Here is a 114,930-nt window from a genome sequence, read left to right as displayed (position 1 = left end):
AGAGCTAACCTCTTCATCCCTACACTATCAGGCTGCATTCTTGAGGCGAGCCCTCAGGAACATTGACAACACACAGGAATGAAATGGGGCAACCATGATGCCAAAAGAGAAAGATTAAATATAAAAGATAGGAATTGGGGCAGGAATTGATGCAGCCAGCCTGGATTTAATGGGCAACCCTAAATGGTTGCTCAAGTGTGCCAGGAATGATATCTGAGCACTGAGGCCCAAAAAGCAAAAACAAAGCAGGAATATATGTACTCGCAGCGTATAAGACGACCCTTCAACTCACGAAAAACTTCCTAAAAATCTTAAAAGTAAGTTACTTCTTAAAAGTAAAAGGGGGGCAGATTACTCATCCCTGAAGCTGGAATAAGTTTCAGCATGCCGTATACCAGCATATAAAACGACTCCCGACTTTAAGGAAGTTTTCATGGGTTGAAGGGTCATCTTATACGCCCGAAAATACGGTATTCAGGGATGGCAAAAGATAGTAATATATAAATGTATAATGTATAAACCTGTTTGTAACAATGGTACTTAAAAAAATTTTTTTTGGGGGGGCACACCCGTGACACTCAGGGGTTACTCCTAACTATGCACTCAGAAATCACTCCTGGATTGGGGGACGACATGGGACTCCAGGGGATCGAGCCATGGTCTCCTAGGTTAGTGCATGCAAGGCAAATGCTCTACCGCTTGTGTCACTGCTCCGGCCCCAATAAATTATTATTTAAAAAATAAAAAATAAATTGTTGCATCTTTTTTTTTGGCTTTTGGGCCACACCTGGCAGTGCTCAGGGGTTACTCCTGGCTGTCTGCTCAGAAATAGCTCCTGGCAGGCACGGGGGGACCATATGGGACACCAGGATTCAAACCAACCACCTTAGGTCCTGGATCGGTTGCTTGCAAGGCAAACGCCGCTGTGCTATCTCTCTGGGCCCAAATTGTTGCATCTTAAGAGTTGTTTTATCTTTTTGTTTTGTGATCTGGGTAAATAGGAAGTCTCTTCTGTATATGTCTTTTATCTTTATGTCTGGGCCATACCTGGCTGTGCTCAGGGGAGCATATATAGTACTAAGGATCAATTGTATATAAAGCAAGTGCCTTAGCCCTGTATTACCTCTCTGGTCCCATCCATGGCTTCTATAAACCTCACTGAACTACTTTGTGGCTGTAAGGAGAAGAGTTGACTAAATATCATTTACACAAAAAGGGAAGTAACTCTCAGACATGCTCAGAACCATGGTCACAAAATGCAAGGCAATTGCCTACCCCTGTATTATCTCTCCAGCCCAGAGATTCTTTTTCTTTTGGTGTTTGGGCCACATTTGGTGGTACTCAGGGCTTACTTCTTGCTCTGTACACCTGGAGGGGCTCAGAGGACCACATGACATGCTGGGAATTGAACTCGAGTTGGACACATGCAAGGCAAGTGTCCTACCCACTGTACCATCTTTCTAGCTGTAGAATTTGAGTTTCTTAAGTATAAATAATTGCTAGTCCCTTTCCATCAAAAAACAAACAAATGGGGCCGGAGAGATAGCATGGAGGTAGGGCATTTTGCCTTGCATGCAGAAGGATGGTGGTTCGAATCCCAGCATCCCATATGGTCCCCTGAGCCTGCTAGGAGCGATTTCTGAGTGTAAGCCAGGAGTAATCCCTGAGTGCTGCAGGGTGTGACCCAAAAAGAAAAACAGAAACAAAAACAAAAATCCAAACAAATCAACAACAGCAACAAAAAAACAAGTAAAGCAAATAAAAACCATTATAGGTTTTTATTATTATAGGCTTTGAATTTTGGGTTTATGAAGCCACGAGTTCACTGCAGCTCTCTTACAAACCACAAAGTCAACAACACTTGTGGTTGTTAATTTTGGAAATTAATTTATCAATTAATTTTGTTCCTCTCCCCCATTTTTTTGTTTTTGTTTTGGGCCGTACTAAGTGTTGATCCCTGTTGACACCCAGAGATCACTCCTGGTGGGCTTGGGGCACCAAATGGAATACAAGGTATGAAACCTGGATCAATAGAATGCAAGTCAAGTAAGTGCCTTACCCACTGTTCTAAGACTCTGGCCCCAAACCTCCACTTTTTAAATTCAAAAGTTCAAATCTGTAGAGAAAGCAAGAGAATAGTACAATAAATAGCTATAGGGTTCGGGGCCGGGAAGGTGGTGCTAGAGGTAAGGTGTCTGCCTTACAAGCGCTAGCGTAGGACGGACCGCGGTTTGATCCCCCGGCGTCCCATATGGTCTCCCCAAGCCAGGGGCGATTTCTGAGCTCATAGCCAGGAGTAACCCCTGAGCGTCAAACGGGTGTGGCCCAAAAAAAAAAAACCAAAAAAGAAAATAGCTATAGGGTTCTCTGTGTTTTGCTAACTACTATCATTTCACTTCCTTTCTTCATGTGCTCCCTCACCACCATCCTTTAACTTCTTTCCCCTGAACCAGCAGATGACACAGTTCACTTTCAATGTCTGCCTCTCCAGTCCTCTGTAGCTACAGTACCATCCTGCACCTAAAAAGTTAATAGCCAGATTAGCTAAGGCAGACCCAAAGTAAGTTCCCTATTTCAGTCTCAAATGAACTTCTGAGCTTGATTTTTTTTTTCTCTTGACCTAGGATCCAGTCAAGGTTCCCAAATCTAAACTGGTTATTCTATTCTGGTTATTTTAATTTATAACAGTCTTCATATCCCAGGTCTTTCTGGCAGGTGCACCACACATAGAAAGTCAGAAGCACCTTTTTGCACCTCAACAAGAGTCCAAATATGGATGGCTGTGAACAAAGCTGTAATGAACATAGGAGTGCAGTTGTCTTTTCTGAATAGAGTCCATTGGGGTAGATGCCAAGAGTGAAATTGCTAGAAGTTTAATTCATAGTTTTTTGAGGAATGTCTATATTGTTTTCGGAACAGATTGGACCAGTTAACATTCTCACCCTTTCCTCCACATCCATTCCAACACTGGCTGCTTTTGTCTTTTATGATGTGTTCCAAGTTCACTGGTGTGAGATGATATCTTACTACTGAAATATAGAAACCACCCAAATGTCAGAAAAGATAACTGCATAAATAAACTCTGGTACACATACTCAAAGGAATCCTACCTAACTATAAGAAAAGATGAAATCGTGCAATTTACTGCTTCATGGATGAATCTGGAAAGTATCCTGTGGAGGAAAGTTAGTTGGAAATGACACAGAATGTTCTCTTATGTGCAGGATATAAAGAAGGGGAATAACAAGTGCTCAAAGGCAACAGAAATTGAGACCTGTTTTTCTATAGGAATCTTACGGGATGGGGTTTGGGGTGAATAGGATGGGGGCACTGGTAAATGGTGGATAGAAGTGAACACTCCAGTGGAGGCTGTGGTGCTGGGATGTGCTATGCAGGAAACCCTACCATTAATAGTACAGTGCCTAAAATTAAAAAAAAAAAAGTGTTGCAAGGGCTGAAGAAATAGTTCATGCTTTGCACACACACACACACACACACACACACACACACACACACACACACACATATGCAAAGTCTCCTATAGGAGACCTACTGGGTTCCACCCTGCACTGCATAGTTCCCTATGCACCCTAGGGAGCAAACCTCCTCCCCTTCCCAGCATTAAGCTGGGAGTAGCCTGGAGCACCACCAGGCATGGCCCACAAGCAAAAAATGCTAACTGAGATACAGACAAGGTAATGGATTCCTCATTATGCCACAGTGAGGATTCACAGGCTTTAATCTCAGATTAGACCAGACAGACAGTGGTAGGCCACTTGCCTTGTAGGTGGTTAACCTGGGTTAGATCTCTGGCATACCATAAGATACCCTGAGCACTGCTGGGTGTGAATCCGCACTAAAAAAAAAAAAAAAATCTCTTATGAGATTCTTTATATAACGTGAAAATCCTGTTATCCAGTGACTTTTACATCCCTGGCAGAGTCTTAGCTGGTATCAGTGAGCTTTGGGTTTGCCTATCCTCATTTCTCCTTCTAGGCAGTTAGTATTCAAAGAGTTCTCCTCCAGAACCCATCCTCTTCCTCCTCTGGTTCCTTCTATACCTCAGGGTGCCTCTTGGCAGTGCTGGGGAACCTTAACATACTGGGAATAGAACCTGCGTCTTTTGCATGGAAAGCAGGAGTAATTGAGCCATTCCATATTCTTCTAGCCATTTGCCCCAGTTGCCTTTTACTTGGGGTGGGGGGGCACATCTGAGATGCTCAAAAGCTACCTATCTGTGTGCTCAGAAATAATTCCTGGGGGGATGAAACTTGGGTCTGTGGCATGTCAGACAAGCACCTTACCTCCTGTATCTCCTCGGAATCCCAAATTACGCCCTACTTTTTGGGTTACAGCCAGCAGTGTTCAGAGCTTACTCCCAGCTGTGCACTTGGGGATCCCCTTTGGTGGGGTTCTGAGGACCAAACCGAGAGGGTGGAATCAAAGCCCAGTTGGTAACATGCGAGACAAGCCCTCTCCCCCCACCCGAAATGACTTGTTCGGTTTCCTTCTTGCTAGTCCTGGGGAGTCAGGATCTTCTCCCTTGACCTGCTCATCCCACCATGTCCCCTTCAGGAAATGAAGCGAAGCAAAAGTGCCATCAGAGGCTGCTATCGATGGTCAGCCATTTGCATTCATAGTGGTTCCAAGGCTAGAGAGTAGAGTGGGGCAATCGGTTCTGCTTTGGCAAGAAAACAGAATGGGAGGCCAAGCCTCGGACAGTCTCTGGGAAGTGAAGCCATAGCCTTGCAGAGGAAGGCTTTTTTGGCATAGACGTTCAAGAAAGCAGCCTGGGCTCTAGAGTCCCCAGGCGGGGGACAATGGGAAGAAGTCAGGGAGTTCCAACACCCCATTTTGCCTGGGAGTGTCGGGCTTAGCCAGGGATGTTCCCTCATTTATTTCCTTCCCAGAGAGGCCCCGAGGTCCAGCTGGTCTTTGTTTGTCTGGGGGCCACACCCTGCGGTGCTCGGGACTGAATTCTGGCTCCGTCCGTCCGCCCGCCTGGCGGTCCAGGGGGTGGGTGGAGAGATAGATAGATAGATTCTGGGGAAGTAGCCCACGCCCTGGCCGCCTCCCTCCATGGGGTTCCTAGGCTCAGCGGCCTCCGGGTCGCGCATCGAGCTCGAGAGCATCGCGACCCACCGGGGGGGACCGGACCTCGCGTCCCGCTCCTCCAGAGGCCGCGGCTTGCTTCTGCCCGGCGCGCTTGTTCGCATGCCCAACCTCCTGCCCGGGCGCGTGCGGACCGGGATGCCAGGCGGGCGCGACTCCCGCCGCTCGGGGCCAGGGTGCGGAGGGAGGCGAGGGGGCGAGCGAGGCCCCGGACCCCAGAGCGGCGGACGGGGCGCGAGGGCGGCTCGGGGACTCCGCCGCAGTGCGCCGCCTCCCGCCCGCCTCCGCTGCCCGCGCGCCCCGCAGCGCGCCCGGCCCCGGCGAGCGCAGCCCCGCGCCCCGAGCATCCCCACCCGGCAGCAGCGGGGCGCTCCCGGCCCCCGCCGTCCGCTCACCGTCCGTGCGCCCGGCCCATCCCGGGCCGCAGAGCGGGCGCGTCCGTCCGTCCCTGCGTCCGTCCTCCGTGGGCGTCGCCGGGCCAGCCGCGGACCGGGCGAGGCGCGAGCGAGCCGCCGGCGAGGGCGAGGGCGAGGGCGAGGGCGAGGGCGAGGGCGAGGCGAGGGCTCCGGCCGGGCGGCGCCGAGCGCGCGGGGGAGGCCGGGAGATGTAGTCCGGGACAGGCGACGCGAGGCCAGGCGAGGCGAGGCGAGGCGACCCGGGAAGCCGCCGCAGCCCGACCCGGCCCCGGCCCCGGCCCCGCAGCGAGCGAGCGAGCGAGCGGCTCGGTGAGTCGCCGCCGGGCGGGGCGGGGCCGGGCCGGGCCGGGCCCCTGCCTCGGGGGAGCAGGCGCGCGGGCCTCCGGCCGTGGCCCCCGAAAGCCCCGGCCCGCCGCGCTTCCCCGAGCCCCGCTCTCCTCCTGGAACACCAGCCGCGCACCTGGGGACGCCCGCGCCCGCCGCTCGCTCTCCGCGGCCGAACGTGCAGCGACGCGCAGGTCGCGTGCCATGGCGTCCCTGCGATGGGACGACGGAGGCGGGTGGACGCCACAGAGAGGTCGCAGCCCGGGAGAGTCCCGGCGGGGGACACGGTGTCCGCAGGGAGGAGGAGGGCGGGCGAGGCGCCTTCGTGACTGCGACAGCGTGACGCCCCCCACGCGATAGAAAAACCGAACCCATAAGGCCAGACTAACGCACGAGAAAGCCCCCAAGCCCAATGGGTACCTTTAGCAGACTTCTCTCGGAAAAGAAAAGCACTTTGCGGGGGGCGACAGACGTAGCGCAGCGAGTATGACTTCGCCTTTCGCACGGCCAGTCCGGGTTCAACGCCCACCTTCCGAATGGTCCCCAGAGCACTGCCAGGAGAAAGCCCGAACACTGCTGGGTGTATGTACCCTCTCTCCCAGAACAAGAACAGCCACAAAAAGAAGAGCGCTTCGCATTTGTCCGAGTATCTTCCTAGCCCCGTTCTCATGGGCATTTGGCAACGCCTGAGGTGCAAACGGAGGCTTTTCTCCACAGTTCGCAGACGCACAAAGAAGTGACATGACTCAGTCGAGGTCATTCATGGGCTATGACTTATTCAAGAGCAGGGGTCCTCAAACTATGGTCAGCAGGCCACATTCGGCCCACAGAGGACATTTACCTGCCCCCCCCCCCCCGGTTTGTGCCTTGTCTGTCCTCTTTAGCAGCTGACTCACCCTGGGGCCTTAGCGTACATGTGTCCCCCAGGTCGACAGCGTGCAAAACAATTGCCTTACCCACTGTGCTATCGTTCCAGCCCATAGTTTTTTTTTTAAGCTGTAGCCTAGCCCTCCAATGGTCTGAATACAGTGAACAGACCCTCTGTTTAAAAAGTTCGAGGACCCCAGTTTAAGATCATCCATTACACGATTATAAAGCCTTTCTTCTTTGCTTGCACCCTAGACTTCTCCAAGAAATGCGTGGACTTTTCTTGGAATCATGTAAAGCAGGATCATCCCTTCCCAAGTAGGAAGGCTGAATCAGAAAGTACTTCTATCCCCAAGGCTCACAGTAGCCCAGGAGCCAGCAGCACACAGTAGCTGTTCAGTAAAACGGCTTAGGGACCCAAGCAATAGCACAACAGGTAGAACACTTGCCTTTCCTGTATGAGACTTGGATTCCATCCCCCATATCCCTTATAGCCCCTTAAGCCAATAGGCCTGAGCACAACTGGGTGTGGCCCCAAACAAGAAACCAGGTTCCTTTCTGTTGTCAACTATGGTTATGAATTGCCCATAGGGGCCTCATCAAGACTGCCATATATGATCTGCAGAGAGATCAATATCATGGAAGTATGACTGATAAATAAAATATTAAATATAAAGTCCTTCATGGTGAGATGGATGGAGGGAAAGCCCTTTCTCTGCCCGCCCTGGCTACACACCTGCAACCCTCTCCAGCCCAGCCGTTGGTCTTAGGGTAGGGGCCAGGAAGTGATCCACAGGCAGTCAGATTTCGGGATACATCAACTTTATTAAGGCCCTACCCACCATGTGTGGCTCCTAAGCTTTTTTTTTTTTTTTTTTTTTTTTTGGTTTTTCGGGCCTCACCCGTTGGATGCTCAGGGGTTACTCCTGGCTAAGCGCTCAGAAATTGCCCCTGGCTTGGGGGGACCATGTGGGACGCCGGGGGATCGAACCAAGGTTCTTCCTTGGCTAGCGCTTGCAAGGCAGACACCTTACCTCTAGCGCCACCTCCCAGGCCCAGCTCCTAAGCTTTTAACCTTTGAAGCCTTCTCCATAAGAAGTCCTTGCATTCAAACTTGTCTCTAACAGCCACCTCTCTTGTTGAATTCTCTCCTTCCTTCCTCTCCCTGAATCTCCCCCAATCTACCCTCCTGGTGAGCAAAACAGGAAGCCAAAGATCCCTCCCGTGTGTGTGGGCAGGTCTGCCTCTACAGGTGAGCAAAACGGGAAGTTGGGGGAGGAGAGTCACAGCTGACCAGTAACATCTGACAGACTAATCTGTGTAACTAACACAGATTTTTTTTTCTTTTGGTTTGGTTTGGTTTTGTGGCCACATCCAGCAGTGCTTAGAGATTACTCCTGCATGGCTTTATATTCAGGGATCACATCTGGAGATGTTCCACCAACCATATTGGATGCCAGGATCAAACCTGGGTCAGCTGTTTGCAAAGCAAATGCCCTACCCACTATGCTATTGCTCCAGGCCAAAGACTCTAAAAAACTGAATTCATTTATTTGAAACCTGAGAAGCAGTGCTCAGAGGGTCCCACTGAGAGAGAGCTATTCACTGCTCTATTTGACCAATTGGGTTGATGGTACTGGGGTACTGGAGATACTGAAATGGGTTCGTGGGTACTTGGATTCTAGTGTGTGCAAACCATGCAGCTACTAGAGCTATCATCCCTGGCGACCATGATAACATGTTTGTTTCTGCTTTCAGCCATACTGGGCAGCTTTGGGGGGACAAGATGCCAGGTATAGAGCCCGCTCAGCTCTCTGGAAAATGCCTTAGCTGCTATACTATGGCTTGAGCCCACAGCTTTTATATCACGTGGTTGTCATATTCTTCGATTAATGAAAGATGCTCACAGATCAAACTAGCATTTTTCCTAGAGAAAACTGGGAATAAAGTTATAATGGGAAACAATAATGGCAATTTCACTCAGATTGGAAGATTAGCCGTGGTTTCTTTTTCTTTTTTCTTTTGTTTATTTCTTTTTTGTTAGCAATGGTTCTCATATTGCAAAACATTTCTATTTGGTGGTAAGTCATCTTCTTTATTTGCTCCGTTTTATTTTGGCTTTGGTTTCCTTATGGATCTCCACAAGAAAAATGTCTAGTGTGGTAAGATACAGCATGATTTGGACTAAAGACTATAAAGGGGCCGGGCGGTGGCGCAAGAGGTAAGGTGCCTGCCTTGCCTGCGCTAGCCTTGGATGGACCGCGGTTCGATCCCCCGGCGTCCCATATGGTCCCCCAAGCCAGGAGCAACTTCTGAGCGCATAGCCAGGAGTAACCCCTGAGCGTCAATGGGTGTGGCCCAAAAACCAAAAAAAAAAAAAAAAAAAAAAAAAACAAGACTATAAAGGGAAGCAGGCATAGAAATGGTTTAAGTTAAAGTCATTGTTGGTAGCTAAAACACAGAGCTATAGAAACTTTGCAATAACCCCTGAGAACAGGTCAAAGCTCTGTGAGATGTTAGCACCTATTTAATGAAAGTGAATTGTGAAATTCCTTCCTTAGCCTCATATGGGCACAATGTGCTCTACCACTAAGGTTCATTCCTGCCCCAAACTCATTTTTGTACCATCAGAGCTATAAATTAGTATTTATGGATGAGTGAGTCAGGCACTTGAACTTTACATTTTATTTTTGTTGTTTAACTGCATTGAGTGGTGTTCAGGGGCTAATTCCAGCTGTGCTCAGGAGAACATGTAGTGCTATTTATTGAGCCATCTCCCCAGTCCTTAACTTTTTTTGTTTTGTTTTGGTTTTGGGCCACACCCAGTGATGCTCAGGGGTTACGCCTGTCTATGTGCTCAGAAATCTCTCCTGGCGTGGGGGACCATATGAGACACCGGGTTGATTGAACCTCGGTCAGCCGTGTCTAAGGCAACTGCTCTGCCACTTCGACACCACTTCAGGCCAATCCTTAAACTTTTAATTAAATTAATTAGTTACTTTTGGTTGTTGGGTCACATTTAGCAGTGATTAGGGTTGTGTCAGGGATCAAGCCTGTGTCTCCTGCTAGCAAAACCTGCTTTGCACTTATTCATCGTATAAAGCTCTTTCTGCAGGCCTAATTTCATCTTGTTTGTTTATTGGGAGTGGGGGATTGGGTCACACCTGCAGTGCTCAGGGTCTACTCCAAACTCTGCTTGGGAACTATATATGGTACCAGAGATCACACTAGTATTGGTAGTGTGCAAGGCAAGTGTATTGACTGTACTGTGTCTCTGGATTAAAATATACTTTTAGTATTACTATGATTTTGGGACCACACCTGGCACTGTTCAGGGCTTACTCTTGGCTTTGCGCTCAGGGATCTTTTTTGGCAGGATTCAGAGAACCATATGGGGTCATGGGGACAGAATCTGGGTCAACTATAAGCAAGACAGGTGCTTTATCTACTGTACTATCCAGCTATCCCTATTTGTAATGTTCAAAATTAATGGAAGGAAATGGTCAGTTCAGTTCTAATTTTTACTTTTTTAGTTTAGTTTTAATTTTATTCGTTTAATTTTAGTTTAAACTAATTTTTCTTCTTCTTCTTCTTTTTTTTTTTTTTTTTTGAGTTTTGGGGCCATATCTGTCAGTGCACTGGGCTTATTTACTTACTCCTGGCTCAAGACCAGTCCTGATGTATCTTGGGGACCTTGTGGATTGCTGGGTATGGTATCTATATCTATCTCATGCAAAAAGCATGCACCTTAATCTGTGTTCTCTCTGGCCTTGTTGATTGCTTTTATATTTTTATGCTGCAAGGATGAAATCACTTAATGCTTATCTTTTATTCTGACTTTTTTTTTTTGGGCCACACCCATTTGATGCTCAGGAGTCACTCCTGGCTAAGCACTCAGAAATTGCCCCTGGCTTGGAGGGACCATATGGGACTCCGGGGGAGTCCTCCGAACTGCCGTCCTTCCTTGGCTAGCGCTTGCAAAGCAGACACCTTACCTCTAGCGCCACCTCGCTGGCCCCTATTCTGACTTACTTTGCTTCACATATCTCCCTCAAGTTTCTTCCATTTTGTTGTGAGTGGCAAAATTTTGTATTAAAAACATGTTTGTGGAGCTGGAGTAATAGCACAGTAATTGGGGCCGGGCGGTGGCGCTGAAGGTAAGGTGCCTGCCTTGCCTGCGCTAGCCTTGGAAGGACCGCGGTTCGATCCCCCGGTGTCCCATATGGTCCCCCAAGCCAGGAGCAACTTCTGAGCACATAGCCAGGAGTAACCCCTGAGCGTTACCGGGTGTGGCCCAAAAACCAAAAAAAAAAAAAAAAGAAAAAAAAAATAGCACAGTAATTAGGGCTATTGCCTTGTATGAGGCTGACCCTGATTTAATCTCTGGCATCCCATATGGTCGCCTGAGCCTGCCAGGTGTTAATTTCTGTCCTCTGTGGGACACTGCATATGGCCTAAACACACTCACTCACACACACACACACACACACAGCAACAACAACAAAAAGTGTTTATTTGATTTTGGGCCATACTTGGCAAGGGGTTACTCCTAGTTCTGCACTCAGGAATCACTCCTGACGGTACTCAAGGAAACATGGGATGCTGGAGTAAAACCCAGGTTGGCCGTGTGCAGTACAAGTGCCTTACCCAATGTGCTCTCTCTCTGGCCCTCAATTTTATTGATTCATTTTTTGTTTCCTCCTGCTTCCCTTTGTTGTTGTTGGGTGACTGGGCTCACTTACGTGCACACATACACACACACTCAGGACTGATGCTGGTGGGGAGCAGGGTTAGTACATCGGGTTGTGATGCTCACACTCATCCTTGGTGATCCCTGAAGGTTGTATTCCTTTGATTGTGATTCTTACACATATGCTTAAGGGGTTCTTTTTTACCCAAAGCACTTGCACAGCTTTATCGTTATGCTTGTTAGGGGTCCTGTCCCTTTTTGTGGTCCTTACACTCAATGGTGGCATGGCTGAAAATGCTGTGGCTCCAGGGATGGCAGATAGCAGAGCTGCCAGAATTGTGTATGGTTTTGAATTCATGAACAAAGGTAGGTGCTCTAAGCCAGCATTTTGCCATCTCAGGATCCTTAGGACAACTGTGGAAACCCCCACCACGAGGACCTTCCAAGTAGGTGAGAGAAGAAAGTTGCATAAATGGGGGCCACAACCTGAGATCAGGCAGATAATGAATAAGCAAAGGAGGTCACAGGAAGAAAACAGTGTTGGAAGTGGGGAGTACAGTCAGAAAATAACTTTGAAAAACACTGTGATACTCTTCTAGGCCCCATATGTGTGCTTTACAGAACCTAAAAGTATGTTGTTTTTCTTTTGGGGCCACACCCAGCAGCACTCAGAGGGTTATTCCTTGTTCTGTGCTCAGATATCACTCTTGGCAGGCTCAGGAAACCATATGGGATACTGGGAACCGAACCCAGGTCTGTCTTGAGTTGGCCGCGTGCGAGGTAAACACGCTACCGCTGTGCTATCACTCTGGCCCAAGTACCTAACAGTATTCTATTGCACAAATATGCCATGGTATATTTATCTTTTTTATTGTCTTTCTCAATCATCTATTGAACACTTAGGTTGTTTCCATCATTTAGCTGTTGTGAATAATGCTATAAAGACCACAGGAGTGTATAGATGAATGAATGAATATTTTCAAATGAATATTTTTTTGAGCTGGAAAGATAGCACAGTGGTAGGGCATTTGCCTTGCAAGCGGCTGACCCAGGATGGACCTGGGTTCAATTCCCACTATCCTATCTGGTCCCCCAGCCTGCCAGGAGTGATTCCTGAGTACAGAGCCAAAAGTAACCCCTGAGCACCACCAGGTGTGGCCCCAAAATCAAAACCAAATGAATATTTTTGGAGTAAAAGTGCAAAAGGACAGCCGAATTATTTTGAATCTATTTTTTTCTAGGGGTGTAGGAGTGTTGCCCTTTCCAAGTCCCTCTCCAGGTACTTCTTAGCCAACTGATCTAGCAGTTCAATGCAAAGGCCTAGATGTGGTGGTCTTGTGCCCTGTGATGCCAAGTTGATAGGGAATTATCCAGGCCACCTGCCGTGTTGCGCCTGTCAATACTCAAAGGGGCCATAAGATCACAGCATCTTAGGAGTCAGCTCTCTAGAAGGTGCCTGAACACTGGTTCTCTCTTTTTCTAGCTTGTTATTTCCAGTTTTTGTTGTTGTTTTGGGCCACACCTAGCGGCGCTCAGGAGTTACTCCTGGCTATCTGCTCAGAAATAGCTCCTGGCAGGCACTGGGGACCATATGGGACGCTGGGATTTGAACCAACCACCAACCACCTTAGGTCCTGGGTCAGCTGCTTGCAAGGCAAACCCGCTGTGCTATCTCTCTGCCCCCCCCCCCTTTTAAGGAATGTTCATGTTGCTTCCAGAAAGTTTCACAGATTTACATTCCCACTAAGGGTTCCCTTTTCTGTGTACCTGTAGCACTGGTTCCTTGTTTTTTGGCAAATGGCCATTCTCACTGGTGGAAGGTGCTGGCTCACTGTCTTTCAATGTGTATTTCCCTAATAGTAAGAGATGAGATGAACATTTTTGTGTATACAATGTACGTCTCTATGTCCATTTTAGAGAAATGATGATTTAGACATTTTAATTATTTTTTGTTACTTTTGGACCATATCTGGCTGTGCTCAGGGCTTAATCCTGGATCTATGCTTAGTAATCACTTCTCATGGGGTTCAGGGGACCATGTGAGTACCAGGGAGGAAACCTGTATGCAAAGCAAGTGCCCTACCCACTGTTGCTCCAGCCCCACTTAGATATTATAAAACCAGGTTGATTTTTTGGTTGCTGAATTTTCTTCTGAGTTCTTTGTATATTTTCCACATTAACTATGGATGCTAGAAAGTGGGAAAAACTTGGAGTGGCACTTAGGATGATGCATGTTTACTGTGGACAGGGCAAGAGGGATTGGGAGTGGCCTCCAAACCCACTCGGGGCCGGAGTGATAGTAAAGTGGGTAAGGCACTGTCCTTGCATGTGGCCAAATTGGGTTTGATCCCCAGCATCCCATATTGACCCCTGAGCCTGCCAGAAATAATTCCTGAGTGTAGAGTTAGAAATAACTCCTGTGGGACCCGGAGAGATAGCACAGTGGCGTTTGCCTTGCAAGCAGCCGATCTAGGACCAAAGGTGGTTGGTTCGAATCCCGGTGTCCCATATGGTCTCCCGTGCCTGCCAGGAGCTATTTCTGAGCAGACAGCCAGGAGTAACTCCTGAGCATAGCCAGGTGTGGCCCAAAAACAAAAAAACAAAAAAACAAAAAAAAAAAAGGAAATAACCCCAAACAAAACAAACCCAGTTCCGGCCTATAAGACCTGAAGATCATCAGCTAAACACCTGGATAGGTTCCTTGCTTTGTGTTCATTGACTGTTGTGACATTTGGCAGTGTTACTTAAACTGCGAATAGCCACCACAGAGAAGGGAATCCAGGCTCCCAACACCAGCATGTAACAATGACAGAGTAAGGAGAATGAGACTGGAGCTGTGATGAGGCGGGAGAGCAGTAAATCAAGCAGGCCCAGGACTGCCCTACTTTTGGCTTTGATATATGAGATCATAAATGTCCTCACTGTTGGGTCCATTTGAGAGAGAGTTTCCTATTACTAGAGACTGAAAGTATCTTAAGCGTTCGAGATGAAACGTAACTGTGCATTCTTTTGTAGGGCTGAAGGATGGACTTCCTAGATCTGATAAAAAACAAGCAGCTCCCCTCACCCAAGAAGGGCCTGTGGCTGATGCAGAAGAGATAGTTGGATCTTATTGTGACTTTTGTCCTCTGCTTTTCGACCTTCTCACATGCTGGCAGTTGGAAAGCATCCCTTCCCCCTCCCTGACAAGTTGAATGCAAACGCCAAGGCTCATAAGCACATGTATTGGGGCCAGAGGGATTGTACAGTAGGTAAGGCACTTGACTCGCATGGAACAGTCTGAGTTTGATAACTCTGGCACCAGATATGGTCCTCTGAGCACCACCAGGAGTGATCCCTGAGCACTAAGCCACAAATAAGGTCTAGGTATTGTTGAGTGTGTTTCACCCTCCCAAAAGCAAAATAAAACACATTTGCCCACTTTATGATTAGAAAACCAGAATTTCTTCCTAGTTTCCCTTCATTTGCTCCTGCACAGAGCAGTTTAACACAGCTACTAAAAGACCTTCAGCTCATTAGATGCTCATCATCATAGAAATAAAGACTTGCACTTTTACTATGTCACTCCAAAAATGACCAGGATAATTACAAAACTGCCTTACAAGGCTAGACAGCAAGGGGTGTGTGTGGGGGGAAGGGAGGATACCCTGAGCCTGTCAGGAGTAATTTCTGAGAGTAGAGCCAGGAGTAACCCCTAAGTGCTGCCAGGTGTGATCCAAAAACAAAGAAACGACAATGAAATACTACCACAATAACATTATTATGTACTACAGATGGAAATGTGGATTTTAAAATCAGCTAGCATTAGGTATAAATCCACACTGACTGTACCCAGGATTCCTTAATCTCTCTAAGCCTCATTTTCCTCATCTCTGAACTTCAGATAATAATAGTTGCCATTGGGCCAGAGCTGTGGAGCAAGAGGTAAGGCATCTGCCTTGCCCGTGATTTCTGAGCGCAGAGCCAGGAGTAACGCCTGAGCACTGCTCAGTGTGACAGACAAATAAAAAACATGGCTGACCCCAGTTGTATCCCTGGCATTCATGTAGTTTCCAAGTACTGCCTGAGTAATAAATACCTAAGTGCAGAGCCAGGACTAATCTCAAAGCATCTTCAGATGTGGTTCTTTTGCTTTAACTGCGCTCCCCCACTATTTGTGGCAAGCTTCCTATCATGGATTGGTCTTCCAGGACCTCATCTCTATTATCTCTGGATATTAATACCATACTATAGATAATTTAAAATTTTAATTGAACAATTGTGGTTTTTTTAGGGTCACATCCAGTGGTGCTCAGGGGTTACTCCTGGCTCTGTGCTCAGAAATAGCTCCTGGCACGCACGGGGAACATATAGGATACCGGCCTTTGAACCACCATTTGTCCTGGATCTGCTGCGTGTAAGGCAAATGCCCTACTGCTGTGTTATCTCTCCGCCGCCAACATTTGAGATTTGAAAAAAACTAGTACAATATTAGTTTGCAACACTGTATGTGCTTAGATTCTTTGTCCATACTTTCCAGGAGTAAGTTGTTATACCATACTCAGCACCAGGGGCTTCTTTCTCTCCACCATATCCTTTCATATCCTCTACTCTCTTCCCTCAAAACCCCCTCCTCTGGTGCCCTCAGTTCTCTAACCCACATCCATGGGTAAGATTTGGTTCCATTGGTCTCTTCCATGTTTCTGTATATCCCATGTTTGTGTGAATTCAAGACTTGACTCTTTCTGACTTACCTTCTTTAGGATAACACGCTCCAGCTTCATCCACATTGTCCTAATGGTAAGATTTCATCATTTCTTGGGGCTGGAGCAATAGCATAGTGGTAGGGCGTTTGCCTTGCATGCAGCTGATCCAGGATGGAACTCGATTTGATCCCCGGCGTCCCACGTGGTTCCCCCAAGCCAGGAGTGATTTCTGAGCACATAGCCAGGAGTAACTCCAGGAGTAACTGAGCATCACCGGGTGTGGCCCAAAACCAAATCAAAACACAAGTTTTCATCATTTCCTAAAACTGAGTAGCATTCCAAAATAGATACTTCGGGTTCATGGCTAGAAAGACTCACTGTTGTTAGGGAACCAGTGTTTCCAAAAGTGATCTGTAGATTCAAGGCAGTCACAGTGAATCCAAGCCTATTATTTTGTAAATATGATCCAACTATTCCAAAGTTTATATGGAGAGGCTAGATGCCTAGAATAGCCAACAACATTGAAAGAACAGTGGATCAGAGATAGAGCACAGGGATTTTTTTCAAATATCTTTATTTAAGCGTCCTGATTACAAACATGATTGTAGTTGTATTTCAGTCATAAAAAACAAAAAAACACCTTTCACCATTGCAACATTCCCATCACCAATGTCCCCAATCTCCCCCCAATACACACACACACATAACCTGTATATGAGACAGGTATTCTACTTCTCTCACTCATTAACATTGTCAACATAATTGTCAGTGTAATTATCTAACTGCACTCACCACTCTTTGTAGTGAGCTTTATATCAGATGCCAGTCCTTCCAACCCTCATTTCTATTGTCTCTGGCCATTATTACAATAAAGTCTTTTATTTTTATTAAAACCCATAGATGAGTGAAATGATTCTGTGTCTGTCTCCCTCCCTCTGACTTATTTCACTTAACATAATAGATTCCATGTATATTCATATATAGGAACATTTCATGACTTCATCTCTCCTGACAGCTGCAGAATATTCCATTGTGTATAAATACAACAGTTTCTTTAGCCATTCATCTGTTGAAGGGCATCTTGGTTGTTTCTAGAGTCTGGTTATTATAAATAGTGCTGCAATGAATATAGGTGTGAGTAAGGGATTTTTGAATGTATTTTTGTGTTCCTAGGGTATACCCCTAGGAGTGTTATAGCTGGATCGTATGGGAGCTCAATGTCCAATTTTTTGAGGAATCTCCATGTTGTCTTCCATAAAGGCTAAATTAGACAACATCCCCACCAGCAGCAAATGAGAGTTCCTTTCTCTCCACATCCCCACCAGCACTGCTTGTTCTTGTTCTTTGTGATGTGTGCCAGTCTCTGTGGTATGAAATGGTACCTCATTATTGTTTTGATTTACATCTCCCTGATGATTAGTGATGGTTTCAGTCATAAAGTCATGTGCCTTTTTGGCCATTTGTATTTCTTCTTTGAGAAAGTGCCCGTTCATTTCTTCTCCTCATTTTTCGATGGGGTCAAATGTTTTTCACTTGTTAAGTTCTGCCAGTATCATGTATATCTTCGATATCAGCCCCTTATCTGATGGGTATTGGGTGAATAGTTTCTCCCATTTTGTGGATGGATTTTGTATCCTAGGCATTTATTTCCTTTGAGGTGCAGAAGCTTCTCAAATTTTTTTTTTTTTTTTTTGGTTTTTGGGCCACACCCGGCGGTGCTCAGGGGTTACTCCTGGCTGTCTGCTCAGAAATAGCTCCTGGCAGGCACGGGGGACCATATGGGACACCGGGATTCAAACCAACCACCTTTGGTCCTGGATCGGCTGCTTGCAAGGCAAACACCGCTGTGCTATCCCCCCCGCCCCCCGAAGCTTCTCAATTTAATGTATTCCCATCAGTTTATCTCTGCTTCCACTTGTTTAGAGAGTGCTGTTTCCTCCTTGAAGATGCCTTTAGTCTCAATGTCCTGGAGTGTTTTACCTAAGTGTTGTTCTCTATACCTTATGGTTTAGAGCACAGGGATTAAGATATGTAAAATCACCCTACATGCCATATCTCCTGCCCCAGGTTAATGAGTCTAAAGCAGACTCACTGCATGAAATAATTTAAACCAGGCTGAGGCTGAAACACAGATATTCTGGCAATCTTCTACCTCATTTCAATAGGTGGAACACTGCCAGAATGCTTGTTTTTATTGAGTGAGTACAGAGACCACCCCCAGACTGAGGGAGTAAGAACAGAGTAAGGACAGGTTTACATGTAAGACCGTTTCTATTTGGGGGTAAAACCAAGTTGTAAACAAATAGATACAAAGGAACCAGGGATTATCTTTGTTTGGGGTTAAACCAAGTGGAAAACAAACAGATACAAAGAAACCAGGGATGATCTTTGTTTTGAGTAAAAGAAGGTTTAACCTAACAAAGGTACTTGTGTTACACATAGCAAGTTATGTCTTGAATCAATCTATACTTGTTTTCAATATGTGGTACAAGGTAGAACTCGGAATCCCCCCTCCCTACCACCTGTGTGGATAAGTAACTGTGCCAACAGTTGTTGACTGTAACTACTGTAAGAAATTAATGTCTCTGCTATGTGTGGATTGTTTGTGGGCTTTCTTGATGGTCCCTTTCTTATAGCCATCTCTTCCCATTTCAGAGCTGCCTTGGTTCTGTTCTCTTGGCTTTACTATATGATTCCATGACTAGGCGAATAAGTCCCTCTTCCTTAAATTTCTTCAAATAAGTTTTGGCCCTTCTTTGCTCTCTTTTCTTCGATATGAATTTCAAAGCCTACCAGTTTTTAAAGAAGTCTTCAAAGATTTCAGTTAGAATTTTGATCAGTCGCCAGCGCGGTGGCGCGAGAGGTAAGGTGTCTGTCTTGCCAGCGCTAGCCTAGGACAGACCTCAGTTCGATCCCATGGCGTCCCATATGGTCCCCCAAGCCAGGAGCGACTTCTGAGCAGAGCCAGGAGTAACCCCTGAGCATTACTGGGTGTGGCCCAAAAACCAAAAAAAAAAAATTTTTTTTTTGATCAGTCAACATGTTAGTTTGGGATGGAAATATTTTTATTGTTGCAGTTTTCATCCTTCAATGTGTTATGCCTCTACTTTTATTTATAATCTTTTATGTCCTTCAATATAATGTTACCATTTCTCCTCTCCTTTTTCCTGTGAGTGGAGATGAGCAGGATTTTACACACTTGTCTGAGGTATTGACCCAAACAGTGCACTCTTAGCTATTTTTCTTGTGCACACACTTGGCTAGTGTGCAAGCTCACATGCTTTTTTTGGTTGTGGTACCAAGGCTTGTCAGCGGCAGTGCTACCATTTGGCACTTGGCACATGAAGGGGCTGGGTATTGAATTCGCAGCCTTATGCTTTCAAATCAGATGCTCTACTCTGGAGTCAAATCCCTGAGCCCCAAATTTTATAGTCATTTCACATAAGACATCTCTCTCTCTCATATATCTGAATATTTTTCTGGTGTCTAGAATGCATTGTGTGTGTTGTGTCTAGATGACAACTGTCTATATTCAGGGCTTATTCCTAGCTCTGCAGTCAGTGACCACTCCTGGTGACCATATGTGACCTGGTACCAGGATTGAACCTCCATTGGTCAAATGCAATGCAAGTGCCTTGCCCATTTTGTCACTTGACCCTGTTTCTTAAATGCACATAGGGAGTGATACCTGGCACATGACAATCACACACACACACACACACACACACACACACACACACACACACACACACACACACACACACACACACACACACACCCTCCACCTGAAAAAATCGGCTAGGAGGTGAAAAGTACAGGTTGGAATGAAGGACAACTTGTTTTTGGTTTGTGGGCCACACCCAGTAGCTAGATGCTCCTGGCTCTATGCTTAGAAATTGCTCTGACAGGCTTGGGGAACCATATAGAATGCTGGGGCTCAGAAATTGCTCCTAGGGGACCATATGGGATGCTGGGGATGGAACCAGTGTCTGTTCCTGGTCGGCAGCATGCAAGGCACTGCTCTGTTATCACTGTGGCCCCCAATGAAAGGCAAATTTAAGTTGCTGCTTGGCAGGGGCTTATAGCTTGTACAGGATTATCTAGGTGTCCAGCACATAAATTTTACTTTTTTTGTTTTGTTTTGGGCCACACCTGTTTGATGCTCCTGGCTAAGCCCTCAGAAATTGCCCCTGGCTTGGGGGGACCGTATGAGACGCTGGGGGATCGAACCGCGGTCCTTCCTTGGCTAGCGCTGGCAAGGCAGACACCTTACCTCTAGTGCCACTTCACCGGTCCCAGATTTTACTTTTCATTTTTATAATTTAACACATAATATGCTGCAATATAGTGTTCATATATTTATTTTGATTTGTGGTTACCACCAGTGTTGACCCGTGTACATACCTGATTTTGTACTAAGGGGATTGTCATTGTCATTTGAACCAGTGCCATGGTCACAGCTTCATGCTAGACAAGCATCTTTTTTTTTTTTTTTTTTTTTTTTTTGGTTTTTGGGCCACACCCGGCGGTGCTCAGGGTGTGTCTACTCAGAAATCGTTCCTGGCAGGCTGGGGGACCATATGGGACACCGGGATTCGAACCAACCACCTTTGGTCCTGGATCGGTGTTTGCCTCCCGAGCACCACTGGGTGTAGCCAAAAACAAACACAACGAAATAAATGAAATGAGAGTACCATTGTGAGTTTTGCTCATGCAGGAAGTCACTGCAGAAGTTTTGAGTGGGATGGCTTTGCAGGGACCACCTGCCTCTCACCCACACTTTGTCCTGTCTTCTGAATTCCTCTGCCTCTGTCCAGCACCACGCACTCCATCTCAAAGCTTCAGCCAATGAACAATCAAGCTTCCCGTCTCCTGACCTAGCCAGTACCTGCTCCTGGAGAGCTGTCCAAAGTACAACAGAGTCCCCCTGCTCTAGATTCTAGGTCCAGCCAGTCTGCCTGAGGGGGTGTCAGGCGTGGATCTTAGGAGGACTTGCTGAGGATTTACACTATCAGCTTATGAGAGGCAGTTGAGGGACTGGAGAGATAGGAGAGCCGGCAGGACTCCTACCTACCTTGTGCATGGCAGACCGGGTTCCATGCTCTGCCAGAAACAATTCCTGCCTGCAGAGCAGGTGATAAGTGATAAGTCCTGAGCCCCCCAAAGCCAATGAATACATAAAAGTGAATGCTGCCGGCAGGATCCAAGTTCTGAGCCAGGAGCATGGACTGGATGGAGCTCGTGAGGAGTTAAGGCCTCACAAGGCCGTCGTTGGCTCGGTTAGGCAGAGGGAGCCGAGTCTGGTCACCACGCAGGCCCGGGCAAGTTGGTCCCCTCCGGGTGTGTGTCGAAAGGACAAGCCCTGTGGGCCACGGAGCGGAGAGGGAGCAGCTGTGCGTTTAAAAACGGCGTCTTGTCTCGCTGTGTTTCTGTGACGTGGCCTCTGAGGTCAGCATCGGGGCCGGCGATTGGGAGGGGAGCAGGCTGGGCCTGCGGGGGCGAGGGCAGCCCGGCCTCGGCCAGCCCCCCGCGGGAGTGGGCTCTCGTTGCCTCTCCCGAGCCCCAGCTGAGGCGGCCCTTTCTTCTCCCGCAGGTGAGGCGACGGGCCTCGGCCATGCCGCCCCGCTGAGCCGGCAGCGAGCGGGAGGCGCCGGGCGCGGACAGAGCGAGCGAGCGAGCGAGCGAGCGAGCGAGGGAGGCGGCGCTGCGCGGGACCCATGGCCGAGGCCGCGGCCGAGGAGGCCGAGCTGTCCCTGCGCCTGGCCCGCACCAAGACGCGCTCGTACGGCAGCACGGCCAGCGTGCGCGCCCCTCTGGCGGCCGGCTGGGCGCAGCGCCGCGTGGAGCACCGGGTCCGCGCCGGCGACACCCTGCAGGGCATCGCGCTCAAGTACGGGGTCTCGGTGAGCGCGGGCGGAGCCTGGGCGGGTGGCCCCGGGGAGCCAGCGTCCAGGGGGTCGGAAGCGCTGGGGCGCCGGCCCTCGCCCTGCCTCGGACACGACGGGCATGGCACCGGGGCCGGGGCCCGGGGAGAGGGACACAGAGTCGGGCTCTCGGGGCACCGCAGAGCGGGGCTTGTTACCCATCTACAAGCCTGTGTCTTGGGGCGAATTGCATGGTCCTCAGACATACTGCATTTGCATCTGTTTTGCTTCTTCCTTGCAAAATAACATCTATGCGGTGTGCATAAGAATTCGTTCCCAAGTTTTGTTTTGACTAGAGTCATTCCCTCCAGTGGTCGGAGGGACAGTGAACTGGCCCCCTGTTGAAAAAGTGGGAGGAGCCCTGTGAGAGCTGACTCCTAAGATGCTGTGATCTTATGGCCCCTTACAGTGGTCCTCAAACGATGGCCCACGGGCCACATGCTGCATTTGCATCTGGTTTGCTTCTTCATTGCAAAATAAGATCTATGCGGTGTGCATAAGAATTCGTTCCTAAGTTTTGTGTTTACTAGAGTCATTCCCTCCAGTGGTTGGAGGGACAGGGAACTGGCCCCCTGTTTAAAAAGTGGGAGGACCCCTGTGAGAGCTGAATCCTAAGATGCTGTTGAAGACCCCTGTGAAAGCTGATCCCTAAGATGCTGTGGTCTTATGGCCCCTTGCAGTGGTCCTCAAACTATGGCCCGCGGGCCACATATTGTATTTGCATCTGTTTTGTTTCTTCATTGCGAAATAAGACATATGCAGTGTGCAGTGTGCAGAAGAATTCGTTCCTAAGTTTTGCTTTTACTACAGTCAGACCCTCCAATGGTCTGAGGGACAGTGAACTGGCCCCTGTTTAAAAAGTTGGAGGACCCCTGATTCACCGGAAGAAACCTATCACTTCGTTAAAATGGCTCATGATTAACTCGGAGCTGGGGGTGCCCCCTTCCTTGCACTGCAGTTCTATACCAGTTTCCATTATTCTTCCCTAAGAACTAGCTGGGTCCTTGTCGCTCGGGCCCTCCATTCCGAGACAGAATCTGTGTGGTGATCAAGTTTGCCTATTCGAGCTGGAATACATGGGTCTGGTCACAGAGCAGCTCTTTCTGGCCTTCAAACATGGAGCTAGCGGTGAGGAGCCTACTGACACCATGGTGCTCTGGGGAGGTTCGTGGACTTCCCAGCGTGCACTGTGTACGACACTTGACACTTGCCTACACTTGACTGCACAGAAAAGCAGCCATGGGAAATCAGTAGTTCTTTCCGCTGAATGTCTGCCTGGGACCAGCTATTAGGTTTGTTGCATTCCATTCTAATATCATTCAGGTTGAGTGTTCCAAGAAGCCTGGGAGATAGTTGTTAGTTGATCTCCTTTTTAACTGAAAGATAAATGCTTATTTATTTAGGCCAACTTGAATGAGCAGTGATAAAACTGCTTTTATCTCTGGACAGAATTTCTGATTTCCATCCTTTTCTCCTCCTCCTCTTCTTCCTCCTCTTTCTCTTCCTCCTCCTTTCTTCCTCTTCCTCTTCCTTCTCTTTCTCCTCCTCTTCCTTCTCTTCTCTTCCTCTTCTTCCTCCTCTTCCTCTTGCTCCTCATCTTCCTCTTCTCTTCCTCCTCCTCCTCCTCCTCCTCCTCCTCTTCATCCTCTGGGCCCTGGGGCCCTGAAATACTTGACTAACCAGTCAGGACCAATGCTCTAACTGGTACTGCTTGAGCCCATATAACTAAGGACCACCAGGGCCACCCTGGCAATGCTTATGGGCCTTCTGGGACACATCTGACAATGCTCAGGGGCCTATAAGCTACCCAGAATCAAACAGGTCCCACAATTCTAATCTCTCTGCTGTCTCCCCAGTTCCAGCCCCACTTTTTGTCTTTATTTTTTCCTCCCCTGTCTTTTTTTTTTTTTTTGCCACACCCAGTAGTGCTCAGGGGGTTACTGCTGATTTCTGCACTTAGGAATTACGGCCTGGTGGTGCTCAGGGCACATAAGGGATGCCGAGGGATCAAAAACTAAGTCATCCACATTCAAGGCAAAACGTCCTACCCACTGTACTAGCACTCTGGCCCAGAGCCCCACTAAATTTTATCTAGATCTAGATTTTTCAAGATCTTAGCATCTTGCTTAAGAGGATTTGTTCTGTCTGTGTCTGTATGCATCATCCCTACCAGACCAAGGACTGACAAGAGAATTCTGGGGATTCACTGCGGTGCTATTTCCCTGCTCCCTACTGTGGTCCGTTGCATCTGCTGCCACTTGGCTTTTCTTAAAGTTGCTAAAGATTACTCTTTCACATCTCCACCTTTGATCAAATGACTTCTAATTCTTGTTTCCACCTCTGTTGATACCATTACTTACAACCTTTTGAGTCATTATTTAATAAAGTGTTAAGTTGGGGGGTTATTACTTTTATGAAAACTTGCTCTTGAAGTCACACTAGTTTAGCTAATTGTCTGTACCACCACTTATTCCCTGGACTTTGCAGTTGTCTGTGAGATTCTGCCCTCCCAGGTCTCACTTGGCTTCCCAGAAGCCCTCATGGCCACACTGGCTCATTGGTGCAAGGTTGCCTACATTTTTTCACACGTGTATGAAAGGACAGTGGGTCCTTCTGTCCCTGTCATACTGTTCCAGTTTTTTTTTAATGTTAATGTTTTGGGTTTGGGGTCATACCCAGTAATGCTCAGGGGTCCCTCCTGGCTCTGTACTTGGGAATTACTCCTGTAATTCTCTGGGGACCATATGGAAGCTTGGGATTGAAACCGAATCAAGCTGCTTGAGAACAAACACCCACCTGCTGTACTATTTCTCTAGCCCCTTTGTTCCCCAAATTTAGTTTTAAAAAAAGTTGCATTGAGATATTAGACTGAAGTATAATGAATTGGAAACTATATGGTCACAAATGGCTGAGGAGTTCTCAGGCGTACACTATTGATAATTATGGATTAGAAAAATTTCTTGTTGTGGAGATTTGCCCTGGTGTTTGGGGTATTTAGAAACATCTTGAACATTTGCCCACTACTAGATGCCAATCACACACCAGGCAGATAATTGCCATGGGGCCACACCCGAAATTGCTCCTGGCTTTGGGGGACCATATGGGATGCCAAGATGATTCAAACTGCAGTCTGTCCTAGGTTAGCACGTGCAGGCAAATGCATACCGCTTGCGCCACTGCTCTGGCCCCATGTAGTGGTTTTCTTTTAAAAGTGACAGGAACTAAATTCAGATCCTCCTACATACGAGGCATGCATTGTAACACTGAGTCATACCACTGTCCCTGGTGGCTAAAATTATTTGGGAATTTCCAGCTGCTTATGTAGAACTAGTGAAAATGATAGTGACAGTTTTGCCCATCAGCAGACACCTGCAGGTAATAATTTGATTTATCATGCAAAAGGAGATGTTTAGATAGAAAAATGTTTTTTTTTTTAGAAGTATAAGTTTAGTGATCACCTTGACAATATTGACAGCCAAGGTTATCTATTGCTTATATTTATGCTGTTTATAAGACATAAAAAGGGAGGAGTATGAAGTAATAGCACAATGGGTAGAGTGTTTGCCTTACATGCAGCCAACCTGGGAACTTACGCAGACCACATCCCATGTGGTTGCTGGAGCCTGTCAGGAGAGATTACTGAGAGTAGAACCAGACTGATTCTGAGCGCCACCATGTATGGCCCAAAAGACCAAAAAAACAAATAAAAGAAGCAGGGAGAGGGGCTGGGAGTCATAGCACACTGGGTAGGGCATTTGCCTTGCACACGGCCAACCTGAGTTTGATCCCTGGCATTCCATATGGTCCCACGAGCCAGCGAAGAGTTGATTTCTGAACACAGAGCCAGGAGTTATCCTGAGACAGATTGAGCAAGGCGGTGGCCCCGAAACCAAAAATAAAATAAATAATAAATGGGCCGTGGAAGCACAAGCGGTATTTGGGCATCTGCCATTGCAACCCCAGCTGACCTAGGACGGACCACCGGTTTTCAATCCCCCAGTTGTCCCCATATGGTGTCTCCCAAGCCAGGCTGCGGTCTTTCTGAGCGCATAGCCAGGAGTAACCCCAGGAAGTCACCGGATGTGGCCCCCACCCCAAAACAAAATAAAAATAAATAAAAAAGAAGCAGGAGATGAGGTTGATGTAGATTTAGATACCAAGGGGGGCCAGAGAGATAGCGTGGAGGTAAGGCGTTTGCCTGCGCATGCAGAAGGATGGTGATTCGAATCCTGGCATCCCAATATGGTCCCCCTGAGCCCTGCCAGGAGTGATTTCTGAGTGCAGAGCCAGGAGTGACCCCTGAGCGCTGCTGGGTGTGACCCAACAACAAAACAAAACAAAAGAAAAATAGATACCAAGGGCAGTGTACTTGCAATTGAAGAATTAGCCTAGGCCAGAGGGTTCCCAAATTTATTAGATCTATGACTCCCTTTCCTTGGGGGGGGTGGGGGAACATACCCAGTGATGCTCAGGGGGATAGACCTAGCTCAGAATTACTCCTGTTGGCTTGGGGGACCATATGTGATGACAGAGATTAAGCCTGGGGTCGCTGCATGCAAATCAAAAGTGCCCCTATCCACTGGACTATTTCTCCAGTCCTTGCTCCCTTTTATTTTGAGGGAGAACTATACTTGTCAGTACTCACAGATGGAAGTGGGGGCTTCTGCTTGCAAAGCCTGTGCTTTATCCAGCCTTAACTACCTTTCCACCATCCATTTCAGAGTCATTCATCGTTCAGTTCACTATAACCGGCAACCGCTGATTTGGGCAGGGGTTGATCTTTTTGTTTGTTTTGGGGCCACACCAGCTCAGAGATTGCATGCTCCTGGGAGGCTTGGGGACCATATGGGATGCCGGGACATGAATCCGGGTCCGTCCTGATTTGGCTATGTACCAGGCAAACGCCCTACAGCTGTGCTATCTCTGGCCTCTGGAGGGGTTAATTTTTATTGTTCCTGGTTTGAAGCCCTATGCTAGCTACTAGGATTTCAAGATAGTGCTTGCTCTCCTCTTCTAACTTATGGTGAGTTCATGAAAGTAGAAAGCACTGGTATAATCATATCTGTAGCTGTTATGACACATATATAGAAAGATAGATGTTATCTGTGCATAACCTCTGAAGCAGAGCATGTGCTGAGCCTTCCATGTTCTATGCCCATCATCTACAGAGGGGCAGCTAGAATGTTAGAAACCATCAGGCCTGGTGTTGATCAGCTACTAAGACTACAACCCACCCTGGGTGGCAGTTGCGTGAAGGGGGTGCTGGCTGCTTGGCTCAAATTGCCAAGGTGAATTCACAGCTCACATGCTTTCTTCAGGAGAAATTTACTGCAGTTTGTTCCTGGGGTGTTGCCACCTCAAGCTCCTCCCAGAAGCTTATGTTGAATTAAAAGGAGAGGGAATTTCCCCCAGAGTTACAGAGGGCTTGAGGATGTGGGTCTGGAAAAGGACAACTGTTTGGACTGAGATGCGGCCTCTATTCTATCTATTCCGGACACTTTCTGGAGCTGTAGTTTTCCCTTTGCAGGCCCTTTCCAGCCTAGGTTCCACATGAGGCCACTGCTCTTAGCCTTTGTGCTTGCTTCTTCTTCACTCGAGTTAGGCCTATGAAGGAAACTGACCTGCACCAGGGCAGCCAATTTGAACTTTCTATTTGAAACACATAAAAACATGCAGCAAATAGTGTAGAAACCAAAACTGGGGAGACTAGGCCCTTGTAATTGCTTCAAAGGGTTTTTTCTCTTGGCCTTCTTTGCCGCTTGCCTGACCTCCCAGCCCTGTCTCACAGGTCACAGCGCCGCTGTGGTTCACATAGCCCGCTGTCTGCACACACTTCTTGTCCATCCTTGTTCTCAGGGTTTTCTTTGCAATGAGCTGCAAGGCCCCAATCCTATTCTTAGTACTTCCTCTCAAAGAGATCCACCTTGCCATGTCAGAGAGAGGAATACAATGGGTAGCATACTTGTCTTGCACGGGACCAACTCTGGTCTGATCCCTGCACCACAATCTGGGCCCCTGAGACCTGCCAGGAGTGATCCCTGAGCACAGAGTCAGGTAGAAGTAAGCCTTGAGTCACCAATAGATATGACCCCCAAGCCAGAAAAAGGGGGGATTTGCCTGGAGCAATAGCTACAGTGGATAGGGTGTTTGGCCTTGCACTCAGCTGACCTGGGTTGGGTCCCTGACATCATCCGAGCCTCCAGCAGTAATTTCTGACCACAGAAGCCAGAGTAATCCCTGAGCTATCTGGGGCTACTCACAACCTTCCATTACCAAGTGAAGAGGATTTCTCTGTCTCCAACTGACCTCAAAAGACTAAGAGATCTTTGAGGCTGTAGTGTTAGCACAGCGGGTAGGCTGGGACCACGGGGTGGCCCAAGAACCAAAAATCGAAAAAAGATGTCACCATGCTAGACTAGCCAAGAAAAGGTAGAAGTATTATTACAATTTTAAAGGTCATAAATGAACCAGAGAAATAGTAACGTGGGTAAGGTACTTGCATTGTGCATAGCTGAAGCAGGTTCAATTCCCAGGCACCATATATAATACAGTTTGGGTACTGTCATTTTCTTTTTTGTTTGTTTGTTTGTTTTCTACCCAGGGAGAGAACCCGGATCAACTGCGTGCAAGGCAAATGTATGCTGTGCTAGTCTCTATGGCCCCTGTCATTTCTTTTTTAACAATAATTTAAGCCAAATAAAAACTGTTTCAAGGTTCTGTTTTAAAAATATTTTTGAGGGGCCAGCGTGATAGCACAGTGGCATTTGCTTTGCATACAGCCGACCTTGGCTGGACCCAGGTTCGATCCCTGGTATCCCATATGGTTCCCTGAGCCTGTCAGGAGCAATTTCCAAGTGCAAAGCCAGGAATAACAGCTGAGTGCTGCCGGGTGTGACCCAAAAACAAACAAAAAAATTTTTTGAAATGCATTAGTCTAATTTTTGGGGGACCACAGCCAGGGGTTGTGTGCTCAGGGTTTACTCTTGGCTCTGTACTCAGAAATTATTTCCTGGCAGTGCTTGAGTGCTTGGGTGGGACCATATATATATGGGATGCCCGAGATCAAACCCAGGTTAGTCTCATGCATGGCCAAAAACATACCCACAGTACTATTGCTCCATCCCCCTTTATCATTTATTTTTATTTATTTATTTATTTTTGGTTTTTGGGTGCACACCCGGCAGCGCTCTGACTGGGTTCCTCCTGGCTCCATGCTCAGAAATCAGCCCCCCAGCAGGCTCAGAGGACCTATATGGGATGCCACATTTGAACCACCGTCCTTCTGCATGAAAGGCAAACGCCCTTACCCCTTCCATGCTATCCTCTCCGGCCCCTCATTTTCGCTTTTTAGGAGTAGTTTAAGTAAAATAAAAAGTTTTAATATTTTTTGTTTATTTTTTTGGCCTACACCCAGTGATTGGCTCAGAGGTTACTCCTGGCTATGCGCTCAGAATTGCTCCTGGCTTGGGAGACCATATGGGATGCTGGGGGGATCGAACCAAGATTTGTCCTAGGCTAGCACTGGCCCCCAAAAGTTTTAATATTAAAAAATATTTTGGAAACACTTTAGTCTGTCTTTTTTTGTTTTTTTGTTTTTTTTTTTTTGGGGGGGGGTGCGCACACCAGTGATACTCAGCGTTGCTGGCTCTGCACTCAGAAATCACACTTGGTGGCTCTAGGGAACCAGATGGGATGCCAGAAATCAAGACCTGGGGTCAGCCACATGCAAGGTAAGCACCCTATCTGCTGTATTTATCTCAGTCCCCCCAAAGGTTTCACATTCTTTATTTGTTTGGTTTTGGTATTTATTGGGCCACCCTCTGCAGTGCTCAGGGGTTATTCTTACTCTGGTAGGCTCCAGGGATCATATGGGATACCTGGGATCGAACCCAGATTGGCTGTGTGCAAGGCAGACACCCTACTCGTTGTGCTCTTGCTCCAGACTAAAAGGTCTCATTCTTTTGAGTCAGATGGAGACAGAGAAATCCTCTTCACTTGGTAATGGAGAGTTGTGAGTACCCCAAGGCAGCATCAGAAGGAGCCCATGGAGTGGAAGGGGGGAGGAAAGTAATTACTCTTACTAGAAAAGATCTGAGGCCCACCTTTAACGTTTGCAATGCAAAAACTCCCATCAGGACTCTGTACCATTCCAGTGTTAGTATAAACCACGTCCATGTTAGTCACCTGACAAGTGAATCTAGGTCTTTTTTTGTTTCGTGTTTGTTTTTTGAAGTGAGGGAGAGTGGAGAAAGGCCTTGGGAAAGTTTTCTTTACAGAGGCAGAGTCCTGATGAGAGTCCTGCCTTTGGGGAGATGTCTTGGCCTTTGCGTGGGGCTGCTGTTGGATGCCCATTTTGGGGGCAAGTTTTTTGGTTCTCTCAGATTGAATTCACAGAGGAGACATTTCACTGTGTAGGGTTTTTTGGGGGGGACTGCTAAGGGAGCATTTGGGGCCACACCTGGAAGTTCTCAATGGTTACTTCTGACTCTGCACTCCAGAGTTACACCCTGGTGGTGCTTGGAGGACCCTCTGGATAACAAATCAAACCCTGAACAGAGCCTCATGCAAAGCAAGCACCCTACCCACTGTACTGTTTCGTCCATCCCCTTCAGTGTGGTTTTGAAGCTGTTGATGACTCTATCTTTTATTCAGTTTTAACCAGTCTCTTAGCTCCTTTGTGGGGTAGGAGGGCTCTGGGGATCAAACCCCAGCCTTCCTTCCTGCAAGGGCCCTACGCTCCACCCATCCTCCTTAGCTCTGGTCCCATTCTGCTAGCCTTCACTGGCTCTGTAACTTGGTTCTCAGTGTGCCTGGGCTAATGTGGCACAGAGCTGACTAAGGAGCTTGCAGAAGTGAAAGCATTTGAGGGTTCACCTCCACCACAAGAACTAGTAGGTGCAGCTGCCTCATTGTTGAAGAGCCCCTTTCTCCTTTCAGCATGAGGTAGGTGAGAACAGAGGGCAGGTGGAACAAAGCTGTGGAATTTCCCAGCTCTTCCTCAGAGTGCATCATGGCTTTTTCTTAGTTTCCTTTGAGGTACGTTTTCCGGAACAGGAGACCTTTTTCAGATATAACATGTAAATCATGCCAGAGTGATAACATAACACCAGGTGGGGCATTTGCCTTGCACGAGGCCCTCCTGGGTCCTGTCCCCAGCATTCTCTGAGCCTATTAGGAGTGATTCTTAGGTTTTGGTTTTGTTTTGGTTTGGTTTTTGGGTCACACCCCGCAGCACTCGGGTTACTCCTGGCTCTATGCTCAGCAGTCGCTCCTGGCAGGCTCAGAGGACCATATGGGATGCCAGGATTCAAACCACTGTCCTTCTGCATGCAAGGCAAATGCCTTACCTCCATGCTATCTCTCCGGCCCCCAGGAGTGATTCTTGAGTGCAGAGCCAGGAGTAACCCCTGAGCATTGCTGGACTTGGCCCAAAAGAAAAAAAAAATGTCCGTAACTATTTTAGCCCAGTAAGACTTCATCTCACTGTTTGGGATTATTTAGTGTCTCTGGTCACTAGATACTGCTGTTTCCTTCACAATTGGTTTTCTTGTTTCCACTAATGGTTTTCCTTGCCAATACTTTGTTTCCCACAAAGCTGCCAGAGTGACTAATCAGAGCTTGCCATTCCCTCCCTCTTTCCCCTTTGGGTTTCTTGTCATATTGAAATAAACCCACAGTCCCTAGGCCTGGAACTTGCTCCTTCCTCCTGTCCTTTAGCCAAAGCCTTTTTCCCTCTTGCTCTGGGGCCATCGTAGCTGCTCCTTCTGGCTACAAAACTACTGAGCACCCCACCGGCACTTAGTTTTGTTCATCTTGATTTCTTTCCTTACCTGTACAATGGTAATAGTTAGAAACTTGTACAACTGTAGTTATTTCTCTAACGGAACTATCGTGACAATGGTAGTGAGTGAGAGAAATAGAACTCCTGTCTCGAATACAGGCAGGGGGGTTAGAGAGGAGGAAGGGGGGGGCATTGGTGGTGGGAAAGTTGTCCTCGTGAAGGGGGAGGGTATTTTTTATAACTGAAACCCAACTACAAACATATTTGTAATCATGGTGCTTTAAATATATTATTTTTTTTAAAAAAGAAACTTGTACAATTGCTTCCAGCCACTGCTTATTGAGAGCAACAAATTAGAGACTTGAGAAATAGTACAGTGGATAAGGTGCTTGCCATGCATGCAGCTAAATCAGGTTCAATCCTTAGTATCCTATATGCTCCCCTGAGCTCTGCCAGGAGTGATCTGAGTGCAGAGCTAGGAATAACACCTGAGCATTGCCCAAAAACAAACAAACAAAACACAAAAGTAGAGAAAGAAAATAAGGTAAGTCATTACCTTAAAACAAATTCTCAAACAATAAAGAAATCTTAGTGGGTGCTGGAGCGATAGCACAGCAGTAGCCCGTTTACCTTGCACTCAGGCAACCAGGGACCAACCCCCTGGTTTGATCTTCTCGGCGTCCCATATGGTCCCTTGAGCCTGCCAGGAGTGATTTCTGAGCACAGAGCCAGGAGTAACCCCTGAGTGCTGCCGGGTGTGGCCCAAAACTCCCCTGCCCACCAATAAACAAAAACAAAACAACTTTAGTGCTAGGGGAGATAATGAAAGAGTTAGGACACATGTTCTCTACTTAGGTTTGATCTCCAGTACCATCTAGCCCTCCAGCATTAATGGATGTAGCCCTGGAGGATCCCCTCCCCCAGCACTGTCAACGTTTCCTTCTTTCCTAAGCTCTTAGAGAATCAAAGTTTTGTTTTGTTTTTTTTTTTTTTTTTTAGTTTTTGGGTCACACCCGTTGATGCTCAGGGGTTACTCCTGGCTATGTGCCCAGAAATCGCTCCTGGCTTGGGGGACCATATGGGATGCTGGGGGGATCAAACCGCAGTCTGTCTTAGGTCAGCTGCTTGCAAGGCAAAACACCTTACTACTGCGCCATCTCTTCAGCCCAGAGAATAGAAGATTTTTGTTAGGTTCAGAAGAACTATAGAATAGCACTTACTGTCCTGAAGCAGCTCTGGTGACTTGATATTTCCAAACCTGTCTCAACAGCCAGTTCCCGGTGTTTATTCTTTACTCCATCATTATTTGCCGAAAGCAGGAACTACCAGAAGGTGTACTATGAGCATTCTGGTGCTGAGGGCATTTTTACTGACCAATGAAGAAAACCTACTCAGTTTTTCTAAGTGAGATAAAACCTGGGAGTTTGTCGGTCCACAGATTTGGAAGGTGCTTCCAGCTTTGGGCTTTGTGAGATGCCGAGGTCCAGTTGCTCTGCTTCACAGTAGCCTTATTGTTGTGCTACATGAAGGGAGCAGTAGCTCGTCTCAAAGATCTTTCCCATCCAGATCCTGACTCGCGTGACCATATGGGACGCTGGGGAATGGAACTGCGGTCCGTCCTCGGTCAGCCTCACGCGAGGCAAATAAATGCTCTACCGCTGTGCCACCGCTCTAGGCCCTGGGAAACAGTTTCCTAGTATATCTGGGGCATGTTAGGCGATAAGACTAAACTCAGATACAGATGTTTCACTTATGAGTATTTTTAGTTGCATAATGAGCCCTAGTCCTAGATTTATTTATATGTAACTCTGTGTTTTGTTTTTATTTTTGGTATTTTAGATGGAACAGATTAAAAGGGCAAATAAACTGTTTACTAATGACTGTATATTTCTGAAGAAAACTCTGAACATACCAGTTATATCAGAGAAGCCTTTGCATTTTAATGGACTCAACTCAATGGATTCTCCAGAAAATGAAACTGTTGCTAGTTTCTCTCATGAAAATGTCCCTGTGGTGGCCCAGGATGAGGACCTCTCTCCTCCCAGTCCCCCCGAATCCACTGTCCAGCCTGAGCAGCCGGAGGAAGTGTCAGCTCAAGATTTCCTGCAGAGATTAGACCTACAAATTAAGTTATCAACACAGGCAGCCAAGAAACTGAAAGAAGAGAGCAGGTAAAAACAAGAAAGATAAATGTGAGATCTGAGATATACGCTAAGAAACGTGAGACTAAAAGTGACACCAGCGCTGTTCTTATATCTAAACTCCTGGTGGAGTTTAGAGGTCACCAGGACCACATCTGGTGAGACTTGTGAAGTCTAGTTTCTCAGGGGGCTCTGTGGTCCTGGAGATCAAGCCCAGGGCTGCTCTCAGCAAAGCATGTACGTGACATTTGAATCACACCTCAGTCCCTGAATGGGCCATACCTGGTGGGGCTCAGGGCTTATTCCTGGCTCTTTGCTCAGGGACCGATCCTGGCAGTTCTGGGGGGAGGAGGTACCCTATTGGTGCCAGGGATTGAACTTGGGTTGACTACGCAAAAAAAGAGCCCTACTATACTATTGTTCTGGGCCAGAATAAAAAAATATTTTTGGTCTTTTTGGGTCACATCTGGTATCACTCGGGTTACTCCTGGCTCTGTGCTCAGAAATTGCTCCTGGCAAGCTCTTGACCATATGGGATGCTGAGAATCAAATGATTTCTAAGTTATTACTTGGTCAAGTTGCCTTTGGCTTTAAACATTCTCTTGTAGGGGCTGAGAGACTGTATAAAGGTGATGGAACTGCCTTGCATGCAACAAACTCAGATTTGATCCTAAGCACTACATATGGTCCCCTGAGCACCACTAAGAGTTATTCCTGAGCACAGATCCAAGAATTATCCCGGAGCCCAAACAAATGAAATAAAAGGCTGGAATATAGTACAGCAGGTAGGGCATTTGCCTTGCACACTGCCAGCATGGATTCAGTCCCCGGCATCTCATACGGTTAGGTTCCCCTGAGCCCACTAGGAGTAATTTCTGAGTGCAGAGCCAGGAGTAACCCATGAGCACTGCCAGGTGTGACTCCAAAGCGCCCATCCCTCAATAAAAAGGTAATTTAGTCTAGGAAGGCATTTTTAAATATGTACAGTCTAGGGCTAGAGAAATAGCATGGAGGTAGGGCATTTGCCTGACTTGCAGAAGGACGGTGGTTCGAATCCTGGCATCCCATATGGTCCCCCAAGCCTGCCGGGAGTGATTTCTGAACATAGAGCCAGGAGTAACCCCTGTGCGCTGCCAGGTGTGACCCCCTAAAAAACAACAAAAATGTCGAGTCTATCCCAAATTGTGTTCTACATAAGATATTACCTGTTACAATGATCTTATCTGTTATTTATAATATATAATATTTTTATATATTTTATATATTTATATATATTTATATATTTATAATATATAATAACATAATTGGCCAGAAGTTCTGTAAAGCAACCAGGTAGAAATAGTTTTTTTTGTTTTTTGGGTCACACCCAGGCAGCGCTCGGGTTACTCCTGGCTATACAATCAGAAATCGCTCCTTGCAGTCTCAGGGGACCATATGGGATGCTGGGATTCGAACCACTGACCTTCAGCATGCAAGACAAATGCCTTACCTCCATGCTATCTCTCCAGCCCCAGGTAGAAATATTTATCTCACCTAGAAATATTTGGAATATCTGGAATCTAAATATCTAGGAATATCTGGTTCATTAAATGAACCACTACTTTAGAGAAGACTGCAAAATGCTAATTCTTATGAAATCTGTCAGGTATCTCTTTTCCCTTTTGTTTCCCTAGCACAGTGGTCGGCAACCTGCGGCTCTCGAGCGACATGTGGCTCTTTCCACTTTTAATTTGGCTCTTCTGTGTGCCGGGCGCCACTCCAGGAGTCAGGACTCTGCTCCTAGCCTCTGTCAGTGCGCGCCCTGTGTGGCTCTCAAAATAAATTTCAACCATGGTTTTGGCGAGATTTGGCTCAGTTGTAATAAAAAAAGGTTGCCGACCACTGCCCTAGCAGAGTTTATGGAAGTTGTTTCCATTGTTCGGGTGTTAAGTATATGGAGGAGGCCTTTTTAATATTTTTCTTCAGCATCCGTTTCCCTACCTGCTTTCCCACCTACGACCTTCCAGGTGTTCAGATCCTAATAAATAGGTGTTGAACTAGGAGGTTGGGGTTTTTGGGGGCAGTTGGCTGGTGGGCTCTTGCCTTTTGGAGCTGCTAGCAGGCTGACAAAGGATTCTGCGTCCGACCATCTCGCCTTTCTACTCTCCTGTCTGTGTGAATTATTTGCCTCGGATAAATATTACCAGGATCGCTTCCCCGCCCTAGGGGATAGGGAATGGGAATCTCTTTCCTGTTCTGGGAGCTCTTGGGGCATCCAGCATCAACCAGTCTAGGAGAAAACCTCACGGGGATCGAACCAGGGTCAGTCACATTGAACGCAAGCACCTTAATCTCTCTACTATGTCTCCAGCCCCTTTACTACAGAATTGATTTTCTTCTTTATGATTTGTTGTTGTTGTTTTTGAGTCACACCTGGCTGCATTCAGGGGTTACCCCTGGTTCTGTGCTCTGAAATTACCCCTGGCAGGCTGGGGAGTGGGCATTTGGGATGCTGGGGATTGAACCTAAATTGACCACCTGCAAGACAAATGCCCTACCTGCTGTCCCCTACTTCATGAATTTTAAGTATGATTTATTATGTTTTATTTCTGGCCCTAGTTACCTTACAAATAAAACTGAAAATAAAGCATTTGAACTCAGTTCAACTGCTTTAATATTTCTATGGTCGGGTTGGAATGACATGCTTTGCATGGAGACGACCAGGGATGGACCCGGGTTTGATTCTTGGCATGCCATGTGGTCCCCTGAGCCTGCCAGGAACGACTTCTTAGTGCAGAGCCCGGGGTGACCCCTGAGCACAGCCAGGTGTGGCCCAAAAAACCAAGAAAAAGTGTCTTTTATATGGTTAAAATATTTGTATCTTTGCTGTATTCCTTGTTGTTTTTCAATGTTGCTTTGTTTTTGCGCCACACCCAGTGGTGCTTCAGGAACACTTCTGTCAGAGCAGGCTTTGAGAGACCATAGGTGGTGGGAGGGATGGAGCCTGGTCGTGCTGCACAAAAGTGCTCTATTATAGCTCTGGCCCTATTCCTTATTTTCCAGTGTGTATTTTATTCATCTTCTACGTATGCCCTTTGTTGAAGATACTCCAAAGATTTATGAGGATTATATATGACATAAAAGTATAATTAATTTATAAGTTGGTCTTTTTTTTGGTTATTGGACCACACCCAGTAGCCCTCAGGTTACTCCTGGTTCTGTGTTCAGAAATTCTGGGATGCCAGGAATCGAACCACCGTCAGTTCTGGGTCAGGCTCATGGAAGGTAAACTCCCTACCTGCTGTGCTCTGGCCCCTATAATTTATTCTTTAAGTATAAATAAATCAATATAAATACTTAGCAAGCACTCAGGCCATATAACTCAGGATTTAAGCATAAGCCTGGCACTCTAGGCCTACCTCTGATCCCTCCTATCACACATGATAAGCTTTGCTAAGTTGATGACTTGGGTCTTTCTGCCAAAGGATTTTTTTTCTTTTTTTTTTAAATTTTATTTGAAGACAAAGATGCAAAGAAAGTACAAGGTGAAGTTACAGTGGGAAGGTAATCACCCATAAACAGAATTATCAAAAGAAATCCCCTTGCCGACCCCTTAATTTTGAATTTTCAGCCAAAAAAAATTAAGAAAAATAAAACAAAACACATGTACAATTACTTTGTCCCTCAAGTCCCCAGATTGTAGTACATTATAACATTTCTTAGCAGTACACAAAGCAATCTAAAGCCACAAAATTTTTTTGGTATTTTTTTGTTGTTCGTTTTTTTTTTTTTTTTGGTTTTTCAGGCCACACCCGTTTGATGCTCAGGGGTTATTCCTGGCTACACGCTCAGAAATTGCCCCTGGCTTGGGGGGACCATATGGGACACCAGGGGCTCGAACCACGGTCCTTTCCTTGGCTAGCGCTTGCAAGGCAGACACCTTACCTCTAGCGCCACCTCACCGGCCCTAAAGCCACAAAATTTATGTAACTCCTTTAACATTAAGCTATGGTATTGTTGACCCAGTTGATTATAATACATTATTTCATCAAGGATGAGTCAAAGGAGCACAGCAAAGACGGTGTTAGAGTGGCAATTGTTTGCATAGGCCCAGCAAAATATAGGGGACATGGAAAGGAAAAGCCTTATCCTAAATAAGGAGACCTTACCCCTGAAGTTTTCTGGCATAAGACCAACTCTATGCTCCAGGCATACTAGGTTGTCCAACCCAAGTCATTGACTGTAGTGCCAATACACTTTTATTTTTTACAGTCACTGTTGTTGGTGTCAGGTTTCTGTAGCTTAGGATCCTGGGAATATGTCCATATCTTACATCAAAGTCAGGATGATGTGGAGCGTCCTTTAGTTTCACTCAAATTAGAGGGTGATGAAGAGAGCTCGGTCGGTCCTGAAAGCAGGTCGTTGTTGTTAAGTTGGTGTTAAAGGGAAGTCTCTGTTGAATAGGTCTATGCCAGAGCAGTGGTAGGGTCTTCCCTGGTAGAGGATTGCTTTCAGGTGATGTAGTATGCAACCATGGTTGTTTTGTAGATGGCATCCCTGGTTCAGGGGTAAGTGGATAATGCCCGTTCTTCTGAGGCCTGAGCCAGGTCTTTATGACAATGTCCAGGGTGTAAGGTCCCACTGCATTACAAGATTTGTGTGTTCACATCTCTATTAGATAAGACCCTGTTTATATATAATTTCCCATTTTAATGTGCCTATGCAAAGGAAGAACAATGCAACATGGCATGATTGGTGCCCCTGGGGACACTAGAACAAGTCCAGCAATCCAATTGACTTGGTTCTAACATAAACTTTAAAAGAAGGGACACTTCTACAGATGTCCTTATTAAACAGATAACAAAGAGAAGGCCAGACAAAGCAAATAATATATAGAGGGGAAATTTTGAAATAGTTGAGTGGGGTATTAAATTCAGTGAACCACTTTGGTCTGTGATTGACCTGTACGGTATTGAAGGCAAAGTGGGTAAATGGGGGGAAATAATGGTTGGGACTGAGGCAGTAAAGAACTATGGGGCTGGGCGGTGGCGCTAGAGGTAAGGTGCCTGCCTTGCCTGCGCTAGCCTTGGACGGACCACGATTCGATCCCCCAGTGTCCCATTAGGTCCCCCAAGCCAGGAGCGACTTCTGAGCACAAAGCCAGGAGTGACCTCTGAGCGTCACCAGGTGTGGCCCAAAAACCAAAAAAAAAAAAAGAACTAGAAATGAGCTTTGTAGGGCAGTGTCAAGGGCACAATACAAGATGGATATTATGCATATGTAAAATATATGCATAGAATACTATCAATATATATTGTACGTGCAGGGGCGCTAGCCACAGTTTTTATTTATTTATTTTTGGTTTTGGGGCCACACCCGGCGGTGCTCAGGGGTTACTCCTGGCTGTCTGCTCAGAAATAGCTCCTGGCAGGCACGGGGGACCATATGAGACACCGGGATTTGAACCAACCACCTTTGGTCCTGGATCGGCTGCTTGCAAGGCAAACGCTGCTGTGCTATCTCTCCGGGCCCTAGCCACGGTTTTTAAAATGGAGACCAATGAGAAAAAATTGCCATGACTATCCCAACACAACCCAGTACTACATCTATCCACACTCCTCCACCCAAGAGTAGGGAGAGGGTGGGGAAAGCCTGAGGACCCCTATAGAGTCCACCTGGCACCCACTTCTGGCCACCTGGGCTGGCACCCAGGGATGGCCTGGAGTCCAGGGGAGAAAGAGGGGGATGGGCCTGCCAAGCCTCCCAGCACCCCCCACGCTAGGGAGAAGGCCTATGGCCTGTGGCCTCCCCAAACCCCATACCTGGCAAGAGCTGGCCTCCAGAATCAAAGAGGGAACCAGAAGCCAGATATCTGCTCGCCCAATTTCCCATGCCCCTCCCCAACCGAGAGTAGGGAGGGGGGAAGCCTGAGGACCCCTTTTGAGTCCACCTGGCACCCACTTCTGGCCACTTGGGCTGTCTGCCAAAGGATTTTAAGTTGTATCATAAGCAAAGTGTTCATTTTATTTCTTAGATTTTGATTTATTTTCGTTCTTTTCTTTCTTTCTTTCTTTCTTTCTTTCTTTCTTTCTTTCTTTTTTCTTTCTTTCTTTCTTTCTTCTTTCTTTCTTTCTTTCTTTCTTTCTTTCTTTCTTTCTTTCTTTCTTTCTTTCTTTCTTTCTTCTTCTTTCTTTCTCTTCTTCTTTCTTTCTTTCTTTCTTCCCCTTCCTTCCTTTCTTCTCCTTCCTTCCTTTCTTCTCCTTCCTTCCTTCCTTCCTTCCTTCCTTCCTTCCTTCCTTCCTTCCTTCCTTCCTTCCTTCCTCCTTCCTTCCTTCCTTCCTTCCTCCTTCCTTCCTTCCTTACCTTCCTCTTCTTTCTTTTCTTCTTTCTTCTTTCTTTCTTTCTTGGCCACATCTAGGCAGTTGCCAGGGGTACTCCCTGGCTCTGTGCTCAGAAAGTCCGCTCTGGGGTCCCAGAGAATAGCATTGGAGGTAGGCATTTGCATGCCATGCAGAAGGTCGATGGTATCAAATCCCCGGCATCCCCATATGGTCCCCTGAGCCTGCCAGGAAGCAATTTCTGAGCGTAGATCCAGGTGAGATCCCCACCCCTGAGCACTGCCGGGTGTGACCCCCAACCCCCCCCAAAAAAAAAAAAAAGAAAGAAAGAAATCGCTCCTGGTAGGCACGGGGAACCACATGGGATGCCAGGATTGGAACCACCTTTGGTCCTGGGTCCGCTGCTTGCAAGGCAAACGCCCCACCGCTGTGCTATCCCTCTGGCCCTATTTTATTTCATTTTATATATTTTGGTAGTGCCTACAATCACAGACTGCAGACTGCAGGGGCCATACTTGGTGCATGTGGGGCGCTGGGGAATTGAACACATGACCCTGCTTCCAAGGTTACCAGGCAGGTGCTCTAAGCCATTGCTCAGTTCTTCTGGGACCTGTGTTCATTTACTGAATCAAGTTTGGAACAGTGACCTAAGCTCTCTTTCTGTTTTTCAGGGAAGAAGAAAGTCCCTATGCAGCTTCCCTTTATCACAATTAGGGGCACGAATGAACATGGATTAAAAGATGCTTGCAAAGGACAGTTGAAGATTCAGAAGCATCCCTTTTGGATTCTCATCCTGCACATTTTCAAATGACAATTACGTTTGACCTACAGCAGTTGCTCTGATGGTGTGCTTAGCTTACCCTGGTTTTCTGTCATTTTAGTCTTTCTTATGGCATGGTGGCAAATTGTATCATAAAGCTCACCACTTTGCGAGGTGGTGGTAGTGTTTAGACAAGCTTTTGTAAATACTAGCTGACATAAACATCAAAGAGTGTTTACATATTGAAACTGAAAGCAGTGTTGATCTCTTGAGAAATTCTAATTCTGTAAGGACCTGGTTGCTGTTGAAGTGCTATAGGCTTGATTCTGTGTTTATATCTTAAGTGCTATATAATATATATTTCGATATGTATTACATACTCTGTATGAATATGAAGAATCACTTTTTGTCTGCTATTTTATAAAAATAAACCACAGAAGTCTGAATGAGAAAATAAACTATGTTTTCATATCAGAGCTTCAGTATTTTTCAACAAATGGGACTGTTTTTTAATTACTTTTGAAATAGTTTATTGATTTGTATCATAATTGCAGTTTTAAGAAGTTACAGTAATCTAAAAGCAAATCAGTTACAGTAACCATAAAGACTATCATTTTCATAATTTCTGATCTGATGTGGCTCAGATATAATGAAAACATGAATATAATCAAAGGAAGCAATACAATGATATCATGATCTGACACATTGGTGAATTCTAGTTTAGATTTCATTGGTAAATCACTATACTGTTTTATAATCACTGCTTATTTGAATTGAGAATTTGGTTTTTATTCATATAATTTGAATTGTCTTATATTTATAGGTTACAGTAGTAAACATGGTATAATATCTTATTTGTACTTAAATTATTTAAGTTTATTTTTGGTCTTAATTTCTGTGTAGGTATGAAGTTAAATACATATTTAAGCTTTCATAAAAATAAAAACTTGGGGCTGGAGCAATAATACAATGTGCAGGGCACTTGCCTTGCATGTGGCTTACTGGGTTCAATGAGTGGCATCCCATATGGTTCCCTGAGCCCACCAGGCATGATTCCTGAGAGCAGAGCTAGGAATAACACCTGAGCATCGCCAGGTGTAGCCCACCCCACCCCCCAAAAAAATGGAGCTGCAGTGACAGTACTGCAGGTAGAGTGCTTGCCTTACACTGACCAGGTTTGATCCCTGACACCCTGAGCTTCCGCCCACTCCCAGGAGTAAGCCATGAACACTGCTTGATGTGACTTTCAAACACCAAAAATAAGTTTTTATGTTTATCTTACCCACTCATATCCTCAAGAGGATTTGCTTTCTTAATTTTTTTACTTTTTTCATTTTTGTTCTTTTGGGGCACACCCCATGGCACAGGGTTACTCTTGGCTCTGCAATCAGGAAATGCTCCTGGCTTGGGGGACCATATGGGATGCTGGGGATCGAACTGGCATTCATCCCAGATCAGCCACATGCCCTACCACTTGCTACTACTCCTGCCCAAGTATTTGCTTTCTATGGGACAAAACTTACTTTTGTTTCCCTTTTTTCCCCCATTCTTTTCTTCCCCCTTTTCTCATTCCATCTTACTTCTCCACTTTTCATTAAGTAGAGAAACGAAATCCCATATTATAGAGTTTGCAGCACCACAGGACAGATTCTACCCTTAGGAATGATCCTTGTGGCATGAAATAGTAGTCCAGAATGTACAGTGGCCTGAACAATAGCATAGGGCGTTTGTTTGACTTGCAGGCAGCCAACCCAGGTTCCATCTCCAGCATCCCATTTGGTCCCCCAAGTCTGTAAGGAATGGTTTCTGAGCACAGGAACAGGTGCCACCAGGTGTAAGCCCAAAAGAAAAAGCATATACACATCCTTGCATTTCCATCCTCCTAATCATAATAGCTCAGACTATTATTTCTTTTTTTTTTCCTTTTCTTTCTGTTTTTGTGTGTTTGGGCCACACTGGCAATGCTCAGAGGTTATTCCTGGTTCTTCTAGTGGTACTAAGGGATTGAACTCTGTGGGTTATGTGCAAGGTAAGTGTCTATCCCATTGTACAATCACTCCAGCCCAAGCTATGACTTTTTATTTGATTTTATTTTTTTATTTTATTTATTTATTTTTTTTGGTTTTTGGGCCACACCCTGTGACGCTCAGGGTTACTCCTGGCTATGCACTCAGAAGTTGCTCCTGGCTTCTTGGGGGACCATATGGGACGCCGGGGGATCGAACTGCGGTCCGTCCTAGGCTAGCGCAGGCAAGGTAGGCACCTTACCTCCAGCGCCACCGCCCGGCCCCTTGATTTTATTTTTAAAATATGGAACGCTTCACGAATTTGCGTGTCATCCTTGCGCAGGGGCCATGCTATTCATCTCTGTATCATTCCAATTTTAGTATATGTGCTGCCGAAGCGAGCACAGCTACGACTTCTTTTTGGTGTTCGTTGTTTTTGTTTTGTTTTTGCGGGGGTGGGGGGTGCGGTCATACCAGAGATACTCAGAATTATTCCTGGCTCTGTAGTCAGGAATTCCTTCTGGCATTGCTCAGGGGACCATATGGGATGCCAGGGATAGAATCCAGGTCCAGTGTATGCAAGGCCAAGTGCCCTACCTGCTGTACTAGCTCTCTAGCCCCAATTTTTATATTTAAATGGGGCCATGTGATACTAGGGATTGAACTCTGAGCTATATACATGAAAGACTTTACCACGTGACTTGGCCCCTCTGCTGCTCTCTTAGGTCTTCAAATAACTGAACAGTGGGAACTTAAATGGAAGAGAAGAGACAAAAGAGTGGGGGGGGGACAGGAAATAGTGTATACTGGAAAATCCCAGACCTCTTTTATTTTTAAAGAGTATCATGCTATTTAATATAAACTCATCAGAACTGAGAGCAATTCAAAAGACAAATCCAAAAATACTATTCAAAAGATATCAGATCCGGGCCGGCGAGGTGGCGCTAGAGGTAAGGTGTCTGCCTTGCAAGTGCTAGCCAAGGAAGGACAGCGGTTTGATCCCCTGGCATCCCATATGGTCCCCCCAAGCCAGAGGCAATTTTTGAGCGCTTAGCCAGGAGTAACCCCTGATCATCAAACGGTGTGGGCCAAAAAAAAAAAAAAAAAGATATCAGATCCAATTTGCATTTAAGACCAGTTAAGACCAATATCAAACATTTTCCCAGCGTATTTATGCTTAATGTGTTTTTGTACAGTTTCTAGCTAGAACAACTCCAGTCATTTTTTTGTTTGTTATTTTAGTTTTTGGGTCACACCCAGCAGCACTCAGGGGTTACTCCTGGCAGGCTCAAGATCATGTGGGATGCCAGGATTTGAACCACTGTTCTTTTGCATGCCAGGCAAATGCTTTACCTCCATGCTATCTCTCCGGCCCCACCTCCAGTCATTTTAAACATTTCTTGGAGGGAACAATATTCAGGGCAGGCTTATTCCTGGCTCAGGAATCATGCCTAGTGGTTCTTGAGACACTATATGAACCTTACCTGCAATACTATATCTTCAGCTCTGTACATGTTTTGTTTGTTTGTTTGTTTGGGGGTCACAACCGGCAGTGCTCAGGGGTTACTCCTGGCTTTATGCTCAGAAATCACTCCTGGCAGGCTCGGGGGACCATATGGAATGCCGGGATTCGAACCATTGTCCTGCAAGCAAAGCAAACGCCTTCCTCCCATGCTATCTCTCCGTCCCCCGTACATGTTTCTAATTGTGAAAAATGCTGCATATTGGGGCCGGGCGGTGGTGCTAAAGGTAAGGTGCCTGCCTTGCCTGCGCTAGCCTTGGACGGACCACGGTTCGATCCCCCGGTGTCCCATATGGTCCCCCAAGCCAGGAGCAACTTCTGAGCACATAGCCAGGAGTAACCCCTGAGCGTTACCGGGTGTGGCCCAAAAACCAAAAAAAAAAAAAAAAAGAAAAGAAAAATGCTGCATATTAAACTAAAAAAAATGAGTGGATTGGGCTGGAGATAGCACAGTGGTAGGGTGTTTACCTTGCATGTGGCCAACAGTGGATAGACCCCGATTCGATTCCTGGCATCCCATATGGTCCCCTCAGTCTGCCAGGAACGATTACTGAGTATAGAGCCAGGAGTAACACCTGAGCGCTGCTGGGTGTGACCCAAAAACCAAAAAAAGAAAAGAAAAAAAAGTGAATAGGATGACATAGTAGCAGCCATTTTTCTCTCTGGTGTGGAAGCAGCAGCTTCTTTGGAACACACAACATGGATGAAATAGAGTTGACGTGAGGTCAAAGGCATCATTAAAACAGCCTGTACTTTGGCAAGTGCATTTTAAATTTAATTTTTTAATTTTTGGTTTTGGGGCCATCCCTGACTGTTCTCATGGGCCATTCTGGCTGTGCTCAGGGGACCATGCAGTGCTGGGGGTGGTACCTGGGTCTCCTGCATGCAAAACATGTGCTCCAGTCCCCGAGCCATTTCCCCAATCCCTGGCAAGTGTGGTGTGAGCACAGGTGTTTTCAGTTCCCTCACTGCTCTCCCAGGCTTCTCATTGCCTGGCTTCTTTGGCACATCTGTGAGTTTAGTGTTTGCGTCAGGTTTTGGATTGGGTTTGTTTTTGTTGTAGAGAAAGGACTGGGGAAGCAGGTGGTCTTTGACAGGCGAGAAACAGCCTTTTCACTTCTCTGTAAGTTCTAAGTATCCTGAAAGAAGCATTCAAGGTTGAAAAGTTTAAGGCCAACACCCAAAGGTTGTTTGAAGTAGTGGTAGCTAATCCACAAGGCATGGCATTTTTTATGATTTTCAACTGAAAAAAACAGGTATGTGATTGATACTGCACAATACATTTCCAAAGCATTTTTTGGGCTGAGAATGTTTCAAGAGGACCTTGGCTACTGTGTGTGGTTTCCAGGGCTTAGTCTGTGGTAGTGCCTAGGAAAGGGAAGTTAGAAGGACTAGTGACTTACTGACCCTTCCCCTCTGGTTCACAGGGAAGGGAATAATTTGGGGAGGATGACATACCAAATGATGCTCAGGGATTATTCCTGGCCTACACTCAGGAATCATTTCTTACAGTGTTCGGGGAATCATATGAGATGCCAGGGATTGGCCCTGTGCAAGGCAACACCCTACCCACTTTATTATCTCTCCAGCCCCCTGAAAGAAAATGCTTTTTTTTCTTTTAAATCCTGATTTCTTACCTAGTGCTTTTCCAGTTTTGCTGTTAGAATGCTTTGATTTGGATCAGATCCAGTTTAGGTAGCCCAAAGCTGTTCCCCACCAAATCTTAAATTCAGTCCAGTAGAATCTTTTCAAAAGGAACAGATCTTTGACATGTGAGATCCTTGAGGAAAGAAGGAGGCTACACAATCTCAGCTTATATACAACTTTACTTTTCAGAGTTTTCTTTTATGGCAAGGAAGCAATGTGTTAGCCACTTCTAAGAGGTTAGCTACTGGAAATGCAGCACTTTCTACTTATTCTTGGGTTGAAATAATTTGCCACAGAATTAAAAGTGTGGAAGCTAGATTGTTTTCTGAAACAGTGGGAAGCTTCTGGGATCATTTGCCTGTTGTCACAGGCTGCTATAAATGCGCTTGATGGCACTGGCCTCTTCTTGATCCAGAATGCCTTTCTCCACATAGATATCCGCTTGTTGGTTGATGAAGTCCCTCATTTTAGAAAGGTCATAACCTGGAAGACAACATTAGCATATACGGTACCAAGATCACAGAAGACCAGTTCCATTTCAATGAGTACCACTGGCTCAGAAACACAATGACTGAAGAAGACACATGGCACATAAATATGTCTCATCTGTCCATAACAACCTTTGGGAATACTCGGTGAGGAGTGACCCACTCTTAGGGCTTTGCAAAATTTCATGTTTATACCAATCACCAGGTACTCTTGTGTGATTCTGCATTAAGTAGATCAGAGACTCAGATTCTGAAAATTTAAATGATTTGTTTTTTTTTTTTTTTTTTTTTTTTTTTAAATGATTTGTTTTTATGATGCCAGGGTTGAAGCCATTTCTTTTTGTTTGTTTTGTTTGGGGGATGATACCCTGCCCTGAACCCGGGCTTTTGTATGAGGCAGACCGTCTTTACAGTGGAGCTACATCCCCTGCTCTGGAGCTGACAATTTAAGCAAGTTCTCAGGAGACGCTGATGCTGCTGGTCCAGAACATATGTGATCCCAGAAGCAATAAAAATGAGTAGAATTTCCAAAATGTGTTGTATGATGTCTGTGTTGCTATGAGAACCTACTTTTAAAAAGAATTCTCTGAAGGGACTGAAGTGATAGCACAGTGAGCAGGACGCTTGCTCTGAAAGTGGTTGCCTTGCTGGCCTTGCACGGTCGATCTCCTGCACCCTATGTGGCCCCCCAGGCCCACTAGGAGTGATCCCTGAGTGGAGAACCAGTAGTAAGTCCTGAGCACCTCCAGCTGAGACCCAAAAAGAAAATACATTTTCTTGCATGATTTTCATAAGATCTGAATGATATGCTTGGGCCAGGGAGATAGCATGGAGGTAAGGCGTTTGCCTTGCATGTAGAAGGACGGTGGTTCGAATCCCGGCATCCCATATAGTCTCCCAAGCCTACCGGGAGCGATTTCTGAGTATAGAACTGGGAGTAAACCCTGAGCACTGCCAGGTGTGACCCCCCCCCAAAAAAAAAAAAACCCAAAGAAACAGCCAAACGAAAAAGATTTGAATGATATGCATGGAACATAAAGCCAGATCAAAACCTCTTTATAATATTTCAGTCCTAATTAAGGAAATCTAGCAGTTGGGCTGGAGTGATAACACAAAAGGTAGGAAGTTTGCCTTGATGGAGCTGACTAGGATTCTATCCCCGGCATCCCATACTGCCAGGAATGACCACTGAGTGCAGAGCAAGGAGTAACCCCTGGCACTTCCAGTTGTGGCTCTCAAAAAAAGAAAATCTAGCAGTGGTAGAGTACTTGCCTTGCATATGTGAGGTCTTGGGTTAAAGGCCCAGCACACACACCCCACCCACACACAGTCTACAATGTCTTAACCACCAAACTGCTCTCCAAAAACATTTTCAATATGATGGGGAGGTGACCCAAAGGGCTCACACATGCTTGCTTTTCAAACCTCCTCAAGCACCACCAGGAGAAGCCCCTAAACATCATCAGGTGCACTGCTCCCCCCACAAAAACAATGTTAAAAACAAACAGATAAAGAGAAGGCTGCTATGGCCTCCGGTATTGGCAGGGAGTCTAGGGCCACACTCGGATTCTCAGTTAATTCAAGGGTTTTGCCCTGGTACAGGGCAGTACCTGGAGAAGTTAAGAGGAACCATGTCATAAGGGATGAAACCAGGGTCAGCTTTAAGCACCTTAGTCTGAACTTCTGGGCTCTCTCTCAAGCCCAAGTGGCATCTTTTTCAGGCCTAGAAACAAATCTCAGGCACCTGAGAGCTAGTATGGGGGAGCTTCTTGCCTTGCAAGTGAATGACCTGGGTTTGAGTCCCAGCACCACATGTGGTACCATAAGTACTAACAAGTATTATCACCAAGCATAATGTGAAGAGGAAGCCCTGAGTACTGCCAGGGGTGGCCAACCCCTAACTCCTCCCCCCAAAACACCCAAAACACATCAAGCCCACATAGTCCCTAATAAGAATCATATATTATTGTTATTCTTTAAATATTATTATTATTATTATTTTTTTTGGTTTTTGGGCCACACCCAGCGGTGCTCAGGGGTTACATCTGGCTGTCTGCTCAGAAATAGCTCCTGGCAGGCACGGGGGACCATATGGGACACCGGGATTCGAATCAACCACCTTTGGTCCCGGATTGGCTGCTTGCAAGGCAAACGCCGCTGTGCTATCTCTCCGGGCCCCTATTCTTTAAATATTCTTTGTTTTGTTTTTAGGCCACACCTGGTGGTACTCAGGGGTTACTCTTAGCTCTGTGCTTAAAAATTACTACTGGCAGGTTTGGGGGACCATATAGGATGCCAGGGATTGAACCTGGGTTGACCACATGCAAGGCTATGGTACTATCACTCTGGCCCCATTTAAAACGTTTAATAGGGGGCCGGAGAGACAGCATGGAGGTAAGGGCATTTGCCTTTCATCCAGAAGGACGGTGGTTCAAATCCCAGTATCCCATATGGTCCCCCGTGCCTGCCAGGGGCGATTCCTGAGCATAGAGCCAGGAGTGACCTCTGAGCGCTGCCGGGTGTGACCCCAAAAATGTTTAATGGTTATATTTTATTATTTATCCAATTACTTTGGGGTCCCCTCAAAGTGCTTAAGAGTCTTGGAGTTCAGGGCCCGGAGAGATAGTCCAGCGGCAGCAGCCAATCCAGGACCAAAGGTGGTTGGTTCGAATCCCGGTATCCCATATGGTCCCCCGTGCCTGCCAGGAGCTATTTCTGAGCAGTCAGCCAGGAGTAACCCCTGAGCGCCGCCGGGTGTGGCCCAAAAACCAAAAAAAAAAAAAAAAAAAAAAAGTCTTGGAGTTCACTCACACTTACACTCAGCTAAACTAGCTGTTCAGTTTTCAAGTTCAGGGACTTATGGTGGTTCAGGGGTGTCAGGGGATGTGAGGCTACATTCAAACTCAGCTTCTCACACAGAGAATGTAGTTCTTACAAGGAATGTAGCTTGTCTTCTGAGCTATCATCCCAGATGCAGATATACCCAGAAAAATTTGAGGAGCCACTTGAGGGTGCTTAGGGGCTTGTGATTACACCTGGATACTTGCCCAGCTACACGTCACAGTGCCATTCTAGCCAATGCTGAGGTATGGGGACTATGCCATGACAAAGATATACATGTACAAGGCATACATATCCCTGACATCTCCCTGGTCCCCCGAAGACCAGTTTGAATGGCAACATACAAGACACCCAAGAAGAAGGTATCAAAATGTTACTCCACTTTGGTTCAACATATGGTCTCTCACTTCTACACATCTTGCACCCCTCTCTCGGGATTGTGAGTTTCTGCTGGCTGATTCCCTTGAGGAAGGGAATAATGGGGCTCATTCTAACCACTGGCAGCCCCTGGAACTAAGCCATACATCCTGTAATCTTATAAGGAAAAGAGGAAAGAAGAGAGGGGCCCCAAAGCTCAGAGCACAGACATCCACCTTGGCCACTTGTAGGGAATTGGAACCTAATCAACTCAAGCCCCCTCCAAGTCCACAGGGTTCTCGTGCCCAGCACAGCTGAGTGGGCCAAAAAACAAAAACAAAAACAAAAACACCTGCGCCACCTCACCTGAAAGGCTTGTTCCTTCTGGGGGTTCAAGTGTGAGGGTTTAGAGCAGTGATGGCTGACCTTTTTGAGCCCGAGTGCCCAAACTGCCGCACAAAACCAAAGACTTTCCTTCAAGTGCCAGCACGTCCTCCCAATGGCCAGTCCAGCCCTGTTGTCAGGTGAGCTGCAAAGCAGACACCAGCACCACACTCGCCTCCTGCCGTGCTGCAGATCTTAATTGTGGACCTTCCCGCGTGCCAGCTGCAAGGCCTTCGCGTGCCACTGCTGGCATGCGTGCCATAGGTTCGCCATTGAGGATTTAGAGTGAACTTGGTAGCCAGCATGGAAGAGTGTTGCCTCACCAAAACCATGTCGAGCTCCTCATTCAGACATGAAGGAGCTGGACTGAGAAGGGCAGAGTCCATCTCGGATCCTGTGTGCTCGTATGCAGAGAAGGGAAAGTTGGGAGTTCAGCCCTGCTCTGCTCCAGCTGGCTCCAAGTATACATAAGGCAACAGTCAACTCACCAAGCTTAAAAGAGGCTCTGAGGTTGTCAGGCCCAAAAGAGACAAGACCCAGCTTTACTGTATCTTGTTTGCTGTAGTTGCTGTTTTGGGGGCCCACCTGGCCATGCTCAGGACTTCCTCCTGACTCTTCTAAGGGATCACTCCTGGCAGGACTCAGGTACCAGAGATCAAAGCTGGGTCAGCTGTGTGCAAGGCAAGCATCCTACTGTCCTACTATACTCTCTGGAAGGCAGCAGGCTTTATTACGTCCATGAATTGCCTTTCCTGGATTTAGGAAAGAGCTTTGGGTCAATCAAGTCCCTACCAAACAGAGGGCATTAGGTCAGAAGCTTAAGATTAGGTCAAAGCTGCTCTATTTTCCTGCCCCAACTGCTGCAGCCAATACAAGGTCCCAAAGATCCCCAAGGCTTTGAGAGATAACCCAGGGGAATCAGCATTAAGAGTATTTACCTTGCCTGGGTTCCATCACACACACACACACACACACACACACACACACACACACACACACACCACATACATGTTTTAAGGTGGTTGGGGAGATGGTTTAAAGGAATAGAGTCCATGCTTTGTATGCAGCTCTGGTTTCGATCCCTAACACTATGTGGTCCCCTGAAGACATTTAGGGAGGGATCCAAGAGTACTTCCAGGTCAGTCGAAAAACCACAAAGAGATGACTCATGCCAAGCAGAGCACTTAAGAAAGACATGGAGAAATGTCAGCTTTGGAGGATCAGTTCCAATCTCCCTCACTTCCTGGAGAGCAGGAGAACTGAATCCAACTTTCATTCATATATATACATATACACATATGTATGTATGTATGTATGTATGTATGTATTTTTTGCAAATATTTTGAGATGAGCCTAAGATATTTCTTTCATTCCTCCTGGCCAACTCTAGCTTCACAAATGATGCCCTCTCCAGAATTTCCAGTTTCATTTTCTTTAAAATGAAACAAAGGGTGAAAGATCCATGAGAAGCTAAATGAAGACCCTCCTATTGTCTGCTATACCTCCAGATTTTCTTTTCTTTACTTTTGTTTGAGGGCTATACCTGAGAACTCTAAACTCATATCACCTCTGGAGGTTCAGAAGGGGTGCTTGGGATCAAACTTGAGTCAGCCACATGCAAGGCAATTTCTCTACCTGGTGTTCTATATCTTTGGCACCTTTTCCCTTTTTGGTGTGGGTATAGGGGGTCAAACCCAGGGCCTCAAGCATGACATACTCCAAGGACCACATCCCTCACCTGATACCTCCTCATATTTCAATGTATCCTTATTCTATTCCTCATTTGAAATCAGATTTGGAATTTGCATCTGTTCAGTCTTCCTTTATACAACAATGAAAGACATCCTTTTTTTTTTTTTTTTGCCACATCTGGCAATGCTTAGGGGTCACTCCTGACTACACTCAGGAATTACTCGTGGCACTGTTGGGGGGGGGTTGCATATGGGATGCTAAGGACTGTGTGCAAAACAGGCACCCGACCTACTTGTAGTATTTCTCCAGCCCCCAAGACACATTCTCTTTGCGTTACGATTTGGTTTTTCATAATAGGCAATTTTTTTCCAGGTTTGTGCTCCACACTATTGGCTCACCATTAAATGTCTCTAGCTGAACTGATGACGACAAACACACAGGGACTATCTAGACATCTGTGGGCTTATTGTGAGCACTGAAGTTCAGGGTATCCGAAAGCTCACCTCATTTATTTTAGACGGTAATACCCAGTAGTACTTGGAAGGGAGACATTCCCAGTAGGGCTTGGGGAACATATGATGCCAGAGATCAAATCTAGGGCTTGTGCAGGCAAAATACAGGAGATGCTCCGACCCTAAGCAATGGTTCCTGTTAAAGCCTCATTATGCAACTGCTCTGAACTGACATCTGACTCCTCTTCCCACATCATCCTAGAGTTTTTCTCTTTCCTATGCCTGGCCTTAGATTTATCCCTGTCATTTTGACTCCTTCCTGCCTGTCTTTCTTCAGTTTGTTTTTTGTTTGTTTGTTTGTGGGCACATCCAACAGTGCTAAGAAGCTATTCTCGAGAGTGCTCTATGGGTCCATGTGGTACTGGATACTGAACCCAGGCATCCTGTTTGCAAAGCATGTAAACTACTCATTGGAGAGTTTCCCATAATTGCTGGAAGTTTCTGTTCTTTCTGTTTTGTTTTGGGCACATCCAGTTGTGCTCAGTTGTACTCAAGATCCCTACACTAAGGGATCATTCCTAGTGAGCTCAGAGGGGACATTCTGGGGTGTTCGGGATTAAATTCAGATCAGCTGTGTGCGAGGCAAGTGTCTTCCCTACTATACTATCATTCTGGCCTCAGAAGTCTTGCTTAAGCCAGCTCTGGTTCTTCCAAATGCACAGCTGCAAGCAGTCTTATGATCTTGCTTTCTCTATCTTCTTTTTCTTTCTTTTTTTTTTTTTTTTTTTTGGTTTTTGGGTCACACCCGGCAGTGCCACTCCTGGCACTACACTCAGGAATTGCCCCTGGCAGGCACGGGGGATCATATGGGATGCCGGGATACGAGCAACCGTCCTTCTGGACACAAGGCAGACGCCTTACCTCCATGCTATCTCTCTAGTCCCATCTGCCTTCTAAACCTAGTGTGTGGGACCCTGCAAAGCCCTGCTGGATTCTAGGGCAATGGAATTGCTCCAGATTCTGGCACAATCTTCTCCCATTCAGTCTTGCTATCCAATTTCCCTTTGACAGGGGAACATCTCTTGTCCCTGGTCTGTACACTGCAGGCTTGGTCATGCCCTGTCATCCAGCACTCTGTCCCCTCATGGAGTCGGGCCTTTCCTCTCTGGCTTGTGCAAGGTCACACCAGACATCAGATTTGTTGACATAAATGGTGGGAATGGGAGCATGGAGTAAGAATTGCATCTTGCTGGCTTCCTGTCACCTGGGTCATTACGAAGGTGGGTGATGTGCTCTTGGGATTTTAACATACTATTCTTGGGGCTCTGACATTTTTTCATAATCAAATGAAAAGGAAGAGTCTTTGCTTAAAAGGCCAAATTGAAGGCTAGAGGTTCCTGTTTTATGTGCTTTGGAGAGGCACCAGTGGCCTCAGTGGGTCTGAGAAGAGGTTTTAGCCTACTGTGCAGGAGGAATTTTAAACAAGGCCCTGAGAAATGGTTGTGGCTTTCAATTCATAACCGCATTGGATGCTTACCTTCCTTATTTTCCTTTTTATTGTGTTTTTTCAACCATTCAATATTTTTCTTGATGGCTTCCAAATAGGCTTCTGTTTTCCCTAGATAGAACAAGAGAAGCTGAATCAAGCACACAGAATATCACTGCAGCATTTTTTTACTTTTAATTTATGTTGTTGTTGTTGTTGTTGTTGTTGTTGTTACACCCAGTAATGTTCAGGATTTACTCCTGGCTCTGTCTCAGGGATTATTCTTGGCAGGGCTCATGGGACCATATGGGATGCTGGAGACTGAACTAGGTTTGGCCACTTGGAAGGCAAAGACTCTATCCACGGTACTTGCTCCAGCACCTAAAAATACATCTTTTGTTTTTTTAAAAAAAAGTAGGGCTTAGAGCGTGTCTTTTAAGTCATGGGTTCAAGTCCCCAGTGTCACACTCCAAGGCACTGCCATCCTGACACTGGAGCCTGGTAGCTCTGCTGCCTGTAATCCCAGTGCCACACTCTGCAGCCTGTGATAGGCTGCACCATGCTCAGGAGCGGGGGAAGAATCAAGGGGTGCAGCCCTGGGAAGTTTTACAAGAAAAATGGTAAGTGGCCTGTGTTATCGATGGTGTGGAAACTGCTTGAATGCCCATGGCAGCAAGTGGATAAGAAACTTGTGCACACATGAGAATCCTACTGTGGGCCATAACCTGTTAGTATCAGGCTGAGTGAATTGAGTCAAAGGGAGAACAGACATTAGTATGCTCAATTGTGTGGAACAAAAAGAAACAGGAAATAGGGGCCGGAGAGGTGGCGCTAGAGGTAAGGTGTGTCTGCCTTGCAAGCGCTAGCCAAGGAAGGACCGTGGTTCAATCCCCTGGCGTCCCATATGGTCCCCCCAAGCCAAGGGCAATTTCTGAGTGCTTAGCCAGGAGTAAACTCTGAGCATCAAATGGGTGTGGCCCAAAAATATCAAAAAAAGAAAGAAAGAAAAAGAAACAGGAAATAGGCAATCTCTGATGGAAACAAATCCTGGGATTCTGTCCACAGAGTTGAGTTGGCCATTGATGCTAGAGCTGAGTGGAAATGGTGCAACAAGAGTTCAGGGATAGTGGTAGATGGATATTGGGAGTCTGGTAGAGATTGGGGTAAAGGTACAGTGTAGACCTGAAATACAAGTACTAATACTGTTTGTGTTTTGGGGCCATGTCTGACCCAGTGCTAAGGGATAAGTTTTCACAGAGCTCAGAGAACCATATGGGACACCGTGGACTAAACCCTGGTTGGGTGCATCCAAAGCAAACACATTAACATTCATACTATCTCTCCAGTCCTGATGGGTTTCTGTTGTTGTTATTGTTGTTGTTGTTGTTATTGTTGTTGTTTTGCAACCACATCTGGTGTTGCTCAGGGGTTACCGTGATACTGCACTCAGGAATTACTCCTGGACTCGGGACCATATGAGATTTCAGAAATTGAAGTCGAGTCAGCTGAGTGCAAGGCAAACACTCAACCCTCTGTATTATTGCTCTAATTGCTCTATAATTGCTCTAACCCCAACCAGGTTTGTATAACAGACACAGCATAATAGAAAGATTGCTCAGGGTGTACAAGATGAAACTGGGAAAATTAAAAAACAACAGTGAGGACTGGAGCAATAATCCAGCAGATAGGGTGTTTGCCTTGCACATGGCCAACCTGGTTTTGATCCCCAGCATCCAATATGGTGCCCAAGCCTACCATGAGTAATTTCTGAGTGCAGAGCCAGAAGTAACCTCTATATGCTGCCAGGTGTGGCCCAAACCGCCCCCCCCAACATAACAAAACAAAAATATTATGAATAGAACCAGGGATATAGTATAGAAGGTTGAGTCCCACCAAAAGCAATCCCAGAGCAACAACAGGTGTGGCCCCAAAACCAAGGGAAAAAATGGCAAGCAGGAGACGATGTGGCTCCAGTGATAGAGTACATGCCTTGTATATATAAGATCAACTATTATGTGGCCCACCCTGAACACCATGAAAGAAGGGCATGGCTGCCAAGAACCATCTCCACAACAAAATATATAAGTGTATGGGTTTTTCTCCTTTAGAATAAACTGAGAGGCTGGAGTGATAGTACAATAGGTAGGGCACTTGCCTTGCACATAGCCAATTTGGCTTCGATATCTGGTAACCTATATGGTTCCCCAAGCACTGCCAGGATTATTTCCTGAGTAAGAGTCTGAGCATCACCGAATGTGGTCTAAACCTCCTCACTCCCCCACCCCCCCAGAAAAACCCAGCAGAATAAAAATTGAGGCTAGCAGAGAGAGCACAAGGAATAAGGCACACGCCTTGCATGCAACTGATTCTGGTTCAAATCCCCACAAAAGCAGGAGTATACATCCCTAAGCACTGCTGGGTTTATATTATAATAAAAATATATGTGTAATATAATACATTATAATACAATACATAATACAAACACCAAAAATACTTAATTCTTGATCTGAAAGGCTTGAGATCAAATACACTGAATTTAAATAATAGTTGTATCAGACACAAGACGCTAAGCATCACTGGATCCCTGTTACTTCATTTTCAAAGAGCCTGATGAAATTTACATTTTGCTCCTGTTTTACTCATGGGAAAACAGACTCAGGGAGGTGATATGAAGCTGTTCGAAGGGGCTCTATGAAGTAAAAGTGAGAACCTGGTCTTGAGCAGGAATAATGTGAAACATCTGAGAAGAGCCTGTAAAGACATCTTTTCATCTTGTGTGAGAGTCTTCGTTGTTATCCTTGAAAAGGAGATTCTCAGACTCACCTGCACCTTAGAATTACTCATGGAGCTATTGAAAAATTCAAATGCTGGAATGGGGAGTTAACACAGCATCTAGGGCACATGCTTGGCATGCAATTGATACCTGGATTTGATTTCTGGCACGATAAGGTGCCAGTGAGCTTCACTAGATGCAGTCCATGATGAGGTGGCCTTGTGTATCCCTGCACTGCAGGGCCTGAGCAGCATTGCATCCTCCAGCTCTTGCAGTGCAGGTCCAGTTAGCCAAGAGGCCCTATTGTAATTCCCAGGTTTCAGAGGGATGCCCCCTCCCCCCGCCCAAATTAGAAACAAACAAAAGGCCCTGATCAACTTTCCAAAAAAGTAAATAAAAATATCTAAAGTCGGGGCCGGCGAGGTGGTGCTAGAGGTAAGGTGTCTGCCTTGCAAGCACTAGCCAAGGAAGGACCGCGGTTCGATCCCCCGGCGTCCCATAGGGTCCCCCCAAGCCAGGGGCAATTTCTGAGCGCTTAGCCAGGAGTAACTCCTGAGCATCAAACAGGTGTGGCCGAAAAAAATCTAAAAAAAAATATCTGAAGTCAGGGGTTAAGTGTGACATACAAAGGTGAATCCAACATTCAGCCAAATCTGGAAGTGGAAAATGAGGGCTCTGTTCCCAGCCTATTTGATTCTTCTCTGAGTTTGTTTTCCTCCTTTGCTGTGCACCGCTTCCTACCAGTTGGCCCTTAGTCTCTCCTCTATTTATGGGATTTTCATCTGTGCCCTTTGGATTATTTCTCTCACTCTCTACACCGATCCCCACCATTGAGAAACACTGATCCATTTGCGTCCAAACTATTCTTCTACATCTTAGCTAAGATGTACCCAGTATTGAGGATACTAGCAGGTGTTCCTATGCCATCATAGAGAGGCAGCTGGTTCCTATTTATTTTCTCCTCTTGGGAGAGTGCAAAAACAGATCTACTATTTGCACAGCATGCAAGGAAGCCCAGGAGAGTTAGCTTTGAAAAGCTGTGCTATTTTTCTTTTTCAAATTTATTTCCGTTTCCTTTGGATAAAAAATAGCTCAAGGCTGAAGTAATATGGCACAAGGCTTAAAACATATGCTGAAGCAGATTGGAAAAGGGCCAGAGTTGATGCAGCCCAACTTTTCTGGCTGATTTAGATTTTAGCTCTGCAAAAGAAATACTTTCTTTGATACTTAATTTGTCCTGACCCTAATATGTGCTATCCTGTTCACCACCCCAGTGCCCTCAAAAATACTGCAGAAACTGGACTGGAGAAACAGTACAAAGGGAAGGGTGGTTGTCTTGCATGTAGCTGACCCAGGTTTAATTTCTGGCACCCAATATGGTCTCCCAAGCTCTGCCATGAGTGATACTGGAGTGCAGAGCTAGGAAAAAGCTCTGAGTACCACTAGGTGTGCCCCAGAAACCAGGGGGAAAAGATATAGCAGAAACTAATAGAATTAATATTGGGGTAGGGACACAGGGATAGTACAGAAGATAAGTGTTATTGTGTGTGATTGCAGAGGTGATAACCCTGGTTAAAATCCCAAGCACCACAAATGATCTTGAGGACCTCCAGGGACTGTGCCTGCAAACAGAGCCACAAATAGCTCCTGTGGCCCAAACCTCTCCCCACAAATCTATTGAATACTAGATGTTCTAGGCATAGTAGTTCTTCAAAAAAAATATAAATTTACTATAGTGCTTAAAAGTTATATTTTTTCAGGGCCAGGGATTTGAGCCATACAGAGCAGTGCCCAGCCAGGGCTTACTTCTGGCTCTGTGCTCAGGAAATCACTGCTGGTGGTGTTTGAGGGACCATATATAGTGTGCCAGGGGGATTGAACTGGGATCAGTCTTGCAAGGAAAATGCCTTGATTTCTCTACTATCTTTCTGGCATCCTAGGTGCTTAAGATTATGTATGGTAAAGATGGCATGACTATTTGAGCTGCACAAGGCAAACCAAGCAGTAGTGATACAAAAGATACTGATATGGACACCCTAGTCATTCCACTCCAGAATTTCTGCACCATGGTGGCAAGGTGAAGGCTCATGGCAGCAGGGAATACTGTGACAACCAAAGGACATGGTTTTAAGGTCCAGCTTGGCCATCTTTTGATTCTGGGATTGTAGATAAGTGACTTTGATCTCTGAGTCATGGGTTCTTTATTTTTAAGTTAGGGTGCTCATTTGAAGAGCCTGCTTTTTCTCCATGGGAAGTTTTTCTCCACAGTCCTGGAACAACTTGTGGAATGGCCAATCTACTGAACTGAGTTCCTGGAACACTTGCTGACCTACAGGATCAAGGCTGGACTCACTGTTTGGGGCATTTTTAGCAAAATGCCTTTTGGGGTTAAACTAAAGTCTGGGAGTTTTTCCCTTTTATGATGCTTTAAAAAAAAAGCAGCCACAGGACCCAGAGAGATAGCACAGCAGCGTTTGCCTTGCAAGCAGCCGATCCAGGACCAAAGGTGGTTGGTTCGAATCCCGGTGTCCCATATGGTCCCCCGTGCCTGCCAGGAGCTATTTCTGAGCAGACAGCCAGGAGTGACCCCTGAGCACTGCTGGGTGTGGCCCAAAAACCAAAAAAAAAAAAAAAAAATTAATAATGGGGCCGGAGAGATAGCATGGAGGTAAGGCATTTACCTTTCATGCAGAAGGTCATCGGTTCGAATCCCGGCGTCCCATATGGTCCCCCGTGCAAGCCAGGAGCAATTTCTGAGCACAGAGCCAGGAAAAACCCCTGAGCATTGCCGGGTGTGACCCAAAAACCACAAAAAAAAAAAAAAAAAAAAAAAAAAGCAGCCACACATATTAGTCCATTTATTGTCAACTTTTTAATCAACCACCTCTTTTCTCTCTGGCTTTTATAAAGAAGTACAAAGAATTATAAACTGTTTAGATAAAAGGTATCTTAGAGATCATCCACATTCATCCTCAGAATCTAAACTGGACAAATGATAATGCTGGAATGAGTTTATGGGTATGAGGAAACTTATCTCATCATTTGAATAATTAAAAATAAAGGATTTCCGGTGACTCATGGAGCAGAAGTGAATGAGTAAACAGAGAACTGGCAAAAAGAGCCACACTGAGATCATGGAATCAAGTTTTTAAAGTACATTTCTTTTATCTCTAGAGAGCAATTTAAAAATGAAGCAACTTTAGGCTACAATAGTACAGGATTGGGTGCATGCCTTGCATGCTGCTGGCCAGTTGGATCTCTGGCTCCATTATGGCCTTACAAGCACAGGGCACAGGTGTAGCCCTGGAAATTAGCTGTGTACCCCTGGCAAATTCTGAGAAATTCTCAGTATTTTTTGGCCCTTATACTGAGCCTCCACCCTGGCTAAGAATTTCTGGGAGAAACTTTGCAGGCCTCCTAAGCACCACTTAAAGACCAAAAAGAGGGGGCGAAGCAATGGCACAAGCAATAGGGCATTTGCCTTGCACGTGGCTAACATAGGACGTCCCATATGGTCCCCCAAGCCAGGAGCGATTTCTGAGCACATAGCCAGGAGTGTCAACCCCTGAGTGTCAATGGGTATGGCCCAAAAAAGCAAAAAAGCAAAAAAAAAAAAAAATTAGTGACTTTATAGGTGGAATCAAAGTTAAAATAAGGGCCCGGAGAGATAGCACAGTGGCGTTTGCCTTGCAAGCAGCTGATCCAGGACCAAAGGTGGTTGGTTCGAATCCCGGTGTCCTATATGGTCCCCTGTGCCTGCCAGGAGCTATTTCTGAGCAGACAGCCAGGAGTAACCCCTGAGCAACGCCAGGTGTGGCCCAAAAACCAAAAAAAAAAAAAAAAAAAAGAAAAAGAAAAAAAAACAAAGTTAAAATAAATTCACTTTATTTGGCATATTACTAGATTTATAGTTGGGGGGGTTGGGCTACATCCAGCAGCACTCAGGGGTTACTCCTGGTTCTACACTTGGAGTTCGTTCCTGGCAGGCTCAGGATACTGAATGAGATGCTGGGGATTGAAGCCGCGTAAGCTACATGCAAGACAAATGCCCTACCTGCTATGCTATCATTACAGTCACTAGAAAAAATTTTCGCTTCAAAAGAGTAATTATTTTCTTTTTTTGGGGGGGCGTCACACCTGGAAACACTCAGGGGTTACTCTGGCTCTACGCTCAGAAATCAATCCTGGCAGGCTCAGGGGACCATATGGGATGCCGGGATTTGAACCACTGATCTGCATGCAAGGCAAACACTTTACCTCCATGCTATCTCTCCGGCCCCAAGAGTAATTTTTTTCAATGCACTTTACAATTGAAAGAAACTCAGCATTAAAGCTTTAATTTCCCTTTACATCCTTCTTTTCTTTGGGGGGAGGCCACCTCTGGCAGTGCTCAAATATTACTCCTGGCAGGCTCAGGGGACCTTTCGAGATAACGGGAATCAAACCCAGGTTCATCGCATGCAAAGCAAACTCCCTACCTGCTGTGCTATTACTCCAGCCCCATTTTCACACTGGTCTTATTTGCACTAATGAAAACAAGTTTAACTGCATTCAAACCATTTGCAAAATGTGTACACACAGTCTCACAGTGTTGTGAGACTACATCTAATTATAAAGACAACATGGTTTTTTTTCAAGGAAGTTTTAAAATCTATCCTAATATTTTGTTTATAACATTGTTCTCAGTCATTAGTGAAAGGCTGTTAACACAGTCTCTGTGAATTAGAGTATCTTTAAAATTTGTTTGGAGGCAGTATTTAGGACTGCCAGATCACTCCTGGCAAGCTTGGAGTAGCACACGGGATGACGGGGATCAAACCTAGATTGGTTGCATGCAAGGCAAGCACATATCCATCTACCTATGTTTCTAGCCCCTGTGAATTAGAATCATTGTTTAAATACTTTAAGCACCATGGTTAAAAAAATTGTCCATAATTGAATTTCAGTCATACAGTGTACAACACCCTTCACCAGTGCACTTCCCCCACCACCAATGTCCCCAGTTTCCCTCCTACCCACCCATCCCCACCTGTCTCTGGGGCAGGTACTTCTTTCTCTCTCTCTGTCTCACTCTCTGTCTCTCTGTCTCTCTGTCTCCGGTTTATACTAATTAGAGGTTGCCCTACAGATCTATGTTTTTCAATCAAGTCTTAAAAGTGTTCATTGAGCACCAAAACCCATAGTTTCAATCATCAAAAGACGAAGCATTTTGTCATCTCAAGAGCCTCAAGGCCATTAGGAACGATGATTATTCAAATCCAGACTCAAAGATGTGGGTCCATCGTTTCCATCAGATGTGTTCATTTTTTCATCTTGGGTGCCTATCCTTATGGGTTCTTATTACAGGTGTGATAACAGTTTTTGCTTCTCCATTGTATTGCCAAGTAGACAGTTAATATGTCCCCTACCTTTTGGCATGCTTGTCTTCCCTCTTGCATTGGAGTTAACTTTTGTGGAATCCTTCAAGGTAACATACTCCTTTTCCATCTTAGCCGCTTCTTCCTTGGTGCTGTCTGTTTCCTCGTGACTCTTCTCTGAAGGAGCTGAAATCAGATTGGGGACTATTAGAACTGTCTTTCTAACTAGTGCTTCCTGTTACTCCTAACACAGGTATGAAGCTTATTGGGAAGTTAGGGGCAGGTTTTTATTTTTCCTCCTTGAGCTAAGAAAGATCTTAGAAGTTACCTAATCTATCGACTCCAAACTTCTCCCCCTTCTCATTTACACCAAATGGAGGCCCAGAGAGGGGAGAGATGTGATGATCTCCCTCTGAGTTGTTGAAGAGTTGGGCTATGCTCCAGCTCCCTGAGATCTGGTCTAGTGTTGTTCTTACCCTTCTGCCACCCTGTGATTCCTTTATCTTCTTCAATTACAAGGAGAAAGTCATGTGAGATATGTATCTTCCCAAAGCAATTTTGAGTTTTGAATTTCAGTGAAAGTAATGCTAGCTCTTCAGTCTTCCCTTCATGTTGTATCTTAGAATAGTCCATTAGTCAGGCCCTCACCGGCCTCTTCAAGCTCACCCTAGTGCCAGGAAGAGAACTGGGCCCTGCCGTCAAGTTTCTGCCCTTACGAATACCTCTTGCTTGAATCTAACTTAAAATAATCAGAGTTGCTTTTAGAAATTCTACACTGAGTTTTTAAAAATCTTACATCTTGAAGTACAAAAACTCTTTTCTTTGGTGGGTTGTAGTTGTGGGGAATTTAGGGCCACACAGCACCTTAGGATTTAGGCCTTTGTGCTTAGAGTCACTCCTGTCAGGGCTCAGGGGACCATATGGGGTTGGGAGATGTAATCAGTGGAATCAGTGCTGGTCAGCAATAAAAAATGTGTCTTATCCCTATAATATTCTCTCTGGTCCCCATAGGTAATCTTTTTTTTTTCTTTTTGGTTTTTGGTTTTTGGGCCACACTCGGTAACGCTCAGGGGTTACTCCTGGCTATGCGCTCAGAAATTGCTCCTGGCAGGGGATCTAACCCAGATCCTTCCTGGGTCAGCCGCATGAAAGGCGAACGCCCTACTGCTGCGCTATTGCTCTGGACCCTTTTTACTTTTTTTTCCCCAGAGGTAATACCTCTTGAAAATAATTATAATGTATCTCTGAAGTTAATAAAATAGGGAACCAAACCACAGCTGCCACCAGGTCTGCTTATCGACCCAGCTCCACAGATCCTGAAACTCCTAATGTGCCACATCATAAATGGCTAAGCAACACATCCTTACTTCTTTATTTTTTTGGTTTTTGGGTCACACCTGGCAGCGCTCAGGGGTTACTCCTGGCTCTAGGCTCAGAAACCGCCCCTGGTAGGCACAGGGGACCATATAGGATGCCGGGATTCGAACCACCAATCTTCTGCATGCAAGGCAAATGCATTACCACCATGCTGGCCCCTCATCCTTATTTTTTAATCCTGACATCCCAGTAGGAATATACCAAATTAGATGTGAAATTATCATAGAAGCCACTTATGCTCAACAAACAAACTCAATAACAGAATTTTGGGGCCAGAGAGATAGCATGGAGATAAGGAGTTTACCTTGCATGCAGAAGGTCGGTGGTTCGAATCCCGGCATCCCATATGGTCCCCTGTGCCTGCCAGAGGCAATTTCTGAGTGTAGAGCCTGGAGTAACCCCTGAGCACTGCTGGGTGTGACCAAAAATTACCGTATTTTCCAGCGTATAAGACGACTTTTGAAACAAAACAAACAAACAAAAAAAAGTCGGGCCCAGAGAGATAGCACAGCAGTGTTTGTCTTCAAGCAGCCGATCCAGAACCAAAGGTGGTTGGTTCGAATCCCGGTGTCCCATATGGTCCCCGTGCCTGCCAGGAGCTATTTCTGAGCAGACAGCCAGGAGTAACCCCTGAGCATCGCCAGGTGTGGCCTCCCCAATAAAAAAACAACAACAACAACAAAAAGTCAACCAAAAATCGGGGGTCGTCTTATACACCGAGTATATCCCGAAAAATGTTTCAATATGCCGCTAAACGAAACAAAAATAAAATCAGGGGGCCCAGAGAGATAGCACAGTGGCATTTGCCTTGCAAGCAGCAGATTCAGGACCAAAGGTGGTTGGTTCGAATCCCGGTATCCCATAGGGTTCGCCGTGCCTGCCAGGAGCTATTTCTGAGCAGACAGCCAGGAGTAACCCCTGAGCACCACCGGGTGTGGCCCCCCCCCAAAAAAAACCTAAAAAAATAAAATAAAATAAAATCAGGCCGCAGAGTTTCCAAATCTCTTTCTTGGGGGCTCCCAAACAGTACTCAGGAGATCTGGGGGCCACTTCTGGCAAAACCCAGCTAACTGTGTTGGTGGTTCAGTGCTAGGGTCCGAGGATGGGGTGTTGTTTGGTTCATGTTGTGGGGGAGATTAACTGATGCCACCAGGGAATTGCCAGAAAAGGGGCCTATGATAAGGGACCAATCACTGTCAGGCTGCTCGGACTACCTCTCTAACTCAGCCAACCCAAGCAGGCTTTTGATGCATGCAAATGAGACAATGTTCTGGACCGAATCTACACTGTCAAAAGCTGCTCAGATGAGCCAGAGTCAGAGAGGAAGTCTATGACAGCATAACCTTTGGACCTTTGCTTGTTGTGATTAGCTCACTGTGGTACATACAGTTGCAGCACAGGAACATTCTGTCTGATACAGCGAATATAGGCCTAAACCTATGTTTTAACTGCAAAATTAGGGGGTCGTCTTATACGCCCAGTTGTCTTATATGCTGGAAAATACGGTAAAAAAAATATAACAGAAAGTTCAATGAGCAACAAACAGCTCAGGAAATCATCAGATAATGATTTAATGATCCCATTGTGAGATATGACAACTTTCACAAATTTTCTTTGAATGAAGTTTTTTTTTCCAATAATCCAATTACCATTTAGTTGTAACAAGCAATATTAAGTAAATTATTCATACCCATCAAGGGGAAGTCTTAGGGAGGGTGAAAAACTGGGATCATGGTAGAAGAAATGTTACACTGGTGTTAAGATATGTGTGGGAGGGCCAGAGAGATAGCACAGTAGTAGGGTGTTTGCCTTGCAAGCAGCAGATCCAGGATGGACGGTGGTTCGAATCCCAGCATCCCATATGGTCCCCTGCGCCTGCCAGGAGTGATTTCTGAGCACAGAGCCAGGAGTAATCCTGAACACCGCTGCCGGGTGTGACCCAAACACAAAAAACAAACAAATAAAAAGATAGGTGTTGGAACACTGAATGCCAGAGATAACTGTATTATGAGCAACTTTGCAAACTATGGTGTTTAAAGAAATTTTATCTTATTTTTTTTATTTAAAGAAAATGTATTATATAGTTGACATAAGCTTAAAGAAATTTTAAAAAATTAAAGAGGTTGATTGCTTTTGAATAAAATAACCAGTTTGTGCATATATATACATATATATGGATTTTTTATGATTAAGTTATAATTTTGTTACTAGATTTGTCATTTAAAATCAGAGAAGAATGAAAAATGCTTCAAGGCTATTGGAAAGTGTGTGAAGACATGTTAAAAAGCTACAGGTGGGCCAGAGTGATAACACAGCAAGTAGGGCATTTGCCTTACACAGATCTGGGTTCTATCCGTGGCATCCCATATGGTCCCCAAGGCCTGCCAGGAGTAATTTCTGAGCACAGAGCCAAGAGTAACCCATGAGCGCTGCTGGGTGTGGCCCAAAAACCAAAAGAAAACACTTGCATGTATAACCCTCCCAGTAATATGCTAATCTCACCTGGAGAGGCAGACCAGACCACTTCTGGGAGAAGTCTATAGAAGGGAAGAAAAGGGTTGCCTCAGCAGAAGGAAGTGAGGAGGGGCTGGGCAGTGGCGCTAGAGGTAAGGTGTCTGCCTTGCCAGTGCCAGCCTAGGTGGACCTTGCGTCCCTTATGGCCCCCAAGCCAGGAGCGGCTTCTGAGCGCAGTGCCAGCAGGAACCCCTGAGCGTTCCCGGGTGTGGCCCAAGAACCTGCTTAAAAGGTTTATCTTGGCTAGGGCCTTGAATGAAGCTGATGTCTCCGGAACCTGTGGCCTGTGAAAGGCACCACCATCACCCACAACCACCCAGCACTCTAGAATTAATGTGTAATTCGACAGTATGTTATGCAGGGGAGTGTGTCCGGACCACAAGATCAAGGTTTAAGAATGTGTGCATTGTTTTCCTTTCACTCTTCCCTCCCCCTGAAAGGAAGTATCTTTATAGAGTTTGGCCTGGTAAATACCAAGTGTGCTAGGGGAAAATAGGAGCAAGGAAACTGAGAGACGGAGGTAGAATATAAACAACTGGAGCAACAATCTATCACAGAGGAGAGAGAAGTAGGAGAGAAAACAAGCAAGAGGGAAAAAATGGAAAGAATAGTGGAACTGGGGCCAGAGAGAGAGCATGGAGGTAAGGCGTTTGCCTTGCATGCAGAAGGACAGTGGTTTGAACCCCAGCATCCCATAGGGTCCCCCGAGCCTGCCAAGCGTGACTTCTGAGCGTAGAGCCAGGAGTGACCCCTGAGCACTACTGGGTGTGACCCAGAAACAAACAAACAAACAAACAAAAAATAGTGGAACTGCAGTCTAATGATCTAGGTAGAGAAAGGGACACCTCAGCAAGAATTAGATGACAAATTACAGAGTTTGTGTTTGAAGCTTTTCTGCTTATCCATTAACCAACTCTATGTCTCTTTAGTCAAGACCTACATTTCTCCCCACCAATTTGGAGTAACAGTTTTATATTGGTACTGAGACTGGCCACAAAGTACACAAGGTTAAAACTATTTAATCCTATTATTGAAAACTATTTGAAATTTGCAATTCTTTAATCAATGCCTAAATTTCATGATTGACCATTCAAGGGGGCTACGTGCCAGGGACAGGGAGGGTGGCATGCCTAGAAAACCTGGAATAAATCATACCTGGGAAAAACTTGCTTTTACTGTCAGTGATGTTCTTTTCTAGCTTGTTTTTGGTCTGAAGAGCAATAGTTTCATCCAAGTTTTCTGGAGGGCGGAAGAAGAAGTAAATTTTATTTCGTAAAAGACAGTATCAAACTTTTTACTAAGAAAGCTTCCAATCTCACCAAACATCAGAACAGCCTTTCCACACTTTTGTTCCACAACAACAACAGAGGAAGGAAGGAAGGAAGGAAGGAAGGAAGGAAGGAAGGAAGGAAGGAAGGAAGGAAGGAAGGAAGGAAGGAAGGAAGGAAGGAAGGAAGGAAGGAAGGAAGGAAGGAAGGAAGGAAGGAAGGAGAGAAAGAAAGGAGAGAAAGAAGAGATATAAGAGAAAGAAGAGATAGAAGAGAAAGAATAGAAATAAGAGAAAGAAGAGAAAGAAGAGAAAGATGAGAAAGAAGATAAAGAAGAGAAAGAAGAGAAAGAAGAGAAAGAAGAGATAGAAGAGAAAGAAGAGAAAGAAGAGAAAGAAAGAAAGAAAGAAAGAAAGAAAGAAAGAAAGAAAGAAAGAAAGAAAGAAAGAAAGAAAGAAAGAAAGAAAGAAAGAAAGAAAGAAAGAAAGAAAGAAAGAAAGAAAGAAAGAAAGAAAGAAAGAAAGAAAAAGAAAGCACCAAATCTTACCCACCCTTAGCACTTCTGACCTCAACAATGGCTCAATAAACCTAGCTGGGATTTTCAAGATCTCCACTCCCAGAGCCATCATGATTGCTTCAAGAACAAACACATGACTCAAGCCAGGCCAATGATTTTATAGAAATGTGAAGGCTGTGACCTCAAGATAGACAATAGTATAGAATCACACTCTTTCTATTAAATGATTCAACCAGTCTCACTCATCCATTTTACTAATAAAGCAGGCCCTTTTTGCTACTTGCAAACAAGCATTTCTTTGTAATTAACCTATAACGATCCAGTATTGCTTTGTATTATTTTTCCCAAGTAAACTTCTCCTTTCCTACTCCACTCCCCTTTTGAAAAGAAAAAAATATTCGGATTGAAGAGCTAGTACAGGAGCTAAGGTGCTTGCCTTACTATGGACAGACCATGCTCCATCAGCACCACAGGTGGACCCCCAACACATATCCAGGAGTAAACACTGAGCATTGCTTGCTATGCCCCACCCGAAATTAAGCAATATTTAAAGCCTAGTTTATTTTTTAATAATATCTTTATTTAAACACTTTGATTACAAACATGATTGTAGTTGGGTTTCAGTCATGTAAAGAACACTCCCCTTCACCAGTGCAACATTCCCATCACCAGTGTCCCAGATCTCCCTCCTCCCCACCCCACCCCTGCCTGTACTCGAGACAGGCTTCTACTTCCCTCATTCATTCTCATTGCTAGGATAGTTCTCAGTGTAGGTATTTCTCTAACTGCACTCACCACTCTTTGTAGTGAGTTTCATGTTGTGAGCTGGACCTTCTAGCCCTCCTCTCTTTGTCTCTGAGGAATATTGCAAAAATGTCTTTTATTTTTCTTAAAACCCATAGATGAGTGAGACCATTCTGCATCTATCTCTCTCCCTCTGGCTTATTTCACTCAGCATGATAGATTCCATGTACATCCATGTATAGAAAAATTTCATGACTGCGTCTCTCCTGACGTAAAGCCTAGTTTCTTGATTGTAGCTCAAGGTTACCATGTTAAAGTGCAAAAACCATTATTTTTAGTATTGAACAAAGTGATGCTAGTTTGCATAGGTTGTTTTTGTTTGTTTTTTTGTTTGTTTTTAGTTTGCATAGGTTTTAAGAACAGTGGATGCAACCAAGATACTCCACCAGAGACAAATAATAACAGTGAATGGTCTGTTTCTTTGAGACTAATTTTCATTGTTAAAGTTTCACATCAAAGGGGGGGTGAGTGCAGTTAGAGAAATAATACACTAACAACTACCATGACAATGTTAATGAGTGAGAGAAATAGAATGCCTGTCTCAAATGCAGGCAGGGGGTAGGGGAGGAGGGAGAGGGGGGCATTGGTGGTGGGAATGTTGCACTGGTGAAGGGGGGTGTTCTTTTTGTGACTGAAACCAACTACAGTCATGTTTGTAATCACAGTGTTTAAATAGAGATATTATTAAAAATAAATGTTTGTAATTTTGTTTTGGGGCCACACCCAGCAGCGCTCAGGGGTGATTCCTGGCTCTGCACTCAGAAATTGCTCCTGGCAGGCTCAAGGGACCATATGGGATGCTGGTAATCAAAGCCAGGTCCATCCTAGGTCTGCCCCTTGCAAGGCAAATGCCCTGCCACTGTGCTGTTGCTCTGGACCCTTGTTTGTTCTTTTTTGGGGAATGGAGAGGGTCATATGTGGTGATGCTCAGGGGTTATTCCTGGCTCTGCTTTTGACAATTACTCCTGGAAAAATCACATGGGATGCTGGGGATCTAACCCAGGTCCACTGTGTGCAGAGGCAAGCATCCTACCCTCTAGCACCTCTACTTCTCTAGCACCAAAATGTGTTTTAAAAATTGTTCTCTTGGGGGGCCGGGCGGTGGCGCTAAAGGTAAGGTGCCTGCCTTGCCTGCGCTAGCCTTGGACAGACCGTGGTTCGATCCCCCGGTGTCCCATATGGTCCCCCAAGCCAGGAGCGACTTCTGAGCGCATAGCCAGGAGTAACCCCTGAGCGTTACCGGGTGTGGCCCAAAAACAAAAACAAAAACAAAACAAAAATTGTTCTCTTGGGCCGGAGACATGGCATAAAGGTAAAGCAATTGCCTTGCGTGCAGAAGGATGGTGGTTCAAATTCTGGCATCCCACATGGTCCCCTGAGCCTGCCAGGAGCGATTTCTGAGCATAAAGCCAGGAGTAAACTCTGAGCGCTGTCGGGTGTGACCCCCCCCAAAAAAATTGTTCTCTTTATTTTTTCATTCACATATATATATATATATATATATATATATATACATACATATGTATAAGCAGTTCTTTTTTTTTTTTTTTTTTGGTTTTGGGTTTTGGGTCATACCTGGCACCGTTCAGGGATTACCCCTGGCTCTATGATCAGAAATTGCTCCTGGCAGGCTCAGGCTCGGAGGATCATATGGGATGTCGGGAATCGAACCACTGTCCTTCTGCATGCAAGGCAAATGCCTTACTGCTGTGCTATCTCTCCGGCCCCCAAGCAGTTCTTATAAGTTCTTATAGAGATTAACCACAGAAGTAAATGTCCAGGCTCAGAGAGATAGCACAGAGGTGTTTGTCTTGCAAGCAGCCGATCCAGGACCTAAGGTGGTTGGTTCGAATCCCGGCATTCCATATGGTCCCCCGTGCCTGCCAGGAGCTATTTCTGAGCAGACAGCCAGGAGTAACCCCTGAGCACTGCCGGGTGTGGCCTAAAAACCAAAAAAAAAAAAAAAAAAAAAAGTAAATGCCCATTTCTGTTAAATGCGTAGATTCATGAATAATGAACCTCAGTTTAAATTTGATATATCAAAAAAACTTTATCAAAACTGAAAAGAGGTGGGGCCAGAGAGATAGCATGGAGGTAAGGCGTTTTCCTTTCATACAGAAGAATGGTGGTTCGAACCCCAGCATCCCATATGGTCCCCTGTGCCTGCTAGGGGCTATTTCTGAGCATAGAGCCAGGAATAACCTCTGAGTGCTGCGGGTGTGACCCAAAAAAAAAAAAAAAACTGAAAAGAGGACTGGAAAGATAGTACAGCAGACAGAGCTCTTGCCTTGCACATGGCTGACCTGGGTTTAGTCCCCAGCATTCTATATGGTTACCTTCCAGGGGTCCTCAAACTTTTTAAACAGGGGGCCATTTCACTATCCTTCAGACTGTTGGAGGGCCAGATTATAGTAAAAACAAAAATTATGAACAAATTTCTATGCATACTGCATTTATCTTATTTAGACGTGAAGAAACAAAATGGGAATAAATACAATATGGCCCGTGGGCCATAATTTGAGGACCATTGCCCCAAGAGTGATCCTGATGGGTATAAGTCAGAGCCAAGAGCCATAGTAAAAAGAAAACATTATCTGGGTATGATTAATTTTTTCTGTATTATTTTATTTACTTTTGTATGTTCAGGGAACCATAAGTAGTGTCAGGGATCAAAATCTTGTTAGCCACATGCTGACCAAGAATTTTACCTCCTGTGCTATCTCTCAGGCCAATTTTAATTTAAATACCTTGTGGCTGGGAGTTGCCAGATGAGACAGCACAACTATACACAGTAGTAGATATACCTACCTAGCATATAAGCCTGTGACATATCTATTTCTATAAAATAAATAATGTCAGTGTGGAGTTTCTGAAGGCATTTATACAAAACAAGGTTTAATTTGAAGCAATACTTTTGGCCTACTATTAAGTGAGGAAAATAGGCCACAAACACTGTGAATGAACCATTTTCTTCTTAAATATTAAATAAAAGAAAAATGATGTCATATATATGTGTGTATGCCTATGAAGATACATACACATAAAAATATTTGGGGAGATATAAACCCAGAATATTATCCGGATAGCAGTATTAAAGTTTATTTTTCATTTCCTTTCAACATGTTTGTGCACTGACTGAATTTTAAAATCAATATCCCAGGGGTCGAAGAGGTAGCACAGTGGTAGGATGTTTGCCTTGCACATGGCTGGGTTTGATCCCGGCATCCCATATGATCCCCTGAGCCTGCCAGGAGCGATTTCTGAGTACAGAGCCAACAGTACACCAAGCGTTGCCGGTGTAGCCTGCACACAAAAATAAATAAATAAAAATAAATATCCTCTTTTATAATCATCAGAAAAAATATTATTTCATGTAAAAAAGTTAAGTTCACTCAGAATAATCTTGGCTTACTCTGTCCTATGAGATTTTCTCTCCAATTAATTTTCCCTCTTGCACCAAATATTGCACCAAAGGCATTGAAGTCCTTTGTCGAAAAGATAATAGGAATGAATTTTGCTGATGATACCAAGGAGGAAAACAAAGGGGCCAAGACAAAGCACAACAAAACATCTAATGTAAAATCAAACAATGTCACTACTTATATATTTATTTACAGCTCAGGAAATCAAGGGTCAGCTAAGTCAGCTAAGTCAATATGTATTTTTTAACTCTGCACGCCAGATGGTCTTGACTGCAATTATATCCAGCTCTGCAGTTGGAGCAGAACTGCAGCCATACACATTAAAATGAGCATGGATTAGTTCCAATGAATTCCACTTATGAACAGTAAAATTTGAATTTCATGCAGTCTTCTCATATCACAAAATACTATTTTCTCTTAGTGCTTTCAAACATTGCAAGAGGCTAAAGTCATTCTTTGCTTGTGTGCTATGCAAAAATAGATGGCAGCTGGTGGATGATATAATAGTTTTCTGATCTCTGTCATAGAGAGCAAAGCCCTCTAGCATGTGACAAATTAGGGCCTCCTTTGCCAGCAGGAGACACAAGAACCAGATAACAGAGCTTCTAAAGCCCAGGTTCACACCTTCCCCTACCTAGAGAGGCCTCAGTAGTGAAAATCAAGACTCCTTTGTGCTAACCATTCACACTAAACTGATAAAACAAAGTCACACTGGAATGAATCGTCTTCATTAGTAAGATGAATGTAACAAATGTAAATTGCTTGCACTTGAGTAAAAATCTATAAAGATTAAAATGTGAAGAACTCCTTTAATTTTATTGCTAGACTAGGACTAGAGCAATAAATGGATAGGGCATTTGCCTTGCACATAGCTGACACGGGTTAAATACTCGACATCCCATATCATGCCTCAAGCCTGCCAAGAGTGATTTTTGAGTGCAGAGCCAAAAGTAACCCCAGAGGGCCAGAGCTATAGCACAACAGGTAGGATGCTTGCCTTGCATTTGGCAGACCCTGGTTTGATGCCCAGCATCTCATATGGTTCCCTGACCCTGCCAGAAGCAATTTCTGAGTGAACAGCTAGGAGTAATCACCAGGTGTTTCCCCCAAACAAAAAACAAATGAACAAAAAAGTAACCCAGAGATCTGTTGGCAGGTGTGACCCCAAAACAACTGCAAACAAACATCTTATTATTAGACTAAGCAATTCTGGTTTCCAGATAATTCAGGCTCTTTTGGCATTAACTACTTAGATAATTTTTGAATACATGAGTAATTCATAATCCCCAATTCACTGTTTTTTTTAATTTTGTGGGGGGGTCTTGGAGTCACATCCAACATTTATCCCATCTGGCATGATCACATCCAGCATTGATCACATCTGGAGTTATTCCTGGTTCTGTGCCAGGGATGCTACTCCTGGTGCTTGTGGGCCATATGCAAAGCAAGGCTTTAAGCCCTGTACTATCTTTTTTTGGGGGTGGGGGGAAGGGAGCAGATGCCAAACCCAGAGGTACTAAGGGTTTACGTCTGCCTTTGCACTCAGGGATCACTCCTGGTGGGCTTGGAGGACCATATAGCATACTGGGGATTGAGCCCAGGTTGGGCTGTGTGCAAGGCAAGTGCTTTATCCACTATACTCTCTATGAACAAAGAAAACTACCTCTTACCCAGGTAGGAAACTCCTTCTTCTGGAGATATGGTGCCATATTTGACCATCATCTTCACAAAATCAATCAATGTTTTCATGATGGTAATCAGAGTTTCTTTCTCTTTTGCCTCTTTTTCTATACCAAAGAACAAAACAATAAAAAAAATTAGTGTGAATATACCTTCACCTTTCAGTGGCAATTTATGATGTATAACATCTTAATGAACTATTTCTTCACTTACAGCTAAATTTATAGTAAGATAGCTATTGGCTTTTATTGTAGTTCAATGGATGCATAAACTCAAAAATCAAGAAGAAAAATAAAACTTCCATTTCCGAAGGAAAAAAATCAGAGGATAGACATACATTTGATAGATAAAAGTCTGAAACTTAATTAGAAACATAGGACAATGTAATAGCACACTAGATTTTTTCAGCAATAGTAACATTTTTCCAATATTTATTTGCTTTAGGGTGACAGGCATCAAACCCCGATTGACTGTGCAATGCAAATGCCCTACCCGCAATACTATTATTCCAGCCCATCCTTGTCTACATTTCTGGCTGCATCTTTTTGAGGATAAGAACCATTTGTTGGGGCTGGAGCAATAGCACAGTGGGTAGGGCATTTACCTTGCATATGGCCAACCTGGCTTCAATTCTCGGCATCCTATATGGTCCCCTGAGCCTGCCAGGAGTGATTTCTGAGTGCAGAGCCAGAAGTAATCCCTGGCCATTGCTGGGTGTGGCCCAAAAACCAAAATAAAAAAGAACCATTTGCTATCATCAATCAAGTTCAATAGTTTAACAGAATACACTTGTATCTTTTTTTTTTTTTTTTTTGGTTTTTGGATCACACCTGGCAGTGCTCAATGGTTACTCCTGGCTCTATGCTCAGAAATCACTCCTGGCAGGCTTAGGGGACCATATGGGATTCTGGGATTCGAACCACTGTCCTTCTGCATGCAAGGCAAACGCCCTAACTCCATGCTATCTCTCCGGCCCCACACGTGTATCTTTTAATGTAAGGTTGTTTTTAATATTAGATATGTCTTTGAAAGAGTATATGAATATAGTACAAACATTCCAACAGCACAGAATATCCTCTCTTACTCCCAACGCCTACTCCTTACAGTTATTTTATTTGCTTGTTTTTGGGTCACACCCAGCAGTGCTCAGGGATTACTGACCCTGGCAGGCTCAGGAGACCATATGGGATGCTGGCAATCAAACCACTGTCTGTCCTGGATTGGCCACATGCAAGGCGAACACCCTACCACTGTGCTATCTCTCTGACCCCCTTCCTAGAGTTATTAAGGAGATACTAAACTGCTAATAAGGTTCTTGGGAACTCTTTGTTTTGTTTTTGGGCCACACCCACTGGTGCTCAGGAGTTACTCCTGGCTCTGCACTCAGAAATTCTTCCTGGCAGGCTCAGGGGACCACATGGGATGCTGGGATTGAACCCAGGTCTGTCCCAGTTCATCCGCATTTACCGCAAGGTAAATCCCCTACTACTGTGCTATAACTCTGGCCCCAATTTGGGAACTCTATATTTGACATCCTTTTCCTCTTGCTGCAGTAAGTTAGCTATTGATTTTATAGTAGTTCAATCTATGTGTTAACTCTAAAATCATAAGAAAACTAGTATTTCCATGTCTGTAGCAAAAAACTTTAGAGGTTAGCCAAAAGCTTATTTCCTTTCCTCTCTCTTTTTTTTTTTGGTTTTTGGGTCACACCCAGCAGCGCTCAGGGGTTACTCCTGGCTTCACACTCAGATATTGCTCCTGGCAGGCTCGGGGGACCATATGGGATGCTGGGATTCGAACCACCGTCCTTCTGCATGCAAGACAAACGCCCTACTTCCATGCTATCTCTCCAGCCCCATCTCTCTTCTTTCTAAGCTATAATGAAGGAGTTTTTTTTTTTCCTCTAAATGCTCCTAGCCTACTTCTCTATTTTTCTATCCTCCCCACAGAGGAAGTTGGTGGGCAATAGTCACTGGGTTATATTTTCTTTTTCTCTTTTTTGTTGTTTTTATTTGGGGGGGGTAACACCCAGCGGCACTCAGGGGTTACTCCTGGCTCTGTGCTCAGAATTCGTTCCTGGCAGGCTCGGTGGACCATATAGGATGCCAGAAATCGAACTCAGGTCCTTCCTGGGGCAGCCACATGCAAGGTAAATGCCCTACCACTGTGCTATCTCTCTGGCTCCTGGGCTATAATTTCTATTGAAGGAGATTTAGAATCCTTTTTCACTCTGTTGTCCTGGCATAGTAGAAGATGGGTTCTGAGCCAAGTGCTTGCTTGGATGCAAACTCTCTGGGTATTTGCTGTTTCTGGATTTTGGAGATGGGAGGGAACAAATCCATTGCTGGTACTCACACTTGGTTGTACTCACACTAAGATACATTCACATTCACTCTGTAATCCTGTCTTTATAGGCTTCCAATTCCTTTAGATTTTTCTATATTATTCTCATTTGGTTTAGTCAAAGTGGATACCCATCCGAGACCTCAGTGTTAAGTACTAAAATTAAAATTGCTTTTTTTCCGATTCAAAGAGAGAGCTCAAAGAGCTGAGTGCATATTTTGCATGTAGTAGCCTAGGATTTCATCCTCGATCACCATTGCAAGTAACTCTCTAGCACAGAGCAGGGAGTAGCCCTTGAACATTGCTAGCTGAGGCCCCAAAACAAAAACAACAATTGCTTCTCTTGGAAGGGCTTCTCAAATGATGCTCAAGGGAACCAGTTGGTGATACTGTCAACTGGGCTGGATTTTGAACATCTTTAACCAGACCAGTGATAGAAGCTAGTAGGCTACAGTTGGGGCTCCATATGATGCTGGAGACTGAATACAGTCCTTGTGCAGGCAAAGCATGCAGTCTGACCTCCAAACTCTAATCCCAGAGGATAAATTAAAATGCTAAGTATATAAGAATATAGAGAACAGGACAAAGTGACAGCACAGCGGATAGGGCATTTGTCTTGCATGCAGCCGAGCTGGGTTTGATTCCTGGCATACTATATGGTCCCCCGAGCCTGCCAGGAGTAACCCTTGACCACTGCCATGTGTAGCCTCAAATCAAACAAACAAATTAAAAATAAAAAAAAAAACAAGGAAAAAAACCCCACCAAGAAATAGAGAACGTAATGTAATAGAATATAAATGTTGCCTTATAATAATACATTATATTTATTTTATCTATATATAAATAAGGATCAAAAGAAAAAAATAGGGACAAGGTGAAACAAACAGAAACATAAGAACAAATAAAGGGCCGAAGAGAGAGCACAGCGGTAAGGCAAATGCCTTGCACACAGCTGATCCAGGACAGACGATGGTTCGAATCCCAGAACCCATATGGTCTCTTGGCCTGCCAGGAGCGATTTCTGAGTGCAGAGCCAGGAGTAAACACCTGAGCGCTTCTGGGTGTGACCAAAAACAAACAAACAAACAAACAAACAAGAACAAATAGTGAGCATTCCATCAGGTGGAATCTTTAATATACTCTCCAGGGCCCACAAGGACTGGAGCAATAGTGCAGTGGGTAGGACACTTAGCCTTGCATGTGGTTCAATCTCTGGAACCTCTTATAGTCCTTTGAGCACTGCCAAGAGTAATTATTGAGTGCAAAGCCAGGAGTAACTCCTGAGCACAGCTGTGCCCCTCCAAAACATAACAAAACAAAAATCCAGGGGCCAGAGAGAAAGTGTAGGAATTTAAGGTGCCTTAGTTGCCTGCACAAGGATTTGATCCCAACACTACCTCCTGAACACCACTAGGTATAACCCCAGTGGTCCCCAGCACCTCTGGGGAGGACCTCTACCCTCACTCCTTACAAGAAAAACAAACCAATAAAAAAGTTGTGACTATCCCTTGCATACTCCAGAGTAGCTGAAAATGATTATATTTATTTATTTATTTATTTTATTTTTTTTTTTTTTGGTTTTTGGGCCACACCCGGTAACGCTCAGGGGTTACTCCTGGCTATGTGCTCAGAAGTTGCTCCTGGCTTGGGGGACCATATGGGACACCGGGGGATCGAACCGCGGTCCGTCCAAGGCTAGCACAGGCAAGGCAGGCACCTTACCTTTAGCGCCACCGCCCGGCCCGATTATATTTATTTTTATACTATCTTCATGAACAACATTGATCATATTATGTAGACACAGGCCTTGCATCTTTTTCGCTCTCTATTTGAAGATCCAACAAGTTCCATAAATAAATGTTTGTATTACTATCATTCAATAAAAATGTTCTTATTTGTAACTTGTTTCTCCTGGAAGTGACTTCAGAATAAGCTTCTGCTTCTGAAGAAGATCCTCTATCCTTCAACTCCAGGACTTCACCCAGTGCCCTGTGCTGCTGCCTGCGGATCATTGTCCTTTCTAGGGCATGTCCTGTTCATGCCAAGCCTTTGGTATATTATTTCACCTCAAGAACTTGTTTTTAGGGCCAGAGAGATAACATGAAGGTAGGGCGTTTGCCTTGCAAGCAGAAGGACAGTGGTTCGAATCCTGGCATCCCACATGGTCCCCCGAGCCTGCCAGGAGTAACCCAAGTGCTGCCGGGTATGAAAAAATAAAACAAAACAAAAAAATGTTGTTTTTAAAGAATAAATCATAGGGCCAGAGATTATAGTGGATATGGCATTTGCCAATCTAGGTTCGGTTCCTGGCATCCATTTTGTCCTCTGAGCACTGTCAAAAGTAATTTCTGAGTGCAGAGCCAGGAGTACCACAGGTGTGGCTCCAACCGCCTCTCAAATAATTGTAATAAAGAACAAATTCTTCCCCAAGTTTGTTTTTGGCTCCTGACTTCTTCCAGTTCGTTGTTTACTTTATTGGAGACTGAGCTGAAAATATTTAAAAGGCAAAATTCAAAATTCTTATAAAAAATGATGAATTATGGACTAGGGCTATAGCTCACTGGCAGAGCACTCACCTTGCATGTGTAAGGTACTAGACTCAACTCCCGTCAGCACAAACGAACACACTGTTCTATGGGCTATGCTCTCCAATAACAGGAAAATAAAATCTTTTCTGTATATTTTAAATATATTGAAGCTGAACTGGATCAGATTAGGGATGCTGAGTCATCTCCACAGCTGATCAATATTCATCTTATCCCTTGAACACAGTGTGATCAGCAAGTATTTGTTGAACAAATAAACGAACCTTCTGTCAACAGAAAGATTAAATTATCCAGTAACTCCCTCTTTCCTGATTGCTCTTTAAAAAAATATTTCCATGATGGTACACAAACTTGAAAAGAAGTCAATGTACACACTTTCCTGAGGCCACAGGAGATGTCACAGAGGATTACATTAGAAAACTGAAAACAGGAAGGGGAAACACCTCACCCACACATTTCTGGAATTACGGCTCTGTTCCACATCATCAGAACAAAACATCAGGCTTACCTGAATCAATACTTTTTAGCAGTTTATAGAAGTTTGGGAAATACTGAAGTTCTTCAAAAGTATCTTCATCATAGGTTTTAGTTTTCGTTCTCCTTTGTACTCCACTGGTCAAGGTCAAAGTGTTTGAGACCGTCTCATCATTTTCTCGATTAGTAAAACCTCCTTGAATGGCTGCCACTGAAGTCTCCAGAGACAGTGGGGCAATCAATAATAAAAAAAAAATCTTTTGTTAAAACTAATGGCTTTCCAGCTTGAATTTATACTCTGTGGGGCCCTTATATGCAAAGTTCAAGAATAACTTTTCCTGGGCTAGCCTCTACGGGATCCATCCCTGTTCTCACATGAGAGCATGGAGGCCCTTGGAGTTGTCTCTGGTAATTAAGAGACAGATGCTTCCCCCTGAAGACTTTCTCCTGCTGGGGGAAAACAATTTCTAGATTCTTTCTCTGGCCAAGTTCCCTTCAGCAAGCCTCTGAAGTGACTCATAGAACAGACTTTTCTGGAGCTGGGGAGATAGTACAGCAGGTGCACTTGGTCTGACACTGGTTCTATCCCTGATACCATATATGGGCCTCCAAACACCAAGAATGACCTCTGAGCACTGCCATGTGTGGAACAAAACTCAGAAAACAAATAAACCACAGACCAAACCCTGACTTTTCTGAGAAGGGGAGTCTTGAGTTCCCAGGATATATCTAAAAGGGTGGTACTATGGTAAGGGAAAATCTGTCAGAATGTCCAATGTCAAATAGAGGAGCAGTCACACCTTGGGATTTTGGCAGGCATTTTAAGGATTTGTGGAAGGGACCACAAAACTTCCTCCAAGACTGGCTGTATTTGCCATCTTAGTTAATGATCAGTGGATGGGCTAAAATCTAAGCACATTTCTTGCCTCTTCTGTTTTATTTCCATCCTTTCAACCCAGAAGCCTGATCTCCAAAATTGGACCCATATTTGTATACTTCTCTTTCTCTCTTCACCGTCCCACTCTCGTCACAGCTGCCTTCATGTCTCACCTTCAAAGTGGGACACCACCCACCTCTGCTCTACTTCCCACACAGTAGCCTGTTACCTTGCTTAAACTTACTCATGTAATGCCTTTGCTCTAAAATCCTTTGGTGTTTTTCCATGGCTTTTCAAAAAAGGATCAGAATTCCCACTTTGGCTCAGAGGCCTGCCTGCTTTGGCTCAGGCCCACCTCCCCAGTAACATCTTGCAGGGTTCTCTGTGCCAGACACACTGGGTGCATGTCAGCAGCCTGGCTGTCCCCACATCCTTTTCTGCCTACTGCCGCTCACATTCACAAGTTGACTCCTAGCCAGCCTTCAGTTCTGGGCTCATGTTACTTGCCCAGAAGTCTTTTCCAAGTCTAAATCTCTGACAGAGACCTCTTTGATGAGGTTTCAGAGCACCGAGTTTCTTTCCTCAGAGCACTGAATGGTCTGCCATTTAAGCCTGGGCCATATGAAACAGCCTGCCTTACACTTGACACCTTTTACCTCAGTAGAGCAGGAATTCTGTCTTGTTTTGGTATTTGGGCCACACGCAACTTTGCTTAGGGCTTACTCCTACCTCTGTGCTCAAGGATCACCCATGGTGGGACACATAGGGGACTCTCAGGTCAGCTACATAGAGGGCAAACTCTTTATCATACCCAAGTTCTATTTTCTGGCTTCCACATGCACCTCTGCCCCTTGTCCTTGAGACTGGATGTTGGAATAGATGGGGATCTATGGGGTCTGGGTGCTCTGGTAGGGAAGAGCCAGGGAGAGATGAGGAACTTGATATTTTCTTCCCTGACCATATAAAGTTTAATCAAGAATTCAAGGTGGGGAGAAAGTCTTATTTATCTATTTAATGCCAAGAGATAAAGAATTCAGCACGTGGAAGAAAGGCTGAATAGCCAATTCATGTCAAGGATGGCCGATGGACCTCTAAGTGGATGGCAAGGGAAGGTGCAGAGGGAGGGGCACAAGACAGGCCACAGGGAGCAACCGGGAATAAATGGAAGAATAGGACCTGCTCTGGAAATCTGGTCACTGGTTAGCAGATCCAACCAAATTTAGTTTTAGAATTTTGGGGGCAAATGTTATCTATAGAATGTGGATACAAGAACAGCTAAAAAATGATTTTAGTAGAATGGGGTCATACACTGGCATTTGTTTTTTTGGTGTTTTTGTTTGTTTGTTTGCTTTTGGGTCACACCCAGCAGTGCTCAGGGGTTATTCCTGGCTCTATGCTCAGAAATTGCTCCTGGTTGGCTCGGGGGACCACATGGGATGCCGGAGAATCAAACCATGATCCTAGGTTAGCTGTGTGCAAAGCAAATGCCCTACCACTTGCGCCACGGCTCCAGCCCTCCCCCTATCATTTTTTAAATGTGTCTTTTTATTGTGTGGGGAGGTTTGAATCACACCTGGCATCGCTCAGGGGCTATTACTCCTGGCTCTATGCTTAGAAATCGCTCCTTGGGGGGGAGGAGAGGACTCCTCGGGGAGTCCCCCGCAGACTCAGTGGACCATATGGGATGCCGGGATTCAAACCACCGTTCTTCTGCATGCAAGGCAAAAGCCTTACCTCCATGCTATCTCTCCGGCCCTACACTGGCATTTGATCAAGCTATTTTACATGAAATAGCTTTTATGTAAAATAAAATTTTAATAGATAACAATGTATGTTATTTTAACATGGTATATAAGATCTAACTTTTACAATATATGATCTGCATCTTTATTTTCAATGTGTGTACAGACACACATTCACACACATATGTAACATGGGCATATTCTGTCACATATACATACCATTTTGCCTGTTACTTTTACAGTTTGACTCTCAGTCCTGCTTGTAGGTTTACTGATTTCCTTTTCATACTTGCTGGCTTCCTTCGAGATTAATTTTTGTAAAACTTCTGCTACTTCATCTTCAAGTATCTTAGCCTGGCTTTCTGTAATCTATTATAAAAAGTCAAAGCATTTATGTTATTCCCACTTTTGTGATTAAAAACAAATTCCTACATTCTTTAGTTGAATATATCTATTTAAAAGGCAAGATACTCTTTATGAGCCCATTGTGTGGAGAGACTGTGAATTCTTTTTTTTTTTTTTTTTTTTTTTTTTCGGTTTTTGGGCCACACCCGGTAACGCTCAGGGGTTACTCCTGGCTATGCGCTCAGAAGTCGCTCCTGGCTTGGGGGACCATATGGGACGCCGGGGGATCGAACCGCGGTCCGTCTCCTAGGCTAGCGCAGGTAAGGCAGGCACCTTACCTCCAGCGCCACCGCCCGGCCCCTGAGACTGTGAATTCTTTACCTTTATACAGAATCTTCTCTGAGGACAGTTTTTATATAAGAATTGCTCAACATTGCTGGGAAGAAGTGTCCATGTGTCCACCATGCAGAAGTCAGTCCAGCCTAGAGCTCATAGAATTGATTCTAAGAAACTCTTACCACTTTTTTCTCAAACCTCAGCTACAAAAAGTGTCTTATAACCTTTGAAATTCTACAAATTCATGATTCAACTAAAGCCTACCAGGGTTGGTTCCAGAGCTGGAACCAGTTGCCTAGAGTTTCCCAAACATAGCAAATATTTTTTGGCTTGTATGGGAGCCATAATTGGTAGTGTTCAGAGGCTATTTCTGGCTCTGTGCTCAAGGGTCATTCTCAGCAGTGCTCTGGGACCAGTAAGTGGTGCCAAGGACAGAACTGGGGTCAGCTGCATGCAAGGCATGAAGTACAGTACCCCTGTACTCTCTCTAATCCCCAATGTTTTAAGCCTTTAATCATGTTATTTCCTATGTATATAGGGCTTTTATTTCTATTAGTTAAATCCTAGACATCCTTTCAGCCTCTCTTCAAGTACCTCCTCCTCTGAAGATTATTTTCCAGCTGGATAAAATTCAGCCTCTGGCATAACAGAACTGCTTCTCTGGTTCTTATGCAATTTGCACTTGGGCACTCATACTTGTCTATTTCCACTGAAACTCAGTTTCTAGAGGAAAGAACTGTGTCTTACTTGTCCTTGAAACCTACAGTGCCTTGTCCAAAGTAGATTCACTGTAAACACTTGACACGAATTAAGTGGCTTAGCTTCTTAGTGTATTCCAACTATACTAATAAATTGGTTTGAAAATGACTTACTAGCAATAGTCCAGTGATTTGAGCAATAGTACAGAGGGTAAGGTGCTTGCCTTGTATGTAGCTGACTCAAGTTCAATTCTCAGAAACCTCTATGTTTCCTCAGCACTGCCGGAAGGATCTAGAATTACTCCTGAGCTTTGCCGCTCTCTCTCTCTCTCTCTCTCTCTCTCTCTCTCTCTCTCTCTCTCTCTCTCTCTCTCTCTCTTCTGAACTTTGCCGCTCTCTCCACACACACACACACACACACACACACACACACACACAAGAAAGGAAGAAAGAAAATGACTTACTAGGCCAAGATTCAGCAGTTTAGAAACAATCTTGTCAAACACACCTCTATCATTTTCCTCATAAATCCTGGTAGCAATTTTCTGGACAATGTCTTCAGCAGTTAAAGGCGTTCCATCTAGCTGATGAAGGCCATCTGGGTCATCTGCACAGAGCAATGACAATTTCACATCATGATGTTTCCAGGCCCTTTCATGGAACACATAGTTATAATCAGCCTTTGCTCTAGTATATTCAGATATGCTTGGATTATATTTAGGGAGGTACTCAGTCGATGTGAACTTGGGGTTTTCAAACAAAATTTGACTTTAAGTGAACTACCTGTGATAATAGAAAGATTCTAAAAGCTCGGGGCTGGAGAGATATCACAGCGGCGTTTGCCTTGCAAGCAGCCGATCCAGGACCTAAGGTGGTTGGTTTGAATGCCGATGTCCCATAGGGTCCCTGTGCCTGTCAGGAGCTATTTCTGAGCAGACAGCCAGGAGTAACCCCTGAGCACCGCCGGATGTGGTTCAAAAAAAAAAAAAAAAAAAAAAGGGGCTGGGAAGGTGGCGCTACAGGTAAGGTGTCTGCCTTTTAAGCGCTAGCGTAGGACGAACCGCGGTTCGATCCCCCGGCGTCCCATATGGTCCCCCCAAGCCAGGAGCGACTTCTGAGCGCATAGCCAGGAGTAACCCCTGAGCATCAAAGGGGTGTGGCCCAAAAACCAAAAAAAAAAAAAAAAAAAAGATTCTAAAAGCTCTTATGTGTTACATAGAAAAGCCCTCTCCTTGGTCGGGCGAGATATAGAGGTGTTAAAGATCCAGGGATCTTACTCCTGAACACAGAGCCAGAAGAAGTAGCACCTAAGTACTGCCAGGTGTGACCTTAAACAAAACAAAAAAACCCAACCAACAACCCTGAAACCCCAAAAACTCTATTTTATTATCATTATGAAGAACTTTGTAAACAATAGTGTTTAAATAAGTAATAAAATACAAACAATATTTTGCCAAGTATGACTATCACAATATCTAATGTTCTAACTCTGGTGAATACATCAGCTGTGTACAATCCCTCTCATTACAGCAATATCCTCAGCAACAGAAACAAGGTTAGAAAGAGGGAGCATAGGGGCAGGGGAAATTACAAATAAAATGTGGTGACTTGAGCCAGAGAGATAGTTCAGTGGACAGGGTGCTTGCCTTGCCTACTTGGGTTCAATTCTGGGCATCCCATATGGCCCCCCCACCCCCTTCCAGGGGTTTAGCACCAGTGGGTTGAGCACCATTGAGCACCACTGTGCTTGAAAATAAAAATAATTTGGGCCGGAGAGACAGCATGGAGGTAAGTCAATCGCCTTGCATGCAGAACATTGGTGGTTTGAAACCTGGCATCCCATATGGCCCCCTGAGCCTGCCAGGAGCGATTTCTGAGCATAGAGCCAGGAGGAACCCCTGAGCGCTGCCGGGTGGGACCCAAAAATTAAAAATAGAAATAATCAACAAATAAAATGTGACAACAGATTGACACAAAGCCACTTGTAAATCTATGTAAATATTTGCTGAGAAGCTTGGCTTTCCTGGAAATCCATTTGGCAGAATTACTCTACCAGGGGTCTCAAACTCAATTGACCTGGGGGCCGCAGGAGGCAATGTCGGGGTGATCCTTGAGTGCAAAGTCAGTAGTAAACCTTGAACATTGAGGGGTGTGACCCAAACAACTAAAATAAAACAAAACAAAAAAGATTCCTCTAGGGCAGGGCCACAAAATATTGTACGAAGGGCCGCAAACGGCCCGTGGGCCGCGAGTTTGAGATCCTTGCTCTAGGCTAAAACTAGGATTCATTCTAAATTTTTTGTTTTGTTTTTGTGGGGAGGGGCACACCTGACAGTGCTCAGGACAGATCATTCCTAGCGGGCTCCTAGCATGGTACCATATAGGATGCTGGGGATCGAACCCAGGTGGATCAATACATACAAGACAAACTGCCCTACCTGCTGTGCTACTGCTTGAGCCCTAGGGTTGATTATAATAGGAAGGGAAATTGCAGGGCTATAGTGGCTAGGAAGAATTGTTCTATATCTTGGAAAGTTGATTGTTTTCTCTAATCTCTAGAACATTGGGCAGCATATTACTATCAGCATATAATATCTGTATATATTACTATATAGGCACTGACACTTGTCACTTTTGGGTAGACTAGAAAGGTAAGATTTCTAGCCCCAATTAGACCTCTCGTTATCACTGAATCCTTGATCACTGTAAAGAATATGCCACACAGTTATGAGGCTCATGGGGCTGGAAGATACTGTACAGTGGGTAAGGTGCTTGCCTTGCACATTTCTGAGGGGTGAAATCCCCAGTACCTCTGAGACCTTTCAGGAGTGACCCTTGAGTTCAGATATTGAAATAAGCCCTGAACACCACCAGGTATATCCACAAAACAGCAAAAACAACAACAAAATTATAGGGCTCAAGTGAAATTACTAAATTGTTAAGGCTGGAGAGAAAGTTCAAAAGTCTGAGCACAAATCTTGTATGCAGAAATCTGAATTGATTTCCAGAACTATATAGTATCAGGAGCCTTCCCCTGATTACAAAGTAGCCTCAGAACATTTATGGGATGGGCCTTCCAAACAAAACAAAAATAATAACTAACTTCTAAAAATATTATGAAATATTATTGAACATAAATATTGCATTACCATTATGAACTGTAGATCTGTATCTAAAATAAAGGAAAGGTAATTCTCTTTGTAGAAAGTGGACATCTCATTGATAGCTAAATTCTGCCTAAACAATTCTGATTCTCTTCACTCAAAAAAGGAAAAACCTATATTTCTCTTCTACTTCTGTTCTTTTCTTCCATGACTGCTGAACATTCGAACAGGACTCTCTACCATGGCCTGTCTCTTTGTAAAGAGGAAAATGTGTCCAGCAGGAGAGCTTCTTGTTTGGAAAGAAGCTGAGTAGAGTGATTACACACAGTGCTTCTCTGGCAGTCTATTGTTTCCAAGCTGTTGGCTAACCCATAAGCGGTGAGCCCTTTGAACCTTGTGTACCAGAGTGACTAATGAGCCAAGAAACCCCAAAGAAAACCCTCCCCCAATCAGTTTTCCTTCTGGGTGACTGAGAATCTGGTTCATCATCCTTATTTTCAGCAGCCAAGACTCATTATCATTTAAGTCTGGTTTTTCCATTTGTGGGTTGCAAGTCAGACTCTTGGGAATATGTGAAGCAGAAACTGCCTGGTTTTAAACAGAGGTAGAAAATTTATTTCCCTTTCACTTATCCCTCAGGACCTGACAAAGGGAGAATACCAGTTGCCTATTAGAGCTGGAAAATAACTGAGATGACTCTTTTTCAGTTCATTTACTTCACAAGAGGGAGAACATTAGCAACCCTGAAACAGAGCTTTTCTCTTTAGCTCTACTGCTCTGTGTGTTCTTGACCAGAACATGGCTCTCCTCTAATAAAGCTGTGCTAGGTGGGGACAGCAGATGAACATTTGGGCTTTGATCCTCACCTTTCAATGGTTTTCCCTGACTCCTTGGAAATGTACAGAGTTATACAGAAGGGGTTCTCTATTACTCATGGAGGAATATTTTACCCTCTTATAAAACCCGAGAGGGAAGCCAAGTGTGGCTTCAACAAGTAGAAAATTTTATTGTTGTTTGTTTGGCTTTTTTTTGGGGGGGGGCATACCTGGAAATATTCAGGACATACTCCCTGGCTATTTGTTGAATTATCACTCATAGCACACTAAGGGAACCAAAGGTGGTATGGGGGTTTGAACCCAGGTTGATTGTGTGCAAGGAAAGCATTCTACTAGTACTGTTGCTCTGATCCTATTTTTTTTTTTTTTTTTTTTTTGGTTTTTGGGCCACACCCTGTGACGCTCAGGGGTTACTCCTGGCTATGCGCTCAGAAGTTGCTCCTGGCTTCTTGGGGGACCATATGGGACGCCGGGGGATCGAACCGCAGTCCGTCCTAGGCTAGCGCAGGCAAGGCACCTCCAGCGCCACCACCCGGCCCCGCTCTGATCCTATTTTTAGAATGTGTGTGTGTGTGTGTGTGTGTGTGTGTGTGTGTGTGTGTGTTTGGCAGTGCTTAAGGGTTATTCATGGCTCCACACTCAGGAATTACTGCTGGTGGCTCTAGGGGGACCATATGGGATGCTGGGGATTGAATCTGGGTTGGCTGCATGCAAGGCAAGCACCTTACTGGCTGTTTTATACACTACTTCCTGTCTTTTATTAAAATCTTAACAGAGATCAGACTGGAAATAGAAAGCAAGTTTAGGTATGGTCCCTACTGCTCAGAGCTTTTTGTTCATTTCATAACTAATGAGTAATTATGTTAGTGAATATTTGGTGAATGCACATAGGGACCAAGAGCATTACTTCAACAACAACAGAAAAAGGAATCCCCGTACCAAACCTGGGAAAATTCTAAATTGCATATACTATAGAAAACACTGAAAAGAAGAACTGATTCCAATGAGCATGATTAGATCTGGGAAAGCACTTGTAGAGGTTAGCTCTCCCTCCCTCTGCAAGGTAAGTCTGTACATTTCTTTCTCCTTTTTTTTTTTTATTTTGGGCCACACCTCATGACACTCAGGGGTTACTCCTGACCATGCACTCAGAAATCTCTCCTGGCTTGGGGGACCATATGTGATACCAGGTGATCAAACCGCGGTCTGTCCTGGGTCAGCCGCATGCTAAGGCAAATGCCCTACTGCTGCACCATCACTCCAGCCCAAGTCTGCACATTTCTAAGGTTTTTGCCACCTTTCTGGTCCCAAACTCTTTGGCTCCAGAATCTCCAGGGTCTGAAAGGAGACGAGTAATTTGCTAATAGATCATTATTCCCAAGAACCTTCTCTGTAATCTCAAGTGGATTCATGAGAACCTGGGGGGTAAACCCTTAGCAGTTGCTCGTAATAGTTCTGAATCCGTTGGAATGATATGAATATGATTTTTGTTTGGGTTTTGGGCCACACCCGGTGATGCTTAGGGGTTACTCCTGGCTATGCGCTCAGAAATCCTGACTTGGGGAACTATACAGGACGCCGATGGATCGAACCGCAGTCCATCCTAGGCCAGTGTGGACAAGGCAGATGCCTTACCCCCTGCACCACTGCTCTGGCCCATGAATGTGATTTTTTGCTTTTTTGTTTTATTTTGATTTAGGCCACATACAGAGGTTACTCTTGGTTCTTCACTCAGGGGGGATGCCAGGGGTCATAACCAAGTTAGCTGCATACAAGGCAAATGCCTTACCTGCTGTACTATCACCCTTGTCCAATAATGAAAATGTTGAACCATTTCAAAATAAGTAGTACTTAGTGATTGTATCATATACAGATCTGTGCTGTGCTGCCAGCAAGGACAACCAATATGTTAAAAAATATACCCAACATATTAAAAAATTAACCAAAACACTGTTTTTAAATTCTTTAAAGGGTCAGTTCAAAAGAGTCAAATCAGTTTTGCATGCTGTTATATCCAGTGTTCAGTGTATTTTTTTTAATGGATTTTGGGTCACACCTGGTAGCGCTCAGGGGTTACTCCTGGCTCTATGCCTCTATGCTCAGAAATCACTCTTGGCAGGCTCGGGGGACCATATGGGATGCCGGCATTCGAAACACCGTCCTTTTTTGTTTTTGTTTTTGGGGTCACACCAGGCAGCACTCAGGGGTTACTCCTGGCTCTACGCTCAGAAATCGCTGACCACCATCCTTCTGCATGCAAGGCAAACACCTTATCTCCATCCTATCTCTCTTGCCCCATGAACCACTGTCCTGCGTCTAAGGCAAACACCTTACCACTGTGCTATCTTTCTGGCCCCCCAGTGTATTTTAATTCAATATATTTTTGGGGCCACAGCCGTTGGTGCTCAGGAGTTAGTTACTCCTGGCTCTGCACTCATAAATCGCTCCTGACAGGCTATGAGGACCATATGAAATGCCAGGAACCAAGCCTGGGTCATTCCAGGGTTGGCCACATGCAAGGTAAACAACCTACCACTGTGTTATCACTCCAGCCCCCCTAATTCAAGAATTTTTAAGTTAAAATGTATAAGTCAATACAAATGATGGGGGGGAGGGAAGTGCAGTTAGGACAGAGAAGGGAAAATTAGGACTATTATTGATACTAATAGTTGGAATTGATCACTTTGGACAAAAACTGGGTGCTGAAAGGAAGTAAAGTTATGATATGCAAAATACTTTTTCAGTAACAGTATTGCAAACCATGATGCCTAAAAGAAGAAAGAAAAGAGAGAAGAGAGGAGAGGAGAGAAAATCAGCCATAAGGATAGGAAGGCTGAGGGGTGGGGAAGTAGAGGGAAACTGGGAAAACTGATGGTGGGTGGGAAATGAACACGGGTGAAAAGATGAGTGTTAGAACATTGTATGAATGAACATCAACTCAACAATTTTTAAAACTCTGTATTTCATGGTTATTTAATAAAAATAATTAAGGAGCCGGAGAGATAGCATGGAGGTAAGACATTTGCCTTTCATCCAGAACGTCATTGGTTCGAATCCCGGCATCCCATATGGACCCCGAGCCTGCCTGGAGTGATTTCTGAGCCTGGTGCCAAGAGTAACCCCTGAGTGCTGTCGGGTGAAACCCCCCAGAAAAACAAAAAAACTAAAAATAATAAATTAAAAAATGTATAAGTCAGGGCTGAGGATATGGCTCAGTGGTTGAATACATGTCCTATTGAGTCAAGACACAATATGAAAATAACACTCTGATTATCACCTCCACTCTGATAGCTCCTGAGAGTAAAATCTAATAAGTATTTGTTTCTGGCAGAGATTATGTGCACAATTTCTGGAAGCCATGGAACAGTGCATGGACACATACCAAAGTTGGAATATGAGTCTTCAGAATGAAAATGTACTGTCTTGTCCACTACTGTTTGTCCCTTGTCTTCTTTCATTAGCTCTATTTATTTTTCTTTATTTGTTCATTCAAATTCATGCAAGGAATTAATGGATATGCGGACAGGAGGAGGACTAGAGTCTATGTTCTTATGAAATTCTGCAATTTAGTTTAGGAGTCAAAAAATGCTAAACAAAACTGGCTAGGAAAGTAAAATTATAAACTGCATTAAATGACAAAAAACATGAGAGGCCAGAGAAATAGCACAGTGGTAGGGCATTTGCCTTATATGTGACTGAACCAGGACAGACCCGGGTTCGATTCCTGGCATCCTATACAGTCCCCTGAGCCTGCCAGGAGTGATTTCTGAGAGCAGAGCCAGGAGTAATCCGAGCACTGCTGGGTGTGGCCCAAACCCCAAAAAATAAAATAAAATAAAATAAAATAAAAGAAGAATATTTCTTTTCTTCTTTTTGGAGGGGGTATCTCATGGTGTCAGGGTTTACTCCTGATTCTGCACTCAGAGATCACTCCTATAGGCTTAGGGTGATCATATGAGGTGCTATGGATCAAATCTGGATCAGCTGTATACAAGACAAACAGCCTGCCCACTATATTACTACAGACCCAATAATGATCTCTCTGTATTGGATGATCTAGAACTTAAATTACTTTTCCAGTGTCAGGGATTGAACTGCATGTAAGGCATGCACTTTATTTCTGGAGTCACATCCTGGCTTTGGATAATCTACCTAGAAATGTAGGTAGAGCTGTTCAGTTCATGGAGGGCTGTGGTGACCATGTTAAGGAATTTGTTTTTTATTCCCCCCCCCCAAATGGGAGTTTATGAATGGGTTTTGTGCAAAAACAAGTGACACTCTATAGATGTGTATTTGAAAGAACCACTCTGGCTGCTACCTGAAGAATGAGTTAGAGGGGGATTGATGTGGAAAGATCCATGAGTAATTCCTGAGCCCAGAGCTGGGAGTAACCCTGAGTACTGCTGGGTGTGAGCTCAAAACCAAAGAAGGAAGTAATGAATATGACACCTTTGGAAATTATTGTATTGACTTAATTATATAAAAATTATAACATTTTGAGGAACAGAGCGATAGAACATCAGTAGGGCATTTGCCTTACTGGTGGTTGACCTGAGATAGACTTAGATTCAATCCCCGATATCCCATCTGGTTCCCTGAGCCTGCCAAGAGCAATTTCTGAGCCTGAATTAGCCCCTGAGCACTACCAGGTGTGGCCCCAAACCAAAAAAAATTATAACATTTTTATTGTATTAAAAACTGGTATCTAAATGAATTCAATAAAATATAGATAATAGATCTGATTTTTTCAAAATATCAGTAAAGAAATTATTATGAACAAAATAAAATGTTGGCATCTGTGCAGCTAAGGCCTTGCACATTATCCATAAATTTAGACTTGATCCTTCATTTTAGACCAGTGGTCCTCAAACTAAGGCCCGCGGGCCACATATTGTATTTGTATCTGTTTTGTTTCTTCATTGCAAAATAAGATATATGCAGTGTGCATAAGAATTCATTCATGAGTTTTATTTTTACTATAGTCAGACCCTCCAATGGTCTGAGGGACAGTGAACTGGCCCCCTGTTTAAAAAGTTTGAGGACCCCTGTTTTAGACTAAAGATAAGTAGAACAGATATATTTTGGAATAAATGAAACTTTCTCTTAACCTATAACAGAAAACTTCAAATTTGAGAAGGGTGACAAAAATCCTTTGTTCTCATTACCTTGAATTTTGTGATCCATTCCACTCTTAGTAGAATCATAATCATCGATCAGTCTTCGAATTTTGGTTGAATCAGTATCTTCTGTGTTCAATTGGTTATTACTTGGGGTGCTTCTCATGGACTGACTACCTTTCTCATTTTTTCCCTTTTCTGCAATTGCCTTTAACAGGTTCAAGTTTTCAACAAAGGAAAAATTGCTTTCACCTGGTTTGTTTTCTAGAAGCAAAGCCCCCAAGCCCAAAACATTCATGTCAGTTAAGATTCTCATAACCCATATTACTTACATTAACACCAACAGAGATAGATTCTTTTTACCTGGGGAATATGTTTTTTTAATCTTGTCTGCCTCTGCTTCAGCAATCTGTGAAACAAAGCGGAGATAGAGCTGGTTTTTAATGACTGCTCTGCTGCTGAACGAATGACAGAATGACTAGAAGGACAGCTAGTTGATTTAAGTCACCCTGGGCTTTAGTTTTCTTGTCTGTAAAATGTAGAAATGTTTTTATCTCAAGCAGTTTCAAAAGGATTAAGAAAGATAAGAAATAATGGCAGAGGTTCTATGAATATTAATTCCTCCCTTTATAATATCGGTAAACGAAGCAATCTTTAATAGAGTGGGTGAGATAGATATGGACTAAGATATTAGATATTGTCAGCTCTAGGCAGTAGACAGAGCTGTCTATCATTTTGGGACACAAAAATCATCTAAACCACATGCCATTACGCTCCTGAAGTTTGTGAATTCAAACTGGCTAAAATGTACAATTGCATTAATAATAACTAAATAAAATGAAATAGCCTTTAGAATTTGACTTCTGACCTACCTGTTCATTCAAAGGTCTTTCTGCACTCAGTTCTCTATTGTGTAGAGGTTTGTCTAAAATAAACACACACACAAGTATACACTTAATGGTTTAAACTGGAAAAGGCAGAACACATATCTCCTATTATATTTAAGAAACGTTAAAAGGCAGAACACATATCTCCTATTATATGTAAGAAACGTCAAAGCAAAACTTAGAGAAAAATGTTTCGGGGTGGTGGAGACCAAAATGTATATTGAGGAAGATTAGACCATCACCACGCTGACCAACACTGCCGTACCTACTATCCTTCTGATTTTGCCGAGTTGACAGAATTAGACTTTTTCCCCACTTGACCCCTCAGCTCTAAAGCCAAGCCCAGCTTTCCGTGCTGTTTTCCAGGAGACAAAGCGTCGCCTGCATGGGCCTGACTGGCACACTAGAAGGTCTCTCAGTCGCAGATGCTAGTACGTTTGAAAAGCAAAGCCAGGGGCCGGCGAGGTGGCGCTAGAGGCAAGGTGCCCGCCTTGCGAGTGCTAGCCAAGGAGGGGACCGCCGCGCCGCGCCGCGCCGCGCCGCGCCGAGCCAAGAACCGAGCAGCCTCGGGGGGGGAAGCCGCTCGCCAACCATCGGGTCCTTCCCAGGCTCCGGCCTCGCGCCGGCGCTGGCCAGAAGGGCCTCGGTGTCCAAACGGCTTTCGGGCCGGGGCCGGTCGGGGCCGAGCGGGGCGGCGCAGCGGGCGGCGGCGGGGAAGCGCGTCCACCTACCTGGGCTGTCTCCGGGCTTGGGGAAAGCGCGCAGCGGGCTGCTGTGTGAGCACCAGCACCACGACCCAGGAGCCCGTCCACAGGAAGCCCATTCTGCGCCGCTCGGCTCGAGCGCCCCGGCGGCGGCGGAGGCGGAGGCGGAGGCGGGGCGGCGGAGGCGGCGGCGGCCGGTCGCGGCGCGGGCGCTGTCCCCCCCGCGAGTGCTGAAGTGGCCGCGCGGGACGCTGCTGCGGGGCGGGGGAAGCGCGCGCCGAGGCGCATGCTCCCTGCAGAGCAGAGGCGGGCGGGTGGCGGCGCCAGAGCCCCCCCCCCACCTGCCGCCCGGCCCCAGGGGCCCCTGCGTGACCGTGACGGCGCGGTCTGACCGGCGGCTCCTGCGCTCGGGGCCCGCAGCGCGCACGGACCCGTCCTCGCCGCCCAGCGAACGCCAGTCGCTCGGGGCCCCGCTAGACCGGAGGCCTCTCGGTTCCGTGCGCAGAACCTTGCTTCGCTTCGGGCATTCTTTTCCTCGGAGCAGCTGGCCTGCCTCCCTGCCCGCCCCACGGCATCGCCTTGGCCTTCATTCCACCTTCTGTGCGTCCATCTTGAAAAGCCCGGCGTTTGGGGACTTGCGTGGACAGCCCGCGGACTCCTAGACCCTTTGACGGAGACCTTTGGAATCAGGAAATTGGAAAACATCTTCCAAACACATCGCAGCGGCACACTCGCTTTTGTTTCTAGGCTGAAACAGGAATGAAGAAGTATTACCTTCTCACCCAAGAACCAGTGTACTCAAAACTCCCTAGTTAGTGAGCATCAAGGGCCAATTTTCAAAAAATTTTCTGAAAATGACCCTTCTCCAGCAAGAGAGAAGCCCCCCCGCCGCTATCTAAAGCAGAAAAGGAACAAAAGGAACATTTCTTCCCATGGTTCAAGTGTAACTGCATAGCGGCCTTTTCCAAACTTCTTTCTTGACAGAGACACACACACACACACACACACACACACACACACACACACACACACACACACACACACACACTCACACCAATAAACAACAACAATAAAAAGCATGTTGAAAACAGCACTAGAACTAGGCCAGGGAGGTGCTTTCCATGTTCTGAGAATAATCCCAGAAGCCTAAAATTATTGCACTAAAGGATCCATCAGAGAAGGCTTTCAAGCGATGAATACAAGTAACAACCATGTGAGCTGCGTGCTGAGTAAGTTCTTTAGCCTGCTTTATAAACAGGGCCTGTACCCTTCCTTACTGTGGCATGCTGGGAAGCAGTTTGAATGATCACCAAAGAAAAGGATTCAGCATAATCAGGCCTTTGATTTCTGTACTCTTACTTTTCAAGAAGCAAGTTAGGCATTCAAGTACCTAAAAACAAACAAACTAGCTAACAACAACAACAGTCTCTCTCCTACCAGAGTTTCTTTTTTCTTTTCATTTGGAAGAAACTCAATTACTACCTTTAAGAATCTAAAGAATCTAAATTTAGTTTTTTGGGGGTTTTTTTGTTTGTTTGTTTTTGGTTTTTGGGCCACACCCAGCAGTGCTCAGGGGTTACTCCTGGCTATCTGCTTAGAAATAGCTCCTGGCAGGCACGGGGGACCATATGGGACGCCAGGATTCGCTTTAGGTCCTGGATCAGCTGCTTGCAAGGCAAGCGCCTTGTGCTATCTCTCCGGCCCCTAGATATTTTTAAGAATCTAAAGAATGCTTTTAATCTAAACTACCTCAAAACGATAGCTTCTTTTTTGTTGTGATAACATTATTATGTTCATATACTGGATTAGACCACAATTTTTTGGGGGGGCACACACAGCAGCACTCAGGGGTTACTTCTGGTTCTGCACTCAGAAATTGCTCTTGGCAGGCTTGGGGGACCATATGGGGTGCCAGGGATCGAACCTGGGTCTGTCCCCGGTCAGCAGTATGCAAGGCAAACACCTTTCATTCTGTTGTGCTATCACTTCAGCCTTAAGCCACAAAAAATAAGTAACATTTGAAAATCCCCATTGAGAAGCTGGAGTGATAGTACAGTAGGTAGGCGTTGTCTTGCACAAAACCCATCTGGGTATGACTCCTGGCACCCCAAATGGCCTCCTGAACCTCACCAGGAGTTATCAATGAGTGCAGAGCCAGAAGTAAGTTTTGAGTGATGCTGGTGTATTCTAAAACAAACAAAGAAATTAAATAAAATCCCATTTGAGTGGAGGACAAATACCTTTATCTCCTCTTTTCTAGAACCAAGACAGCAGGTTCTGTGTACTTCGCATTGCTCTTGTGAGAGCACAAGTAGAAGGTATTTTTGGTTTTGGCCACATTTAGTGGCAGGATAGAATGAAAATAATGGCTGACTGTGGAAAATTGCATTCGTTGTTCAGATATTTAAAAAAGGGATGATATGTGATCTTTTCATGTCTGTGTGACTATGTGTAGTAGACACTAAATCTAGAAGCCTGATATATATCTGATCAAATGCAGATATAGAGTAAGAGAGTAAGAGGTGGGGCCAGAGAGATAGCATGGAGACAAGGCATTTGCCTTGCATGCAGAAGGATGGTGGTTTGAATCCCGGTATCCTATATGGTCCCCAAAGTCTGCCAGGAATGATTTCTGAGCATAGAGCCAGGGGAAACCCTGCCGGTGTGACCCAAAAACTAAAAAAAAAAAAAGAGTAAGAGGTGAAGCACTCATTAGTTTATATTTCTCAGTCTTACAGATATTTATGCTGGGCTTAGTATAGGCCTATGACTAGAATAATCCTAAATTTCATTTATTTATTTACTTATTTAAGATGTTTATTTTTTAATTTATTTTTAATTATGAGAACAATGATGCAAAGAAGACAAGGTAAAGTTACAGTGGAAGGACAATTGCCCATAAACAGAGTTCTCAGAAGAAATCCCCTTGATGACGCCTAAATATTGAACTTACAAAGAACATTAATAAAAATAAGGCAGAACCCATGTACAATTACTTTGTCCACAAGTCCCCAGAAGAGATATTTATTAAGAGACCAGAGCATGGGGCTAAAGCGTAGTACAGCAGGTAGGGCATTTGTCTTGTACAAGGCTGACCTGGGTTCGACCCCCAGAATCCCATATGGTCCCCAGAGCCTGCCAGGAGAAAATTTTGAGTGCAGAGCTAGGAGTAACCCCTGAGCACTGCTGGGTATGCCCCTCCCCCCAAAAATGGCCAGAGTATTAGAGTATTACTTCAGTGAGTAGGGTGCTTGCTGGCAGACAGCAGACCCAGGTTCAATTCTGGCATCCCTATGTGGTTCCTGAGCACCGCCTAGAGTGACTCTTAAGAGCAGAGCCAAGAGTGGCCCCAAACACAAAACAAAACAAAAACATTTTCATAGAAAAAATGTGCTAAAGATACAATCCAAAACTTAGCAGTAGTTATCTCTACCAGATGCTGCTGTAATGCATGTAGGTAATTTTTAAAATAAGGAGAAAGAGGGCCCGGAGAGAGAGCACAGTGGCGTTTGCCTTGCAAGCAGCCGATCCAGGACCCAAGGTGGTTGGTTCGAATCCCAGTGCCCCATAGGGTCCCCCATGCCTGCCAGGAGCTATTTCTGAGCAGACAGCCAGAAGTAACCCCTGAGCACCGCTGGGTGTGACCCAAAAACTAAAAAAAAAAATTAAAAAAAAATAAAAAAAAATAAGGATAAAGAAACATCTGTGAAAGTAGCATATAAGGGACTGGAGAGATTGCATGGAGGTAAGACCTTTGCTGAAGGATGATAGTTCGAATCCTGGCATCCCACATGGTCCCCTGTGCCTGCCAGGAGCAATTTCTGAGCATAGAGCCAGGAGTAACTCCTGAGCACTGCCGGGTGTGACACCCCCCCAAAAAAAAACCCCAAAAAATAAAAAAGAAAGTAGCATATAAAACAAGAAAAGCATCCAATTTGTTGTGCTATCTCTCCAGACCTTCTATAAGAAAAATAGTTTTTTCTTTTGTTTGTTTTTGGACCACATCTGGTAGTGCTCAAGAATTATCCCTGGCAGGCTCAAGAGACTATATGGGATGTTGGGGATCAAACCTGTGCGCAAGGCAATCCCTACTCATACTATCATTATATTCTCTCTATAAAAATATTTTACATATGTGTTTTTATTTTTATTATTTATTTATTTTGGTTTTGGGTCACACCTGGCAGTGCTCAGGGGTTACTCCTGGATCTCTGCTTAGAAATTGCTCCTGGCAGGCACAGGGGACCATATGGGATGTTGGGATTCAAACCACCTTTGGTCCTAAACGGTTGCATGCAAGGCAAATGCCCTTCTGCTTGCTATCTCTCAGGCCCTACATAAGCATTTTTAAAACTCTGTCTTCCCTTATGTTTACATATCTGGCTCTCTGACCACTAAACTTAGTAAACTCTTTGAAGAAAAAGATTTTGTCCTATTCATCTTCTTTCATTTTTTTTATTTTTTTATTTTTGGACCACACCCGTTTGACGCTCAGGGGTTACTCCTGGCTATGTGCTCAGAAATTGCCCCTGGCTTGGGGGGACCATATGGGACGTCGGGGGATCGAACTGTGGTCTGTTCCTTGGCTAGTGCTTGCAAGGCAGACACCTTACCTCTAGTGCCACCTTCCTGGCCCCTCATTTCTTTTTTTATTTATTTTTTTTTTTTGTGGTTTTTGGGTCACACCCAGCAGTGTTCAGGGGTTATTCCTGGCTCCAGGCTCAGAAATTGCTCCTGGCAGGCACGGGGGACCATATGGGACACCGGGATTCAAACCGATGACCTCCTGCATGAAAGGCAAACGCCTTACCTCCATGCTATCTCTCCGGCCCCCTTCTTTCATTTCTTGACCCTTCTCATAGCCTCTAAAAGTCCACTTGCTAAGAGAAGTGAATAGAGTAATGTAGGGTTGCCTATTTGTCTTCAGTGCTGGAACTATGATATCTGCCCCATGTGGGAGAGTCATATCTGTCTCACAGTGCTTGGAACTGCCATTTTGTTAAATAGCTATAAGATACTCTATCAGTATAAGTCTCATTCAGCATTTCTTTTACAAAAGAGTAGTCTTACAGAAGTAATTACGAAAGGTCTAAGAATAGGGATCCAGAGCCAGCAAAGGCCCTTGCAGCTACAAAATGAATGAATTGGATCATATGTTATTAAAGAGACCGAGGCAGGAGAACAGTGCTAGAGAGGGTTACTGTACAGCTCACAGAACAAGCCAGTGTGTAATGCAAACATTTTTTTTTATTTTTGGTTTGGGACCACACCCGGTGACGCTCAGGGGTTACTTCTGGCTGTGTGCTCAGAAATGGCTCCTGGTTTGGGGGACCATATGGGATGCAGGAGATCAAACCACGGTCCATCCTGGGTCAGCCGTGTGCAAAGCCAATGCCCTACCACTGTGCTATGGCTCTGGCCCCTAATACAAACATTACTTGAAAGAAGGAAGAAAAGAAGATGGAGTCAGAGAGGTAAGAGAGTACCGTATTTTCCGGCGTATAAGACGACTTTTGAAACAAAAAAAGTCAACCGAAAAATGTTACAATATGCCGCTAAACGAAAATTGTCCGAATACTACCACAAAACGAATTTTCCAACTCAATCCTGCACCAATCACTGCCAGGCTGCTCGGACCCTCCGCCTCTCTGACTCAGCCAATCCAAGCAGGCTTTTGAGGCATGCAAATGAGACACTGTTCTGCACCAATCACTGCCAGGCTGCTCGAACCGCCTCCCTGACTCAGCCAATCCAAGCAGGCTTTTGATGCATGCAAATGAGACAATGTCTGGACCCGAATCTACACTGTCCAAAGCCTGCTCAGATGGGCCAGAGTCAGAGAGGAAGTCTATGACAGTAGAGAACCTCTGAACCTTTGCTTGTTGGGATCGGCTCCCTGTGGGACATACAGGTGCAGCACAGGAACGTTCTGTCTGATACAGCGAGTGTAGGCCTGAACCTATGTTTGAACTGCAAAATGAGGGGGTCGTCTTCTACGCCGGCAAATACGGTAGGTAAGTTGCTTGCTTAGCACTCAGCCAAATGAGTTTGATCCCCCAGTTTAGTGCAGAGCCAGGAGTAGCACCAAGTAGCCCACGAAGAGTAAAATGCCAGAATTAAATCTGAGTGTAGGTAGGAGGAAAAGGCAGTAGGCGAGTCAAGTGTTTGCCTTTTATTTAATTTGCCTTGCTTGTTCCATGGTTGAACTATAGGTGGCCTCTTGCCTGCCAAAGAGCCATGGGAGGACAGTGTGAAATCCTCTGACTGAAGCTCCATCCAGAACCACCAGGGAAAAGCAGTTTCCTAGAAGGAATCATCCTGAGAGGATAAGGCAAACTCTGCTATGATCATGTTACTAAAGAATCGAGTTCTTAAGGTGGATTAATCCCTCATTTATATTTTAGTTTTGGTAGAAGGGGCCACATTCAGCAATGTCCAGGTATTGCTGCTGACTGTGTTTATGGATCTACTTCTGGCAAGGTTTGGGGAGATACATGAGGCTATGGGAATGAAACCCAGATTGACAACATGCAAGATGAATGCCTTATCTACGATCTTATCACTTCAGCCCTGGATCATTGAGTAAAATAACAGTTTAATTTCTATTATAAAAAGTGTGTATATGTACATGGTTACTTACATGAAAAGCTGTTTTCATACTACTTAGTGGTTGTCAATTTGATTTGTTTCTTTTTTGCTAGGCGATTCTAAATTTTTTGAATTTTCAATATAAGTAGTATTGGCTATCTAGTTAGAAAGAAATGAAATCGTCATAAAGCCCATATAAATATTTTATGTGATACAAACACATGCCATTATATGTCCATAAATTGTAATCAATATTTTATTTTCTGATATGAAACTAGACTGTGATAAGGTCAGCAAAGGGAAAATTGACATCCAGTGGGAATGTTTTCTGTCTTTGACACTCTGCTACTTTTTGAATGTTATTCTAAGTAATTTTCTGCAACGATTTTCTGCACGGTAACGATTGCTTATGTTCTTTTTATTATTAGACACTTTAGGGAAAACTCAGGACTCTTGATATCTATAGGTCAATAAATGCTTATTGAATGGAATTTGATCATCTTATGAATTTAGCCACTGAAGTTTCCTTTCATGAGACAGCATGTTTTTCAAGTCACAATGTAGCTTAAATAGCCAGATTGCACTAGACCCATTCTCCCTGTCAACCTTTCCAACCAGGTGCTGGTAGGCTGAGTGATGGAGGCTCCTAAAGGTGCAAATAATTTCTGAAGACAGAGGAGGCTAGGACCAACCATATGACTTCTCAAATTCTTTAACTGGCCTCTGTGGCTCCAGGAATGCAGAATTATTCCCAGGAAAATAATCCAGAATATTATGGAATGTCTTTTCCCCATCTTTGGTGCAGGTTTGGCATTGGAAGAGAGAGATGAAGAATGATTTCTTCTTTTTCTTTCTTTCTTTCTTCTTTTCTTCTTTCTTTCTTTCTTTCTTTCTTTCTTTCTTTCTTTCTTTCTTTCTTTCTTTCTTTCTTTCTCTTTCTTCTTTCTTTCTTTCTTTCTTTCTTTCTTTCTTTCTTTCTTTCTTTCTTTCTTTCTTTCTTTCTTTCTTTCTTTCTCTTCTTTCATTCTTGGAGAGAAAGATGAAAGATAGATGAGGAATGAATTTTTTTTCTCTCTCCTTCCCTCCTTCACTCCCTCCATCCTTCCTTTCTTCCCTTCCTTCCATGTTTCCTTCCTTCCTTCCTTCCATGTTTCCTTCCTTCCTTCCTTCCTTCCTTCCTTCCTTCCTTCCTTCCTTCCTTCCTTCCTTCCTTCCTGTCTTCCCTGTTTCCTTCCTTGCTTCTTTCTCTCCTTTTTTCCTTCCTCTTCTTTAGTTTTTGGGCCACACCTAGTGGCACTCAGTGGTTACTCCTGACTCTGTACTCAGAAGTTACTCTTGGCAAGCACAGGGGCAATATACTGGGGATTAAACCCAGGTTGGTCACGTGCAAGGCAAACACTCTACCTGCTGTGCTATTGTTCTGGCCTCAAACAGATTTATTTCTATTGGGTCCATTCTTAAAAAATTTGTCCAAAATATACTTACCTGGCAGGGGAGATACCATGATCACAAAGGTGGTTTTCCCAGGGTGAGGCTTATCCATTGCACTCCGGATGTGCTGACCCCTGCGATTTCCCCCACCCCCCAAAATTTGTCTAAATACCAAAGGGTCTAGGTCTTCTAAATTTCAGACTTTATAATGGAGTGTGCCCTTTTAGGTGGTTTCTAGGTGAAATTCTTTAAAGAAAAAAGAGCTCACTCCAGGTAGACAGTTGGAAGCAGCTTTTCCTTAGCCATATTAGCCTTTGGGAATGGAAGGGTTAATGTATATCTGATGGGGAGTCAGCACACCTGTGAACAAAGGTGAGATTATGTGTGTTCCTTGTCTTGATTCTAGATTCAGTTGCCCTGAGGGTTTTTCCTAAGTCTTTTTCTAAGGAAGCCTAAAGATGAATGAGACCCAAGAGAGATACATTACTTCCTGTCTCCCAAAGGGAGTCTGCAAATACAATTGAACATCTTTCTCACTGGGGTAGAAAGTCAATGATTTTGCTCTTGCATTGCAGAGTCCATCCTGTGGCCTGGGGCCCCCTCTCAGTGATTTAGGGTTCGTGAGACAGTTTTATTCCTTTCCTCCTTTGGATGTCAACAATTTATGGGTATTGGAGAATTAGGCCAGTATTGCTGGCTAAGCACTACCTGGGTATAATCAGTTGGCAGAAACACATCTATTAATTGAGAGATTGGGTTGGGGAGATCCAACAAAGATGGAGGCACTTGCCTTGCATGGAATAAACTATATTTTGTTGTTGTTGTTGTTGTTTGTTGTTTTTAGATCACACCTGGCAGCGCTCAGGGGTTACTCCTGGCTCTACACTCAGAAATTGCTCCTGGCAGGCTCAGGGACACCGGGATTCGAACCACTGACTTTCTGCATGTGAGGCAAACGCCTTACCTCCTTGCTATCTCTCCGGCCCCGAATAATCCCCAGCACTATATAGATCCCCTGAGCCAGGAGTAAGCCCTGAACTTACTTGAGCCTGAGGCAGGAGTAAACTTGGTATTACCTGAAAGTAAAGTAAGAATAAAGAAAATGAGGATGACCTGGATTCCTCTCTCTACCTATCGTTAGGAGGGATAATAACTTCTATTCAGATTGCAGAAGATGTCCATGCAAGAAAGCCCTTCCCTCTTCAGTGTTGCATCAATTCCAATCAAATCCAGCCAAACCCTGAGCAACAGAGCTTCATGGCTCTTCTAACTTTCTATTTTGTTGTTTTGTTTTGTTTTGGAGTCACACCCAGAGATGCTCAGTGGTTATCCTTGGCTATCAGAAATCACTTCCAGGGCCCGGAGAGATAGCACAGCGGTGTTTGCCTTGCAAGCAGCCGATCCAGAACCTAAGGTGGTTGGTTCGAATCCCGGTGTTCCATATGGTCCCCTGTGTCTGCCAGGAGCTATTTCTGAGCAGACAGTCAGGAGTAATCCCTGAGCAATGCCGGGTGTGACCCCCCCCCAAAAAAAAAGAAAAGAAAAAAGAAATCACTTCTAGCAGGGCTCAGGGGACCATATGTGATGGCAGAAATTGAACCTAGATTGGCCGCATGCAAGGCAAGAGTCATACCCACTGTACTATAGCTCCAGCTCCTAACTGCCTTCCTTCCATTGCCTTGAAAACCCTGCACCTGCACTGGCCTTTGCTGCTCCTAATAACACCACAACTGCCCTTACACTGCTGCTTTCACTGTCCAGACTAGGCGCCACTGGGTTCCTTGCCTCACCATCTCCAAACCTAAGCTCCGATGCCACCTTCTCAGCAATGAATTATTTAAAATGGTCATCCGGCCTGGAGAGATGGCATGGAGGTAGGGCATTTGCCTTACATGCAGAAGGATGGTGGTTCGAATCCCTACATCCCATATGATCTCCTGAGCCTGCCAGGAGTGATTTCTGAGCATAGAGCCAGGAGTAACCCCTGAGCGCTGCCAGGGTTTTTTTTTTTTTTTTTTTTTTGTTACAAAACAAAAATAAAATAAAATGGTCATCCCTGTGTTCCCGCCCTTGTTAACTTACCCTACTTTTTTTCATTATTTTTATTTATTTATTTGGGGGCAACACTTGGCAATGCTCAGGGCTTACTCATGGCTCTGTTCAGGAATCACACTCAGTGTGGGGTGCTGGGGTTTGAACCAGAATTGGCTATGTGCAAGGCAAATGCTATACTATTTCTCTGCCCCACACTTTTTTTGGGGGGGGCCACACCCATTTGACACTCAGGGGTTACTCCTGGCTATGCGCTCAGAAATCGCCCCTGGCTTGTGGGGACCATATGGGACGCCAGGAGATCGAACCGCTGTCCGTTCTACGCTAGCGCTTGCAAGGCAGACACCTTACCTCTAGTGCCACCTCCCCGGCCCCATGCCCCACACTTTTTCATTGTTTCTTACTGTTTTTTATTTGTTTGTTTGTTTTGGGGCCACATCTGGCAGCGTTTAGGCTTTACTCCTGGCTCTTACACTCAGAAATTGCTCCTGGCAGGCTCAGGGAACCATATCGGATGCTGGAGTTTGAACCCGGGTCTATCCTGGATTGGTCACGCGTAAGGTAAACGCCCTACCGCTGTGCTATCACTCTGGCCCATTTCTTATTGTTATCTCTTTGTGGTGATGGTATGCTTTATTTTTTCCTTATCCACAGTACCTATAATAGTGCATACAAAGTTACTGAAAAATACCTGAATGAATGATAGAAATGCAAAGTCTACTGTTTCTCATTGTTATATATTCAAGATCTTCCATGCCAGCTCTTTCTGGTTTTACTTTTGTATCAGTCTCATCCCTTCCTGCTTGCCCTCTATCTTCATCCCTCCAGTTTATATTTTTAAGAAATTAGAGTGATCATTTGAAAATATAGGTCTGATGGGAGATCTAGGAAGATAGAACAAGGGGTAAGACCAAATGGGTACCATCTATGCATATATGGTTTCCTGAACATCACCTGGTGTCACTCCTGAGTACAGAGCCAGGAATAAACCTTGAGCACTGGTGTTTGTGATCCCAAAACCACACACACACACACACACACACACACACTTGGGCTTAGAGGTAGAGCACAGGCCTTATATGTGCAAAACCATGAGTTTGATCTTCAATACTGCAATGATTCTCCAAATATTTCAGGATGTGGCCCCTTCAATAACAAAATTAATTAAAAGTGTCAGTCTGGCCAAAGGTAAGAGTAGAGCAATGTGGGAGGGCTCAACCTAGTCACTACATGGTTCTTTGCACAGCTCACATCAGGCCTGGTGGAAGAAGGCAGACGGCTGGCTGACCAGTGCCTTGTTTTGGTGAAGGATGAAGTTAGCAGGAGACAGTTTATGGGGAGGAAGCTGAGGAGGTAAATAATGGGATAATGAGACCCCTTTCTCATCTTGAAAAGGCTCCCTTCCCTCTGTGACAGAATTCACATCTCTTATAAGAATAGGAGACGTGTGTGTGTGTGTGTGTGTGTGTGTGTACTCATACATATATTTGGTTTATGAACATTTTCTTCAGCTCAAGTCTTCTTAGAGAACAGAAGCAGGGCAAGCTCACCTAGTGTTGCCATAAACAATTCAGTACATGCCATTTGTAACATATCTAAATTACTTTGAGAGATACACTTATAAATGTTCTATTTAGAATATAAATGGAACAAACTAGACTTTTTAGGGTCAATTTTAAAAATTTCAAATAGAAAATAGAGTCCTGGAGTAATAATACATAGGGTAGGGCATTTGCCTTGTACATAGTTGACCTGGGTTTGATCCCCAGAACCCCATATGATCCCCTAAGCTTGCCAGGATGTGCAAAATAGAAGTAGCCACTGAATATTGCCTGGTGTTGTCCAAAACCAAAACAAACAAAAATCAACACACCCTTTTTAAAAGAAGGCCGTTTGTTGAAGCAACCCCCTAAGGAATCTTCTCAAATTATCATACAACTATACTGACCTAATAGTAGTTGCCAGAGTACTTCTTTCCATTCATGTGACGTTGGAAGTGACTTTATAGGATTGGGTTTACATGGAAAGTGCTCTTGAAATGACAGCAGGTACTCCTTTTACCTCTGGGGCATTCTAGCCAACATTTGGGAAATACTGCCACCAAGTGGATAGTAGGAATTTTGCTTGGGTCTTGATTTAAACAGCTTTAAATTGCGTTAGTTTAGTTTAGCTTAGTTTGGGGGTCATATCTAGATGGGTAGGGGTTACTCCTGGCACTATACTTAGGAATTATTCCTGGAAGTGCTTAGGGAACCCATTTGTGATGCTGGGGATTGAACCAGGGTTGGGTACATACAAGATAAATACCCTACCCACTGTACTATATCTCCAGCCCCTAAACAGTTTTAATTTGTCTTTCTCCCCCACCTTACCCCTCACCACAATGCTGCAGATAAAACCCAGCTCTCACATGTAAGGCAAGAGGTCTTCTGCTGAGCTATATCACTGGCCCTGTAGCTTTTATTCTGTAAAGGCAAAACAGACCACACCAAGGATCTGTGCAGGTGTCTGGGGAACTTGGGGCTGATGGTAGGAGCTCATGTTGAACATAAAGGGTTTCATCAGATGGTTTTATATGTGTGTGTAAACCAAAGGTGAGATATGGGATTTCATCTAGGAGTGAAACTGATATTAAGCTCTCTGTGAGACTGACTTGTGTCTGATTTGTTTGGATGCCGAGTTACAAGGCACAAACAGAACTCAACAAGAAAAAAAAAAACATTCAACCCCATCAAAAAATGGAGAAAAGAAATGAACAGACACATCCTCAAATACAAATGGCCAAAAGGCACATGAAAAAATGCTCCACATCACTAATCATCAGAGAGATGCCATCTCATGCTGCAGAGATTGGCACACATCACAAAGAACAAGAACAATTAGTGTTGGCGGGGATGTGGAGAAAAAGGAACTTCCATTCACTGCTGGTGGAAATATCATCTAGTCCAACCTTTATGGAAAACAAGATGGAGATTCCTCCAAAAACTGGAAATTGAGGTTCCATATGATCCAGCTAAACTACTCCTACAGATATACCCTAGGAACACAAAAATACAATACAATTCAAAAATCCCTTCCCCATACCTATATTCATTGCAGCACTATTTACAATAGCCAGACTCTGGAAATAATCAAGATGCCCTTCAACAGATGAATGGCTAAAGAAACTGTGGTACATATACACAATGGAATATTATGCAGCTATTAGGAGAGACGAAGTCATGAAATTTTCCTATACATGGATGCCCATGGAATCTATTATGCTGAGTAAAATAAGTCAGAGGGAGAGAGATAGACACAGAATAGTCTCATTTATGGGCTTTTGTTTGTTTGTTTGTTTTGGGTCACACCCGGCATCACCAATGGGCAATACCTGGCTCTACACTCAGAAACAGCCCCCCACAGGCTCAGGGGACCATATGGGTTGCTGGGATTCGAACCACCGTCCTTCTGCATGCAAGGCAAAAGCCCTACCGCTGTGCTATCTCTCTGGCCCCTCATCTGTGGGTTTTAAGAAAAATTAAAGACATTATTGGGACTGGCCTTAGCTCAACGGTTACTTTGCAGTCACAAATATTTCCTTTGAAACCAATCACCTCTGGTGGTTCGAGTCCCGTGGGTGCTTTCCAGTCCTTTAAAAAAAAAAAAAGACAAAGGGGCCGGAGAGATAGCATGGAGGTAAGGTGTTTGTCTTTCATGCAGAAGGATGGTGGTTTGAATTCCAGCATTCCCTATGGTCCCTTGTGCTTGCCGGGGGCAATTTCTGAGCATAGAGCCATGAATAGCCCCTGAGTGCTGCCCGGTGTGGCCCAAAAATCAAAAAAAAAAAAAAAAAAGACATTATTGTAATAATGCTCAGACACAATAGAGATGAGGGCCAGAAGGACTGGCTTACAATATGAAGCTCACCACAAAGAGTGGTGTGTGCAGTTAGGGAAATAACTACACTAACAACTAGCATGACAATGTCAATGAGTGAGATAAATAGAATGCCAAATCTATGTTAGAGGGGTGGGAGAGGACAGAGGCGGGCTTTGGTGGTGGGAATGCTGCACTGATGAAGGGGGGTGTTCTGTTTATGACTGAAACCCAGCTACAGTCATGCTTGTAATCATGGTGCTTAAATAAAGATTAAAAAATAAAAATAAGCCGGGCGTGGTGGCGCGCGCCTGTAGTCCCAGCTACTCGGGAGGCTGAGGCCGGAGGATCGCTTGAGTCCAGGAGTTCTGGGCTGCAGTGCGCTATGCCGATCGGGTGTCCGCACTAAGTTCGGCATCAATATGGTGACCCCCCGGGAGCGGGGGACCACCAGGTTGCCTAAGGAGGGGCGAACCGGCCCAGGTCGGAAACGGAGCAGGTCAAAGCTCCCGTGCTGATCAGTAGTGGGATCGCGCCTGTGAATAGCCACTGCACTCCAGCCTGGGCAACATAGCGAGACCCTGTCTCTTAAAAGTAGAAAAGATTAAAAAAAAATAAAAAAAAATAAAAAAAATAAAAAATAAAGGGCCAGAGTGATAGTACAGTGGTAGGGCATTTATTTGTCTTGCATGCAGCTGATCCAGGACAGACTTTGATTTGATCCCTGGCATCCCATATGGTCCTCCAAGCCAGGAGCAATTTCAGAGCACATATCCAGGAGTAACCCCTGAGCATTACAGGGTGTGGGTGTGACCCAAAAACCAAAAAAAAGTAAAGCAGGGCCCGGAGAGAAAGCACAGCGGTGTTTGCCTTGCAAGCAGCCGATCCAGGACCTAAGGTGGTTGGTTCAAATCCCGGTGTCCCATATGGTCCCCTGTGCCTGCCAGGAGTTATTTCTGAGCAGACAGCCAGGAGTAACCCCTGAGCACCGCCGGGTGTGGCCCAAAAACCAAAAAAAAAAAAAAAAAAAAAAGTAAAGCAACAGAAATAAAAATGAATTTATCCTAAATGCAGTTCACTGTGCCAAGAGGTGGAGAATGCATAGAATAATGAATGATGTATTTACAATAAACTACTTTTTGATTATTAGGGTGATAAGAATGGTGTTTATACTTTCTGTTAAAAATATAGATTAGGGGCCGGCAAGGTGGCGCTAGAGGTAAGGTGTTTGCTTTGCAAGCGCTAGCCCAAGGAAGGACTGCGGTTCTATCCCACGGCGTCCCATATCGTCCCCCCAAGTCGGGCAATTTCTGAGCGCTTATCCAGGAGTAACTCCTAAGCATCAAATGGGGTGCCCCCAAAAATATATATATATATATATATATATATATATATATTTTGGGGCCGAGTGGTGGTGCAAGTGGTAAGACTTCTGCCTTGCGTGCATGCTAGCCTAGGACAGACAGCGATTCAATTTTCTGGCGTCCCATATGGTCCCCCAAGCCATATGGTCCCCCAAGCAATTTCTGAGTGCATAGCCAGGAGTAACTCCTGTCACTGGGTGTGGCCGAAAAACCAAAAAGATAGATAGATAGATAGATAGATAGATAGATAGATAGATAGATAGATAGATAGATAGATAGATAGATAGATAGATAGATAGATCAGGAGCCAGAGGGATAGTTTGGCAGGTAGGATGCTTGATTTACATATGGCCAACCTGGACATCACATAAGGTCTCCCAAGTCCACAATAATTCCTGAGTGCAGAGCTGCAGTAAGCCCTTCTCATCATCAGGTGTGGCCCCAAAGTAAAAAAATAATTTAAAATAACAATAAATGTAGATTATAAAATAATATCTTACATTTTATAACAAAAGACCCCAAATATTATTTTGTGCTTACAATGTGCCAGATAGATTAAAATAGATATTTGGGAGACTAGGGACATAGATCAAAGAGTTAGTGTGAGTGCCTTGCATGTAGGAAGTCTGGGTTCAACCTGGCACCTGATGGACCCCCAAAACATGCTGCGAGTAGCCTTGGATCCCTGCCCTCCAATAGTTATTTTGGACCTACTTAGTTATCTCTTCTAAAATTTAGTCCTTCTTCTGCTTCCAGCTGTAGCCTTTTTGGCGGATAGTTCTTTTTTTAACAGTCTGTCAAGCATATAGACTCCCAAAAAATGTTTTTTTAAATACTTAATATAAAACCCATGGTATTGGACTGGAGAGGTAGTATAGCAGGTAGGGTGGTTGCCTTGTGGCCAACCTGGGTTTGATTACTGGCACCCCATATGGTCTCCTGAGCCCACCAGGAATAATTTCTGAACCCTGAGCACAGCTGGTTGTGGTCCCCAAATCAAATCAAACCCAAACAACAAACACATATATATGGTATCAAACTGGAAAATTATTGTACTTTATTATTTTAAAATAATAATGTCTTTAATTAAGCACCATGGGTACAGAAATGTTCACAGTTGGGTTTCAGTCACAGAATGTACATCGTCCTTCAGCAGTGCAACTTTTCTGCTACCAATGTCACCCATTACCCTACTGCCCCTGCTTGTCTCTGTGACAGGCATTCTGCTTCTCTCTCTCTGTCTCTCTCTGTCTCTCTCTCTCCTTTTTGACATTGTGGTTTGCACTATTGTCAAGGAGGGGTGCCATGCACATTACTATATCCCCTTCAGCACCCAGTTTTTGTCCAGAGTGATCAGTTCCAACTATCATTATCATGTTAAGTGCCAGTGCAGTTAGTCCTTTAACTGCACTTACCGCTCTTTGTAGCAAACTTCATATCATGACATGGTTCTCCTAGCCCTCATCTCTATTGTTTTGGATATTATTACTATACTATACATTACTATACTGTCTTTTATATTTTTTGTTTTGGTTTGGTTTTTGGTTTTTGGGCCACACCCGGCGGTGCTCTGAAGTTACTCCTGGCTATCTGCTCAGAAATAGCTCCTGGCAGGCATGGGGGACCATATGGGTCGCCAGGATTCAAACCAATCACCTTAGGTCCTGGATTGGCTGCTTGCAAGGCAAACACCACTGTGCTATCTCTCTGGCCCATCTTTTATATTTCTTATATCACACAGATGAGTATGTCTATACCTAACCCTCTGACTCATTTCTCTAATAATAATCTACATGTCCATCTATGTATCAGCAAATTCCATGGCTTTATTTTTCATAACAGCTGCATATTATTCCATGTTGTAGATGTACCAGTTTCTTTAGCCACTCATCTGTTGCCAAGCACCTGGGTCATTTCCAGATTCTGCCTATTGTAAATAGTGTCTCGATGAATATAGGAGTGCAGAAGGCAGTTTTATATTGTGTTTTTGTGTTCCTGGGTATATGCTGAATCATATGGGAGCACAATTTCCAGGTTTTTTTTTTTAAAGGAATATCCATATTGTTTTCCAGAAAAGCTGGACTAGATGGCATTCCCACCAGCTTTCAATGAGAGTTCCTTTCTCCTCACATCCACGCCAGTGCTGGTTGTTCTTGTTTTTTTGTGATATGTGCTAGTCTCTGTGGTGTGAGATACCTCATAGTTGTTTTGATTTGCATCTCCCTGATGATTAGTGATGTGGGACATTTTTTTCATGTACCTTTTGGCTATCTGTATTTCTTCTTTGAGGAAATGTCTGTTCATTTCTTCTCCCCATTTTTGAATGGGTTTAAGTGTTCTATTCATGTTGAGTTCTGTGAGTATTTTGTATACTTTAAATATTAGCCTCTTATCAGATGGGTATTGGGTGTATAATTTCTCCCATTCAGTGGTTATGTTTCCATGGGTAACCCTTGTATTCTAGTCACTGTTTCCTTTGAAGTGCAGAAGCTTCTCAGTTTAATGTAATCCCATTTGTTTATCTTTGTTTGCTTCCACTTGCTTAGACAGGTATTTCCTCCTTGAAGGTGCCTTTAGTCTTAATGTCATGGAATGTTTTGCCTAAACTTTCTTCTATGTACTATATAATTTCAGGTCTGACATTAAGGTCTTTCATCCATTTTTATTTGACCTTTGTGCATGGTGTTAAAGAGAGGTCTATGAGGCTGGAGAGAGCACAGCTGTAGGGCGTTTGCCTACATTGGCTCTCATCCCGGCATCCCATATGCCCCCCCCCCTCCGCTTGCCATTAGCAATTTCTGAGCACAGAGCCAGGAATAACCCTGAGCATTGCTGGGTGTGGCCCAAAAACAAAAAAAAAAAAAAAAAGAGAGAGAGAGAGAGAGGTCTAGGTTCATTATTTCACAAGTGGCTGACCAGTTGTCCCAACACTACTTGTTGAAGAGGCTTTCCTTGCTTCATTTTGTATTTACTGCTTCTTTATCATAAATTAATTAATTGCATGTCTGGGGTACATTTTCTGTATACTCAATTCTATTCCAGCTGAGGATCTGTATTTGTTTCAATACCATACTTTCTTTTTAAATGACTATTGCTTTATAGTACAATTAAAAGTTGGGGGAAATGATGGCTCTTATCTTCTTTTTCCTAAGGATTGCTTTAGCTATTTGCAGGTGTTATTGTTCCAAATAAATTTCAGAGTCTTGATCCACTTCTTTGTAAAATATCGTAAGTATCCTTAGAAGGATTGCATTAAATCTGTACAAATTGCTACTTAGCTATACAAATTTATTGTTTCTAGAAGATTTTTTAATTTTTTTTGTTTCTGGGTCATACCTGGCAGCACTCAGGGATTACTCCTGGCTCTGTGCTCAGAAGTCACACCTGGCAGGCTTGGGGGGACCAAGCCCGGAATGCCGGGAATTGAACCCATGCTTGTCCTGGGTCAGCCACATGCAAGGCAAACTCCCTATTGCTCTGCTATTTCTCTAGCCCCTTGTGCCAGATTTTAAAGGAAAGGCTTTTCGTTTCTCTACATTGAGTATAATATTTGCCACTAGCTTGTGATAAATGGCCTTGACTTTATTGAGAAATTTTCCTTTCATTCCCATCTTGTTGAGAGTTTTTATCATGAACAGGTATTAGACCTTATCAAATGTTTTTCTCAGCATCTATTGATATGATCATGAGTTTTATTTTTCCCTTTGTTAATATGGTGTACTACATTGATTGCTTTGCATATGTTAAACCAACCTTGTATCTCTGGAATGAATTCTTCTTGGTCATTGTGTATGACCTTCTTGATAAAACATTGGATCCTATTTGCTAGAATTTTTTTGAGGATCTTTGCATCTGTTCATCAAGGATATTGGCCTGTAGATCTCTTTTTTATGGCATCTCTGTCTGCTTTTGGTATAAATTTTAAGGATGCTCTTTTGTATGTAATTTCCCTTTTCATCTTTCTGCCTTCAGTATTCTATCCCTATCTGTGTATTCATCATTATGACTAGGATGTGCCTTAGGATGTTTTTCTCTGGATCTCTTTTATCTGCTACTCTTTGGGCATGCAGGACTTGACTGTATATATTCTTTTTTTTTTTTGGTTTTTGGGCCACACTGGCGACCTCAGGGGTTACTCCTGGCTGTCTGCTCAGAAATAGCTCCTGGCAGGCACGGGGGACCATATGGGACACTGGGATTCGAACCAACCACCTTTGGTCCTGGATTGATTGCTTGCAAGGCAAACGCCGTTGCGCTATCTCTCCGGGCCCGTATGTATTCTTTAGCTCTGGGAACTTCTCTGCTATAATGTCCTTGACAGTTGATTTTTCATGGAAATTTTCTTCCTTAGCCTCTGGAACTCCAATGATTTTTATTTATTTTTTGGTTTTTGGGTCACATCTAGCAGAGCTCCTGGCTCTATGCTCAGAAATCGCTCCTGCCAGGCTCGGGGGACCATATGGGATGCCGGAATTTGAACCACTGACCTTCTGCATGCAAGGCAAACATCTTACCTTCATGCTATCTCTCCCCCCCCCACTCCAATGATTTTTATGTTATTTCTATTTAGTTTATCTGAGACTTCTATTTTCATTTGTTCCCATTCTTTGAAGATCTTTTCAATTGTGTGATAATTTATTTTAAATGTCTTTTCCAATCTCTTCTTTTGTACAAAGCTGTTATGTATGAAGCTTATCTTCCAGTTCACTGATTCTGTCCTCAGCAGCTATTATTTTGCTGGTGAAGTTGTTCAGTGAGGTTTTCAATTCACTTACCAAGTTTTTTAGACCTGTTATTTCAGTGTGAAGTTTTATCATTTCTACTTTTATATCCTCTTGATTCTTTTTTTTTTTTTTTTTGGTTTTTGGGACACACCCGGCAGCGCCCAGGGGTTACTCCTGGCTTCATGCTCAGAAATCGCTCCTGGCAGGCTCGGGGGACCATATGGGACGCCGGGATTCGAACCAATGACCTTCTGCATGAAAGGCAAACGCCTTACCCTCCATGCTATCTCTCCGGCCCATCCTCTTGATTCTTATTTGTGGTTCATTCAGTTTGTTCCATGGGTTTCTTTGAGTTATTTGAATATCCTCCAGATTTTTCTCTCTAAAGTCCTTATTTGAGAAGTTATTTGAGAAGTTAGGTGACTGATAGTTGTTGGATCTGCAGAGCTACCAACTTCAATCTCTAAGCATGGTGGTGTTCTGTGTGTTTCCCCATTGTGTCCTTTGCAGTGTGGTGTTTTCTACGTGTTGTGTTGTGCTGGGGTTCAATGACTAGAGGTTATGTGTGCAGATGAGACCAGCTGTGATCTTCTCATTGCACAGGCCTTCTGGGTCCCATCTGGAATATGGGGTGGGTGCCACTTCTTTTTTATTATTTTTTAAAATGTGTTTGTTTGTTTTTGAGCCAAACCCAGCATTTCTCAGGGATTACTCCTGGCACTGTGCTCAGGGATCACTCCTGGCAGACTTGGAGACCATATTGGGTGCCAGGGATCAAATTCTGGTCAGCACTGTGTAAGACAAAGACCTTATCCTCTGTACTCTATCTCCCAGGAAACAACATCTGTTAAAATACAAATACAAGTTAGGTATGTGGCTCAGAGTTAGATCTCTTTTTCTGTGTATCCTAGACCCTGGGTTTAATCCCTACCATCACAAAAACAAAAAACAATAATTGAAATACATTAAAATATGTTCGGGCCCGGAGAGATAGCACAGAGGCGTTTGCCTTGCAAGCAGCCGATCCAGGACCAAAGGTGGTTGGTTCGAATCCCGGTGTCCCATATGGCCCCCCTGTGCCTGCCAGGAGCTATTTCTGAGCAGACAGCCAGGAGTAACCCCTGAGCACTGCCGGTGTGGCCCAAAAACAAAAACAAAAACAAAAACAAAACAAAAAAATATGTTCTTTATTAACTTCTAATTTTTAAACAAGGTGCACTAGTGGGCATAATTATTTCTATATGAAGATGATAATAAAAGATTTCAAGGTAATAATTGACATGTATAAAATATTTTAAAT

At 44.6% G+C, this 114,930-nt stretch overlaps 2 protein-coding genes, 1 non-coding gene and 1 pseudogene across 3 annotated transcripts; 2 read left to right on the top strand and 2 right to left on the bottom strand.

Moving 5' to 3' along the window:
* Positions 1-21,811: 21,811 nt before the first annotated feature.
* On the top strand, positions 21,812-41,499 carry LYSMD2 (LysM domain containing 2). Its single transcript, XM_049777512.1, has 3 exons — positions 21,812-21,997; positions 33,639-33,970; positions 40,929-41,499. Exons 1-3 carry the CDS (start codon positions 21,812-21,814, stop codon positions 40,969-40,971), a joined length of 561 nt encoding a protein of 186 aa, XP_049633469.1. The 3' UTR covers positions 40,972-41,499.
* Positions 41,500-43,321: 1,822 nt separating this feature from the next.
* LOC126025277 (U6 spliceosomal RNA) lies at positions 43,322-43,428 on the bottom strand. The gene has a single exon (XR_007501312.1). It is a non-coding gene; the product is annotated as a U6 spliceosomal RNA (small nuclear RNA).
* Positions 43,429-46,353: 2,925 nt separating this feature from the next.
* On the bottom strand, positions 46,354-93,732 carry SCG3 (secretogranin III). Its single transcript, XM_049777909.1, is given in 13 exon segments — positions 46,354-46,675; positions 53,944-54,024; positions 62,074-62,208; positions 67,069-67,152; positions 73,595-73,711; positions 79,002-79,185; positions 81,806-81,955; positions 83,430-83,572; positions 92,071-92,286; positions 92,386-92,431; positions 92,895-92,947; positions 93,641-93,686; positions 93,688-93,732. Coding segments are annotated over 13 exon segments (1,419 nt in total). The 3' UTR covers positions 46,354-46,556.
* Positions 93,733-101,678: 7,946 nt separating this feature from the next.
* On the top strand, positions 101,679-101,860 carry LOC126033546 (uncharacterized; annotated as a pseudogene).
* The last annotated feature ends 13,070 nt before the right edge of the window (positions 101,861-114,930 follow it).

The sequence above is a fragment of the Suncus etruscus genome, chromosome 1 (assembly GCF_024139225.1).
Source record: "Suncus etruscus isolate mSunEtr1 chromosome 1, mSunEtr1.pri.cur, whole genome shotgun sequence".
NCBI classification, from domain to species: Eukaryota; Metazoa; Chordata; class Mammalia; order Eulipotyphla; family Soricidae; genus Suncus; species Suncus etruscus.
The sequence above is the reverse complement of the archived record's forward strand: the minus strand, read 5'-3'. Positions and strand labels throughout refer to the sequence as shown.

Bases quoted from the DNA above. Each gene is read 5' to 3' on its own strand.
- LYSMD2 (XM_049777512.1), top strand. From the start codon at position 21,812: ATGGCCGAGGCCGCGGCCGAGGAGGCCGAGCTGTCCCTGCGCCTGGCC. The intron at 21,998-33,638 runs GTGAGCGCGGGC...TTGGTATTTTAG, and splicing joins CGCTCAAGTACGGGGTCTCG to ATGGAACAGATTAAAAGGGC. The intron at 33,971-40,928 runs GTAAAAACAAGA...TCTGTTTTTCAG, and splicing joins AAACTGAAAGAAGAGAGCAG to GGAAGAAGAAAGTCCCTATG.